A 144,179-nucleotide genomic window follows, 5' to 3' on the forward strand; every position below is an offset into this window, starting at 1 on the left:
AGAACTACTGATACCTACCGGTCTGAAAATGCTAGGCTACGAAAATGAAGTGAGGTATTGCCTAGAGTGTGATGCTGCTAAGGTGAGCTGCTGCGGGACTCGGTGTTTAAAGGGTGAGGCTACATTTTGTGTCTTATGCTGTGAAGTCATGTGCCGTGGCCGCTGCACTACAGCTGTGGAAGTAGTGTTAGCAGCATGTGTTTTTAACTACTAGCACGAAATGCTGACCCGTACCGGTTTGAAAGTCCCGGGGTACGGAAAATATGTGAGATAGTGTGTAGAGTCATTTCATTTCATAAGGCTTTATTCGGAACAAGAAAACATGTCCATAAAAGCACACATAAAATGATTTAAAAAAACCAAATACCAATTAAAATACAATTACGTTTGCATTTAGACAATCAATGTTTAAAAGAAAACATAATATACAGGCGGGGACAGAATAAATATTTAAAAACTCATGCTTTTCCTGACACTAATTATGCACAATCCCCATCCTTAACTTTGTTAAAACAAACTGATGGGAAACTCTGGTCACTTGGGTCAAATATGGTTGATAGCCCACTATTTCATTCATACTGCTGTAAAACACACAGGTGGATAGCTTTCCTTCATTACAAGTCCGCCTCTCTGATTTGCAGTTCAAAAGGATGTTCTTCATAACAGTCTTAGAAAAGTCTGAAGCTCCATATCGATCTGTAATTATATTAAGGCCATAGAACTCCTGAAAGCTGTTGATGATATATTTAATCCAAGGGATCTTTAAATGGTAATCAACAGTGAGACAATCGTTAATGATAGCTCTAGTTAGAGATGTCTCTTCTTTCAGCCAGATGGAGCGCCACAATAATAGAGGTCTCAGAAGGATCAAATCATTTAAATATTGGATTCCGAGTTCTCTATGGACTAAATCGTTAGAGGCTGATTTGGCAGACACAAAAGTCTTTTTAAAAAAGACATTCTCCTCCACCTGGAGGCTCCCAGCAGGGGCCAGACCCCAAATCCCTGCCCCATAAAGGGCAACGGAGAGACATCTAGACTGAAAAATCTTAAGCATGTCTTTTATCCGTTTATCCCCTAATTTGGTGGCAAAAGTAAACACCCCGTTGGCGCTCCTTATCATCTTAGTCCTAACATTCTTATGCTCATTGGCCCAGCTGCAATTCTTAGAAAAGGTAATGCCAAGGTAACAGAAATTGTCGACTTTTTTGACCCTTTGACCCTCTATATAATAAAATTGGGGCTTACTCAGCGCTAGCCCACACTCCATAACATAGGTTTTGGTTTTATTAATCACAAGTTTTCTGCTCTTTATAAACTGCGAAAACCCGTCCATCAAGCGTTGAAGGCCTATCGGTTTCCTAGACAGCAGCACGGCATCGTCCGCATAGAGTAAAACAGGGACGTTAAAATCATTAACTCTCGGGGCATCTGCCACTACTGTCTGTAGACCGAGTCCGCTACATTAATGAAAAGTGTAAAAAGTAGGGGGGCTAAAACACACCCCTGCCTTATACCCCTCCGATCTTAAATTTGGTGGTAAACTCCCCATTAGAGCCATATCGAACGCTAGTACGTAATTTAACATAGAGTCAGGCCAAAAGAAAGACGATACCCTTGGGTGCCCCCATTTCAATCAATTTTGCCCAGAGAATTGCGTGGTCCACCATATCAAAAGCGCTGCTCAAATCAGCGAAGCAGAGATAGATAGAGCCCTTCTTGGCCTGGGTGTATTTAGCGATAAAAAGTTTGAGATTTAAACATTGCTCAATTGTCTCGCGCCCTTTTCTGAACCCAAACTGGCAGTTAGCCAGGATCCCGTTGGTTTCTGCCCATTCTTCCAGTCTAACCAGAAGTACCCGGCTCATAATTTTCACCGAGGAATCCAACAGCGAAATTGGACGGTAAGTTTTCACATCCCCCGGGCGCCTTTCTTAAATATGGGAATGATAATTGATTCTTCCCAGGTTGGGGGTATCTCATAACAAACTGCTGCGTTAAAAACTTTAACCAGCAGTGGGCCCCATACCTCGGGGACTGTCTTATAGATGTCGATGGGCACCCCATCAGGTCCCTGAGCCTTTCCCCCTTTACTAGCGCTAATGCTGTCCAGAACTTCGGTAAGAGTAATGTCCAAAGGAACAATGGGCCAACCGTCCTTACAATTACCCAGGGCTTTATCTGAGTCAAAGATATGAGAGAAGTGGGAGATCCATGTTTCCATATTAACCATAGATGTTAATTCTGGTACCTTCCCATCTTTGAGAAACGGGCAATTAACAGTAGCCCAGAATAATGTACAATTCTTTGACTCTGCAGCCAGAGTCAGTTTGTCCCAGGCCTCAAGCTGTAACTCCGTCTTCCTTCGCTTTAGTATTATCTTATAGTTTATTCTAAGCTGGGACACCTGGCTCCTAACTCTAGGTTTGGCTGCCAGAGCCTCTTTAAGCTCTGTAAGCGCAATAGTACATGCATGGTCGAACCATCCCCTTCGTTGGTCGGACTTACGCCCAGCTGTTTTAGTGAACTTAATGTCAATGATGGAATTAATTCTAGTAAAATATCCAATAGGATCAACAGTGACGTTAGCTTGCTCAAGGATCGCAATGATTTCTAATAAGCAGCTATATATGATTAAATCAGACGTCATTTCAGCTTTATCCCCTTTCCATCTTAACCTAGTACCATTAGATCTGTGGGGTTCAATGTTAACAATAACACCCGAATCAGGTACAGGTTTTTCTTTCCAGAGTGTGGCCTCAATAGTAATACAGTTGTGGTCGCTAAGCATGATATCCACGACCCTAGGGGCCAAACTCCAGGGGATAAGATTAGAAGAAATGCATATAAAATCAATGACAGTATTTGCCCCCCTACCTATAAAGGTGGGGATACTCTCACCTAAATCATTCTTCTCATTCTCCATTATTTCCATATCATGTACTGCTAACAGGTTATTCAAAGATTCCCCGTACATGTTATGGGGAAAATGGATATCGCATCCCCGACACGATTAGTGACCCCACACGTAGTTTGGTGGGAGAGGGGACAAACTGCAATATTAAAATCCCCTAGCAAAATAAATTCAAAAATAACATTCGAACCATGTATGATATCAACCAGGGCACTCTCTAAGGCACTAATCACCATATGCCTGGTGCTGTCGAAAATGTTATTATAAAAATTGATTAGGAGGATATTTCTTCCCTCATCTTGTGACAACCATAAAATTTGAGAGTGAGCCCCCACTAAGACATGTTTTTTAACATTAATAGGGATTTGAACAGAAATTAAAACCAAAAGCCCTCCCTTAGCTCTACCTGAAGTTGATGCCGTAGCGGGTAATTGGTAAGAAACAAAACCGTTATAGCCGGTAAAATTTTTACACCAAGTTTCCTGGAAGCAGATGATGTCAAAAAGATCAACAAATTCCATCCACCCCAGGCAATCCTCTTTAGATTTTCAACCCGCAACATTCCAGCTGGCGATAAAACATCTCGGGAGCCCAGTGTGTGTTTGCATTGTTTTAGCGGTGGTGATAGTTGGACCAATGCAATGATTGTCCAATGTATCATTAGGATTAGGGTGGATTACACTTAACCTATCTGCTACATAAAGATTCTCAATACACCCAACAGGTTCACCCTCTGCACTACATATCATACGACAATCATAATGCTCACTTACAATGACAGGGAGCCCTATATCATTTCCTTCTAGCTCTCCACCACAGGGTACAATTTTTACTTCAGGGTGAGAGGGGACGTGGTCAGAGTTCAGTCAATCATTGGAATCTAAACCACTCAGAATTTGATAGCGATTAGATGTTACCAGCTCAAAACCTCTAGTCATACTAGAGGCACTACCTCTTCTCTCCCCCAGAGTCATTTATAGGCTGAGCAAATGAATGTCTGTGGAAAAACCCCAGAGGTCTAAGTGATATTCCCTGATCATTCGGTGGGCGGGAGGAAGCTGTAATCAAAGAGGTGGTGGCAAGATGTGGATTTTTTTTAAATTGACTATTACACAGTCGTCACTAATATTTTTATGTGACTTCCCTATCCAATTAGTTCTGGTGGTGGTTAGAATCTGATCAGACTAAGCTACTGGGAAGCCACACTCTCGATTGAGCCAACCCACCGTTATATTCTTCAGGGATTCATGTGTTTCCACATTGCCATAAGGCCCTGACTCCCTGACTGATGGAACGTTGGTCAGAACTGCCACATATGGGGCACAGTCTGTGGGTAAGTCGGGTTGCGAATAACCATATCGCCTAGTCTTCTCTTTAACTGGCCCTGGTTATCCACAGTAATTATGACAATAGGGGTCTTTAAACACACCATAGGCACAGGGTTGGATCCAGCTACAGTAACTGGGCATGAACCCTCTTTAGGAGACTTTGATATCTCCGTAATAGGACCATTAACCCTAGCTTCTAAGCTAACATCAGACCCTGTATGTAAACTCAAAAGGCCTCCCAACCTCAGTACCTCCCCGAAATGATGTCAAGTTTGTCCATTAAAGGTTTGATGATTTGATCAAACTTTGCATCAATAATGCTGATCAAAAGCTCTAATTGTTCAGGAACTAGTTTAACCTGGGGGTTATTAATAACGGCTGCTGGGTCGTTTATAGCACTGTTGGGTAGTGGCTCCGGTCTTTTTTTATTATGTTTCCCCCCCGTTTTGGTATATTTATCCTGCTGATATTCCTCCCAGATCTTAATACCCTCTGGGCTCTTGGAGCCGGGGAGCCAGATACTGTTATATCAAGGGGGGACTCAGGCGTGGCCAGGTTAGGCTCTAGTTCTACAGGGGTAGCCGAGGTTGGAAGTACAGGGGACTCCGAGTTGCAACTGACATCGACTAAAGAGGTCGACAAAGATATAGGTGACTTAGGTGAGCAAGGTAAAGGAACAGAGGGGCTCCCCCGACCCAATGATAGTCAGCGTTCTTTGTTGATCTAATCTACTACTTTAACAAGGTAGTTGTCAAGGGTAGCTAGGGCCGGGCGAGTGTTAACGTTGTTACTTTTAGACATAATTAGCTCTCTCAAAATACTCACGACGAATATTAAAAATCCGAAGGCCTTAATAAAAAACAAAATAAAAATCACTTATATAGTTAAAATATTAAGCATAAGAACACAGTCCTGGGAACAAACATACAGAAGTGCAACTGGGGAAATACACATACAGTCTCAGTTACCAAATGCAGAGCGAGCTACCTTGAGGGCACCAAAGCTTGTCCCAGAACCAAAGTCCGTGGCCCTGCCCTGCCTCAGCCTGCCTCGGACGGCCACAGACGGCCCGCCCTTTGCCCGGGCTTAGCCCGGCGCATCCCGCGCGCGCCCGCGCTACGGGGATGATCTGTTGATGTTATGCCCTTCCGGTTTCCTTAGAAGGGGAGGCGTCGCAGGTGCACCTTGTGACCCCGGGGCTGCTGGTAGTGGTAGTCCGGCTGGCCGTTTCCCTCACGGCGTGGAAAGGAAAAGGAAAGCACCCAGCCGTTCCCCTCATGGCTCTCGGACTGGTGCAGCAGGTAGGTTCCTTCACGTCCCCTGAGTCTATAGCTGCATTTTAAAATGCTTTCTGAGGGGCACCCTCAAACGCAATGGTTCTGCGTGTGTAGAGTCTCATGCAGCTGCCGGACTCAGGGATGAAAGCGTGAGCCCAAACTGTGTGTCATATGCTGTGAAGTCATGTGCTCTGGCCTCTGTGGCACATCTGTCCGAGTAGTGTGAGCATGTAGTTATAGGTACTCAGAGGAACTTTTGTTTCGAACATTGTAACTTGTGTATGGTGCTTAGGCGGTGTTATATAGGGAATGTGAAGGTAAATTTGTGTGTATGAAATGATTTTGTTATTTGGAAAGTGGAAAGCACTGACTCCTACGGGTCTGATGGCGCAGGCTGCTTATGTGGGTGGCACAATCAACACTGCAGGCCCACTACAGAATTTGATTTACAGGCCCTGGGCACACACAGTGCACTGTACTAGGGACTGCCCAGTAAATCAAATAAGCCAATCATTTTTCGATCTGGCATCTTGGAAGATCATAAGGGCGGAGATACCCTTTAGGGTCGATTCCTGCACTATAGAAGAACATAAATTAAATAAAATAAAATAAATCATGGGATCACTAATCCATAACAACAATTTACATGGAGCACTTGCACTTTGGCACTGAACAGCAGTGGCTAAGTGCCCAAGGCAACTAGACCAGCAAAAAAAAGAGGGAAAAATACAGCGGAGACCCAGGCCAATTATGCCAGGTCGAACACACACCTATAGTCAGTCACACTGGAATTATGTAGCAGGAGAGGTTAAACGATTGCAGCATGTATGAGCATAGTATGCTGCAGGGTAAATCAATATGATTGGCATTGTGACACACATTTTGTAATAATCTGATTTCATAATACATTTATGTTAACACTTGGTAACAGTCTCTGGTAATCTGTTTGCACCTGATCAGCAGCTGTTCCATACACAAAGAAACATGCACAGACAAGTTTAGCGATGGCCATTCCACTTCGCTGCTACATCTGTTGAAACGTGGTTTGTTAAGTTTGTGTCATTTGTGGTACGACCAAATTTGATTGTTTTGAATATCTGTAGATTATGCACCAGATGATGGTTCATGTGACAAATGCATAAAGACCATAGATATTTAATCGTCACCATAGTATCCTGTGGGCCTGCTTACATTGCCCCTACACTCTGTTGCACACTGACTGTAATTCGGTTGCAGGTGATTGATACCGCCCCATACTCATCACAATGTTACAACTCACATGGATCACATCCAGCTGTGGCGGCTACATCCATGTACTCATTACAATTATTGCTTGCAATGAGGGCCCGGGAGGTGTCAACTTCACCCCGGTCGAATGATACATGTTCACCTACAAGACAACGATTTGAACATTGCATTTTAAATACTGTAGCTACCAACAGTCCATATGTCATTCTAAATAATTGGATAGCACAGTGTTTTAAACATATTCAGCACTCTTGACATACATATGAATAGATTGTATTAATATGGGATGCAGCTAGTCACCTTGCAAGGCTGAGATACCTATATGTTGAAAGTCAGAGGTATCTATCATCACATGCCTGAATCATGCTCGAGGCATGTGATGTTTTCTGTACTGCTGGTCAGCATCGTCCTAGGCCCCCTTGCACCATGACACAAGGCAGACTAATGTAGCTCTGCAATGAGAAATGACAGGTGTACATCGTATGCAGCATTTTAAGGACCATATCACACTTTTCATGGTGCTGGTACACAGAGTGCTGACTATCAGCAATGCATTCTACCTTCCAACATGAAATAATCAATGAATTCTTGAAGTTGGGCTTCACCCAGCCTTCTCTTGCAGTTGAGCTGAACCCGCTCTGCAGATGCCCTTTCATCTAAAAAAGAACAACTCTTAATATTTTGCCTTTGAAATTCTAAGTCATTGTTCCTAAGTTAACATATGATAAACCCTGTGACAATCTCTTTAGGCTCACCACTGTATATGTGGTGGAACCTCTGGGAATTGCTAATGCACAAATATAAATGAAACCTCTAAAGTGCATGTTACAAAATACCAGAAATACAACAATATTTCCATATTATAACTATCTTCTGTGATTTGCAAATTAAGTTTGTGGTCTGAACAAGTTCATTAGATGTAACCTAATGAATACACGTTTGCTTGTTAGCAAGCAATCATGTTTTGTCAATACCTTATTACTGCAGGTGACTCAAAGAAAATATAAATGTCAGCCCTGGTTGAGGATAACTCTCAGAGTTCACTATCTTTAAAATAACTCTGGCAGTATCTGGCTGCTGCATGTAAGTATTTGGATTGCCCATCAAAGAATGCTATGAAACATTAGGAACTAGTATGAACCTAAATAACCACTACCATCTATAGTCTTGTGAGAAACCCTTGAAACCCTGAAACGTGCTGTCTGTGTTGACTCAACCTGAATGTCTTGTGCATTAGTGTCTAATCTAAACTCTGGGGCATATTTACAAGTAAATATCGTAGCTTGGTGTTACCTCAAAGTTGGTAACACCACCCACTGACATTTTTAAAATGGAGGGATGCACCGTTTTCACAAAAATTAGGCGAACCTCTGTGTTTTCCCTAGCGCTCAAAAAGCTGCCAGATGCTAGTGCAGGCACCTTTGTACCATGTTGCATGGGTGCCTGTTCTGTAGGGGTGATTGTTTACAGGGGACACATTCCTCCACATAAACAATCTTTAAAGGTGATTTACTGTTTCTATGTGTGCTGCAGAATGCACATAGAAAGAGAAAAATATGAGGAGAAATTCATAATGTCTCCTCATTTCACCATCCTAATACCAGGTGTTACCTGGTTTTAGTTTTTGGCCCTGCCACACCTTGTAAATATGGGGCAGTTTCTAAAAGTAATGGGTGTTGCGGTGGAATGTCCACAGCAACACCCATTGCCGCCCACTTTGCCGCAGCGGACTGCTGCAGTAAGGAGCATATTTATAAGGTGCATTAAGCCACATAAGGTGGCTTGATGCTGCCTTGTAAATATGGGGTAAAGAGCAATGCCACTGGAGCGCCTGTAAAAGTGATGCTCCAGTGGCGTTAGGGGCATGTAAATATGCCCCTCTGTCTGTCTCATCCGATGCTGATTATATTAAAATTGAGTGCCGTCTGAAAATAATGACAGATTTATGGAAATCAATTTGAGCAGAGTTTTGATTGCAGTGACAGAAGCAGGCTTTAGCATAACTGGCACGTGTAGATGGTCACTACCATCAAAAGGAAGTATGATACAACAGTGTTATTGAGTGGTAGAGTTTCTGAGAGTGTGGGTTTAGGTGAAGTCCAAGTAATAGAAGTCAGCAATTAATTTGATAAGTTCTTTTAGTTGGACAGTTCATCTGAGATGTGCTGTGAGTAGTGAAATCCCCATTGGTTGCTTTGAATATTTTTCACTGTCATAAGAGCCAATGTTTCATATTATGCATTTTCCTTCATTGCTTTTCCAGAATTCTAGATGCAACTTGACCAGCCTATCTTCCCACAATCATGCCACTGTTGATAGTCTTTTAACTACTGTCTTGTAGGTCTCAGACAGACATCTGGGGAAGTTGTTGGTACACCTCAGTGGATCCAATGGTCAAGTACCAGAGATTTCTCAATAACAGTAACTTAGATCCATATTCTTCAAAGGTCCATTAATAAAATCTGTACTGTAAGCAGCCAGTGCATGTTTATACTGATGATATGGCCCTCAATCGTATTACTCACTTGTGTTGCTGTTCTTCAATGTTTGGAAATCAAGGGTTTCTTGAAAGTTTCATAAACTAAGAGCACCTTCTGAGTGAAAAAGTGAAGGCAGCAAATATACCGGACCCAGTGGAGAGGGCAGGTCTACTACCTAGCATACTGTGCAGAAACTTCCAATACACATAGGAGCCTAGCCTTATGCGTATCCCACCGGGTACTGTTGATGCCTGGGGATTTTACTGAATAGGGCAGATCCAGGTTGCACAGGTACATTGAGTAATAGACACCATTACTGTAAGTAAAAAATATACCACACTGTTGTTGTGTAGATAGTTAGCAATCTAGTTCCTGAAGTATCGCGTGGATACAAGTCCACAAGCAAGAAACATGTCGACCAACACTTCCTAAACAAGGCTATTACTACACGAGACATTACACTCGGGCTAGTGACTTGTTTTTTGTTTTTGTTTTTACTTAGGGTAGGAGGCCCCCAGAATAAAAGTCTGTTCTCCTCGGTACTCCCAATCCTATTTTAACTCACCTCACCACATCTACACCAGTCTGGCCCCACACCCGCACTTCACCACACAGCTGTTGGATAAAAAGATCTCCGACAAAGAGACCCTGTTTCAGGGAGCCCGTTGGGTATTGCATCGCAGACCCAACGAGGAGCAGCCCAGATGATGAAGCATGACACCTGCAAGGGTGTGTGAGTGCACTACTATCCAACATATGGATTCCCAGCACTGACCCCACTTGGGGCACCTGTGATTCCTGTCTACTCTGACTCCGCACTCTCTGACTCTAGAAGAACGGCATACCCCTGTTTTGATCAAAGCAAATATTGTTGCTCTTTAAGTTGTGTGGATTTATGTATAATTGTTTGAAATTTCTATATTTGAGTGGTGTACCCCTGGTTTTTTTGCCTTATCTGTTCTTACAGGTTGTAGAACTCTGTATAATTAACCCCTGCTAGCCAGAGGCAGGTGTCTGTGCTCCACCTTTTCACATGATATAAGTGGAATCCCCCAAATTGACATGTTTTACTTAGCTACATATCCCTAGTATATGGTATAAACTGTACCAAAGTCCTGTAAATTAAAAAGAAAGTGAACAGCACCACCCATTGTGCCAACCGCTAAAGTGACAATGTAAACATGACTGCAGGCCTATCATGTTTAGCCTGGCTGTGAAATTTTAAACTGCATTTCAACCCGTCAAAATAACCCCTTTTGACAGGCCTAAACAGTCCTTTTAAATATTTATATGTCATTCGTATATAGGGTTATCAGTCCATGAGCCAGATGCACACTATTTAAAAGTTAGACATGTAAATGTTTACTATTAACCACAGTGAACACGTCCTAAAAGCTATTTTTACGGCAACAGGTTTGGCTACTCCATAGAAAAACATTTTGATACAATGTTAAGTATTATAATGTTGTCTCAAGCAAGGACGCTGCTATATATGTTATTATTGAACATGTTGAAATTTTTCTTACGAGCCCAATTAACCAGTGAAGTTGGATTTGTGATACATATTTGGGAAAATGTACTTTTAGAAAGTTATATTTTCCACGTCTAAGGCCTGTGAATGGCGAGTTTCATGAGTCCAACTATCAACTGGCAACTGAATTGCTTCCTATAACCTACTCCCAGAGCAATCACAAAAACCTAGTTTGGAAATGTTCTGTTTCTCTGACAGTATAGCCATCTGGGTTGTAACCACCAGCTTGATCAATGTCATAGAGGCCTACTCTATCAAAGGTAAATGTTAGCAGGCGCCTAGGGAGGGCCCTTCCTTTGTTTCCCCAGTCAGACAGGCACCAATCCCACTGGGAGAGGAAATGGCCCCAGAACTGGTTTTGATTGACCCCAGGGGAATGATTGCTCATTTCCCTTGCCACTGCACTAGAGTGGGCAAAAATGCTCTACGCAATGGGAGAGGGATTCACCCTCTTGAATTTAGGCAGAGAGGGTCACTGTGGGATTATTTGCAGTAGGACACATAGGACATACTGCAAATGTAGAGAGTATTGAGCCTGTCCAGGGAGGGGCCAAGAATTACCCCCATCCCCAGGCTGGGGCCAGACATAAACATGGCACTTACAGTACTCTCCTCAGAGACATTCTGGACATGCGGAAGTACAGAAGAGGACTCGACATGCTGTCAGTGATGTTAGAAGAGCCTAGAAGACTGGACCTGCTCATTCTCTTGTATCCAGTACACAAAAAGTTGACTCCAAGGTCCAAGGTTGATCTCCAGTTCATAAATAGACACAGCAAGCAACAAGAGACCTTTCCAAAAGCAACTCTGCTGACCAGTTCCAACTGGAAGTGTAGTAAACCATGCTGCTGGCCTCTGCTGGAGTAGAAATGACTCCTAAGTACTATCCTCAAGGTCCTGGGCCCTGGGTTGGTGCCAAAGTGTTCTTTTCCAAAACTTTCCTGAATCCAGGATTTTAGAAACATTTTGGTTTCAAAAACATCCAGAGGGCCAGCACCAACCTGCCAAGATTTATGTTGCTCCCACTCTGAGCTTTTCTGCAGCAGCAAATTGTATTCATGAAAAAGGTATCCTGCCTTTTGAGGCCCTCTTCAGTTACATCTGCATCCTTGACCCGCTGGAAGTTTCCATGCTCCAAAAATCAACAACCACTGCCTATTCTAATAAAATAACAATGAAACATATAGATTTTTTTTAAACAAAGCCTCTTTCCTTTATTGAATGATATTAAGAACTACTTCTACTGTTCCACAGTTTCAAGCTTGTACTTTCTGGCACAACTTAGTATGATCCTCTCACTCTTTCAAAATGTACTGATATATTGTCATTCTGATATTTACAAACAGGTGGGGATGTAGCTCAGTTGTAGATCATTTGACTGCAGATCAAGAGGTCCCTGGTTCAAATCAGGGTGTCCCCTAAACCTATTTTGGTTCTGGTGTTTGTAGCTAGGACTTTTCATAAAGCCCTTTGGATCATCATTGACAGAGTCAGTGTTCCCTTGGATGTTACACATTAATAGCATTACAGTGTCACTGCTCAAAACCTGAGAGTAAATGCACTTTTACACATGGCTAGGTATTCCCTTTGGGAAATTTCAGAAACATCATTGATTTCAGCTCTTCCTTTCACAGCACCAAACAAAGGGAATGGACTATGAAAGCAATTGAAACTTTGCTTTACAGTTTGGTGCTTCCGTTTATCACACTAAAAAAATGGCATAGGAAAGTGGGCAGCGATGCAGTTCAAATATTTCTCATTTAACATGTGTCCTCAGTCTTACATATATTTCACCTCTTCTCTGTGTATACAAAGTATGTGTTTGTTTGAAGCACTTCATTTTTGTGCAACTTAGAAACTATTTAATTTCTCCTTAAAACATCTGCCAACGTGCAAGATGTACAAACCCTCTTTGCAGTTGCAAGCAAGTTCCCAGATAGAAATCTTCAATGGGTTAAAAAGCCAAATGTATCCAGCTGGCGAGTTACCTTCCTTGGGCACAAAATTCAAACTTGGCCTACTCAAAGCTTTCCTACCAAATATAGGGGTGGGCATAACTTGCATAGTTCTATGTCCTGTGATCACACAAAAAAAACTAAGAATTCAGAGAGACTACGCAGAATTGTATGAGAAGAGTAATTCTGCACTATTTCTTAGCACAAAAAATGACCCTTTGTTTCCAAAATGGACACAAGGATGCCTTTTGCACTAAGAAGTATCACTAAATGCAGCAGAACAAGAATACCGAGCTCAAACAGCCACTTGCACTCGCTAAATGTGCTCTCACTCAAGCATTTTCCCCCAAATTACTGCTAATCAGGCGAGTGGTAGTAATCACATTATAAATTGGTAATTTTACGCATTTCCGCCCCAGTCGCCTTGTGACCGGGGCGGAAAAGGCTGCAATATGGTGGCGGTGTCCGTTTGACACAGCCAGCCAGAGTACTATGTGTGCTGGGGAATGCCTTTCTGTGGCGGCATTGCCGCCACGGAAAGGCATGCGGAGTCTACCTGCAGGGGCCCATTGCAGGCCCCCAGGGACTCCGGGGGAGTAGGGGGTGCACATGGGGGGTACCTATGGTACCCCCCTGCATTTCAAAGAACAACGTGGCAGGCACCGCGCAGTGCCTGTCACGTTGTGCTTTGAAATGCACAACATGTATTTTTAGCATTGCGGCGCGTGGTGCTTTCAGCACCGCCCGCCGCAATGTTAAAAATACAGGATGTGCCCGCAACTGTGGCGGGCGCATCCTCATTTCCCCCATGGGACCCCCACCCTTATGGAGGGCGGTCCCTTTCTACGATGGGATGGCGGGCAGACAAAGTCCGCTCGTCATCCTAATGGGCCCCTAAGTGTGAAGGTAAAACTATCAACGGATTGAAACTGACCATGTTTGGAGATTAATGCTTATTGATTCAATGTTTAGCCTTAAACTTTAAACATTTATAACCTCAGTTTTCTTTCTTGGATTTTTGCCACTTAGGTGTTTCTAAATAGGTTTGGGATTTTTTGTGTGTAGTATTTCGATGCTATTATTGCTTTGGTACTGCAAACATCTCCCAATTAAGCATATATGATCAGTGCCTTAGCTACCAGCTGATTGATCTAAGGTTAATTTAGTCCCTTTGACGGTTCACCCTGACAAAGGTTGTGGTTATTATTTGAGATGGGTGCTCACCTCCTCAGCTAAATCACTGTAGTTTGCACATTGCTGAGTTTAATAATGAAAGAAAGTTGAGCATTAATAACATAAGCTCATATTATACTTAACAATAAACATCAGGTGCATGTTTTTCCCCAATTGGCCTTAACAAAATATGCCCATCCCTACAGTGACAGACCTGTAACACCGTACAGTTAATACAGTTAGAATTTTTCAATTTGCATGAGCAAGCCTGTGGGAATTGTTCTGTTTACATTCACCCACAACTCATGATTAACGTCATTATGTTTGTCAAACAGTATGGACCTGAAGTAATTTCCCCCCTTCTCCATGGTTAAACTATGGGGGGAACAAGCCTCATAGGCAGTGAAAACACACATAGGTATTCCTCACTACCTGGGCAGGGTACACACATGTGTACCTGTCCTGCCTTTCATTTCAACTCCCACTTTAGTCACCCCTCCGGACGTGCTCTAATGGGAGTGAAAGGTTCCCTCAGAACTGGCCGGTGCTTTAGCAAAGCCAGCCTGAGTATAAGTGTCATGGTACACACCCAGCCCTGCATTGGCAGGTTGGACACATGCTTATGAAACCACAGATGCAAGTGCACCCACACAGGCCTACAATGGGAGGCTGAACACATGTTTAAAAACACCATCGGTGCTAGGGGCGCATGCACAGACCTGCAGGAGTAGGCTAGCCAAATTCAACACCTTGCAAGCAACACTTCCTAGCATGGACAGGAAGGGAGCGCGCACTTTCATGCTGTAATTACAGGGGGAAAGTTCTCAGAGCCATAAGGCCACTATAAGAGAATAAGCAAAACTCAGGAGGAAAAAGCAAAACATTTAGTGAACCCCTATATGACAAGTATCAGGTATAATACCCACATCTACTCTGCCAGTGCACCCCAATCTTGATCTGCAGCACTCTGCTGTTCCAGTACAGTAACCCGCACACTGATCCACCAGGGCACCTCAATCATGGTCTGAAGTAAGAGTGGGCATAGTTGGCGGAGTACTACTACACAGAATTCTGCAGAATTGATCAAAAACTCTGTGAACTCACTCCGCTCCGCAACTCCAATCGGTCTCACCCCAATTAATAAAACAGAAACCTCACATACCCTTGATAAAATAACAAGTAACTCTATCATTACATGCAAAAATGCATATAGTCATATCATAAAGTGAAAATGAAAATACAGCAAGCAGTGAGAGTGGTGATAATATTGGTGTCTCTCACTATATTAGGGAGAGGACCAAGCAGATGGCTTGAACACAAAGAGCACATCATGCTGAACGATTGGTGGTAGTCCCATACTTCTAGGACCACCCCAAGCACAGTTATGGGCAAAAATTTCAATCCCAACTAAAGGCCCTGCAAAGCATTATGGGACGAGATTCTAGAGTGCAGTGAATATTATAGTATCAAATATCAAAACACTCGGCACTGCATTTTTGCCCATAACTTTGCTTGGGGTGGTCCTAGGAGAATGGGACTACCACAATAATTGAGCATGACATGCTCTTTGTGTTCAAGGCAGCTGCTAGGTCCTCCCCCTAGGTTAGGGTGGACCCCAAAATCATCACCTCTCTCATTGCCTGATATTTTTTAAAGCTCACTTTTGTGAATTGGTTATATGCTTTTTACAATGTAAAAATAAACTAGTTTTATCTTAGGGTTGTGGGTGCAGTAGTTTACACCAGAGTTTTTGCATGAACTCCGTGTTATGCTGTATTAATAAAACAGAAATCTCACATATCTATAGTAAAATAACAAATAACTATTTTTACATGCTAAAATACATAGAGTCATCTCAGAAAAATGAAAATATAGCAAGCAGTGCATTTAGTTAAACAATAAATAATTCTATCTGTACATGCAAAAATGCATAAAATGATCTCACAATAGTGAAAATGAAAATATAGCAAGCAGTGAGAGAGGTGATTATTTTAGGGTCCTCCCTAACCTAGGGAGAGAACCAAGCAGATGCCTTGAACACAAAGAGCACATCTTGCTAAAATGTTTCGGTGGTGGTCCCATCCTCCTAGGACCACCCCAAGCTAAGCATGGGCGTAAAATCCGTTCCACTCGTGGATTTTGCGGATTTTTGGCAAATTCGCAATCCGCGAACTCTCGCGAATTTGCCGAAAATCCGAAAATTCGCACGCAGCGGATTTTTTTGCTTGGTGATACAATTTTGCGGCACGTGGCGTTCACTTACCGTCATTCAGCGTTTGCAGAGCTGTTTTTCTCCATATTTTGTGTGTGCTGCGCCATTTTGGATCTTGCTGCGGGATCCCGCGGGAGTTTGGCGACCGCGATTACGTCATCGCGGCTTGCCACCTTGCACAGCACGCATCGCGAGAGTTCGCAATTGCGAACACGTAGATGCGGCGAGCAGCAACAATCTCGCACTCGCGAAATTTCCAAATTTGCAATTTTGCACAAGAATCCACCAGCAAACAGCATAAACCTTCTAAAAATGATGATTTTTATCAGAATAACTCCTAGGGTTGACATCTGCCTGCACTTTTTTTTGCAAGGAGTCCATTTTTGGGGGGGGGGAGGAAGGAAGTGCCCCACAGTCTCCAACTTCCTGTTCCTGTCCAGCAGGCTCCTCCCAGTGCTTTCTTCATGTGCTGGTTACTTTCATTTGGATCTTGACATGGAAGGATTACTTTTTGTGGATGCTGCTGGATATTTGGATTTGAGGCCTTTTTGACTTTGTTTGGATCACTTTTGGATTAGAAATCAACTTTCACAAGTAAGTTTGTTTGGGGCATTACAGTTGCTGCAACTACAATTTTGGAACTTTTTCAGAACATTAAAATATATTGTGGGTAGCCACAGTATCCAGTAGGACCAGGGTTAGTTATGGGTGCATGATACAACTGTTTTGTTGAATTTAAACATCATTGAGGGCATGGATGGCATGGGATTGTGCTGATTTTTGTGTGTTTTTCGATTTATGGGGCTGCTGTTGGGGACTTTTGCCCAGGGGTAGTGAGTGGTGCATGGACTGAGTCTTTCTGTGGGGTCTCTTTAATGTGAACATCATGGAGGGCATGGATGGCATTGGATTGTGGTGATTTTTGTGTGTTTTTCGTTTTTTTGGGGTGTACTGTTGATGGGGACTGGCCATGTGGGTGGGGGCCATTTTGAGTGCTGGTACAGGCAGGCCCTGGCCATGTGCTTGGGGTGCAAGGAGCCATTTTGAAGGCAGGTCGTGTTCTCAGGCCTGCAGCCATTTTGCCTAGCTTTCATCCATTATGCCCAGAGGTAGTGAGTGGTGCATGGGCCTTGTCTTTCTGTGGGGTGTCTTGAATTTAAACATCATTGAGGGCATGGATGGCATGGGATTGTGCTGATTTTTGTGTTTTTTTCGATTTATTTGGCTGCTGTTGGGGCCTTTTGCCCAGGGGTACCCAGTGGTGCATGGACTGAGTCTTTCTGTGGGGTCTCTTTCATGTAAACATCATGGAGGGCATGGATGGCATTGGATTGTGCTGATTTTTGTGTGTTTTTCGTTTTTTTGGGGTGTACTGTTGATGGGGACTGGCCATGTGGGTGGGGGCCATTTTGAGTGCTGGTACAGGCAGGCCCTGGCCATGTGCTCGGGGTGCAAGGGGCCATTTTGAAGGCAGGCAGTGTTCTCAGGCCTGCACCCATTTTGCCTAGCTTTCATCCATTATGCCCAGGGGTAGTGAGTGGTGCATGGGCCTAGTCTTTCTGTGGGGTGTCTTGAATTTAAACATCATTGAGGGCATGGATGGCATGGGATTGTGCTGATTTTTGTGTTTTTTCGATTTTTTTGGCTGCTGTTGGGGCCTTTTGCCCAGGGGTACACAGTGGTGCATGGACTGAGTCTTTCTGTGGGGTCTCTTTCATGTAAACATCATGGAGGGCATGGAAGGCATTGGATTGTGGTGATTTTTGTGTGTTTTTCGTTTTTTTGGGGTGTACTGTTGATGGGGACTGGCCATGTGGGTGGGGGCCATTTTGAGTGCTGGTACAGGCTGGCCCTGGCCATGTGCTTGGGGTGCAAGGGGCCATTTTGAAGGCAGGCAGTGTTCTCAGGCCTGCACCCATTTTGCCTAGCTTTCATCCATTATGCCCAGGGGTAGTGAGTGGTGCATGGGCCTAGTCTTTCTGTGGGGTGTCTTGAATTTAAACATCATTGAGGGCATGGATGGCATGGGATTATGCTGATTTCTGTGTTTTTTTCGTTTTTTTTGGCTGCTGTTGGGGCCTTTTGCCCAGGGGTACCCAGTGGTGCATGGACTGAGTCTTTCTGTGGGGTCTCTTTCATGTAAACATCATGGAGAGCATGGATGGCATTGGATTGTGTTGATTTTTGTGTGTTTTTTGATTTTTGGGGGTGTTGATGGGACCTGTCCATGTGGGTGGGGGCCATTTTGAGGCCTGGTCCAGGCAGGGCCTGGCCATGTGGGTGGGGGTCTAGGGGCAATTTTGAAGCCAGGCAGTGTGCTTTGTTGTGTCATAGGCCTGCACCCAGTCTGCCATGCTTTCATCCATTATGCCCAGGGGTACTCTGTCAGTGGTGCATTTTATTGGTCTTTCCATTTTGGGGGGTAGGTATAATAAAAATGCTTACTTGCAAACTATTAATTGAAGCGCTATATATGCAACATTTATTTAACTGATGTTCCTCTGGCTTCGTTTGCTTTTAGGTGCAGAAAGACGAATCATCAGCCTCATCGTTCCTCATCAGTGCCAGGAAGAAGTCCTGCTGCGGTGTGTGCAGCACAACGTCACGTGTGACCACAGACAACTCTGCAACTTGTGCAACTGCGGCCTGCTGTTCTGAAATCTGAAGAAGATGGCCCCAAAAAAAGTTGCCCGTAGCTCCTCTAGCAAGAAAGTTGCCAGTAAGGAGCAGAAGAAGCAACTGGCGCCCCTTACCAAGGAGACTGGTGTGACGACCGCCACATTTTTTGGGATAAAAAAAAGTACGCCTGCAGCAGCAGCGGGGTCTGCTGGGGACCAAGCTGGGAGCAGCACCTCCGCTCCATTGGGCTCAGTGCCACCACCACCACACCAACTTAGGTCCAAGCCCTTGAGTGCTGCAGAGGCAGCCAGTATAGTTGTTCAATCACCATCGACCAGTGATGTTGGCTCATCGCAAGAAAGTAGCAGCATCCCTCAATCAACACAGGTTGTTGTAACTCATCTGGCGAGTGTTGAACAACCACAGCCGCAACAACAACCACATGTGCAAGTACAAGCCCAAGTACATGTGAAAGGAGAGGCGGTGCAAGGAGAGGAGCAATGGCTGTCCCCAAGAAAAACGCATGATTGGTTATGTTTCCACGGATAATGGCGCCAATGTAGTTAAGGCCATGGATATGGGTAACTATTTCAGAGTGCCGTGTCTGGCGCACTGTATAAACCTGGTTGTTAAAAAATTCTTGAGAGAAGAAAGTCCAGTTTCCGAGTTACTGACCACCTGCTGAAGAATGTGCACACATTTCAACCATTCTTTTAAGGCCCGGAAGCAGCTGAGGTGCCTGCAATATGAACATAAATTGCCAGTGAAAGCACTCATCCAGGTGGTGGCAACACGTTGGAACTCAACCTTCTACATGCTTGAGCGTCTGTATGAGCAGTATGCGGTAGTCGATCAGTATTTCTTTAAACTGGGTACACCTATGATGGACATGAGGATACAGGTGGAGCAATGGTACCTAGTTAAAAGACTGACAGACATGCTTCGTCCTTTTGAGGTCTTCACGCGTGCAGTCAGCAGGGAGGACTGTAATTTGGGAAAAGCTATCCCATTGTTGAGCATGCTAGAGCACCGACTGAAGGCGGTGTGTTCTAAGTTTGAAAAAGATGGAAAGGAAGAAGCATTAGAGTTGGCGGAGAAGTTATTACACCGTCTACTTGGCGATGATCGTCTTGAAATGATCAAGACAGAACAGCATTACATTTGTGCTACTATTCTGAATCCACGGTACAAAAAGGCAGTGGCAGGCAGAGTATTCTTTCCTTTTTATGACGCAGATGTTACAAAGTACAAACATTGGCTAGCTATGTCAGCCACTCGGTTTGAAAGAGAACGGCAGGAAATTGAAGGAAAAGGCAGTACATCAGCATCAGCAGGCCGTCCACAGTCAAAAAAAATCCCTTCTGCATTTGTGGCTGTGGCAGAAGTGAGTGATTTTCCCTCTCAGTCGTTAACGACACCAGCAACCGTATCATCTGCACCAGACACAACAGTAATATCGGGTGATGAAGAGGATTGGCTAACTCAGCTTGGGTTTGCTTCTGAAATGGTCCCAGAAAAAAGTAAGCAAAGTGGAGGAACCCGGGAGAACCTTGAGTTGATGGTGCAGGCCTATCTGAATGACTCAACAGAGGTCCATCTTTCTCATGACCCATTGGCGTATTGGCATGGGAAAACAGTTGCTTGGCCAGAGATCACCAACCTGGCTATAAATTACTTGTCTTGCCCACTTGCAAGTGTGTCTTCTGAACGTGTTTTCAGTGCTGCTGGTGGCATTGTAACTTCCAAAAGGACCCGCCTCTTGCCCAAAAATGTGGAGAGGTTAACAATGATCAAGATGAATCAGCACCTCATACCACCAGATTACAAAATACGAGAATGCACGCCGGAAGAAGACGAGGAGGACACCAACTTAGATGAGGGAAGCTCTTCTCTGTTAAGTGACCTACTCCCGTATGAATTCGCAGAGTTTGAGGACGAGCTCTTCTTCCCTGACACCGTGCCTTGAAAATAAATGAGTCAATGAATCACTAACTTTCTTTTTCGTCCTTATTCACTTTTATTCCTGTGTGTCTCTTTGTTTTTCAAAATCTATATAACAAAAACTTTAATCACCTAATCACAAAAAACAAGCCCATCAGCAGAACTGTCTTCACTTATTTGCTTATTGATTTGAAGGTGCCGCAGTCTGCATTCCTCAGGTTCACAAGTTCACAAGAACATGCTCCTCTATCCTCCTCCTCCAGACTCCAATTTCCCTCAAAGCAGATGGCTGGATGACGCCCAATGAAGAAAGACTCTGCACTTGTGGGGGTGTTCTACTTCTTTGCGGGTGAGTAGACGGCTCTGGGGCCATTGCTGGGAAGGTCTAATACTAGATAAAAGTGGTTTGGAGAAAATCAGAGCAAAAAAAGTTTTTGCCTTTTTGCTCACTATCATGTTTTCGGTGGCCTGTTTGGGGGGGTTCCTGGTGTTTGTGGGTGGGTTTTGGGTTCTGGGAGCAACGCTGGCACAGTCTAATTTTGATTGCATTTGTTTTCCAGGACATCCATGGTGCAAAAGTCGAGTTATGACCTTGCTGCGCAGCGCGTTTGGACAGAATTGAAAGAAGGTCGAAAAATAATTCTAAGTATGAGATTTTCCATTTTTGCTTTTTGCCTGTTTGGGGGTGTTGTGCTTTTTTGCGGGTGGGTTGGCGGGTCTTGGGGCATTGCTGGGAAGGTCTAATACCGGATAAAAGTGTTTTGGAGAAAATCCATGAGGAAAACGTTTTTGCATTTTCTGTCATTTCGCTCACTACAGCGTTTTCGGGGACCTGTTTGGGGGGCTTCCTGGTGTTTGTGGGTGGATTTTGGGGTCTCTGAGCAACGCTGGGTATGGATACTTTTCATTGCAAGTGGTTTGAAGAAAATCCGTGGTGGCAAAGGGGAGTTAGGGCCTAGCTGCAGAGCGCGCGTGGAGTGATGTTGGGAATTTCCCAGGAAAATTACTAAGTCCCCATGTTTGTAGTTTTGCTTTTTGGCTGTTTGGGGATCTTCTACTTGTTTCCGCCTGGGTTGACGGCTCTGGGGCCATTGCTGGGAAGGTCTAGTACCGGATAAAAGTGTTTTGGAGAAAATCCATGAGGAAAACGTTTTTGCATTTTCTGACATTTCGCTCACGACAGCGTTTTCGGGGGCCTGTTTGGGGGGCTTCCTTTTGTTTGTGGGTGGGTTTTGGGGTCTTTGAGCAACGCTCGGTATGGATACTTTTCATTGCAAGTGGTTTGAAGAAAATCCGTGGTGGCAAAGGGGAGTTAGGGCCTGGCTGTTTGGGGGTCTTCTACTTGTTTCCGCCTGGGTTGACGGCTCTGGGGCCATTGCTGGGAAGGCCTAATACCGGATAAAAGTGTTTTGGAGAAAATCCATGTGGAAAAGTGTTTTTGCACATTAACTTAGGGTTCGTTAGGGTCAGCACTAGCAGCAGGGTTGCATGTGTTTCGGGGTGTTCTAGATTTTTGCAACTGAGTTCTGGGGTCTTAGAGCACTCGTGGGAATGTGTAATTTTAGTTGCAAGTGGTTTAAAGAAAATCCATGGTGGGGAAGGGGGGATTTGGCCTAGTTAAAGAAAGCGTTTGCCACTATTCTTAAATTAGGGCTCGTTAGGGTTAGCAGTATTGTATTGCATGTGTTTGGGCGGGGGGTTGTTTGTGGGGGGGTTTGAGAGTCTTGGAGCGATGCTGGGTATGGATACTTTTGCTTGCTTGCAAGTGGTTTGAATACAATCCACGGTGGGTAAGGGGGGATTTGGGCCTACTTTACTTTCAAAGTACGTTTGGTCACCATTTTCTACTAGGCCTCGTTTTTTGAGATCTGATTGGGGGTCTTCTACATTTTTGCGACTGGGTTTAGTAAGGGTCTGGGAGCACTGCTGGGAAGGTCTAATTTTGTTCTAAAACACAGTTTACAGTACACCTAGCTTGAGGGGAAGGATCCGCTAAATTAATTCGCCCATACTTATTTATCCTTCAAAAGGAGACTCAGACAGAGTAGGCACTTTCAAAAATATTGTACTGTCTATTAGGAATCTCAAAGTGTGACTTTTTGCACTACACAGCATACATACCTTATATTTATTTGTCAGTGGTGTTCTAATATCACTTCCTGTTTTTCCATCAATAATTACAGGCCGGGTTTCAGCCTGTGCAATGGGAAAAAAAGGATGAAGTCAGGCTTCACATTAGCGAGCCGCAATTCAGCATCCGGCAGGCAGTGGACAGGGTGTCTTCTGGTCACCAACATTGATGGACGGAGCGTCAGATGGAATGGAGGAGTCCCGCTAATAAGAGGAATGGTTGGATGCATCTTACAACTTCCCAAATTCAACAGGACAACTACAACAACATACAGATACAGTATCCGTTCTTTTCTAATTATCTTTTAAGTAATGTTATTGCTGTGAACTTCTATGAGTGTGACTCTGCATTTCTTTGATCTCTGCTTCTAAATTCATCCTACAGCCATTGGATAGGTTTTACCTCTGCTATTTTTCAAACCTAATTTAATGTACGAAGTGTTTCTCTGAGTGCAGAGATAGGCAAGTGAAAACGCATAATTATTACTGCAGCCCTGTACTGTCACATTCTTTCATTCACGGTTGTCGAAAGTACTACTTACTTTTCAGTAACCATGCATGCAGTAGTGCATGCACTTCCTTTATGTCACTTAAAAGATTCATGGTTAGCATTGTACCCAAAGATTTGTTTAGCTTCAATTATTTTTTGTCAATGCTGTGCTTTTTTTTTCTTCTCTCAACAAAACTTTCCCAAAAACCCCCATTCCCATCCATTTTCCAAACCCTAACCCTCTTCCCCCGGGCTGTGTGGTTTTGATTGATGTGTGACTAAATGACAGCAATAATTCCACACACTTGCTGGGGAGGATAAGGTCATAGCAACAAGCTGGTGAAGGAATCCGAGGATATATTCTTACTCAGCTTGACACCGAGTCACTATTGGCAAATGAAAGCAGATTTTCATGTGCGCCATCAACTTGATTGGTCATCAAGAACATCCTCCTCCTAGACGTGGCAAACGAAATTATTACGCTGCTGTGTCCTTCACCTTCAGTACTATTTCTTGTAATAGTAGCCAATGTCAAAGAAATTCAACGCAAGTAGTAGTTATACTTTTAATACTTTACCATTTGTTAGGCTACATTGTGGCACTGTTCTAGTGTACTGTCACCTGCTATATTCTCTATCGTACCGTTCTAATGCTACGGTAAGGACAAACAAGGTTCCATTTTCTTTTTTTTCAGATGCTGCAACTGCCACTGTGTAACAGTACCACCGCAATGATGACATTTCATCCGCCCAGGATTGCCAACCTTAATCGCCATTTCGCGGGCAGCCAGCCCTGTGCCTAGCCCTATTTCCAAACACAAATTACAGGTAAGATAAGCGTTTGGGGGGAGGTAGTATAATGAAGTATTAGGAGAGACGAGAGACTGACACTAGTCCTAGGACTATTGAATTCACTTACTCTGTGAGAGGCACTTAGTTTTGAAAACATTTGGGCCATTAGTACTTACACAACTTGAATCAAGATGCCACTTAAGTTTCAGGACTGTTAAACCCCCACCCACCAGCCTCGAAAGCAGTAAAAAACACGTATGCTAAGATAAAGTTTAAAGTATATTTATATATCCAGTAACATAAATCTCCCGCAAGACCCAACCCCCCCCTCCCCGAACCCCAACGAATGTCCCTGAAAACGAAGTCCAAAAAAGTAGAAAACACAACTCCCAATTCCCACCCCCCAGAAGTCTTTAAAAAAGGGGCAAGGGACAGTCTCCTCCTACTGGCTGCTGTTGACTTTTCGGGCCAGGTCAGCATGCTCCTTGCGGAGGGTCTCGAGCAGGGTCTTGGTGTTGAGGAGCTCCTGCTCGAGGTAGGAAACCCTCAGGGAAAGGCGGTGCATCCTTTTTTTGCAACTGCTGTGGGGGGCAGCTGATTTCTCTGCTACTCGGTGGTGGCGGGTGGCTGCGGTACCCCGGCTCCATACCGTGGAGACCTGCGCTGACTGGCTGACCCAGGGAGCGCGGAGGAGGATGCAGGTGTCGCCGTGGATGTTGTTGAAGTACTCTGCGTGTCCTCCTCCTCCTGGGCCACCAGCCGCCGATATTCGGCGACAGTCTCCTCCAGCCTCCGGTGCCGGGCCCTTTCAGCCAGCTCCTTCCTTGTTGGTTTGGAAGGAGCATCTATATGAAGAAAGAAAGACATAGTCTGTAACCAATGCTCTTTATGATTAACACAAAATGATTCAGCAGAAAGTTGTGTCACAGTAGAACTAGCAACTTGGAAGCGCAGTACATAACTATTGTGGCCAGTATCTATCTAACCTCCCACTTCTTCATCCTTGCTCTAACATTAGTGGGAGTTTAAGGAATCAATTCTACGAGCACTATGGACTCACTCCATTAGAGTCGACTATGACAGTACACCAGTCTTATTCTTCTTCTTCTCTCTTGTTTAGCAAAATTGGTACGTTAACTTCTGCAAGCCGGCATAATGCCAGCGCAGTCAACTTGCACCCGAGAAAACCAGACGCCCGCCATGATGAGTGAGACAGACTTGCGTTACTGTACCAGTCCAGTACATGCAGGTGGTGATGCTCTTACTTTTCTATTACGGGTGGCACTGAGAATACACTGTTACAAGGGCTACTGCTTAATTAATTTAACTTTCACCCTACAGTGCCAATGAATAGATACTAGAAAAGGAAAATTAAGAAGATAAATAATCTGATTTTCTATCACTGCACATGGTATGTATTTGCTTACATATGGGATGAGTTTAGGTGCTTTGCTTTTTATTGAGTGAACAGTGATACATCCACACAAGAATGACCGAGTTCTACTAAACTTATTAACAGAGGTAGTGAGCGGCCATCGTAATAGCCGGATATATGCTGTGCTTGCAATACAAACTACTGCTACTATTCATGGTAGTATTCGGACAAAATTACAACTTCTTTTCCTTGCCTTTCCTACACTGGGACGGACGTGCAGGTGCGGTGTTACATGCTCTTCAAAGTAACACGTAGTTCATCCAGTGACCGTCTACTCTCTCGAGATACACATATGCTATCTAAGAGTCAGATAGTACCATGATCCAGGCATCCATCCATTCAAACTATATGTCAATCATTCTTCTTCATGTCTCTCATCTGGACAAACCTTTCATTTTCTCATGGGGAGCACACTATTCAGTCTGCAATCTCAATAAGTAACGAATATAAGAGCTTACCACTGCCCGCCACTACCATGGCAACCCGCACAGCAGTTTGGTCCGGCACTTGCACCGCCTCCTCCCCAGAACTTTCCTCCTCCACCTCCGCGCTGGGCCCAGCACCAGATGTTCCACCTACAAAGTACATTTAAGAATGTTAGATGTCATAGACATACACCAATCACTAGTATTTTATCTAGGAATGAAGAAATGTGAATACCGAAAACAAGCTAATAATTTGTGACTGTCTACTCTAAAGTAAAAATGTCCCTTTTTCCAGGGTGTTGTCTTGCTGCACTTTTTGGCACAACTGATGAATGCTTGCTTTTTAACACGCACCATTTGTCTCATGACAGACAGAATCTTCACTTCTAAGAACAAATCATCATCACTAGGACGGAGGGACCAACGATTCAGCACCAAAAAGAAAAATTAAAGTTCAAACCAGGTGAGGGCTCAGCTCGCCCACAATAAATGTGTGAAATAAATCACTATAAGCACTTTTCCATTTTTAATCAACCGTTTATGTTTTATGACAAGCTTGATTTTAATAAATATTTTTACTTTTAATAAAGCTTTAAAACTTAAATAGACTCTGTGGTTTTTGGTCATGAGTGAATGAGCAAAAGGTTTTGCAATTTGCAATGCATGAGCCCGTGCCTCTGACACTTCTGGACTCTGACTCTGTACTCTTGTCCTGCGTTGGATAATCATCATTGGGGATCAATCATCGATGAATTTGAGAGATAAATGACTCTGCCACACTATCTAGTCAGTAAGGAGATTGGGGGTTCTTCAAAGTCTGATATCACTGAGGTATGTGGAAAGTCTACCTGCGCCTATTATAATTGATAAACAATGCACTTTAGTGTCCATAGTTCTGTTTGTACAGATTTGTCCCTGCAACAGTAGTAGTATGGATTGTCCTCCTATCCAAACCAAAAGTAAAGTAGTATCTTATTCTTTCTTGGTGGTCATTCACCTTTTTATTTTTGGTAATTGTCAAAGCATAAACATTTAGAAGACTTGAAAAGACATTATGGACAATCCCAGAGGACTGCACTCAGTGCATAGAGCTATTGCTGACTAGAATGGGAGTTTCGTTTTACACCTTTTGCCAAATGTTCAATCTTAGTTAGCTACACAGACAGACAAATAAGAATAATCTAGTAATACCACAGGGAGTCATAGTCGAGGCAGGATAAGAATTTAGATACAGTCTACAAGAAGATCAAAGACGATTTAGAAAAAATCGAATGAGGAACGCTAGGAAAAAATAGGTACTCTATATTAAAATTAAAACTGACCGGGGCCAGCAAAGGAGCCCTCGCCTGACCGATCCTGGCCTTGTTCAGCAGCAGCAGCCTCCTCCAATGTCCTCTTGCCCCTGGGGGGAGCTGATGTACAACATGAAAGAAAGAAAGACCCAAAAACATGGGTGATTGTTGTCAACCAAATCAAACATTTCAAAAGAACAATAACAAAATCTTTTGGCGAAATAGCAAATAGACAACTATTGAACGGGATATATTGACCTATCTCATGTGGTCTACTACGATATTAGTATTGCTTGATTTGCGGACCGTCGACTTGGAAAGTTATGCAACTCACTAAACAAACTACTAAAAAGGTTCGCCTAGGACTGGCAGGCAGCAGTCCGCAGCACGCAAAGTGACAGACAAACTCCATCGTGATTGCAGATCAGCGACAACACTAAAAAGTTTCCTACTACATTAACCAGTCATTAAAATACTCAAACTATCAATTCACCACCACTATTTCTTCTTATTGCCAGGTGTGACGCAGAGGCATAACAAAAGAGGTGCCATGGTGCGGCGTATATTAAAAACGTGACGCATATGGGAGATGCATCACGTTGTAAAGCCCTGCGTCATCAGGGGGCGTTCCGGCGCAAGGTAGGGCGTTCCTGCGCAGGAACGCATCCTAAAAGTGGCTGAGGGAAATCTACAAGATGTCAATCAGTCACTTTTAGGACAATGATGCGTGACTCAAACCCTGCGCCTGCTTGAAGCAGACGTACGGCTTGACGCAGCATTGGGGAGATAGGGCACCCCAGAGCATTGCTGGAGCTGCGCCATCATTGTCACGCAACTCCAGCAATGCGCCGCCTTTACGGCACAGATGCGTAAGGCTTCTGTGACGTTTTGGGCCCATGGTGCGCCGCATTGTAAATACGGCGCACCATGGTTGGTGGTGGCGTGGCTCCCAATTACTGGTGCATCCCTGCTACTTTGCAGGGATGCGCCTGTAATTGAAAATCTGACCCTTAGTGTCTAGCATTACGCAGTTCTTTACACTACACTCATACATAATTTCTCAGGCCAATGAAATGAACACAAAATAGAAAACAAATAAGCATAGTAGCATGGCTACTGAGAAGGAGAGTAGTGCACCTGAAATGCACAGAATATTTTGAAATATAATTTACCTACAATGCAATCGGCAGCATTATTGCTCTTGGTAAAAAACAAAAATTTGCAATATAATAACACACAGAGCGGGAGAAAACAGAGTAGTGATGAAATAGCTAGAAATATCTACTACTACTCACCAAGCCCGGGGATCTCGATGCCGAGCACGTCCAGCAAGTCGCGTTCCCGGTCCATGAGATCCGTCCAGCGGTGGGTGGCCTGGTTGTAGGTGCGCTGGACCCCAGAGTGTTCAAACATGGCCCGGCACACCTTCTCCCACCGCTTCCGGCGCTCCCGGATCCCGTAGCCGGTAGCGATCTTGCCGCCTCCCATGATGGTCTTGGGGAGGCGGCGCTGGACATGAAAGACTAGTGCGGCCACCTCCTCCGCACTAAAAATCTCCCGAGCTATAACTTGCTCCCCCCTCAAACGCCCGCACGGGAGCCGGGCACGGGGTGAGGGACCCTTCCCCTTCGCGGGCTGCTGCCCGGCTCCCTTTACCATGGTCTGGGCAGAAAGGAAGGTAAATAATAAAGAAGAAATAGAATAGGGAAGAAGAAAAGAAAAGAGTTAAAAAAAGTAGTTTAAAATTAACCCAAAGTAGCAGAAAACACAAAAATATAGAGCTAGAAAAATAGAGGGATAGATAATAAGTAAAATAGAACAAAAAAAACTTCAAACAAGCAAAGGATGGCAGAGATTGACAGAGGATACAGAAAGCATGCCCAGAACCATAGCAATGAATGAAAAACAAGATGGCCGCGCCCGTTGACGACCGCGTGGGTAAGTTCGCGCGGGATTTTCCCCGCGATCACACGCGAAGCATGTACTAGCGAGCCGCACACTTTGCGAGATTACACATAGCGCCCGGAAACGGAATTACGTCGCGCAAACAAGATGGCCGCACCCATGTACGACCGCTAGGGTAACTTCGCAAACGTTGCGCCACAAGCGGCTTGCGAACACGCAAAAAATCACGCGAACAAACACGCGGCAAAAAAAACAAATCGTGTATTCGCACAAATTCGCGGCTTCCAAAATCGATCTCGCACGAATTCGCGCCCCGCGAATCGCGCGAAATTGCAGAAAAACGATTTTTGCTAAACTGAAAGCACTCAGCAGGTGCAAAAGTTCAATCTTAACATTAGTAACCATTCCCTCTAGTGCTTCCTGAGGGGCCCCTCCAGAGTTCAGTTGCCTACTTGCAACTATTCTATGACCCTGCTCTGACCTTCACAGCAGGCTCAGAGAATAGCTACAAGTATGCCAAAGGTCCTGCTAAAAAAAATTAGACTGCAACAGAAAGCAATTACAGATAAGGAAGCAGGTGCCAGACTGGAAGTTCAAATTCAGTGACACATTGATCAATCAGCCCCTAATTCATTCATGTCAGTTGAGGCAGGGCAGGTGTGCTTTTCCCCCATAATCTACAGTGATGAAACACAGGGTGGCATGGGTGAGCCAGAGGGTGGCAGTGGTGAAACAGAGGGTGGCAGTGGTGAAAAAGAGGGTGCTGTGATGAACCAGACGTAGAAACAACATGGTCGCGACCGTTTCTACCCGACAAGTAAGTTTGTGTTCGAACTGGTAAAAACCCTCGCAAAACGGCAGAAACACTTGCGAAACCAAATAAAAAAAATCCGCTAAATTCGCGAGAATTCGCGGATTTTGCAGATTGCATATTCGTAAATACGCAATTTCGCGGATTGCCAATTCGCAAAATTCGCCCATGCTTACCCCAAGCACAGTTATGTTCAAAAATACAATCCCAACCAAAGGCCCTGCAAAGCATTACGGGATGATATTCTAGAGTGCAGTGAATATTATAGTATCTAATATCAAAACATTCCTCAATGGGCAGGGTCTCAATCTCAATCAGCTGAGAGCTAATACTATAATATTCACTAAACTCTAGAATTTTGCCCCATAATACTTTGCTGGACCTTTGGTTGGCATTGTATTTTTGCCCATAACATTGCTTGTGGTGGTCCTAGGAGGATGGGACCACCACTGAATCGTTCAGCATGATATGCTCTTAGTGTTCAAGGCATCTGCTTGCCCTCTCCCTAGGTTATGAGTGACCCCAAAATCATCACCTCTCTCAATGCCTGGTATTTTTCAAAGGTCACTTTTGTGAATTGGTTATATGCGTTTTTAGCATGTAAAGGTAAAGTTGTTTTATCAAAGGATTGTGGGTGTAGTACCTAACACCACTATGTAGCGGTGTCTGAATTATTGCATGAGTTCTGTGTTTTTAATGAAATGCGTAGTTACCAAATCTCCGCAACCTCCGCTAGCGGAGCGGAGTTCATTGCCCATGGTTAGTCTGAAGCACTCTGCTACTCTCGTACAGTGACCTGGACGCTGCTCCACCAGTGCACCTTAATCTTGATCTGCGGCAGTCCACTGCTCCAGTAGAGTAACCTGCACGCTGCTCCACTAGTGCACCCCAGTCCTGATCTGGGCTATTTCGGAACAGTGACCCACGTTCTACTTTACCAGTGCTCCACAATCTTGAATTGTGCCATTCCGTTACAGTGACCCACACTCTGCTCTACCAGTGCACCGCCATCTTGACCTGCATCGCCGTTTGTTGTCCAGTTATTGCTACACACTCATAGGGGCATATTCTCATGGACGTATCGCTGAGTTATCAGCACACCCTATCGCCCCATTCACAAGCTGGTGCTAACAGCCCATATCACCAGTTTACCTGCAATATCAGCCGCCAAAAACATCACCACAGATGACACCGGCAACTATCGCTAATGAGATGCAGAGTAGGCCTTCCCTTGCAAAAAGCCGCAACAACACCACACCGCAACATTCTCAATCACCCGCCAGATTGGCAATAAGAACACAAAACAGGCGATAAGGTGCGTTAGCAGCAGGATATTAACACCTGCTCTGATATGGTGTAAAGTCAGATGCCAACCTGCACCAGAAAAGGGAGCCCAGGCCAGAGCCACACCTGAAGATCAACAGATGCCATGGAGCTACTGACCATGCAGTGCGGAACCCCAAAAGGGCCACAACACCTACCGCCACCATCCCAAGGCCCTCCACCCCCACCCGGACCCATCCGCCCCCCCCCCCCGAACCACCACAAAGGCAGCACAGACAAAGACAGCAGACCTTCAGGAAACTCACCAGCCTCACAGACTTAACACTAGAGAATGTAATTGCCCACTACAGGCTCAAAAGGACAATAATACTCAGCATCCTGACCATCATTGCCCACAGGCTGACTGTACCAACACAGCGGACAACCAACATCCCTCTGCAGACAAAGCTGCTGGCTGTGCTGCACCTGTTGGCATCTGGTTCCTTCCAAACAACAACCGCCATAGTCGGAGGAGTTTTACAGCCAGCCCTTTCCAAGTTCCTCAAACCTGTCCTGGATGCCATCATCAGCTTGGTACCCCAGTACCTATAATTCCCCCACACTGCACAGGAACAGCTGAAGACCAAGCAAGACTTCTACGCCATAGCTGGCTTCCCACATGTTTTAGGGGCAATTGACTGCACACATGTCCTACTTATGCCCCCTGCTGACACTGCACACAATGACCGTAAGAGAAAGCACACGCATTCCATCAATGTGCAGGCAATAGTGGACCACCAGGGACTCTTCACCAATGTCGTCGCCAACTACCCAGGCAGTGTGCATGATTCATACATCTTCAGACAGTCCATCATCAACCAGCGCTTCCAGGATGGCACCTACGGAAATGCACTGCTTGTTGGTAAGTACCAAAAGAACACACCACACACCTCAACTCCACAATCATGCAACTCACAACTCTGGGAATGCACATGTTACAAGCTCACATACAACATGCCAAACAACATGCCCACCCACCAGACACGACAGGGCAACTTACTTTGGTAACCTGGGCCAGCCATGTACATAAGCCATCAACAGCATGGCACCTCAGCCACACAATAGCAGATTTTGGCAAGAGGTGGGAACCAGGCATGTGCAAAGGAGGCAAGTGACCTATGAATGAGAATGTACACAATGCCAAGTGTGGCGTGGATGTGATGGCCAGACAGCAGTATGCAGACCACACACATATCCATGTTGACATACACCGCTGGTATATGGAGTGTTGGCGACAGTGGATGCAACCTTGTTACCCTAGCCAGTGGGGAAGATCGCGGAAATATGGCTTGTTACCTACCCCCTGTAAGCGTGAGCAGAGTGGGCTGGCCCGGCGTAGGCCAGGCCAGCGTAGGGGTGTGAATAAAAAGCACATAGCTCTGGGCGTGTTTCTCTTCTGGAATGCCCAATGTGTCTGCCAGGACAACGCCTCTCACCCCACCACGAGGCCGACGCCGTGAGCTGCGGTGCCTGCGAACCTGTGTGCTTGCTGCACCCTGGGCCACTGGTCCCCAGAGCCGTCTTGCCCACTCAGGCCTCACTGCTCACCTGCTGACACCAGCATGTGTCAAAGACCGCCCACCATGTGCCAGTGCAATCGCCAAGCCCGAGTCTTGTAACCTTGGCAGCCTCCTCAGTCCATCACGGCCTCCACCGGCAAACACAGTGGACAAGTAGGTCACACATTTGGAACTGAGTCTTGATTACACTATGGCAGAGTACATATTGTATGGCAGAGTTTATATCACAATACTCCCTTCGATGTGGTGCCACCAACTCTGTGCATAGCATTTCAACCACACGTGTCTGTGGGCCCTTGCAGACTTCTGCCTTCGGACTAACCTGCGGTTCAGCAGGACCCACACCAATCCAATACAGTCAGTACCAGGTAGGACACAGCATCGTCTCAGGCTACACTCCCGCTCAGCATGGTGCCTCTACCTCTGTCAACCATAAATCATCTCCACATGCCATTTCAAAGTCGTGTGTTAGAGATCCAGGAGGAGCTGGCTGAACAGCGGTTTACCCGCGCTGGCTGCTGCCTCCGGCCTACCGTGCGGTCAAGTAGGTCACACATTTGAGATTTTTTGCATGGCAGAGTTCTTATCACTATACGCAAGGAAAGGAGTAAGAGGAAGACGCGGTTCATTCTAGAGGAGAAAAGGATCTCCATTACGGAGTTGATCAAACACTACCAACAACTGCACTGGTGCCACTAACTCTGTGCATCGCAAGCCAACGCCACGTGGCTGTGGGCCACTGCTGACCGCTGCCTCCGGCACACACTGAGGTCGGGTAGGTCACACAATTGGAACTGAGTCTTGATCTCTTCATGGCAGAGTTCATATCATTGTACAGACCTCATCGCAGACTGCATACCCTCCAGCTCTGGTGCCACTGACTCTGTGCCAAGGAAGTCATAGACACTCTCTGGTTGAACTTTGGTTGCGTCTGAGTCTATGGCCTGGGGGTTGTCTTCATCATCATGTAGCTGATAGTGACATGGTGGTAAAAAGGCGTCTGTAGCATTCAACTCCTCCATCTCCCTGCTTCTGCTTGCTTCTGCCCTCTGCATCATGCCCTGAAAGGACACTTCCCACTGTCCCCCGTAACACTCGGCGACATTCTACTTGGACATCAACGAGGACCAGCTCAGCTCTCCTGGCCCTACTTCAGTGCATCGCAAGTCACAGTCCCGTGGCGGTGTGCCTGTGCCGGCCGCAGTGCATCCAGGGCCACTAACTCTGTGCCGCTCAAGTCATGGACCCTTGCTGTTTGAACTTTGAACTTCTGATAGTCTGATCACTGTTGTAGTTGTTGCCAGCACCAACCAACCCCTGAGGGGTGGCTTACACTACCCAACACCCATCCAGCACAGGCATCCCTGGACATGTGAACCTGGCAATAAAAGGTGTCGGGGCACGTGCCGGTAGCCAGTTCCACAAACTATCTAAGTGTGTCTGTGTGGTCATTATGTATGCATGAGGGCCCCGGGCCATACCACATTACATTGTGCTGTGTACAGCGGGCGCAACCATGTCACTGCAGGCAGTGGGGTAGACCTGGGACATGTAGCTGTGTCATACCCCCCGTGAACGTAGGTGGAGTGGACCGGCCTATGGCAGTACAGCGTAGTAATATGGTGATTCACACGTGGCTCTGGGTGTGGTTAACTTTAGACCTTGCCAAGGAAGTAACTAATGCTTGTGTCTCTGTTGTAGTGTCTGCGCCACCCGTCCCGCAATGGCCAATGTTGCTATGTAGCATGCCCCCAGAGTGCGGGGTCAGCCGAGGGGTAAATGAGGGAGCGCAAGCCCTCTCGGTGTCCAGGATCATACATGCCAACTATTGTGTGGGGTGCTAGTACGGCAGCATAAGCCAAGGGTCTACCCTCAACCGCATGGCGAGTTCAGTCATGCATGAACTCTACATCTGTGTCCGCCTTGTCCTTACCATAGGCCTACACACACGTGGCCGGCCGCCTTCAGCGAACAACATCACTGTGCCGTCAGGCTTGTGGACATGCGCAGACAGGCATGACAATGGTGTGCCGTAGGGGTGCAAGCGATGCAACCGCGCTGTGAATACTAGTGAATAGGCTTGGGGGGAGGGATGAGTAGCAGTGAGGCTACGTAATACACATTGATGCCGCTCATTTGCCACAAGCAGCACATGTCATACAGGAATCACTAAGTCACACATATCACACACAAATGAACCAGTGAGCCAGCCAGCACATAATGCAGAATCTACTATTGACTCATGTCTCTCTGCACTGTTACATGTGATCAAGGATATGCACTCTGCGCTTGGATGATGATACCCCTCCGAGCCCCGAACACACAGGCCCAGAGGCATTACAATTTGGCCCACAAACGCACCAGGGGCATCGTGGAACGCAGATTTGGAGTGTTGAATTCAAGTTTCAGGTGCTTGGACATCACAGGTGGAAGGCTCCTGTACAGGCCAGGCATTGTGTGCAAGATGATTGTTGCATGTAGTGTGTTGCACAACATATGTGTATGCATCAATGCCCCATGGATACAAGTGCCAGATGCACCCGACAATGATGGGGAAGATGAGGCAGGTGGACCACACCTCACTGCAGCTGCAGCAGGGATAGCCCGTAGGAACACCATCAGTGACAATTTCTTCACATGAGCACGTCACTTTGTGACAGTCCTTAACAATCATGAGACAGTACAAAATGACAACAGGCACAGCATGTTCACATAAATGCATTCCAAAACACATTCCTGGAGTGTATGTCACTCAACTGTACAAGCACATCACTCAGACAAGTGTGAGTGCGACTTGTAGTGCTAACAATTTTATAATTTGTTAATGAATGGTGGGTGTGTCACCTCTGTGCACAGTTAATATGGAATCCCACTCTTTGCTGTTTCACACGTGTCCCAAATCCTTCCATTCTGGCTGTCATTTGTGACTTACAAGTGACAACAGGGTTCCTTTTGGGGTCAGATATGTACCACCATGATGCAGGGATGCACCCTGTGACTCAAGTCCCACAACATGGGCAACATGTACATGAGTGGGAGTCACTGCCCCAAATTCGTCCATGCTTTCATAATTGATTAATCATGGACATGACACGTTTGTGTGCAGGAGGTGTTTATCGTCCCTCTGCAATAAGAAGGGGAGATGCGGTTTCGAAGTGTGTTCCATGTATGTTTCCGCATTGGCACAGTTCACATGCAGACTGCATGTCAATGTACATTGTGACTGTTTGTGAGGAGATGCCTATTTGATGTGGGACAATGGTCATTTGTTCTATGTCAAGGATGTGGGGTTGTTCTCGAACATTGTCATCTGTTACTCTGCTTTTATGGTGCATTTCCCCACATGACGCGTGGGAATTGCAGGCCTGTCGTTGGTTATCTCTAATTTTTGTATCGCGATTGCCCTCATCGCCACTATTTTCACGTTCGTGTTTCGCGTTTTAACGGCATTGCGTTGGTTTTAACACAATCATTCGATGCGTTAACATGAGCCTATCGCATGGTGGCGCCATGTTGAGAAGACAAAGTTAACATGTGTTATTATCCCGCAGTAAACTGCGATGTGAAGAGTTGTGTTAAGATAAGGTAATTATCACACATTCTTGAGAATAGCCCCCGTACACTTTGCTGTTCTGGTTTTACAGATCTAGATTGGAGTGCACTGGCGGAGCAGAGTGTGGGTCACTGCACAAAAACAGTCGAGTGCCGCAGATCAAGATTGGGTTCACTGTTAGAGCACGTCAGCCTTGGGCTGCATCCCCTATTGGTCTTCAGTTGCTGTGACCCAGGCTCCCAGCTCTGCCAGATCACCTCAATATTGGCCCTAGATCAGGTACTGTGTGTATTTGTGCAGAGTGCAGACTAAAGCAATGGAGCTCCCACCAACCAAGGGCTCCAGCTCAAACTGAATCCCCTGGAAGAGAAGTGAAAAAGACTCAAGCCTTGGAGGTAAATGAAGCCTTGGCAAAGCCCATAGGTCTCACATATGCAAGAGTTATTGGCTTTGTCAATGCCTTTTAGCATGGCTGGTAAGCAGCATGGCTGAAACTAAAGAAAAAAAGCACAACGATATGATCTGCACTGACTGTATAATAACGCCTTTTCCTGTACTTTCAGCGTTGCTGCTGCTGTACAACATGGATAAACAGAACATTGACAAAGTGCAAGTGAGACAATTGGCGTTGCCCATGCTTGTTATTACTTGCAACAGTTCTTCCTGTTTGTTGCCACACCACATAGAGTACAGACAGCACCGAGGAGGAGCTAAATGCATGATACATTGTAGTGTTTCACCCATTCTGTGTCTACGGGGAGATGCAGTGACTCAAATGGCCTAGATCTGAAGCAATCAGGTTTATCAGTAAGTATTTGGGGTTTTACCCCCTTGCCTATGTTGCATATCAGTGTTCTTATTATTTGGGTCTTCACTGGTAGTGTATGGATCCAAGGCGCCGGGAAACCTTCAGGGTAGCTGTTGTGCCATACAAGTGGAATAAATAAATAAATACTTAATAAAGAAAGGATTGCCTTGGAGGCAGCTTGCCCATGAAGTAATGAAAATCACTGTAAGTAACCTAGACATTACCCCCCTGCCAGTGCTTAATTTGTAAATCAATAAGTGCCAGGCCCGTCCATGGCTGCCAATGACAGTACTTAAACAATTACCAACCATCACTCTCCTACACGTGTGACATTTCAGACTATTCCAGCCCACCACAGCTATAAGGGCAGAAGGTATCAGTCAATTTTAATGTATTTTGAAATAATAAACAACTGTTGTGCTCATCTCTAAATCGGACAAACAGTGCCACCATGAGGCAGACTGACACAAGAGCCAGTGTTGGCAATTAAGTGGGTACCCAGCACCGTAAACCACCTGCACAAATTAAGCACTGCCCCTCGCCCATATTTATCATCACAGACCTTCCTCTGTGAGTGAAGGTCTCTTAGAGTCAGGACATTGATGAGGAAGAGGAAGGCCTGGACTCAGAGTAATGGAGGCTTGCAGTAAACGGTGGGTGGTTGCAGGGTAGAGAGCATCAAGTGTTACAGTACAGAGCTTGCTAGTGTACGGTAGGTATCAGCAAACCACAAGTGAGTGATTATCTGAAGCAGCACCCAGGTACCCCACCCGTTGAAGCTAAGACATGCCGGGCGGAGAGGATGGGCATACATCCCAGGGCCACTGCCAGGTCTGGGGGTGTGGTCTATTGCCACCACTGACATAATGTGTGTGATTTCAATGTCACAGGTTCAATTGTCATTGAATCCTAAACATTCCATCTTTGTGAAGCTGATGAATGAGTGCTGTTGAGTTAGGCAACATACATCATCAGCCATGTAGTGCCAAGAAGCCCTTCAAAGTGAATGTAAAATGTAAAAGCACGCAATATGTGTCAGTGACAGCTGTGAACATGAAGCCACATTGAACAGACGATTCTCGAGGACATTCCAGTGTTTCGTCCACAGATCAGCTGGAGCTCACATGCTGTCTTAAAAACATATCGTGAGCCATATAGATGTGGAGTGCGCCTACTTTAGAAAACTTTACCGCAGAATCCCAGCACTGTGACAATGGGAAACATCTGCAGAGGGATTTGTGTGCTCTCAATACGATGTCGAGAACCTCACATTCACAGTGAACTGTGAAATACGTTCCATATTTCAGGGTTCTCTGTGAAAGTGGTGTTTTAATACATCTCCGGTTTTGCAATAAACACACCTAGACATGTACTATACATACAAATTTAACAAGAGTGCCTACATTACACCTGAGATAAACTCAGCGCTACCATGTGGCTTCTTGTCACAAGCTAGCACTTCTTTAAAAATAAATACATACTGTATTGTTCTGATTAAGGCCCCTGCTTGTGATTGGTTCCAATGTTTTCTCACCGGTCAGGAATGGTCACCGCTGCACTCCCTCTTGTACTCTGCACACCCTCCCCGGGCCAGGGCAGGTCAGCGCGTCAGTCACATCTCGTGCTGTGCCCATCCTATCTCACTAAAGCTGACAGTGCCACATTTATCTGTGCACCCCGCTGCCGCAGAGGGCTGGCATGGCCGCTGCTAAGAGACAAGTGTGAGTGTTTGCATCTTCGGCAGTTGAGACACTTGGGCGGTTGAGAGCATGAGATAAGCCTCGAGATATCTATCAAGGAAGCATTTGGCCTGCAACGCCTTGCGGCATCTCTACAAACTCCTGTGCAGCATTTATGTAGCCTTCATAGCCTCACCAAAGGGGATAATGGACGAGTGTTGAACATTACAAGCACTCACCCCCAGACAACTGATCTAGGTTTAATCCATCATCATTCTTTAGCTCACTCCGCCACCGCAGTTCAGACATGGCTATATGCAAATCAGTCTCACCCTGTGCCTCATGGGAACAGTCCAGCCAGAACTGCCAAGCCATGTCTTCCCTGGACTGGAAACAAGCTTCCGAGGACCGGTTTCTGGCATTCCAGCCGTCTTCAGCCCGGCTTGCTTGAATCCAGTGGCAAAGTGAGCAAGGGACCCACGTCTGAGCATACCCTGCCACACTTATGGCGGCCAAAAGCGGTACAAAAGGGGGTGGTGATGGACGGAGCATCTAAGTCAGTTAAACACTCACACCCAGTCAAAAGATCTGGGTTTAATCCATCACCGTTCTTTAGCGCACTCTGCCACCCCCAGTTCAGACATGGCTATATGCCAATCAGTGGATGCCTTCCCTGGACCGGAAAAAAGCATCCCGGGACCGGTTTTTGGCTCACAGCCCTCATCAGCCAAGCTATCATGAATCCAGTGGCAAATGCGAGCACGGGACCCACGTCTGGGCATACCCTGCCAACTTAGGGCAAACAAAGCAAAACCAAAGGGGATGATGGACGGAGTGTTGAACATTGCAAGCACTCACCCCCAGTCAACTGATCTGGGTTTAATCCATCATCACTCTTTAGCTCACTCAGCCACCACAGTTCAGACATGGCTATATGCAAATGAGTCTGACCCTGTGCCTCATGGGAACAGTCCAGCCCGAACTGCAAAGCACATGTCTTCCCTGCACTGGAAACAAGCATCCTGGGACCGGATTCGGGCTCCCAACCCTCAACAGCCAGGCTATCTTGAATCCAGTGGCAAAGTGAGCAAGGCATGGTGAGCAAAAGAATGATGGATTTAACCCAGATCTCTTGACTGGGGGTGAATGTTTTGATTTGTTCTGCATTCCGTCCATCAATTTTGTGTCTTTTGCTTTCTCGCCCTAAGTGTGCCAGCTATGCCCAAATGTGGGTCCTGGGCTCACTCTGCCACTGGAATCAAGCTATCCTGGCTGAGGAGAGGTGAAACCCCAAAACCAGTCCTAGGATCCTTGTTTCCGGTCCAGGGAGGACCTGGCTTGGCAGTTCAGACTGGACTGTTCCCACGAGGCACAGGGTCAAGACTGATTTGCATAGGGCCAGGTCTAAACTCTGGTGGCATGGTGAGCAAAATAATGATGGATTTAACCCAGATCTCTTGACTGGGGGTGAACGTTTTGATTTGTTCTGCATTCTGTCCATCAACTGTGTGTCTTTTGCTTTCTCACCCTAAGTGTGCCAGGTATGCCCAGACGTGGGTCCTGGGCTCACTGTGCCACTGGAATCAAGCTATCCTGGCTGAAGAGGGGTGAAACCCCGAATCCGGTCCTAGGATGCTGGTTTCCCGTCCAGGGAGGACCTGGTTCGGGCTGGACTGTTCCCATGAGGCACAGGGTCAAGACTGATTTGCATACAGCCAGGCCTAAACTGGGATGGCATGGTGAGCAAAAAATGATGGATTTAACCCAGATCCATGACTGGGGGTGAATGTTTTGATTTGTTCTGCATTTTATCCAACAATTGTGGGTCTTTTGCTTTCTCGCCTTCATAGCCTCAGCATTAAAACTGGGGGGCTCATTTACAAGCCCTGTGCGCTGATGTAACATCACGTTTTGTGACTTTCAGACGGCGCTCAGGACTTAGCCATATCTACAAAGCCATATAAAGCTACGCTGCGTGGCTTTTCATGAACTTATAGATGTTGTGTAAGACACCTAGCACAAGTTGCTGCCTTGCCATACTCTGTTTTAAAGAGGAGTTCCATGGGTGCTACTGTGGGTGTTCCCATGCAACACCCATGGACTTTGACATATTACCAGATTTGCAACAAGTTGTAAACTTGGGAATGCGTCAAAAGCCTACACCTCCCCAGGGAAGGCATACTGGCGACGCCAAGAGGAGAAATAACATTGGGCCTCATTTACAGTGATATGGCAGTGCTGGAAGTCTTTTTGTTCCACTTCCCTACACCAAATTGATAGGGCAGGAATACACCATATTTTTTAGATACAGTGCATTCCTGTCCTTTCAGCCAGCGTGCACTATGGATGCCTAGAGCCAAAGCAGGCTCCTGTGTTGTTGGCAGGATTGGTTTTGTGCAGGAAGGAACACCCTGGATGGAAGATCCCCAGGACCCGCCTAATCCGGGTTCTTAGGAACAGGAGGAGAAAGTACCAAGTTTAATTAGGAGTTTAGAAGTAAACAGCGGTATTTTGTAGCCACCCAGGAAGTCAGCCATAGGTCACAAAACAGAAAGGAGTCATCCAGTCTCTTGACCCACTCCTGAACTGTCTCGGACTTGTTCCTCTAGCCCTGTGAATATCTTTCGCTAATACCTGGCACCACGATATCTATGAGAGGGGCAAGGTGAGAAGAGAATAATTGGTCCACCTTTTTGAGGGTCAGGAAGGGAGCAACAGTTAATAGGAATTACACAGGGGAGCCTTGCGGTGCAGAAGCCACCCCGTCAGATACACGTTTATCAATGTCGTACCCAAGCAGTCTGGGCAAAAGGTCTGGTGCCCATTGGTACGACTAGCACCAGACACTTCAGGTCACACACATGAAGAGCTGCAAATTCCATATCTCCCTGGAAATGAGGCGCAATGTCCGGTGCACGTTGATTTGAGTTACACGATTCTGTGCTTTCAGTGGCTTTTAGTCATGATGAAAAGTAGATTTGTTGCTAGACAACGTGGCTAAAAGACATTCACATTGACAAGGCTAATAGCTTGGATATTGCAGAGATCTATTGGCTTTGCCAGTGCTTGTTTATTATAGCTAGGAGGGTTGGACCAACATGAACAGTGGGAGGAAGAGTGGGATGCGAAAGTAAGCCAAGTGAGACCGAGTGGAGGGCAGAAGAGGGCAGCAAGATAAGGGACAGCAGGAAGAGAGTAGAAAAGGGTTGCAGCAAGATGAAGGCATTGAATGAACGAAGCCTATCCTGCTAAAGTGGGTGTTATGTTTGATTTTCACACACTGTAAAGACAGCTTGCTCATTGAAAACTGAGCGCCCATGTTTAGCATGTGACTAACAGCTTTGGTGTGACTATAGTGGTTCTCATTTCAAGAGCATGACAGCCACCTTCCCAAGATGTTTTTGGGTAAGGGAGTTTGTAAGGAATAGAAAAGTAACAAAAAAAGGGCTATGTTGCTATCAACACTGGCTGTGTCATACTTCTCTTTTTGTTAAGGCCGATGGAGGTGCGCCAAGATGGAAGCAGGAGGAAGGGTGGCTTGGGTCAGGAAGACAAAAGACATCAGGAAGAGTGCGAGAAGGGCAGCAAGACAATGGACAGTGGGAGGAGAGTGGGAGGGTCATGTGATAAGAAGGATGGAAATAGAAGGCAGGCAACACCATCGACAGAAGCAGAAGGACAGGAGGGGAGCACGGCAAAAACGTGGAGCAGGGAGGAAGTGGAGACAATCTGCACACACACATTCACTTTTATGAAGTGCTAGAGCTAAAATCTGAAAAAAGTACCTATGAAGGTGCAGAACCAGTGGAAGGGCACTGCTGCCCGCAACAAAGCATACTTGGTCCACTCTTCATGGAATGGACAAACACAAGAAGAGGAATTGAAGGCGGCACACTCTGACCAATGAGAAGCAAGGAAATGAGAGTGTCTATTAAGCCAACCAAAGGTGAGTAATGGGCGAGCTCCATTTTTTTTTAAAGTTTTTCATAGCTAACCAAAAATATTGCATGCAATAGTACATGCGCTGTTGTCGGCGAGACCTAATAGTGAGGATGTGAGAAACTAGGTTGCTGGTTGAGGGGGTGAAACTCTGCTCACGCAACAGCCACAATCCCTGTCTGGATGAGCCACTAAAGTCACTTAATGTACCTGTGCTTATCCCTCTTGGCAGCAGTCAGGTTTAACTTAGAGGCAATGTGTCAAGTATTCATGCAGTACACAAACAGCAATAAAGTGAAAAGACAACACAAGAAACATCCCACGCCAATTTTGAAAAATAGAGTACATTTTAATAAATTATTTGACACCAAAGTAACAAACATCCAATTAGTCGAACCGTTGTTCGAAAATTGTAAAGTTTAAAGGGAAGTCTCGTGCCTAAAAGATCAAAGTGTCAACCAAGGGCATCTATTTGCTTGAGACCGTGGCAAAGTCAACAGTTTTGACTCACTGAAAGGAAGCACAGTTAAATACAAGCATAGATTGGTCCCTCTTAGAACTTGGGTCCTTGGTGTGATTTCCAATTACGTTTTGCCTTCAGACATCTTATTTTTGCTGACTTAAGTTTTGCTTATTTAAGACTCTGGGCACTTTACCACTGCTAACCAGTAGCAATGTGCATGAGCCCACCCACTCAAAATGGTAACATTGACAAATCCCCAATTAGCATATTTAATTTACTTATATGTCCCTAGAACAGTGCACTAGATGTGCCCATTGTGCTCATGGCCTATACATTAAATGCAACTAGTGGGTCTGGAGCACTGATTTTGCCACTCACTTAAGTAGCCCTTTAAACATGTCTCAGGCCTGCCATTGCGGAGCCTGTGTGTGAAGTTTTAAACTGCTTTGTTGGCCTTGCAAGTTAACCCTCTTGCCAGGTCCAAACCTTCCTTTTCAATACATATTAGTCACCCTGAAGGTAAGCCCTGGACAGCCCAAGGGCAGAGTGCAGTGTACTTAAAAAGTAGGACATTTACATTTAAGTTTTATATGTCCTGGTAGTGAAAACCCCTTAAAGTCATTTTTCACTACTGCAAAGTCTATATCTCCCATAAAATAACATTGGGATTACCTTATTACATTTTATAAATGTAATTTCACATTTGGAAGAGTTGGTACCGTAAGTTTGCAGTATAAAAACACAACTTATGGTGAAGTCTGCATTTTCTTAATTTAGCCATTTGGGAGCCAGATGTACTAACAGCAAATTGTGCCTAGCAAATTGCGACTCTTTTGCGAGTTGCAATTTGTGAGGTGCAATTTGCCATGTACAACAGTTTGTATAACACTGTTTATGATTTCCAATGGGGTCTCAAATTGTGATGCTCATTAATATCTATGAGCCTCTCGCAATTTGCGAGACTATTGGGAATGACAGGCCCTCCCTGGTATGTTGGACTGCTGGGCTTAGCAGACCACCATGTCTGTGACTTCTTTCAAATAAAGCATTTTTTTTTTCAAATGCAGCCCGTTTTTCTTAACCCCTTGCATGCTGCAGACGTCCCCCGGCTGTCCGACGTCACGGTGGGCGTGTGCAAAGGACGGTTCCCGGCCATCCGAACCCTGCCCACTCTTTATTTCACCCGCACAGCGCGACAATTTGCGTAGCGTGCAAGGGGTTAAAGGAAAATGAGATGCATTTAAAAAAACAAAATTAAACGTTTTCGTTTAATTTTTTAAGGGCAGGAAGTGGTCCCTGGGGCCACTTAATACAACAGATAGAAGAAGGGTCCAAGGGAAAGTTTAAAGACCACACACAGTCACAATCCCCACTCAAACAGTATACACACTAAAGAGTGACTGTGGGTCTATAAGTACTGTTTGTTGAACAATGCCTGAGACTCAACTCAAAAAGAGCATACAGGACCAAAGTGAATCAAGTGTCACAGGATACCTCCACATTTGTAAAAGTACCGATCAGTTATCAAACGGTTCCGTCCTCATCATCATTTGGGACTCCTCACACCGAGGAGAGCAATCCTGCAACCACTTCATATTGGAAAAGTGGTTGTCCTAATGTGTTTAACGGTGTAAGGCAGATAACCGTGAAATGATAACTGAAAAAAGCAGTGCGTGAAGAAAAACAAATAATGGTGTGAAAAAAGTGAAGCAATATAAAATTGGAGAACTAGGTGAGAAAACCTTTATTAGGTATCCCCTATGTTTCGAAAGGTTAAAAATGAGTGCTGAGATATTGTAGAAAAACAAATATCTACTATTTTGGATCTTAAACGGTCAACATGTTTCTGCAGAATATGGACCCACCTAGGTGTCCCGCTGCTTTCATCAGGACCACATCTCGCTATTGCTTTACCTCCAAAAAGAAGTAAATTTAAGTGGGACCACTGCCTGCCCTTAAGAAATATTTTAAGAGACAGTAATAAAGTGGAAGGTGTAACCTTCCGAATTGCGACTGCATTACCACCCTCTCGAAGAAGCTGTTAGTTTGCGAGCGTTTTAAAACCACAATTGCTGTCACAAAACATTTGTACATCTATTTGCGGACGCAATTATGAAGAGAACACCCCTTTCTAATTGCGACTCGCAATTCCTAAATAGCGACTCGCAAATAAATTGCGATTCACTATTTAGGAATTGTACATGGCCCTGGGCCATTTTGCATGCGCAAACACGTCGCAAACCCCTTTGCGCATGCAATTTATGGTCGTACTTCTGGCCCTTGGTGCCTTCTACCAGTCTCTGAATACACGTCTAGGGTGGGTTACAGCTGGGCCTTGTACATTCCCTACAGACAGCCACACACAAAGAGATCTTATGTGTAACTCATGGGCCAACCCCATCCTGATGGCCATCCTGGGAAGGTTTGGAGGGAAGGGCTGCCACTTTCACCTGAATAGGTAGTGTCATGTCCACACACAAAGGGCTGCATATGCCCCTGTAGTGATTCTCAAGCCAGGGCAGGAAGGGCAGGGACTCTGTGAATGCCCAAATGCTGACTCTTCCTCGTGCTCAAGGTGTCGGTATTTGGGCGTAGGATGATCGCAGTGTCACCTGACTGAACCGTTATGTTGATGATCAAGATACGTGATAGTAGAAACTCACCGCTATTACTTTTCCCACGCAGGATGATCATGTGGGTTGGAATTATCACCACACTTGAAATATTTCGAACTGAAGACAGTGAAGCCTTGAAAAAGTCACATGCACATAATAACTGAGGCGACGAAACACGTGTTGGCTAAAGATCTGTTTATGAAGAATCCAATTAAATGGAATAAAAGAACGAAGAAACAACTACTTTGCATTCTGTTTATATTTGCTTGTGACTAACAATAGCTACTGCTGTTATCTGTTCTATTGTTGATTGTACACGTGTGCTGGGGATTATAATTGCTCTGTTCCAAGCTACCAGGGTTTGAGCACAGGTTAATTTAGGGTGTATATCTGACTAACCCTGACTAGATATGTGGTTCTTCCCTGGACAAGGTGCGTACATCTGGCTGCCAGGAACCCAATTTCTAACAGTTTCAATCTCAGCTTATTTTAGGACATATAAGAATTTTCATAGAAAATTATTTGAAAAGGAATTTTCAGTGTGGCAAGGCAGCTGGCGAGGTCCAAGGAGGAGGCATCATTGTTGGGTATCCCCTGGCAGAATGCCCAGTGAAGAATCCTTAATTCGTGGACAGTCTAATTTTTGGAAGCTGAAGATCTCCAGAGGGATGAAGCTGCAGGCTCTAACCCGCGAGGGCTTCATGAAGTTGGATAACCCTTCTCCAAGGGGCCTCTGAACAGGATTTGCTGCTTTTGAGAAGAACGTTGCAGCACCTGCCATGAAGTCAGGCCTACTGTGATGCACCTTTGGTGGATTGACAAGCAGGTTGAGCCTGGTATTCTCTTGGTTCTCAGAGCAGTTTTTGGCCAAACATTTTCTAAATCTTGGATTTGAGTTATCTGAACAACTTTCACACTACTTATAAGGGTTCAGTACTGGAAAGGCACCACTTGGAGGGTCAGAACTCACTCAGGCTGGGTCCAGGTGTGGGTTCATGATGGTTGAAACCTTTTCAGCACCTGAGGCTCTGATCAGAAGGCCAGACAATTAGCAGTTGGAATTACTCTGGAAGTCCAGGATCCACGGTGAAGTTCAGGGCTCACGCTGCAAGACATACCCCAAGCGTGTGGGGCAGGCTTTGAACAGCATAGCAGACTTTCTTTGTGCAGCAAAGCAGTTTTCTGAAGTGCGCAGCAGATCATAGCAGCAGGCAGGCCTCTGAGAGTTCTTCTGCAAGTTTTGAAAGTGAACTGAAGAGTAAGTCTGAGGGTCCCCTTTTTTAGCTGGTGCCTTTTTTGAAGTAGGAGAAGTTTCTAGAAGCCTGCCTTTCAGAAATGTTGGGATTTCCTGCCTCCCTGTCTGGCTCCAGTCTGGCTACAGGTACAATAGACTAGTGTGAAATCCTTTATGAGTTTTCAGAGCACAGTCTATTGATTTGCAAGTGGGTCTGTTCTCAGCCCTGCCCCCGATCCTGCCAGAGATGGACCATCTAGGGACACATAATCCCTCTATTTTGTGGCTATCTGCGACAAATATACAAAGTCAAACTGACAGTCACACCTATTCATGTGACTCAGGAACAGGCTGCTTGCTCCAAAGAGTTAGGGCAGGAAAATGCCAACTTTCTAAAATCTACATTTTCAAAATAGTGACTTGAAATCTGACTTTACCATTAACCCCTTTCATGCTGCCATCGGCCATGGTCCGACGGCAACGCGGCTCCGCCCGTTTTGCGGAAGTGCTGCACTTCCGCAAAATCGCGGGCGCATGGGAGGGGTTAAAGAGGATTACAATTCCGCAGACACTAAACATGTCTTTCCTACCTGCTCCCACTCAAATGTTCGCACTTATTAAATATAATAAAGAAACTCAGCGGGGAGAGGATGTGATATAATGGCTAGAGGTGCCGACTTTAGATCTGGGGAACCAGATTCATGTTTTGGCATTGGCTCAACATCCTGTGATTCTGGGTAAATCACATAATCTCCTCATGCCTACAAAAATTGACCAGCATTTGCAATGCAATCGGTCTCGCCTTTGGGACCTTATATGTATTTAGCTATGCAGCACGTTAGCCTGGGTGCTGAAGCATCTACTGTTCTTTAACATGGAGGGAAAGTAAGCACCAAACTGCGTGACACTCCAGGTATGGGAACACATGGATGCACGGCACACCAGTTATGGGAATACATGGAGAGAAATATTGACTTTCAGCTGGAAATTGTATAGTCGAAAGCTCTGTTTTTAATATATATCAGGGCCTTCGGTGGTCATATCCCTGAAAATATAAGATTTGAAAAAAATATTGTCTATGGACTGGAATCTAGAAAATGCTAAAATGATTCTGGTATTTTGCTGACCACTGCTGGTCGTATTCTATCAAGAAAGTTAAATAGAGGCTGTTGCCAGAAACATACAAAAAAAAGTCCCTCAGCAGAAAGCAATTCTGGTATTTTATTGACCTCAAGTGATCAATTTCTATCAAGACAGTTAAATTGAGACAGTTGAACAGAAAAAAAGTCCCTCAGCGGAAGCAGCCAAGTCCTAGGGCGGATCTCCAGAGCCCACAAAGTACATACACATATAAGTATATACTAAGGTATATACAAGAGGTCTCGAAGGCTCGACCTAAATATGTCCCTGTGTAAAGTGGAGTGCTCCAATAACATCGGGTTGAGTTTGTATGAAATAAAAACCTATGATTAACCCCTTGATAGCAGTCAGGCTTTCCTTAGAGGCAAAGTGTAAAGTATTTATGCAGCACACAAACAGTAAACAAGTGAAAATACAACACAAGAAAGATCCAGGACAAATACAATTATACAAGAATGACAGTAATTCAGTAGAACTGGAGATATTGAATTTTAAAGGTTTAAATAACAATAGTGCCAAAAGGTGCAAAGAGCCAACTGAGATTATCTGGGTGAGCAGGACCTGGACAACCTGAGCAAATCACAAGTTCAAGCTGACCATGATGGAGAGTATGCCAAGAATAGGACCAAGTTTACTCCACTTGGAGGGGTACCTTATTTTCATAGTGGGAGGTCTGTATGCCATTATTTTGTGAGCCTTTGGAATGCTTGCTGTTGGTTTCAATGAGGCTTATCTTGTTCATCAAGTCTTGACAGGGATTTATGTTGCTCGGTGTTGGTTCAGATGAAGCTTTCAGCTGTGTGACAAGGATGCTTCATACTGGAATTGATGGAACATTCAGTTAGGCAAGGAGGAGTTCTCTATGATGCCAGCCCAGGGTCCAGGACCTAGGTAGGCACATTTTGGGGATTGGGAACACACTCCATTAGAAGCCAGCAGGGCTCAGGCAGATCCAGTAGAGCAGGGTAGCGGGGCAGCTCCAGCAATGCTTTGGGAGCGTGGTGTGTTCCTGTAGCTCAGATAGGAAGTCAGCCAACTGACCCTTGTAGTCACATCGGTAGCCTGTAATGAAGGGAGCAGGTGCAGCCTTCCTTCTCAGAGAACAGGACAGGCCTTAAGCAGTAGGGCAGCCCACTGGGGGTTAAGTCATGCCACAAGCAGCAGGACAGACCTCTGGGGTACAAGGCAGACTTTCTACTGCAATGTTCACAGGTCCAAGGGTGTACTGAAGAAGTGTTTTGAGGAACCAATATTCATTCCTAGTGCCAACCTTTGAAGTGGGGGATTTCCTGTACTACCCCCACATCGAGTTTAAGAAAGTTCTTCCCTTCCACTGCCAAGGCTCCAAGAGGTCTGCGGTGACAGAAAACTATGTGTGTGCTGGAGGCAAGTCCTTTGAAATATAAGTGGGGGCAGAGAATAGTTCCTTCCCAGCCATCCTTGCAGGGTAGCCCATTCTGCCAGCACAAAATCTCCTTTTGTCTCCTTGACTGAGATTGAAGCACTTTTATCTTTAGAAATTCTACGAGGTCTTCTGTTGGCTAGGGTCTGCTAACTAGCTCAGCACTGCCATTTTGTTGCTGGTAGGGCCAGAGATAGGACTGTAGTTTTTGTTTTGCTAGGTAAGAAAGTTTCTAGGTAGGGACTGTCCTTTTGTCTAATCCTGATTACCACTCGATAGAAGCTGTTGACATTCAGCTAGAGAAACAGAAGCGGGTGGTGGGCCGGGGAGAAGGGTGGACGGAGGGACGGGGATGGAAATAACAAAATAATAAAAGAGCACTTACCCTTTCACTGCTGACTGCCGGCCGCCTTCTCTTCTTCCTCCATCCTCCTGTCTGCACTCGGCAGGAAGCACACAGCCTCCCAGAATCCCCTGACCAATCCCAGTGTGCATGATGCTTTGGCCAGTCCAAGACAGCCGGCCAAAGCATAATGCGCACTTTTGGTGCTCCCACCACTCCTCCCCCTGTCCAGCAGGAAGCCCATCGCCCACCTGGCTTCAGCTGCAAGCTGAATGCAAAAAGCAAAATGATAATAACAAACGTTATTAACATTTATTTTTGGCATTCAACTTGCAGTTGGAGCATTGGAACGACACTCTTCCGCCTTAGCGGAGGAGTTGCCACTGTAGAGAAACCTCACACTCATTGTGCCTGTGTTGTGAGTGTTCATGTCTGGAGGCAACTCCGGTGGTGCCTGCTATTAGAGGCATGACTCTTCACAAAGGCTGCATCTGGAGAGCAGCATCAGACCAACACTTGAACAGAGAAACATCCCAAACCTATTCTGAAGTTTGAGACAGTGGAGCCATCCCATGTCTAGAAGTAGTCTATAAATATCAGAACCAAACCACTCACTTTGTTCAAGTTCCAAGCCCTTCATGACCATGAAACGCAGTGCTCTGTAGAATATTTAAATAATTGATGGTCAACCATGGCTGGTGTCCACTTGATAGCCAGTCGCCTAGAGACAGGACTAAGCTGGGCAGCTGGGCATGCATGGAGATCGAGACGTGACCTGCACTTGGCCTATGTGGTGGCATGGACTATATTTTCTCAAGGCTCCCCTGTGTGTGTGGACCGCACAAATCACTCTGAAGGAGCGAGGAAAAGACTATTGACTACCCTCTAATCCATAAATGGGATGTTAGAAATTGGTTTGTTGGTGGACTGTGGTGTGAACTCTGGTCAAGCAGCAACTGAAATCATTGTCAGGCTAAGGCACAAGTAAAGACCAAATTAACATGTGCTCAACAGTCTGGTAGCTTGGCACAGAGCAGTCAGACTTGACTTCGAACCAATGTGTAAAGTATTTGTGCATCACTTCAAACAATAATAAAGTGGAAACACCACACAAAACAAATTTCACACCAAGTTAGAACAATAGAACTTCCCTTAATAAGTAAAATAAGGCCAAAGGGCCCGATTCACAGAATGAACTTAAGACTCAATCCTAAACTTACTACTATTTGGTATTCACAGAATGCACTTACTACTTTTGGTATTCACAGAATGAACTTACTACTTTTGGTATTCACAGAAGTTAGGATTTTGTCTTAAGTTTGTCTTGTCAGTCTTAAGTCTGTCTTAAGTTTGTCTTAAGTCTGTCTTAAGTCTGCCTTAAGTTTGACTACATTTCAAGTAGTAGGAATCCGAGATATTACATTTTAAAGGTTTAGGTGAAAATAGTACCAAAAAGGCCTAAATCCCTGCCCCTTTACATACATCACCCCGACCACCCGCCTTCCTGTGCTGTCCCTTAAACTACCCCAACCCCTTCCACTGCCAAAAAACATAACCCAACCCATCACCCAAAAAACTACCCCAGCAACCCATTTCCCTCCCACTGCCCTAAGGCCTAACACCCTGCCGTTTATGTACACTACCCTGACCCCCCACGCTGTCCCTTAAACTATCCCAACCCCTTCCACTGACCTAAAACCCACCCTGACCCCCAGCCGTAAAAACTACCCTTTGAGCCCCACTTACCTCGCAGCAGCATCTTCCTACTTCCATCTTCCAGCAGCTACACTATGCAGTGCATTAACCAAACATATGCGTGTTTATGGCATATGCGTGATTCATTTAGGCGTAGTCGGAACAAGTGTGGTTCAGACCGTGGTGTTCCGACTGTTTCCCTCATCAGATAGAGGTAATGATTTTCACCATGAACACCTTGCCATGGGACTACCCTTGGTTGCTGGCTCACCCTGGACCCAGATGCACCTCTAGCACCCATGTAAGGAACCTCAGGATAATCAACAGCAATGTTCAAATGACCTCATAATTCAACGCTGTCACAGCAATCTGCTTCCACACCCTGAAGATTCAAAGGAAAGTTTTCAAATGGCTACCAAACAGCGCCAGAAAAAACATCACCCACACCCTTCTCACTGGCAAGCTTGATTACGAGAACATCCTCTAAGCCAGAAAGACCAAGGAACTCGCCAGAAGACTACAAACCACCCAGAACTCTGCAAACAAGCTCCCCCTGACCTCCTACAGAGACCGAACATAAAACCACACCTCAGGGAGCTTCACTGGCACCTCATACACAAAGGTCCACAGTTCAAACTCATTTAATGCCCTACATGACATGGTTCCCACCTATCTGAACAACAGCATCTCTTCCCACCAATCCCTAGACATCTCAGCTCTGTGGGACTCCTATCGGTACACATCCCATGAATACACAGAATCAGATCTGGAGGCAGGGTCGTCTCACATCGCTCATAAAGCATGGAACCACCACCCACCACCCAGAGCACTTCCACCATCCAAATGCAGGGAACTGCTTTGAATCTAATCAGGCCAGCTTGGGGAGAAAAGGAAGCTGACAACCCGAAAATACCATAGTAGAGAGGCAGCAGGTGGATGCATCCACTGGAGTTCAGTTTCAACCCAAAGTAACATCTAACCTGCGTTCACTCTTAAGTTTACAGCGAGCGCCAACTGAGTCTCTATCAGTGATCCACAAATGGACGATAACATTGAACCCCTCATTGTACACAGGTGCTGACATTAATCAGGAGAAGACCTTGTCATGCACAGGTTATTAATTATTTCCTTTTCATCCACAGATTTCTAGCTCTAGTCACCCAGCCTGACTCAACTGTGTGAGCCTGGGCAAATCACTGCGAAGCAGACATCTTCACTGTCATGGGCCAAAGGGTTTAGAATCACCCCATCCACCTATTGAAGAGCTAAGTGGAAAACGGAACTCTTTAGAAGTTCCAATGTACAGATCTGTGCATAATTTCTATTACACAAACATAATTTTTCATGGATCCCAATTTAGGGGATACTCAAAGCCAGGCTTTTCTCAGACAGCGCCCCGGGCAAAATTAGAGTTATCACCCCTCCTGATCTACACCCTCCCACCCTTTCCCCATCTTCCCCCTCCCATTGGTGATCCTGGTGTGGGCCCATTTGTGCTCCTGCTATCAAGACATGGCTGAAGACCTCAGACCATTGACGAGCCTGTTAACACACATCTGCCAGCTGAGACCTCACTTTAATCACCTATTCAGTTGCTAAACTGTAGATGAGAGCCCATGGGAGAGGGAGAAAGAATCCCTTTGTAATTAGTAACCGGTAAATAACAAAGAATGAGATTCCTGTAGGATCCATTTGTAACTATTCAACTGGAATTTACACTTGATACTCCTCCCATTCCCAGTCCTGGTGCACTGTTGTACACTGCATAACATATCTCCCATTCAGATGGCTCATTGATGTTTCCATATGCCTAGGGCTCCTCCTTGGTTACAAATCGCAATACAATATAATACAATGGAATACGATGTAATGCAATACAATGCAATACCATGTCATGCAATACAATGCAATGCAACACAATACAATGGAACACAATGTAGTGCAATACAATGCAATGCAATACAATACAATGGAACGCAATGCAATGCAATACGATGCAATCCCCATGGGGAAACATCCTTTAAAACGCAACTTTTAGCATGCAGTGCCTTTACGACCCAACTTTTACAGCGCAAACCATTACAATGCATTGCGCTGGGGGGCGCTCTCGGATAGGGAATAAGTTTAAGTTACTGTCCAACACCTACCCTACTATCCACGGGGACTGGAGTTGGAATAGTAAATTAAACAATTCACTATCCAGCGCCTAAAAGCATTATGCGTTGTAATGGTATGCGTGGTAAAAACCGCGTTGTAAAAGCATGCGATGTAAAAGCATGCGTTGTAATGTCATACATCCAATACCATGTAATGCAAAACAATGTAATGCAACACAATACAATGGAACACAATGCAATGCAATACAATGCAATGCAATACAATGCAATACCATGTAATGCAATACAATGCAAAACAATTTAATGCAATACAATGCAATGCAATACAATACAATGGAATACAATGCAATGCAATACAATGCAATACCATGTAATGCAATACAATGTAATGCAATACCAGGTAAAGAAATACAATGCAATGCCATGTAAAGCAATAGAATACAATACCATGTAATACCAGGTAAAGCAATACAATGCAATGCCATGTAAAGCAATAGAATGCAATACCATTTAATGCAATACAATGCAAATACAATGTAATGCAATACACTGCAATACAATGCAATGCAATACAATATAATAATATACAATGCATTGCAGTATAAAATACAATGCAAATCAATACAATAAAAAACAGGACAATACCATGCAAAGCAATGCAATACAAAAAATACGATACAATGCAATAAGATGAGATACAATGCAATGCAATATAAATCAATCCAATACAATGCAATGTAATTTAATTTAATGCAATGCAATGCAATACAATACAGTGCAGTGCATTACAAAACAAAGCAAGGCAATGCTGTACAAGAAAATGCAATGCAACACAATCCACGAGCTCCACTGTGCAAGCAATGTCTACTCACTTTACAATCTCTGGCTGTTTAAAGGGAAACAAGCAACTGATTTTGGCCCTGAAAGCACTTTCCGATCGTGAAAAAGATGCAATCTGGGCTGCCTTGTCAGGCCTGATAACCAACGCTCTGTGATGTCTCTGATAACACAGAAAGCCACCAGCCAATCCAGTAAGTAGGATCTGCTTGGCGGGGCCTTATAAGGCGCTCTCAGTTGCAAATGTACATTGAAGTCTGCAAAGAAGGCACGCAGGAGACTGGGCTTCCTACAGAGAAAGGTATGTACAGCATTATCCACGTCAGGCGGCTACATTATATTTCTGTGCACAATAACTTTCTTTGTTGCGCTGTCCTTTTGTCGTCATTTCCTTGAATATGTCGTTTTTTCCTTTCTTTTTTCTCTTCGCTTACTTTCTGTTTAATTTTCTCTATTACGTATCCATTGCCTCCATTCTATTACTTAACAGTTTTCTTTGTATTATTCACGTTTCCTTTCTTTAAGCCTTTAAATGCAAAGACACAAAATGTTGTAGGAGAAAGCTTGCAAACAGTCTAGATCACTGGCAATTCATCCGGGGAGCAATCCAGCCCAGTATTGGTCACACATCTTCCTCTAGAATGGCACAGTCGATGAAAAATGATGGATTGGAATGATACCCTGAGCAATTGCTAGTGGTTTGCGCTGTTTGGAAACATTAATGTAATCACTCTTTGTCAGATCTGCCCAGATGCATAATGTAAATTAACTCATATCAGACACGTCCACTGACGTGCTTTCTGCTCAGATTGGAGAACTGAAGGTGATGGCGGCAATGCTCGAATTAGCTCTAGTCAGTTACTCAGGCCACCTTCACCCTATCATATTCAGGATCACATGGCCTGGCAGCTCAGGCTGGACTCTTCCCATTGGAGCAGGGTCAAGACTGATCTGCATATGGCTGGGTCCGAACTGAGGTGTCGCAGTGGGCGAAAGAGCAATGGGTTGGGATGGAACCTCAAGCTATTGCCAGTAGTTAGACTAATTGCAAGGATTACTCCCATCAACTTTTGTGTGTTTAATTCTGTTGATTCAAACATACACTATCCCGAGCAATGACGTCAGAATACAAAAGAAAAGAAAAGCAAAGTGAAGCGAATGCTGATTAACCAGGGGTAAGATCAGTGAAACGGGAAGAGGAATTTGGGGCAGGCATGACACAGCCTAGAATTGCTGAAACAAGCACTTCTCATCATGACAATCTTATGCCACTTTTAACAACTGCACGTCATCTTTGTTTTCTCCAGTAAAGGCGTTCTTTCCTCCAAAGCACAGCACTGTTGAGTTCTTTCTGAGCCTAAATCGGGAGCAAGCACGTGGGGCGCAAAAGACACATTTAACATTGAATTTTTTTTTACATTCATTGTCATGTTACTTAGTTCATTAGCGAAGCACTATGCTGCACAGGAGACTTTATTTGTGTTTCGCTCTCTTGTGTTTCACAGGATGCACACACAGAGGCTTGTAGTGCTGCTGGCTTCACTGCTCTCCTGTGCTTTGGCTGCTGAATTCCTGGAAGCAGAATGGCAAAGCTGGAAGGCCCGACACGGTACAACTCTTATTTTACAATAATTGCGCGCTGTGCAGAGGCGTGGCACCTGGAACTGACCCCCCCCCCCCCCACCCACACACACACACACACACACACACAGACTAACGGGCGTTAACCCACCCCAAGTTATGGGTTGTTTTCTAAAAGGTGGTATGGCTGGAACATGCATGTATCAAGTGTACACTGTATCAGGTGAGTATTGAATTGTTTTGTGAAAGCAGATAGGCTGGGTCATACATGTTACATGTGGGTATTGAGTTTTTTTTAAGTAGATAGACTGGGTCATACATGTTATATGTGAGTATTGAGTTTTTTTAAGCAGATAGGCTGGGTCATACATGTTACATGCGAGTATTGAGTTTTTTTAAGCAGATAGGCTGGGTCATACATGTTACATGCGAGTATTGAATTTTTTTAAGCAGATAGGCTGGGTCATACATGTTACATGTGAGTATTGAGTTGTTATTTGGAAGAAGATAGGCTTGGTCATACATGTTACCGGTGAGTATTGAGTTGTTTTCCGAAAGCAGGTAGGCTAGATCATGTATGTAGCAAGTGAGCATTGCGTTGTTTTCTGGAAGTAGGTAGGCTGGCTCATGTATGTAACTTGTGAGCATTGAGGTGTTTTCTGAAAGCAAGTAGGCTGGGTCATGTATGTATCAGGTGAGTATTTATTTATTTTCTGAACGCATGTAATCTGGATCATACATGGCATAGGTGAGCACTGGGTTGATTCTGATTGCAGATAGGCTGGATCATACATGTTACAGATGAGCATTGAGTTTTTTTCTGGAAAAAAAGATAGGCAGGGTCATACATGTTACATGTGAGTATTGACTTGTTTTGTGGAAGCAGATAGGCTTGGTCATACATGTTACAGGTGAGTATTGAGTTTTTTATTTGGAAGCTGATAGGCATGGCCATACATGTTACAGGTGAGCATTGGGTTGCTTTCTTAATGTAGATAGGCTAGATCATAAATGTTACTTGTGTGCATTGAGTTTTTTCTGGAAGCAGATTTTCTGGGTCATACGTGTTACATGTGAGTATTGAGTTGTTGCTTGTTGTCAGGACAAGGTGTTATATCCACAACTGATATTTCCAAGCGGTCTGGTACGCATTGTTAGGACAAGGTGTTATATCCACCATGTATATTTGAATACTTTTCATGTTTGTTTTATTTCTGCTCTGTTGTGCTATAGTTTTGCCCTGAATGGCAGCATAATTACGCAACATGGCATGATGACATTATTTTGGGAATTTTGCATAAGTGTGACGTGAAATTACAGGAATTTCACCAAGGTATTTCAAATTTCATCCAAGCTTATTCAGATCTTGTGGACTGTTAGAAATTGGATTTCTGGTTGGCTAGGACTTGCGCCTAAGCCAGGCAGAAACCACCACTTTAGTCAGGGCAAGGGAGTTACACACTGAAGATAACCCCTGCTCACCCCCTTGGTAGCTTGTTATGTTATGTTATGTTAGGCTTTTTTGTATAGCGCTCGAATCACTGTGGGGCATCTCGGCGCTTTACTCAGAATAACATCCGGGAAGGGACAACTAGGAGGGAGGGAGCCTTAATACAGGAATGCCTTTAGATGTTTCCAGTAAACACGGTAAGAAGGGATCTCTCGCAAAGATATTGGGAGGCTGTTCCAATATTTGGGGGCGAGGTAGGAAAAAGCCATACCCCCTGACCTATGGAGTCTAATGCAGGGTACCTGTAGTAACTGCCTCGAGCTAGACCTCAATGGACGGCTCGGGACATGTTTTTTCAGCTTATTTTGGAAGTACATTGGGCCCTGACTCTGAAGAGCGTTGAATGTCAAACAACAAATTATAAAAAAGGATCGTTGTTTTATGGGTAGCCAATGAAGGTTTCTCAACAAAGGCAGCGATGGGGAGCCCGCCGGCATGTTCAGGACCAGCCTGGCCGCCGTATTTTGGATTACCTGCAGTTTATTTAAAGAAGTTACTCCAACTTCTGCCAGTAGGGCATTCCCGTAATCCAAACGGCTAATAACCATCGCTTGGGTCAGCGTTCTGCGGTGCTCCATAGGAATGAAAAGGAAGATTTTCCACAGTAATCTAAGCCTATAATAGCAGGCCCCCGAGACCGCGGTTACATGGTCCAGCATTGAGAGAGATTGATTTATCTTAATGCCGAGATTATTGACACACTGTTTTGGCGTTGGAGGGGGGCCCAACTGCGTAGGCCACCAGTCCTAGGACCAAGCTGCTGCGGCCTTCCCTAGAAGCATGACTTCTGCCTTACCAGGATTCAACTGAAGACAGTTGTTGGTCATTCAGTTTGAGATTTCAAGAATTCCTGTGGCAAAACAGAGTCTGTCTGCCTCCAGGTTTGGGCCGATGTTGAACAGCAGCTGAGTGTCATCGGCATATGAAATAGTTTCGAAACCCAGGGCCTCCACCACCTTAGCCAAAGGTGCCATATAGATGTTAAAAAGGGTAGGGCTAAGGCAGGAGCCCTGGGGGACGCCCTTGTCTAGTGGTATTTTCTCAGACTGATAAGGACCCATGATGACCGTTTGAGATCTGTCCGTCAGGAAGTTCTGCAGCCATTTGAGGGCCAATCCATGAACACCGAAGGATCCTAACCTCTCCGCGAGCCTGGCATGTGAGATGGGATCAAAGGCCGCGGAGAGGTCAAGAAGAATCAGAATTGCTGATCCTCCGGCATCCACAGTCGTCCTCAGGGAGTCGGTCACCGCTAAGAGAGCCGTTTCCGTACTGAAACCCCGACAAAATCCAGATTGTGAGGGGTCTAAAATACAATTCGACTCAAGATAGCTGTTCAGTTGCTTGTTAATAATGCTTTCAAGCATTTTGCCTAGGAGAGGAAGCAAAGATATGGGGCGATAGTTGACTAAATCTAGTGGATTGGTCGAAGGCTTTTTTAGAATTGGACGAACAAATGCGTGCTTCCAGGGAGCTGGGATTAACCCCTCCAAAATCGAAAGGTTGAAGATCTTTTGAATAGTAGGAGCCAAAATGTGGGACAAGAGTGACATGACCTTTGGGGGGCAGGGAACCGCAGGGGAACCGGATTTAGCGATCTCTAAGGCTTGTTGGGTCTCTACCAATGAGACCGGCATAAAGCATTCAAGAGAACAATTTAACCGTATAATATAGCCACCTGTGTTGGAAGTGGTGGGTAGACTTTCCAGGTCGGGTGATAAAAAGTTGGAATAGATTTTATCAATTTTCTCCTGGAAAAACCTAGCCAATGAGTCACATAGATCTTGGGACTCCATAGGTGATTGCTTGCATGCAGTAGGGGCCACAAAGTCTTTAACAATGTCGAATAATGCCTTTGATGAGCTATTAGAGTTCTCAATTTGTTTCACAATATACAGACATCTGGCTGCCTTTAGATTGCGATGGTAGGCTGTCAGAGCAGATTTAAAAAGCAGTTTCGACTGCGAAGATTTATTCCGCCGCCAGTGTCTTTCCAATCTTTTGCCTTAGTTCGGCGGTGTACCATTGGGCTGAGCGTCGATTTAAGGTAAGTTGGGATTTTGTATTAGTTGGAATAATTACATCTAGCACTTACACCAGCCCTTCCTTAAATCCTATCGAAAACACTTCCTCAAAAGCCTGAGGGGTTAGCTTGTTCCATGGCCGCTGCATGATTTGACATCTACCGGCAGGCTTCCCGCTATGTATCTGCAAGCTGGGTGGCAACATGAACTTGATCATAGAATGATCCGTCCAGGTAAGAGGCCAGGGAGAGTCATATGTGAGCGAATCAATATTGGTGAATATTAAGTCAAGTGTATGACCCCCATTATGAGTGGGTCCTTGCACTCTTTGGAAGAGACCCAACTGCTCCATGTCCGTAAGGAGCTTATTCACCTCAGGTAATGAGTGCAGTTTCCCGTGGAAATTAAAATCGCCCAGCAGTAAAAACTTGCTGGCTGCAAGGGCGTGAGTAGCTATCTGATCTACTAGTCTGTCTGCAAAGTCTACTTTCGGGCCAGGAGGCCGGTATACTTAAGCTCCTGTCCAACTTTCAGATGGTGAGAAAGTTACTTTAAAAATGCCCAATTCCATATTTTCGTCTATTAACGAATTGATCCAGGAGAAATTAATATGCTCTTTAAACGCAATGGCTATTCCCCAGCCAATTTTCCCCACCCTATCCAGATGAATGAGTTTGTAATTATCTGGAATAGCTATATTAATAAGGGGTGGTTGGTGGGGGTCAGCCAAGTTTCGGTAAGGAAGCAGATCTCGGGGGAGTGTGAGTTGATCAGATCCCATATTTCGAAAGGGTGTCCGGCTAAGGAACGTACATTACAAAGAATGTAGGTTAAACCCGCCGAAGGAGAGATCTTAAATTAATGTGTTAGCGGATCATGGCTAATAAGTTGGTTTCCCTGGAAGGTGCAGCATCTACAGCTACCCGCTGCCCTCGTCCGCTGCACGGAGGCATTGCCGTCTTCCTTTATGGTGACGCAGAGCGCATCAGAGGACTAGACCGCACCCCCAACTTACCGCCTGCGAGGTGGGCGTGGTGTGAGCCGGCAGCCTCTGTGAGCGGGTGGAGAACTCCGCGCCTAGTCGGCGGAGCAAAGGATTCATGCTGTCAAGTTAGGTAGGTTGCTAAAAATTCTACAATATACCAAATACAATAAATTTTAAAAGTGCAGCGTGCAAAGGTCCTAACTCCCGGCTTTCCGCCTCAGGAGTAACCTGAGTGGGGCGCGAGCGCCAAATCAGCTTCCTTTATAGTGACGCAGAGCGCGTCAGAGGACTAGAGCGCTCCCCCAACGTACCGCCTGCGAGGTGGGCGTGGAGTGAGCCGGCAGCCTCTGTGAGCGGGTGGAGAACTCCGCACCTAGTCGGCGGAGCAAAGGATTCATGCTGTCAAGTTAGGTAGGTTGCTAAAAATTATACAATATACCAAATACAATCAATTTTAAAAGTGCAGCGTGCAAAGGTCCTAACTCCTGGCTTTCCACCTCAGGAGTAACCTGAGTGGGGCACGAGCGCCAAATCAGATTCCTTTATAGTGACGCAGAGCGCGTCAGAGGACTAGAGCGCTCCCCCAATGTACCGCCTGCGAGGTGGGCGTGGAGTGAGCCGGCAGCCTCTGTGAGCGGGTGGAAAACTCTGCACCTAGTCGGCGGAGCAAAGGATTCGTGCTGTCAAGTTAGGTAGGTTGCTAAAAATTATACAATATACCAAATACAGTAAATTTTAAAAGTGCAGCTTGCAAAGGTCCTAACTCCCGGCTTTCCGCATCAGGAGCTTGACACGAGCAGTCAGGCTTATCCCAGAGGCAATATGTAAAGCGTTTGCCAACGCACACACAGCAGCAACCAACTAGGCACACCACAAAAATAACTCCACACCAGGTTATATATAAAAATAGCCTTTGTATTATCCAAAACACATTAGAATGGTAATCACACAATTTACACTGTGCCAACTGGCATTAGGCAATATTTACAGGGGGTTATATACACATGACAGGGCCAATTGGGCCAATTGTCAGAACCATCACAAGCACAAATAGTAAATGTAGAACACAACCAGTAATTACTGGTAAAGCACTGTACTCAGCATTATCCTGCAACATAAATCCTATTATGCAATCAGCATCATATTTGACGTAAAACTCATTATGCGCCAACCTCGTAAGCATAAACACATTATGCAATAAACCTCACCAGCATAAACACATTATGCCATAACTTCATAACCATTAATATATTATGCAATAAACCTCATAAGCAGAAATCACATTAGGCAATAACCTCATATACCAAACCTCAGATTAGGGAATAACCTCCTAAACATAATCACATTAGGCACTAACCTCATGAGCATAAATCACATTAGAGGCATAAATCAGGGTGCATAAATCACATTTCCTGGGCACCACATAAATCACATTAGGGCCTGGCACACTACCAACCTCACACTGACCCCCTGGCCAATTAGCCTTCTCAGAGGGCTCAAATGCCCTATACCCAAATGTCAGGGCGTGTTGCCAATGCAGCAGAATCCAAAAGTGCGCAATTGCGCTGGGTTAAACGTTACAGCTGCCACTAATTGCTGTACAGCTATGAAGATCACTGTGGGCACAAATTGAAAAAGGAGGCACTGGCACCTCTGTGCCCTCTGGACCCCCACTGGGGTCCTGCAAACAGTGTGCCCCTAAACTCTTGCAGGGCAGCTGGGACCAGCAGTGAAAACACGGGCACCACTGTGCCTCTTGACCCCCACTGGGGCTAACTAAACAAATATGCCAATCGTTGCAACTGCCCGCTCTGGTGCGGCGCAGCTGGGGAAAAACAAAGAGGCACGGGCACCACTGTGCCCTTTGGGCCCCCACTGGTGCCCTAGAAACAAATATGGCAAAACTTTGCAGCTGGCCGTGCTTGGTGCAGTGCAGCTGTGAAGCAAATGGGCAGCAGTGCTCTGGGGCCCCTCTCTGGGGCTCTCTCACTAAAATTGCCCCCAACGTTGGAGCAGACCGATATCCTGCGGGACCGCTCAGGCACCAACAAGGTGCAACACGAATCCCCCCCTTACCGGGCTCTCTGGGGAAGCTTGCCTCTCTTCGCTCCCCCGGGCTCTGTTGGGTCTCTTTGGTGGGCGCAGTAACACCAGGGCTCTCTCTGCTCATGAGAGTCCCGCCTGCCTTCAGCTTCTTCTTTGGCACTGGGGCTCCCAACAGCTCATGGGAGCCCTGCTCGGGCCGGCAACACCGCCGCCTTACTTCCGGCCATACATAGCAGGCTCCGCCCAAAGTCAGGTGGCGGTGATTCCTGTTCAGCACGATAGTGCGGGGTGGGCACCCTCCAACATCAGAAGAAGTGCGGGGATCCACACATCGGGATCCCCTCCCAACGCCATTACAGCCCAGTGCTGCCAAGTTAGGCAAAAAAAAGAAATGCTACTCTTCTCCGGGAATTTAAAAGTAAAGCGCTCCCATGGCAAATGAGTCCTTCAGGGTCCAAGGGGGCATAGCTGGGCCCAGGGAGGCTAGCATACAGGGCCCTCCAGCCGGGAGGCAAGCCCCTGTGGCGGCTCCTCCTGGGCCCCTAGCAGCAGCAAGCCCCGAGCAAGTCTAGAAACAGCACACATTATCAGGTCACAGCCCCTATATTTACATTGATTTTTCCTTTGTCTGCAGTACAGCGCTTGGGGGAACCAGCAAAAACGGGGTCAGGGGGGAATTGGAGCACTCTATTTACCCGACTCCTCTTCCCCTTTGTCAGGTGGGGGCTCGGTGATCAGACACACCACAGGGGGCGGAGCCAGCACTGTACAGGGCAGACACAATCCTATTCAGGGCCAGGGGACTACTCCTCCCACTACTCCAATGGCAAAGGCCTGAGATAGGTTTGCAAGGCTACTTTGGTGGGTGGCGCAATCAGCGCTGCAAGCCCACCAGTAGCATTTCATTCACAAGCCCTAGGTATATGAGATACCACTTTACAAGGGACTGACAGGTAAATTAAATAGGCCTAACAGGTTTAGACCAATCTTACCATATGTAACACAGAGAGCACACACACTTTACACTGCAGCAGTGCCAAAGTGCCCAGGGGCCTAAAACCACCAACACCATGTCAGAGAAAAGGCTAGGAGAAAGGCAAAAAGTTTAGGGATGACCCTGCAAAAACGGCCAAGTCTAACATGGACCCTAAACTAAAGGCCAAATTGCTGAAAGAATGCATAATTGTATTTTAGGATTCTGCATAAATTTGCATATTGTGAGGAAAAAGTGATGTTGCCCACCCTTGTTATCAACCATAGACCGCATCCTTCGACAAGGGCTATTTCTATAGATTGTCAGTTTGTCCACATAGGCAGCCACCTCTGGTGCCGCCAATGGGAATGCCACACATAGCCCTTTGAACAGGAGTAAATAAAGCTACAAAAATCCCAAATAGGAATAGAGTGCAGAAAAAGCAACACACCTAAATGCCCTTTCATTGCCCTATCTATACGCTTTGCATTTAGCCTACACCGAAAGTTTACATATTCATTTTTCCCTGGTAGCCAAATTTGTCACGTTCAATGCCATACCAGGATGGAAAACTTCATAACCCTCTCCCCCATTCACCTTAGCAGAGTTTTTCTCGTCTGCAGATGACACTCGGATGTCTCTCAGCAGCTGAAAGAACCAGTTCTCAGCAGCTTCACATGGCCCAGACTCACTACTCTGGAATGAAAGGAGGGAAGGAGAAACCTCATTATGACTAGTGATCTTGGAGTGAAGGTCACATGGAATATTTTCCAGATAACCCAGAACTTAATAACTTCGATGCACTGCATGTACTTGTGTCCTCCTAGCTGAATGCCAATTTGCTGTTGCATATTGCATGTTATGTGATAGTCATTCCCCTCTATCTACTGATTCTTTCTGTTCTCCACATTGTTCTTATATTTTTTATGGGATGTACGTTGTTACAACGCATGCTTTTACTACGCATGCCTTTACAACTCAGGTTTTTCAACGCAAGTCTGTTACATTGAAGAAAGTTCTTTGGGAGGTAAGCAAATCCAGTAACCGTTGGTGTAATTAAGTAAATTTATTAGTCATAGGTTAGAGAGTAAAGAAGGCCCCACCGAGAGCAGCACCCAGCTGCTCAGCCCCACTCACTCAAAATTACCACACATTCAAACCATGCACACACGAACATTCTGATGACATCACACACACAGGCTGAGCAGCAGGTAAGGAGAAGACCAGAATATAACACATCTCCCTCCTTTAAAACAATGAAAACAAAATAGAGCAAGAGAAAATAAATCATGGAATAATTAATAGCATTTCACACGAAACCAATACAAAACATCACAATGACAATACAATCCAACAATGCAATGCAAAAACATCACATGACAACTCAATCTGACAATGCCCAATGCAAAAACAACAAATGACCATTCAATCAGAAACTCAACCTCACATGACCACCATCCCTCATCACAAACCAAAACCCTAAATATCACAAATCATGCCAGTTGGCCAGACTGTCACGAAAAGCAATAAACAGGGAACCAAAACTAAATAAAAATGGCGCCCCAAAGAATAACAAAGACAGGACGCAGCAATTCTAAACTAAGCAACACACCGCACAACACAGTCAACAATAGAACACCACCAGGGTAGAACAAACGGCATGGGATATATGACTCAACAAAACACACAGGTAAATGACTTTTCAAACACATATCAGGGCAAAACACACTACAAAGAGTACATGACACCCAACTTAATGCCCTCAAATTACAACACTCTACACGGGGTACATGACTCCCCAGCAGCTCTCCGTATAACTGAACACCTCTAACCGAATAGAGCACTGACGTGGTTCAACAATATAAATCATGTATAAAACTGAGCATGAACAGAACTGAGAACTCTTCAGCCCCATATAATCAAACCTGAAAGGGATGGAGCACCTCAAAAATGAGCACCTATGTGGCTCCGCAAAGGTACACTCTAAAAAGACCAGACTGGAAAAAAATTATTTCTTCAGAAAATTCCAAATGGAAATAAACACCTCAAAACATTTTGAGCACAAAAGTGGTTCAATACAATAAAAGAAAATTTTGTCTCTGTACGACTCCTCACTGTAAAAAAATGTGAACCCCTCTATTGGAATAGAGCACTAAGAAAACGTGATTCATCAAAAACGTGGAGCATCAACACATCTCATCACCTTAAGTATAAAAAAATATGGAGCATTACCAAAAGTTGTTCGAAAACGTATGGCAGTATCAAACGCTCCTACAAGAAATCACTAGAAATAAATTAAATCGAGCACCCCAACACAAATTTCGCACTTATATGGCTCAACCAATTAAAGCAAATACAAATAGGAATGAACACCTCAAATAAATTGAGCACATATGTGGTTCACTACAATAAAAGAAAAATCTAGCACTTCCACGACTCTGCACAGGGTAAATGACTTCCATGATTACCCGAAACGCACACCAAAATAAAACATGGTACAGATTATGTGACATCCATATCAACAAAATATAAGGGAATAATAATTTGCAGCAGATAACTATAAATTTAACAAAACATAGTAGGCACAACTATATGCATAAGCTACAAGTCTGAAGGCAACAGAATAAATTAAAAATAATAAAAGTAGACACCGTTGTCACGATAAACAGCTCCACTTCTCCAGCAAGGCAGGTAACATTTGTTAAGAACTTTATGCGGAGCTAAGTTTCACAAAGGGACGTGAAATAATGCATCAGAAATAACATTGAAAGATTTGAATCTACAGTGTCTAAATCGCATGGATAATATTTTCCTGTAGAAGTGCAATGATGAAAAATAGACACTAGGTGGCGCAGTTGGAAAAGAAACAAAAATACAGTACTTCAAGCATGCCCAATAATGAGGTGAATAATATCGAAATCGTAATGTTGGAAGTTCCCAAAGAAGACAGCTCCGGTGAGCGATCTCTCACCCGAGGGGAACATCAAAGCTTCTGTGGCAGTCTCAAAATCCATCCGGGTGAAAATGCATAGTGAAACAGTACCTTCCTCTTGAAGAATGCTTGGGTAGTCCGCTCGGTGTAACTGAGGGGACAAGAGCACAATAAAAGAAGGACTTAAGCACTCAGTCATGCGTAATCTCGACACTCCATGACGCTGCCGTGACAGTTGTGGACTATGATGCACGTACGAGCGCATCAACACTACGTAAACTTAACCCTTCGTGACGCTGTCGTGACCTGAGCAGAGGTGTGTCCATAGATGATGACGCATTCTACAGAACCACCGACATCGTGGTAATATTCTGTTGCGTCATCATTCAACACACAGGTGACAAAGAAGCAGGTCTTCAGCTTAATAAAACGACCGTTGGAGAATATGGTAGGCAAACCACAGTACGTTACATATAGCAACAGATTTCCAGGCATACCAGCCACGCAATGTCCATTACTGCTGTCAATGTTAAATGTACATTTACGCATAATAGGGAAGAAGTCTCAGAGTGCTAAATGTCAAATGCCACTTATGAATCTAATCAGTTGGTTGGCAGAATCAGGTCCACACAGTGCTTAATAACTTCTAACTGAAGTTTAAAACCAAGTAGGCCCCACAATGTCCAACGCTCGAAACATTCCTAAAGAAAGGATGTCTTCCGTAGGCTGTCAGATGTAAAATGACACCGGTGGGGCATCAAAAGCGTTGCTTGTCTTGTTTAAGACTCTCTTCACGGTTTACTGGCAATCATCTTTGTAGTTTCATGTTTCAAATGTAATTCCTGCACGCGTAGTTCTTTCACGATCGTCGCCACTGTTACATTGAAGAAAGTTCTTGGGGAGGTAAGCAAATCCAGTAGTCGTTGGTGTAATTAAGTAAATTTATTGGTCATAGGTTAGATAGTAGGTTAGATAGTAAAGAAGGCCCCACCGGGAGCAGCACCCAACTGCTCAGCCCCACTCACTCAAGCTGACCACACATTCAAACCATGGATACACGAACATTCTGATGACATTACACACACAGGCTGAGCAGCAGGTAAGGAGAAGACCAGAATATAACACAGTTGTTACAACGACTTGCGTTGGGGGGTGCTGGATAGTGAACTATTACAACTCCAGTCCCCGTGAATAGTAGGGAAGGTGTTGGGTAGTAAATTAAACTATTACCTATCCTAGAGCGCCCCCCAGCGCAATTCGTTGTAATGACTTGCGTTGAAAACCCTGCGTTGTAAAGGCACTGCGTGGTAAAAGTTGCGTCGTAAAGGATGTTTCCCTTTTTTATGTACTTTACACTACTCTGCATCCTCAATGTTGTCTGCATTCTTCTCTGTATCTGTTGTACCTTCCATTCCCCCTGTTTCCAATGTCCCATCCTGACATACTCTCCAGTGCCCTCTGTACTTAGTGGCATCTTCAGCCTCATGCTGCCCTCTGTGTAGTCTCTTTACCTCAGGCCTTTGATGCTAGGCCTGCTCCTGTGTTGTTAATGTACTCTTGTGCCACTGTGTCCTGAAATGTGTCCTCACTTTGTCTGTGCCCCTGAAATGCCAGCCATGCCCCTGTGCACTCTGAAGTACTCTCTGCATAAAACCTTAATTGCATCTGATACCATGTTACAGTTGCACCTAAGATGTACCCAGATTTAGGTACTTTTCTCTAGGAGCCCGCCATACTTGCGAAATCCAGCTGACACTAAATTAACTGATGACTGCCTCTTCTTCAGATGTAATTACATGACCAAGGCTTTTTTGCTGCATTACCTGGTATCAAAGGAAGAGAGATAAAAGGTGCCATACCTACTATGATATTGCAAATATTTTCCCTCCCCTATTGCTGGTGCACTTTTGTCTGCCATGCGCCAACCCACACACCTATGCCATGCGTGTACGAATATGGGAATTCTCTAAAGCATAGGTTTTGTACTGAAACTGAACCCTCCCAGCACAAAAACGATCCTTACAAACTTTTCCCACTGTGTACAGTTGTACAGTTGTACAATGCACCGCACATGCAATGTTGGGGCAATAAGAAATTAAACATTTCTCTGCATTATGCCTACCTCAAGGAGGCGTAAGGTCTTGGCGCAAAGCTCTGTCCACAAATGTTAGAAGGGACTGATTTGCATAAAACCAATGGGTGTCTGCAGGTGGACGCCTATGTACCACGCATGAAACTATTCCTAGATGTGAAGTACTGCAAAGCACAAGTTATCGTTACTCTGGGCAACTTTCCAAGGCAAATTCTGGTTTACATTGCATAGTAGCTACCACCACAAACCTTGCGCAAAGCGTTAGTAAATGTGGGCTCTAGTCACTTGTGCTATATCTCCTTTTCCTGCAGCTATATACTTGATCAAATGTCCCCAATGGCTTCCGTTAGCATTGGTACAATGGAAATAAAATATATCCACAAACATATAAGCGGTGACAATGCATCAGAATAACTTTTTAAGGCAGCAGTCAAAAGCTGGGTTTCAAATATGAAAGCAATTTGCTTTGATCTATAGTAAGCTCAGTTCAGCTGCCATATTCAGAAGACAACTATACCTGGAAGTCCTTTCTCATTGTCAATAGGCTTGTGAAGCACCAATATATAAATGGCTTCCTGTTTCACAGGAAGTGCTTAGTTGATTCCTTGTTGTAAAGCACTCTTTCACCATTTGTGGTTTAGAGATACTATATCATCAAATGTCTTTATTTCGATTCAATAAATCATAAAAGAATATTGATCATTACATAAAAACATATTTTAGTTGAGTCAAGATGGAGTCACTTGTAACTGTGGAACACCGGATTCCTGGGCAAAACATTGCATGCTTCCTTTATCACCACCAGGAGAGAATGAGAAAGCTCAATCACACTTGAAAGTGAGTAGAAGGATCATGCAGAGCTATCAGACAGAGGTTTAAAGAGACCACATTTGGAATTAACATAAGAATATTGGTGACTACAAGGGAATGGCAGATGTGAGTGATGATGGACGAATGTCCAGAGGGTGAAAATGGTCGGCTTATGCCATATAGATGTTTTATGTGACTGTTAGAACTGGGGGTCTCTAGTTGGCAATCGTATTCACCTTTGTCCAAATAGGGACCATTGCTCTAAGTGAGGATAAGGGGATTACACTCCTAGATAACCCCTGTTCATCCCCTTGGTAGCTTGGCACGAGCAGACAGGCTTATCCCAGAGGCAGTGTGTTAAGCATTTGGGAATATACACAGTGAAACACTACAGATGGACACAACACAGGTTTAAAAAAAATAAGTTTGTTTTATATAGACTTAACACAAGACCACAAACGACAAACATCCACACTACTGTACTTAAGATTGACTTAAAGATGGTAAAAGTTACTTAATTCAAGTTGGTGATAAATGCGACAAAGTTCTCAACAAAGTACCTGGATGCGTAACATAAAATGAACAAAAGGATCGTAAAAGGGGAGATGCGACGGTTCCGTGATCAGGGGGAGACGATGCGTCGCACCTCAATGCTTGCGCAGAGTAGGGGATGCGTCATGATCCTTACCGGTCCGGGGATGATGCATAGATTCTCGGCTTGCGTTCCGGTTGCGATGCGCAGGATGGCGCCTTGATGCGATGCAACAATCCTGATGCGATGCGAGAAGATGGCGCCCTTGAAGCGACGATGCGATGACGATGCAAAGACTCCCTGGCACCCTTGCAATGACTCTGCTCTTTGAAGCCGCCTCAGGCCCTGCGACATGCTTCTCCGGTGATGCGATGGCGACTCTCTCGATGGCGTCATGCTTCTCGGGTGATGCGACAGCAGACAGCTTCGACAAAGACACGCTTTCTGGGAGATGCGATGGCGGCACGCTTCTCCGGCGATGCGACGATTTCAGCTGCGATGGTGACACACTTCTTCTTGTTGCGTTGCGCTTCCAGCTCCCAGTGACACGCAGGCTTCTGCAGTTAGAATTCCCAACAAGGAAATTCAGGGGCTAGCTGGAGATGAAGTCTTTTGTCTCTAAGACTTCAGCAGTAGGCAAGCACAAATTCAAGCCCTTGGAGAATATTCTGTAAATGATGAAAGGCCTTAAAAAGTTCCTTCTCTTTTCCCTTGGCAATGAAGAAACCACTGCAGGCCAACCCAGAAAACAGCACACTGGCAGAGGGGCAGTCCAAACTCCTGCAGCTTCCTTGGTTCTTTTCCTTGGCAAAGGGTGTCTTGTTCCCAGAAGTCCAGAAGTGATCTAAAGTTCTTGGGTCTGAGTCCCAATATTTATACTGCTTTTCTCTTTGTTCTCTGAAGGCAGAGAGGCCTCTGCCTAGTCCAAACCAGTTCTTGAGCACTTTGTTTACAGGACTCCTTCTTTCCTTTCACAGTGCAGGGCAGAAACATCAGATGCCCCACAGGAGGTGGAGCCAGCATTGTGGAGGGAAGGTCCAGCCCTATGCAGGTCCCAGGTGCAACTCCTCCCTCCCATCTAGATGCAGATCTCCCTATTCACCACTAGGCTGACTCACTCTGTCTCTTGAAATCTCCCAGCCCTGTCACTCAAACTCCAGATAAGGAATACACAACCTAGCAGAGCAGGCCTGGACAGTTAGGCAAGAAAATACGTACTTCCTAAAAGTGGTATTTTCAAACACAGAATGTAAAAAAACAACTTTACTAAAATATGTATTTTATCATTCTGAGTTCAGGCATATTAAATTCGAATTTCTACCAAGTTCCCCGAGTCAGTTAGGATTATAAAATGTAATAAAATAACTGCCCATTCTGGCCTATAAAGAACAGATAGCTTTGCAATAGTGAAAAACGAAAATGGCTGTAATTCACTATTAGGACATGCTACACACACCAGGGCATGTCCTTCCTTATACTTACAATGCACCCTGCCCTTGAGCCTACCATAGGGGTGTCTGATATGAAGAAAAGAGAAGATTTAGGTACTGGCAAGTGGGTACACTTGTCAAGTCGACATTGTAGTCACAGACTGCACACAGGCCTTGCAATGGCAAGCCTGAGACGCACTTTACAAGCTGCTTCTGTGGGTGGCAAAACAAGTGCTGCAAGCCCACTAGCAGCATTTGATTTACAAGCCCTGGGCACACATGGTGCACTGTACTAGGGTCTGACAAGTAAATCAAATAACCCAATCGTGGAATCACTAATTAGTACATCAATTTAACATAGGGAGCACTTGCACTGAGGTACTAAATAGCAGTGGCACATTGCCCAAAGCATATAACCAGCAAAAACATATCAAAAACAGAGGAGGCAATCCGTAAGTATGGAAGGGAGACTAACACCAAAGATGCCAGGTCTAACAGTGACTTTAAATTATTTCTGTCTTTTGTGATAATATTTTATATATTTAAAATGTTAACTGATAATCCAACATCTTCATGTGTATGTATCCATTATAAATGTTATTAATACAAAATGTCGACACAAAATGGTCGACTGTGAAAACAATGGGAAAAATTCAAAGCAATTTACTGTTCTTGCATTTGTATAAATGGATTGTTTTCTCCGCAATCGGCATCAATTCTTTAAATGGGCAGAACTTTGGAAATTGGATGAAAAACCTGAAAAAACCCTTTTGACTCTAAAAAATATTCCTGATCTTTGTCATCACTGAGTACATACTTTTTTTTTATTTTCAGTTATTTTGTTACATCAAGACCTTATTACTCTTGATGATCCTAGTACCTGTGAAATGGATAGCTTTTAGGGAAACCCCTTGGTAAACTTGCCTGTCCGGAGAATTAGACAGCAGCCATTGCAGCTCATAATGCAGTAGGCACCAATGGTGGCTAACGAGTGTCTGTTGAAGCTGAGACTTGGCTTGTTGTTCGGTAGGCGTTGACTGTGTGTGGTGATGGCCGGTGTCGATCACAAATCCATGCATGTTTATGGCTGTCTGTGGCTCCATATTTGATATAATACAGTCTCATCTTACCCAACAATCTGCAGTTCTAGTGCTCTGGAAAGGGCGCATATGAGTGGTGTGAGGCTGGCAGTGGCATCACTAGAGGGGTGCAGGGGGTGTGAACCGCACCGGGTGACACCCTCACGTGGGGTGACACCATCTGGTTACGCTGCGTATGTAACACAGCTCTGCAGCCTCGCCTCTGCTCTGATTTCCTTTATCATCAGGAGTAACCATGAGCCTAATGAAATGTTGTGCCTCTCTGACAAGCGCAGAGGCTGCTCTCCCAGGCTCCCTGATGTCATCAGTGAGTATCACCGACGCCCCTCTGCTGGTTAGATTAGCGCAGCCGCAGTCAGTTCCTGCAGCCACCAGCACACAGTCCGCACTGTCACAGGTCAGGGTCAAAGGAAGTTACCCGACTGGGCCTCAGCTCAGAAGAACGCTTTGCTTATGTTACATTTCACAAGTGAGTGGATTGCATCATGTGAGCCCCGTGCTGCGGCCTCTGGTTGAACTGTGAAATGTAACAATAATCGGGGTTCAGTGGGCCCCTCGGGCCTCTGGGCGCCCTCTGTTGTCTTACTCTTAACTTTACCCCGGCACTTGCCAAAGACTCGTGTGCCGTGGCTTTCGGCGGGTAAGAGCCAGTTAACCTCCCTGTCTCCGTGCCTGCCCCGCTCCAGGCCTCAGTTTGTGCCAGTCATGCCAGCTGTCATCATCGAAAATGGCCTGTATGGGCAGCAGCTGTCACATGCCAGTGTACAAAGACCTGGCCATGACGTGGCACACTGCTGGGCAAAACATCTCCCCCTGAATATGTTTACCATCCCAGGTCTGCACATTCAGTGTCCGGTACCCACGGCACTCCGAGCCGGAGGACAGAGAGGTCTGTACCCGGCATGGAGCTTCTCACGAGGCAGGTAAGGGCAGCTGGGTGGGGTCTGATTCTGAATACTCGGACCCAGCTCTCGGTTGGACTCTTTGAAGTTTCACTTTAATTTTCTGCATCGTCCATTGGAATGCAAGTTTTCGGATGTTATTCGAAATTTACAATAACCAACCATATTTCTTATGATCAAAGCGACTGGAAAATGTATTTGTTTATTAAGAAATTAGAAACATCTGTCTGTAGTTTGGGTCTGCTGAGATCAGCCAAAATCGGTGGATTCTGAATTCTGGAAACGGCAGATCTGAGCTCGGTCTGTAGTGTATAGGTTGGGTCGGGCTGGTTCAGAGGCCAGTCTGACAAGGCCAGAGGGCTAGTGTTGTTGTGATGTTCTCTCCTGTGGTTTCCTCCTTCCCCTTTAAACTATGTCATCCTCCCCTTCATTCCAAGTTCTGAGAACGCATTTTACCTGTAAGATTCTTCTTGTGGCAGTTACTTGTGGCTGTGCTTGGCTGAGGTTGTAATAAACCCACTTTGCTACTCGACTACCTATCTACTCGTTTTATTGGCTTCTTCAACAACATTATACTGGCGACGAGGATGGGATAGTCAGCACGTTAGAAGATGCAAAGTATTTCACCACTCTCGATTTAGCTTCCGCTTACCATCAGGTTGAGCTAGACACTTCTTCGCAAGACCTTACCGCCTTTATTACACCAATGGGCACGTTTAGATTTAAGAGAATGCCCTTTGGCCTCGTCTCAGCTGCCTCGGTGTTCCAACGAATCATGGCCAAGATCTTAAGAGGGTTGTCAGGGGTTAAGTGCTATCAAGATGATTTGTTAATCTATGGAAGTAGTGTTCTTGAACATGATGGTCGTGTGTCTGATGTTTTGAAACGGTTAGATAGTGCTGGTATGACTTTGAAAAGAACCAAATGCAAATTTAGGGTTCAAGAGGTTAACTACCTAGGCCATTGTATCACTGGAGTTGGTGTCTTCCCAAAGAAAGAACTTGTTGAGTCTATAAGTAAAGTTAAAGAACCAACTTGTAAGGAAGAACTTCTCTCATTCTTAGGCATGGTAGAATTTTATGGGAAGTTCATTCCCAATTTTGCAAACAAAACACACAATTTGAGGAAGTTAACTGCAAAGAATGTTATATATGACTGGTCTCTGGAATGTAAGGATGAATTTGAGTGTATTAAGAAAGAGTTGAGCAAGGCCCCTTCTCTTCATGCGTTTGTTCCGGGACTACCCACTGTGATGTTCACTGATGCTAGTGATAAAGGCCTAGGTGCCATTTTGGTCCAGAAGAGGGATGGTAAAGATTACCTCATTTGTTGTTCTTCCCGTTGCCTTAGAGGGTCGGAGTCTAATTACTCCGTAATAGAGAAGGAATCTCTTGCTATATTCTGGGCCTTGAGAAAGTTCAAGAATCTTATTTGGGGAACAAAAGTGTGTGTACTATCTGATCACAAGCCTTTGAAAGAAGTTTTTTCAAAGAAAGGTCTAGATGCCATTTCCTCCAGAATCAGGAAATGGATTGTTTCTCTACAGGAATTTGAGTTTGAAGTTGATTATATTCCTGGTATTGCCAACAGATCGGCTGATTGTTTGTCTAGATTGGTTGACTGTGAGAATGATGACCAGGATGACCTTTGTGAACCGGATGAGTGTACTAATGTCTGTGAAATTACTGATGGTGCAATTGATGAAACTGAATGGAGGTTGGAGTTGGGAAAAGATGATGAAATTTCGCAAGTAATTCTTGCTTTGATGAGTAAATCTCGTCTATCTAAACCATGGTGTTTGGTTTCAGATGAGCTCTCCGTAAATGATGGTTTGTTGACTCGAGGCACTAAACTTGTTCCTCCATCTTCTCTTAGAGGAAAGTTGTTGTCTCTTGCTCATTGTGGTCACATGGGGATTGTGAAAACCAAAGAGTTTCTGCGTATGCAATTTTGGTGGCCAGGTATGGATCTTGATATTGAAAGAATGGTTAGAGAATGTTCTGAGTGTTGTTCTAGCGATAAGATTCTTAAAACCAAACAAATGCCCATGGTAAAAAGAGCCTTGCCTGGTCATCCTTGGGATGAGGTTGCCATTGACATCCTGGGTCCTTTATCTGGTGTTTCTGATACTCCTTACCTCATCGTACTTATTGATCTCTACTCTAGATGGATTGAGGTTTCTGCTGTCAGGGATATCACTTCTAATACCATCATTAAGTTCTTGGAACCTCTGTTTTATAAGGAAGGTTTCCCGAATAGTATTCTGTCCGATAATGGTCCCCAGTTCTGTTCCTCTATTTTTGTTGATTTTCTAAAAAGATGTGGTGTTACCCATAAGAGATGTTCACTCTATCATCCAGAGACTAATGGTGCTGTAGAGAGGGTCAATAAAACACTAAAAGAGTCAATCCAACTTGCTCGTGCTTCAGGTCTAAATTGGAAAACCACTCTCCAGGACAGGATAAATACATATCGCTTTGTTCCCCATTCCACTACTGGGAAGTCTCCATTTGAACTATTCAAAGGGAGGATTCCCAATACTTTGTTGTGTCCAGGGTGGATGTGTTTAAACAAAGGCCTGGTGAACAATGACTTAGGTGATTGGAGAGAAAGGGAGTTATCCAAGCAGGACGCTCGCAAATCTTACTTTGATAAAAGGAAGAGCGTAAATTTTCAAGATGTCAAAATTAGTGATTTAGTAAAAATAAAGACTCCTGTAGGACGCAAACCATGGTCTAAATATACCAATGTTAGATCTGTTATTAAAGTGTTCAAAAATGCTGTTAAGACTGATGATGGGAGAATCTGGAACAAGAGTCGTGTTGTAGTTGTTAATCCTAATTTGTCTGTTGACACAACTCAAAATGGTATAGGCTTGTGCAATAATTCATCCCTTTTTTCCAACTCTTCGTTTGACAGGTTGTCGTCTTCTTCTTCTTTAAGAAGTCAAAGGATTCGTAGTGCACCCTACTACTTGAAGGATTACGTTTAAGTTGTTTTTCTTTTGTTTATTTCTCTTTACTTGTTTTATTATAGAAGGGAGATGTGTGATGTTTTTTTTTTAATTTTTTTGTAAAGGAAGGGAGATGTGTGATGTTCTCTCCTGTGGTTTCCTCCTTCCCCTTTAAACTATGTCATCCTCCCCTTCATTCCAAGTTCTGAGAACGCATTTTACCTGTAAGATTCTTCTTGTGGCAGTTACTTGTGGCTGTGCTTGGCTGAGGTTGTAATAAACCCACTTTGCTACTCGACTACCTATCTACTCGTTTTATTGGCTTCTTCAACAACATTATAGGTCTGTAGTGTATAGGTTGGGTCGGGCTGGTTCAGAGGCCAGTCTGACAAGGCCAGAGGGCTAGTGTGACAGGTCAGTGTTTGGGACGATGTATGGGCTGTTTGTTGTGCTGTGTTGTGGTCTGGCGGGCTGGTGTATGCTAATGATATCCCAGATATTGCTACAAACTGTCTGCAGGAAGTGCTGACGCATACAGCCCCCCATGCCGTACAAAACACCTGTACAACTTGTGTTTGCAATTCCCATACTGCCCGGATTTGCTATGAGATGTGAAGACGAGGGCCACTTGATTTACCTATCAGGGTCGGTAATGCGGGCCACTTTTATTGTCGGTGTCCGGGCGGGCCTATTGTCAGTCACGGACCGAACCTGGTTGGGGTGGTGCCGTTTAGAGGCCCCCTGGAGACACGGGTGATAGAGACCCCCCCCTGTTGAAGATGTGCAAAGGTCACTGTTAGGTACCCTTAGGAGCATCAGTAAAGTTGCGCTTCTGGTCACTTTTCTGGCCAGATGGTCCTCAAAAATATAATAATCGTTGTTCTTCTGGGGAAGTCGAGACTTGTTGGGGTTTCCACTGTTCTATGACTAAGCCGCATGTTGTACTCGGCGTGTGCTGATGTTTGTTGACAGTGCTGAATCCAACATGCATTTTAGTAATGCTCTGTAGTGCCTAATACGCCCTCAAGAGTATCTAGACACTTTACAAAGTTTGTAAATAAACTGTTTTCCACACCAGATTTGGCATTGGTTCCATCGATCTCTACATCACGAAAGGAGCCTCTTCTGTTACAATTTAAATGTATGGCCTGCCGAAAATGTCTGGCACCGGTGATGTAACATACCAGACGATTTGACTGGCTTTCCAGCGCCCAGTTACCATAATTGTATTTTTGTGTTCAAGGCTGCACGCCTCGTCATGAGCTGCTGGTGCTTTTAAGCACGGATCCGAATCCGTTGTGTAACACTGTAGATTTACGGTCTTAGGGCTCGTGCCACGCGCCTCTCTGTGATATGCAGAACATGAGATAGGTTTAAGACATGGTCTGTCTCCCTTCCTCCTCGTACTCCCCACAGTGGTCAGTAAAGGTAGCGCGCGCTTGACTTTCGACCGTGCTTATGTTACATTTCACGAGTGGATTTCTTCATGTGAGCCCCGTGCTGATTGCCCACCCTGGACTCGGAGCCCCTCTAGCATGCTTGACAGACAACTAATGTCGCCGCAGAACAAGCTTGTCGTTCCTGATGTGAGAGCCGAGTGAGCAGCAATGCAAACACCTTACTCGGAATTATAATGCAAACTAAGTTTGACTTTTGGTTATTTAATAGGCTTCTCCTGTGTTTATATCCACTGCAAGGCGCACTATGTTTTTTGGTCACGTTTTCTCTGTAAAAGCCTAATTTTAGACGTTTTCTGCAACCCCATCCTGCTGGCCAGCCCCCAACACCCCCCCCCCCCCCCGCCACTCCCCATCCCTGCTGCGCTCGAAGGTGAGGGCGAGTGTGTCTTCTGTGTCTATTTAAACTTATCCTCAGTGTCGCGCGCACAAATTCAAAGCACATTTCATGAGTTTATTTCAGTCACTTTGAGAAAAGCCGAGAACTGTGAGGGAGAAACCATGAGGGGGGAGAAGGCAACGAGGAAAGGGTGAAAAGAGCAGCAGGCGGGGGAGGGGGTGCAGGCGGAGGGGGAGAAATGGTGCAGGCAGAGAGGGAGATTGTGCAGGCAGAGGGAGAGATGGTGCAGGCAGAGGGAGAGATGGTGCAGGCAGAGGGAGAGATGGTTCAGGCGGAGGGGAGATGGGGCAGGCAGAGGGAGAGATGGTGCAGGCAGAGGGAGAGATGGTGCAGGCGGAGGGGAGATGGTGTGGACAAAGGGAGAGATGGTGTAGGCAGAGGGGAGATGGTGCAGGCAGAGGGGAGATGGTGCAGGCAGAGGGTGAGATGATGCAGGCTGAGGGAGAAATGATGCAGGCAGGGAGTGAGATGGTGCAGGCAGGGGGTGAGATGGTGTGGACAAAGGGAGAGATGGTGCAGGCAGAGGGAAGATGGTGTAGGCAGAGGGGAGATGGTGCAGGCAGGGGGTGAGATGGTGCAGGCAGGGGGTGAGATGGTGCAGGCAGATGGGAGATGGTGCAGACAGAGGGAGAGATGGTGCAGGCGGAGGGGACATGGGGGTGGAGAAGGCGACGAGGAAAGGATTAAAAGACCAGCAGGCGGGGAGGGGTGCAGGCGAAGGGGGAGGAATGGTGCAGGCAGAGGGAGAGATGGTGCAGGCACAGGGAGAGATGGTGCAGGCAGAGGGAGAGATGGTGCAGGCGGAGGGGAGATGGTGTGGACAAAGGGAGAGATGGTGCAGGCAGAGGGGAGATGGTGCAGGCAGAGGGGAGATGGTGCAGGCAGAGGGTGAGATGATGCAGGTTGAGGGAGAAATGATGCAGGCAAGGAGTGAGATGGTGCAGGCAGGGGGTGAGATGGTGTGGACAAAGGGAGAGATGGTGCAGGCAGAGGGGAGATGGTGTAGTCACAGGGGAAATGGTGCAGGCAGGGGGTGAGATGGTGCAGGCAGATGGGAGATGGTGCAGACAGAGGGAGAGATGGTGCAGGTGGAGGGGACATAGGGGTGGAGAAGGTGACGAGGAAAGGATTAAAAGACCAGCAGGCGGGGGTGGGATGCAGGCGGGGGGGAGGAATGGTGCAGGCGGAGAGAGAGATGGTGCAGGCAGAGGGAAAGATGGTGCAGGCAGAGGGAGAGAGGGTGCAGGCGGAGGGGAGATGGTGCAGGCAGAGGGAGAGATGGTGCAGGCAGAGGGGAGATGGTGCAGGCAGAGGGAGAGATGGTGCAGGCAGAGGGAGAGATGGTGCAGCAGGCAGAGGGAGAGATGGTGCAGGCGGAGGGGAGGGGTGATGGTGTGGACAAAGGGAGAGATGTGCAGGCAGAGGGGAGATGGTGCAGGCAGAGGGGAGATGGTGCAGGCTGAGGGAGAGATGGTGCTGGCTGAGGGAGAGATGGTGCGGGCAGGGGGTGAGATGGTGCAGGCAGAGGGGAGATGGTGCGGACAGAGGGAGAGATGATGCAGGCAGAGGGGGCATGGTGCAGGCAGAGGGTGAGTTGGTCCGTCCGGTAAGTTGTGAGGGGGTGACACCATGAGTTACTCGCAACGGGTGACACCAACCCTAGTGACGCCACTGGAGGCTGGTTCACCACATAAATGTACATAGACTTCACTGCTGAGGCTTTCACTGCTAAATTGATTGCACGTTGATTAAATTTTACAGAGAGGAAGTATGAGAGCAAAGAAGAAGAGGTAATTCGCCGAGAAAGGTGGGAGGAGACCTGGAAGAAGGTCAAGGAGCACAACAAGCTGGCGGACAAAGGCAAGAACAGCTACCGGATGGCCTTGAACCACTTTGCGGACCGGGTGAGATCAGCTTGCTTGAAGTATTCACTACAAAATGTAGAGCCTTCAAAGGAGTGTAAACAAACATCGAGAAAGATAAAGTGGCAATACTGACCCTTGATATAAAAAGTCCTACACAGTGAAGTGTCTCTTGGGGGACTAGTGCAGAACAAAATGCCTGGTGCAAAGCTGAATAAGGTGCTTACGGTGATGGAGAGGCATTTCATTTCATTCATGTGCTTAGTATTGGATGGTCTTCCTGAAACCCATCACATTTGACTTTAACTGTCTACATGCCTTGTTCATGTGGCCAGCTCATGAACACATCTGATATTCCAGAGTGAGGATTTGAAAAGGGAAGATCCGTCTAGAATGATCTAGTCATTTTTTTGAACTTGTACCACTGAAATGTCTACCTTCAATGCAAAGTCTGACCAGGGAAAAATAAGAATCTATTTCTATTGAAGCACTAGAAGACAGAAATGCTCCTGGGTGGGACAATGGCCACTGAATGAGGAGCAGGGTGGTGGGATGGACAGTAAAGCCATCCAATCATGAGCAATGGGTGACCCAAAGCCCATTCTATGGCACTCAGTATGAGTTGGCCAAGAAATACAGATATGCACAGTAACTGCAATGCGCGCGTTGTAAACATTTTGCAGTCCGAAGGAAAGGGTGTGACGACTACTCATGTGACTCCTCATGTGACTGTAGACAATCGAATGGTCTGTGCCTGCCCTGAGCAGGCACTAACCATCTCAAAAGCATAACAGTCCATTTTGAAAAGCTTCCCTTTGTCCCTGCCTACACCACATTGCCCATCAATGCCCATGTGTGAAACCCAGCTTATGAAAATGAACATGTCCCTGTACACTAATTTGATTTGATTTGATTTTAATATTTATAGAGCGCGCGATTGCCCATGGGCGTCTTGGCGCTATGTGCCATAGTAAACCAGTTAGCTTCTATTTGGGGTTAAAAACTTGCAGACCGAGAACAACCAAGTGTTTATCTCTTTTCTAAAAGAGAGCAAGGAGGGGTTGTTTTTAATTGACATTGGGAGCAAGTTCCAAATCCTAGCTGCATGCAGTCTGAAACCTCTCCCACCCCACCGAACCTGATTAAATCTAGGCACCTGAATCATTTTTTGATGTCTGGATCTGAAGGATCTGAGGGCTAGTACCATTTCAAATGACTTTTCAGGAACTGACAACTAGTTCCATGAAGGACTTTATATGTCAGACACAGGGATTTGAATTGAACTCTTTTACCAATTGGCAGCCAGTGAAGACCTCTCAATCTGTGCGCTACTGGTTCAAACTTTGGAATCTCTAGCACCAGCCTGGCTGCTGCATTTTGTAGACGTTGTCGTGTTGCTAGCTGCTTGGCCTGAATCCCCGCATAAAGCGCGTTTCCAAAGTCCAACCTAGACAGCGCCAGTGCTGTAACCACTGTCTTGTGCGAATCTTGGGGAATGAATGGTAAGAGTTTTCTGATTGTTTTAAGAATGTACCAGATGCACTGCACTGGTTTAGTACATCCTGAGCTAGGAAGAAAAGGCATGGCCCAGTCATCTGCCTTCCTATCTGCATTTCCGTCTAGTCAACTGTCTGTCCATCCTTCAGTCCATCCATCGAACCATTCATCCATCTGTGTATTCCATCCATCCATCCTTTAGTCCTACTATCCATTCACCCAACCACCCATCCGTCCACCAATACACCATTCACACATTTATCTGTTTCTGTCTGTTCATCTATCCATCCACCCTTCCGCTTCTCTCCTTTTCTGTAGATCATCATTTCCTTTCTTTCACATTTTCTCCCACTAATTCCTTCCCTTCTATTCGGTTCATTTCTCATTTAATTTCTTTCTGTCATTGTCTCTTTTATCCCCTACACTCTGCCTCCTTCGCTTCTTTCCCTTTCTCCCTCTCTCACTTACTCTCTCTTATATTTGTTTTTGATCCTTGCAGACTTCAAACGAGCTGAAATCCATGTCTTGCCTGAGAATTCCAGCAGTGATGCAGGGCGGTACATCGAAGTACAGCGGCGTGAGCCTGTCGTCACTGCCGCCGAACGTGGACTGGCGGGACCAGAAATGCGTCACCGCCGTCAAGGACCAAGGACGCTGCGGCTCCTGCTGGGCGTTTGCAGCGGTATGAATGAATTAATGAATGAATGAATGAATAATTTATATAGCGCGAACAAATTCCCGGCACGTTTCTGGCCGGGGCCTGCTTTACGTCTGTGTGACAGGGGCGGCCGCTTTAAAACAAATGAAATGTGTGTGCGACAGGGGTAATGGAGGGATGAGGGGCACTTCTGCTGGGTGACAGTGAGGAAATCTGAGGAGGAGGTCATGGGGAGTCACCAATATGTTTGTCACACCAGGTGCCACCAGCACTAAAGCCGGCCCTGTTTGTGGCATATCCGAAATCCTGTGTTTTGGAAATGCAACTGAGTAACAAGTGTCCAGATGCTTTCTTGCCGGTTGGTCTTTCTATTGGCACCTGGCGTGCTTGAGGGCAAAGGAGGGTTGACATCCTTCTCACCGAGCCTTCATTTCTGTGGTGTCTGCTCCCACCTTCAGATTGTTTGTAAAATCCCAGCATTCCCAATTACTTCCACAGACCTGCCTTCAATTATTCCTTATTCCTTAGAAAAATGTTCCTAACCATTCACCTCAATGGGATTACCCTCTCCAAACACCTGACGTCACTCTGGTGGATGGGAGGTTGTGAGGCAGGAATTGACTTTATCATGACCACCGTGTGACGGTGGGCATCACACTGGGGCTAAAACCCTAAATGCCACAATCCAGAGGCTTTCCCCATCAGACGCGCGGCTCCTTGCCTGTCCCCAGAAGGTACCTAGGGGTCATTATTGACCAGGCCTAAGCTTTTGGAGGGCCCCACGCCTCTACTCCAACATTTATTGATACTTCTAAAGCAAGGCTGCCTTATTAATGACAAATTCAGCTAACATGGCTAATACCACTAGATACTACGAGAACCCATCCTATGTAGTGCCCCAGTATAGATTTCTGACCTCGGCCCAGTAAAACCTTTTGATAGGTCTTTATAGCTTGGAGCCTGTGCAGGTGCACTTAGGTAACAGGGTTACACCACTCCACAGCTCTTGTGGGTTTCTAGTGTGGGGTGTCATTTTTGACAGACCCCACCACCACGAGACAGGTTTTTTGTCTGGTGAAGGCCACTCCCACAGACTGTGACTGGATTAGAACAATGCTTCCTGCTGTTACTCTGTTTTCTTCAGGAAGTACCATTACCCAACTGAAGAACACTTAGCTGAAAACACACACGGACAGACTCAAATTCAACACATAACTTGTGGTGCAATGTTGACTGCACAGTTTTGTTTTTTGAGATCTATAACAAGTTGCATAATACATCTTTTAGTAAGATACAAAATACTATCAACAATACACAGAGGCAAAGAGCAGAATAAGAGAGCAATAAAAAAGCACTAGGAGAGAGGGTGCATTGTCCAATTCAGAATAAAAATCCTAGTTACCTAGTGTTGGCCTCCCACCTCCTGCAGATCATTTAATAATTTAGGGGCTGATTACGATGTGTTAGGAGACCGCTGCGAGCATCAGTTGGAGCCATTCCTACCACATCATAATCAACCCGTCGGATTCCTTTCGAACCAACCCATTAGGATGGAGTCGGTTGGTAAGGAATCCAACCGGTCATTTCGACTGGCTTCCGACAGGCTAGGAGAAATCCCAAGGGTTCTAGAGAGATTACAATGTCGGATTCTGACAGCCTTTCCGTGCCGCCCTTTCCAACACAGGAAGTCTGTCAGAAGTCAACTTTGGGGGACCCTTTGGGCCCCCATGGGTGTACGGCCTCCAGTCGAAGGCCAAGGAGGCACCTATAGTGCCCCCCTGTTGATCACTGCACCCCGTGGCAGGCACCTTCAGGGGCCAGCCACGATGTGCAGGGATGAACTGCACCTCTTCTCTTTACAATGAGAGCATGTATTCCGGTCAAGATGGATGCTCCCATTGTAATGAATATGAGTGTGACCGAACAGTGTGTTTTGAGAGCTGGAGTCTTTGGTTGCTTTCATGAATTTAAATTGGGCCATCCCAGCAGTGATGATGGGCTACGGTCTAGAAAAAGAATTTAAGTTCATCCATCAGGCAACAGCAGTCAGATATGCATGAAAATGTGCAGTTCTGGAAGTAGGAATGTGCAAAATTCATATGAAATTTCAGAAAAATTAAGCGAAATTAAGTGAAACACAAATTTGCCATTTTGTGCTATATTTTGGCACTGTATATATCCTTGTGTCTAAGTTGAACTCGATTCTGCACTTTGCGTTAAAAGCATAGCACAAAAAACTCATCTGGATAAAACGTTCTGCCTAATCACATTGATCTGGTGCTCCTTCAATAGGAATTTTAACTGCAATTACGGCAAGTTGCATTATTGCATAATCTCGAAGTATTTCATTTGAAAAGCGTAATGAAAAATGCCGGAAATTTTGTGAATTTCAATGTAAATTGAATTTTTTTCCGCTTAGTTGGCAGAAACAATATTCGATAAAGAGACCGCAATTTGTTTATCGTTGGCAATGAACAACAGGGTAAAGCTAAAACTACAAATAAACTCTGCCAAAGTGATAACATAGATACTGAAGAGAGTGGGGCTGAGTGAAGATCCCTGTGGTACCCACAGAGCAGAGATCTGGATTGTTAACAGATGGATGACAAGACTATGGATTGGGTGCGATCTTTCAGCTAAGAACATAGTCAGTCCAGAGCTTTATCCTCCATGCCTCAATCGAGAAGCCTCTGACAGAGAATGTTTTGAGAGACAGTGTCAAAGGCAGCATGCAGGTCAAGAAGAACCGACGTTGCACTGGCGCCTTTCTCCAGAAGCTTCCAGATGATGTTGTCAATGAAAGTGAGGCAACGTCAGTGCTGTAGAGCAAGCTGAAGCCAGCCTGGTGGTTGGCCAGAAGGTGACTGGATTCAGTAAAATCTGAAAGCTAAGCATTTACCTCTTCTTCCAGAAACTTTGGTGGAAGAGGACCAAAACAGGGTGAGGATTAGCCAACACTGCAGGTTATCAACAGGCTTCTTCAGGGCTGGAATGATTAGTGCCTCTTTCCAGGCTCAAGGAGAAGTAGCAGGAGACAGAGAATTATAACACAAGGAAAAATGTTGTGGAGTTAGGAGCCAGACTGAAGGCCAAACATGGGTGTCCGCAGGCTTTTTTTCTGGGGGCACATAATTTTAACCTCAATAGCGGCACTGACGTTTCGGCATGCAGTGACGTCATCTCAATACTGACAGCACGATCTTTAATCTTTGTTTTAAAGGGCAAGCGAAAAATCCAGGGGGAGGGGGCAAGCGCCCCTCACCCCATTCCCCTCTCTGTGGATACCCATACAGACCAAGGATGACTGGGGTCGTCTGGAGAACTAAATCTTGTAGTGGGAATGGGGGTTTGTAAATAATACAAACTCACCTGGCATAACTGAGAACAGAGGAGGCCCTGGGTAGGATAGAGGTCATTGAATTGACAAAGGCTGATGGTAGACTCCAGCTACTGGAAGAACTAGAAATCTTTCAAATGTTTCCTCAAAATAAAAAAGACCTGAAGTCACAATTTCCTATGAGGGGGGAACAGAGGAGGTGGAAGAATAGGGGGAGAAAAGTCTTTGCACAATATCAAAGTTTCTCGACGAGAATTCTTTGAGCTCTGTGCGAGCTTTCCTGCAGAGTTTCTTTAACAAATTCAAAGCATTTTCAATTAAGCAGGTTTCTTGATGGGGCCATCCTCCAGTACAAAGAACAGGTTTGTTTACAAAGAGGGATGCAATAAAGGGGGAACATCCATTACGACGCAGTGTTTAAACCGCACTACCGTTACAACGCTGGTTTTACAACGCAAGTCGTTACCACAACTTGCGCTGGAGGGCGCTCTAGGCTAAGGAATAGTAGATTTACTATTCCAACACCTTCCCTACTGTACGTAGGCTGGTGTTGGAATAGTAAATCTTACTATTCCTAAGTCCAGCACCCAGACTTGCGTTGTAAAACCAGCGTTGTAATGGTAGTGCGGTGTAAACGCCGGGTTGTATTGACATACAACCCAATAAAGGGCATTGATAAACCTGTTTTTAAAATGATGCTCCATCTCATCAATAGTGTTGGGCCAGTGCTGGGATTTACATGAACAGTAGTCAGGTGGAGGATTAGTAATGCAGGAATTGGCTCAAAATCAGTGGAAATCTGTGAAGTTTCACACTGGAGGTCCACATGCCAGGCCTACAACTTGTGAAGGCTAGAAAATAGTGAAGTGACACCGGCCAGAATCAATCATTAGAGTACCAACCACTGTGTGACCAGGAGATAGATGAGGTCTCTCCACTAAGCTTGGGAGGTTCTACTGTTGAGCCAATGTACAGAGCCATCCCAGGCTGCTCTACTGAAGAAGTCACCTGTGCATCAAGGGATTAATGAAGCTGGTGCAGAGGCTGAAGAGTGAAATGTGCTGCAACAGATCCTTCAAATTCTCCAGAAGATATAATGCTAAGGCTTTCTTTACAAGTACCCTATTGTCTTACAACTAATGGACAAACATCTGCTCGCCTGGTGGTGCAATAGCAAAAGGCATGGAGATTACTGCACTAGGGCAGTTACCGTGAGCGATAACTTCTGAACTCAAGAAATTCCCCATTAAATTTTGGCAGGACAAACCTATTGAAACTTAAAGGCATTAAAAAGTCTGGTAATTACTGGCACATGCAACTTTTTGTGGAGGAAGCCCAAAATGTGTTTCTATGATCCTTCGGGTCCTAAATGTGTGTTTTCTACACCCATAGGTTGGAGCCCTTGAATCTCGCCATTGCATAAAGACCGGGGAACTGTTCGAGATGAGCGAACAAGAGCTTGTCGACTGCGATGACTCCGATGGCGGCTGCTGCGGCGGGTTTCCATACTCTGCCTTTATGTACATTTCCCAGCATGGCATAATGCCCTCTAATAAATACAAATACAAAGGACATGTAAGTACTTTGTGGTTTATATCAATTCGACCATATAATTGCATTATAATCATCTGTCATCAAAGTTCACATCTGTAAAATGATCTGTGCATTATATTCACTTTGTCACTTGCTGAAGTTAGAAAAGATGTCTTCTTTTCTGACAAGAATATCATTGGTGTTTTTATGTTGTTTCTAATACTGTTCTTTCCCTTAAATGTGTACGTTTGTAGATTTTATTGGAAGATTTCTTCTCAATACTTTCCCTTCAGAGTCCATTGAAAACCCCAAATACAGCATATGAATCATCTGCTGTGATAAAAGAAATAAAGAAAAAGCCAATAAACAGATTTACAAAAACAAGTAATCCAAAAGATTCACAGGATATTGAGCATAAACATTTTTTTTATCCCCAAACTGACCCAAGCTACCTATGATTTTGCATTTCACATTGATCTGATTGTCTGATAGTTGATAAAATGACTGGCAGTAAAATAAATTGTTTAATTACCTTTTCTGGCCCATATCCTTGAGACCATTTCTGATCACCATGTAATGGCTAAGGCCTGTGTATATTTTTTTAACTCTGTTTCATGGTTTTATTGACACTGTTTTATTCTATTGGTTAGCTTACTTCCCAAAAATGGATTTCAAAAGACTTTTGGCCTTATTATGAGTTTGGCGGTCTTGGAACGTGCCAGCGCTCTGCTTCAAGCCCGCCAAACCCATATTGAGATGGCCTGCCGGATTCCGACTGGAATCCATGTGGAGGGGTTCTGCTGCAGTTGGCCCACGGCGGTGTTGTGCTAAGGCTCATTTGTGAGTCTAAGCAGGGCACCGCAATGGGAACACCATTACATGTTCCTGCACGGCATGGACTCTGAAGTCCATGCCATGTAGGAACTGGGGGTGCATACAGACAGGGGGCACACCATGTGCCCCCGCTGCATGCATCCCCTGGCACAGAGGCAACAGGAGGCACTGTAGGGCCTCCTTAGTTTCTTCACGCCCACATTTTTTATACCGGGCTCACCACCATGATAACTGTGTCGGTGTGAAAACTTGTAATATGCTTGGCGGTGTCGCAGCGGCACTGCCAGCATGTTACAGCATCACACCACTGTGCCACCGCTGAGGGATCCCGGATCCCCAGTGGTACCAGTGGTCCAGTGGCGGTCTGACAGCCATAGTCAGAACATGGAAGGTGGAATGCATGCCTACGGCGGTTCCAGGTGCTTGGAACTGGCTCTTAATGTGTATCTGATGCTCGGCACCGGCCCTTAATTGTAAACACTGCACTTATGACAGTCTGCCATTAGAGATGAACAGAACAACAGTTGTTTATTAATACAATGTACTTACAAAAGTGTTAATACCTGCTTCCCCATTCATTCCTTCAGTGGTGGCTCTTCCTCTAAGCTGTAGGAGTACCGCCCCACTGCTATGTTATTATTGTTTTTTGTTTTTTTTCTTGTTCGGTGCTGGGTTAGAGGCACAGAGTGAGGAGTGGTTTGTACACTCCAAGTGCCCATGACTGCTTGACCGGCCGTCTTAGCCTGGCCCAACATTCTAGCACACTTTGCATGTTCCCCACCAGCTTCATTACACAGCCTTGTGGGAAACATGCCCAGGCCCCAGGCTCCATCTGAGCGATGGTCAACCATAATGCTGCATTTCAGCGTTGTGATTAGCCACTTGCAGGTGAGAGAGATGGTTAGTAGTTGTTTTGTACCATCATTGGCAGTGATGGCAGGGGCGATGGTTGATATAAGCTGCAGATGCCACCTGGTCGGAGCCATAGCACTTATTATTTTATAAAGTAAGCACAGTATGGTTATCACTTGCACTATCACTTACTGAAAGCCTCCTGGTGATGTCTTTTTTACCAGATTTCAGATGAGGCTGCTACTTTTGTTACAGCCAGAGTCCCCAAGTACTAATCATTAATGCAGATCACATACCTGATATCCCATGATGCCTCTGTATCTGTCCAAACTTTTTAAAGGGACTTGGATTCACAGAGGCATATTATGGAGTTAGGAAGGCTGGACTCTGTACTTGAAGGTTGGAAGTTCACAAGTGTCATGGGGTTCTCTCCAGAAAGGTGCACTAGTTCACAGAGTCAGATCCACTAAAAGATTCACTAAAAGGTTACTTGGAAATCAATTGTGTAAATATGTTACATATATACTTCACTAACAAAAACTAGGTGTCTGTTACGTAGAGACCTCAAAAGCAGTATTGTGATATCTTAAGGTTTATCAGCATTTAAGTACTGGTATCAACAAGCCCTCTATGTCTTTCTTCTGAAATTACTTGATGTTAACTGACTCTGTGTTATGTATGTAATAAGTTTATCACATCTGGAACAGGCTTTGCTAACATACATGCTCTCGCATATGCATAGTTCCATAACAATTACCTTTTGCAAGTAATGAACAACACTGAAACATTTATGTGTTTGCCATCAAAAACCTCTTACCAAGTTCAACAAAGATTGGTGTGATATTGTTTGTATTTGCAGTAATTCATCTACATATATGAAAAAGTTGTGTGATGACCTGTCAAAATCAGTACCTGAGCTGAAGTGCTTCCCTGTAAGAGATCCTTGCCATTTGCTAGATGGTATTCTGATAGCATCTTTACAATCTTCAGAGTTAATGAAGATTGCTGTGGACTCTGTAGTCCATTCTGGTGCATTGTTTTGTTATGCGCAGGAACTATAACCAAATATTTCTCATTTTGTGCTTTGTGTGGCATCAAAGAAAGAGTCATCCCAACTGTGTCATTTAGGCCAGTGCTTCTCAGTCTTAAAGACCTTGAATGCTATATTATCCATGTGGCGACTGTTTACTGAATTCTTTGCTCAGTGAAGGCAAGATATGTGAGGATCTTTGGTAGCATATGGATAGTGATGTGAAAAAAGTACACTCTACTGTATTCTTAAATTTTTACAGGAAAACATGACTGCTTTAGTGGAGATGATAAAAACACTAGAGTCTGAAAACACCTTTGTCTAACAAGTGTTCAGCGTAATTGGTGTAGATGTGAAACTTTTCCTTGAGTTTTGGCAGGGCGACACTTTTGGTTACTTTGGCACTGCAACAAGTTCCAAGTTGGAATTCTTGCCACTTGGTAAGCAAAGAAATGTTGAGGAGCAATTCAGGAAATTTTATTTTACAGTGCAAGAGAAAAGGATTGCAGTGATGCATAGAAATGTCTCTTCGCCAACCATGGCATTTGAAGTAAATGAATCCTGAGGTACTCTACTCAACTCCTAGTTCCCTTTTTGAATGGGAATTTTCTTCGGACTTTGAAAAGTACTGATAATTTTTGACCTCTTCAATAACTGAGGGCATATGTGCCCAGTTCAATGCATATGTTGCAAAACCTGTCACAGGGAATCGTAATCTTCAGGTGCACCAGTATTAACATGGAAAGCTTTGTCAGTGGCTAGAGTTAGCAAATTGTGTATTGGCTGTTTTGGTGTTGCCCGTCTCAAGTGCCAATGTTGAGAGGACCTTTTCAGAGATAAACATTTACATGGGAAAGAAAGAGCGAGTGCACATGACCAAAGACTCACTAAAGAAGTATTGTATATTGTACTACAATAAGTTTGATTAGTAAAAAATGTATTTGGACCTCATATACCCTGTACGCACACTGTCTAAACACATGCAGATTCCATAAACACCCGGAAAACACTGTGTCTGTTGGTTTTAATGGATCAAAAATTCGTAACCACTGATAACCACTGTTTTTTAAACATATTGAAAACACTGAGAAAACCCTACCAGAATTTACCAAAAAAAGAAACTGAAAACAGGAAAGCCTACATTGCAGTAATATCTGAAAGAGACTGTAGTTATAGATTCCCTACCGTTAGAATTACCCCAAGGCGTCAGACTGGATCCGGAGAATTTTTTTGTAGCAGTACTCCTGCATGTCGGTAGGTGGCGTCAGTCAACTCTGCGTCCGTCATTGGGTCACCGGGATGGCATAGCAGTGTCTACTTAGATACCGCCCCTGCGCGCTGATGTCAGTTCTTTCTTTGCCACGCCAGCTAGCGCAGATCTGGAGAGAGCGTGCCCTCGTAGTCACTTTTTGACTTTTGTCGACATAATTTTTGAGAGTCTTCGACTCCTGGTTGCACAAAGGGTGTCACATCGTTGGAATGGCTTCAAGCCTTGTGACTCCTGTCCCAAATTGATGTCCATCAAGGATCCTCACCTCGTGTGCCTCTGGTGCATTGAGCGCGACCACAACCCAAAGTTGTGTTCTGACTGCCGGGCCATGAATCCAAAGTATTTGTGGGACCGAAAGCTCTTGGAGGCCGGGCAGTCTGCTCCATGCCGTTTGAGGTCCTGGTCGAGAGGAAGGTCGCAGGACAGTTCGCGGAGCCACCATCATTCATCATCGAACTCTTTTGTACTCATCGGGTAAGTTGAAGCACAAGAAGAAGGCAAAGAAGCATCGTCGCTCATCGCCTTCTCCCCGTACATCGGCTGACACGATGCAGGACCCGGTGCATCATCGCTCTCTAGCTCCGTCTTCAGAGCCTGCTTCTGGGACGGCTCCGCGCTTCCCTTGATTTCCTGGAGCTGCAGTGTCCCCTACCCAGCTTCGAGCCTTTTACGAGGCTCTATGTAGCATTTTTTGGGTATCCCGACTCTGCAGGTGTGCCTACGGGCCCCACAAAGTTTGCTAGGGGCCCGGGCCTTCGATGCCATTGGCTTTGGCTCCAGCATCAGAGGGTCCCCGGGGATCCAGGCCTGGATCCAGATCGGCACTGCTCGACCTCACAGTACCTTCCCTGGCGCCGATCCCAGTGATGACGCCCCCGATCCTGGTTGCGTCCCCAACCAGCGTCGAACCCGGCCTCATCCCCAACCTGGACATGGTACTGGAGGGTACTTTTGTACCGCTGTTCATCCCTGGCGTTCCCTCTTTAGCTGACCAGCTTGAGGAGTAGGACTGGCAAGAGGAACTGGGTGATGCCAGTGGTTTGGATACCTCCCCAGACCTTAGCACACTCTCCGCCCCCACCGTGGCTACCGAGGATGGAGCTTCTTACCCAGTGGTGTTGCAAGAGGCGGCTGAGTGCTTGGGCCTCGAGCTTCCTTTGGTGGCAGTCAGGAATAACCTCCTGACAGAGGTGCTTCAGCCGGAAGCGGCCTCTTCAGAACCCCTGTTGCCTTTTATTGAAGCCCTCAGAGACATCCGTATGGGCACTTGGTCCAAGCCCAGCACAGGGGCTCCTGTGGACAGGATGATTGCCCTATGCCACCAACCGGCCACGGGCGACCCAATTTTCCTCTACCAAATCCCAACCCCCAAGAGCTTGGTGGTCCAATCCTCGTCCTCTAAAGGTGCATTCCCTACTGCTCCCCAGATAGGGAATCTAAGCAGCTGGACCACTTTGGGAAGAAGTTGTCTTCTCCTGCCTGCTTAGGGTTATGGTCAGTGAACACAGCATGCCTCTTAGGCTGTTATACCTATACGGTGTGCAATGCTGTTGCACAAGTGCTGCCACAGTGCCCAGAGGAGGCCTGGGCTGTGCTCACCCGCACAGTTGCTGCGGGTCAAGACGCAGCAGATCACCAACAAGTGTGGGCAGAACAATTTCCACATGGGTAGCCCTGAGGCGCTACGCCTGGTTGAGGACGTCTGATTTTTCGGGGATGTCCAATCCACCCTTTTGAATACGCCCTTTGATGGCCTTCGCCTGTTTGGTGACAAGGCAGAATCAGTGCTCGAGCGCTTCAAGGATTCTAGAGCTACGGCCTCAGAGCAACCTCTCACCCCATGCAGTCTGCCTTTTGCCCCTTTCGTGGCTACAGAAGGGGTGCCCAACCACATTCCACCCAATCGAGCCACAGGGCCACACAAGCTACCCAGTCTATGCGTGGCCGAGGACATTGGACCCAGAGACGCGGGTCTGGGGGCTAGGAAGCGGGCCAGTCCACCCATACATCCCCCCTGCAGCAGCCTCCAAACCTTTCTAGTATGACATTTCAGGGCCACCAGAAGCCAATGGGGGGCAGGATTCAACATGGAAAAACATTATGTCGCACAGTTGGGATTCGCAGATAGTCCGAAGGCGCTGCTCCCTCCCTCCATGTCACCAGCACTCCATCGCATGTCAGAGGATCACTTGGCCCTTCTCCGCCTGGAAGTATTGGCTCTCTTGGACAAGGGAGCTAGCAAACAGGTTCACGTGCCAGAAGTAAGTTGTAGTTGCTATTCCCACTACTTTCTGGTACCCAAGAAGGACAAAAGGCTGCGTCCTATCTTAGACCTCAGGGCCCTCAAAAGCTTCCTCCAGAAGGAGAAGTTCAAAGTGCTCACGTTGGCTCAGTTCCTCTCTGCCCTCATCCTGGACACTGGATGGTAGCGCTGGGCTTGCAGGATGCGTATTTCCATATCCCCATCCTGCCAGCCCACAGGCGTTACCTACGTTTCACAGTGGGCTACAAGCATTTTCAATTTACCATGTTCCCCTTTGGCCTTACCAGCGCCCCTCAGGTGTTCAAAAAAGTGGTGGCTTTGGCCGCAGCTCTTCTGCACAGATCAGGGGTTCCAGTGTTCCCCTATCTCGATGACTGGCGGTTGTAGGCAGGCTCACCCCAGGCTGTAGTCTCTCAGCTCCAGACTACGGCTGACTTCCTGCATTCGCTGTGGTTTACTATCAATGTGCCAAAGTCACACCTGATTCCCTCTCAGAAGCCCCTTATCATCAGAGCAGTTCTGGATACAGCGCAGTTTCAGGCTTATCCTTCCAAGCAGCAAGCCCTGGATATTTGGGCTATGATACCGGTATTTCAGCCTCTATCCCGGATTTGGGTGAGAATTACCCTGTGGCTGCCAGGCCTCATGGCCTCCTGCATCCTGCTGGTGGATCATGCCAGTTGACACATGAAGGCTCTGCAGTGGGACCGGAAGTTCCAATGGGCGCAGCATCGGGGGAATCTTTCCGATGTCATCCAGATCTCAGAGAAAACTGCACGTCAGTTACAATGGCAGCTCACGAACCAGGATTCGGTCAACGGCAGATCCCTTCCTCGTCCCCAACCAGAGTTCACAGTGGTGACAGATGCGTCACTCCTGGGATGGGGCGGCCACATGGGAGAGGCAGAGATCAGGGGTCTCTGGCCTCTGCTCTCCGGCGTAGTCCAGGCTACACGTCAACCTACTGGAGCTTTGGGTGATCCGTCTTGCACTGAGGGCATTCCTTCCTTATGTCAAAGGAAGAGTAGTGCAGGTGTTCACGAACAACACCACCGCCATGTGGTACTGCAACAAACAGGACGGGGTGGGGTCATGGACCCTATGTCAAGGGGATCCTCGCCTTTGGACATGGCTAGATTATCAGGGCATATCCCTGGTAGTTCAACACCTGGCAGGGTCCCTGAACGCCAGGGCAGATGAACTGCATGACAGATCACAAATGGCATCTTCACTCTGAGGTGATGTAAGGTCTCTAGGGAGAGCCTTTGTTAGGTGTGTTTGCCACCGAAGGGAACACGCTATGTCAGCAGTTCTGTGCATTGGAGTTTCCAAGGCAGCACTCGCTCGGTGATGCTTTTCGTCATGAGTGGAGTTACGGCCTCCTGTACGCCTTTCCACTTGTATCACTTCTACCCAGACTGCTAAAGAAGATCAAGCATGACCGGGCCCAAGTCATTCTTGTGGCTCCGGACTGGGCACGAAGAGGTTGGTACCCCGAGCTCTTGAGCATGGCCATCGATCCTCCGATCAGACTGCCTCTTCAGGAGGATCTTCTGTCCCAGCAGCAAGGGACAGTCCTCTACCCGAATCTGCCCAGCCTCCACTTCCTTGCGTGGAGCTTGAGCAGTGACAGTTGACAGCTTTCGACCTTCCTCCCGAGGTCTGTAATGGTATCTTGGCAGCCAGGCGTCCCTTCCCTAAAATGGTATATGCCTGTTGATGGAACAAATTTGTGGCATGGTGCACAGCAAAGGCTGAGGATTCCCTTTCTGCCCCTCTTTCAGAGATTCTCCTCTTTATTCTATCTTTGGTCCAGCAGGGCTCTACTCTGGGCACCCTTAAAGGCTATCTTTCGGCCATTTTGGCCTTTCTTCGCCTTCCTGATCAGCCTTTTCTTTTCAAGTCCCATAGGGAAAATAGATTTCTTAAGGTCAATACTCATCTCTTTCCTCCTTCTCCCTTCGGAAATTCCCAATATCACTTGAATATTGTCCTTACTTATCTTATGTGTGCTCCCTTTGAGCCATTACATAATTGTCCTCTTTGTCTTCTTACTTTAAAGACTACTTTCCTGCTTGCCATCACCTCTTCCTGCAGAGTGAGTGAGCTTCAGGCTCTGTCCAACAAGCCTCCTTTTCTTGCTATTCTTCCTGACAAAGTGGTCTTTCGCACTAGGCCCGCTTTTCTGTCCAAAGTGGTTACCTCTTTCCACATAGGTCAGACCATCACATTGCCCACCTTCTTTGGGCCTCAACACCCTTCCAAAGAGGAGGAGAGACTCCACCGTCTGGACCCCAATATGCAGTGTCATTCTACCTTGACCACACTAAAGATTTCTGGATGGACAATCAACTCTTCGTGGGTTATGTGGGCACCAAGAAAAGTCTGGCTGTGCACAAACGTACCATCTCGCGATGGATTGTCCAATGCATCAAAATATGCTATTCTTTGGCAAAAAAGGAACCTCCAGTAGGACTACGTGCTCACTCTACCAGGGCAACAGGCGCCACTACTGCTTTGGGACGTGGAGTTCCCTGATTGACACCTGCCAAGCAGCCACGTGGGCATCTCTGCACACGTTTACAAAACATTGCTGCCTGGACAGCCAAGTCCAGAGAGAGAGAGAGGAAAAAAAAAAAAAGGCTTTTAGTCCGTTCTGTTTTCTAGGACTACCTGGTGGCAGACCTACCTCCGGGGTTGGCATTGCTAGCGTATTCTAATTGTGAGGAATCTATAACTACCGTCTCTTTTAGATGAAAAAGTTACTTACCTGTGGTAATGATGTATCTGTAAGAGACAAATGTAGGTATAGATTCTTTTCCGCCCCACCCATTCTCCCGCTCTGCAACTTACTTCTAGGGATAGCGACTCCCTTCTAGGGCCCTAGTTATGTGCACCCGTTGTCAGTGTCTTGCATGGCTCTGAGCTTCTGGCTTAGAAAGTCAGGGCAGAACTCACATCAGCATGCAGGGGGGGTGTCTAAGTAGTCACTGCGACATCATCCGGGCGACCACGACGCCAGCGATGGACATGGAGTCGACCAACCCCACCTACCGACACACAGGGGTACTGCTACGAAAAACTTCCATGGATCCAGTCTGATGCATGGGGTACTTCTAAAGGTAAAGATGGAAAGGTAAAGGTAAGGAATCTATAACTATATATGTCTCTTACCGATACATCGTCACCCAAGGTAAGTAACTTGTTCTTTGTAGGGTGTCCAGCTGATAACAAACTTGCTTAATTTGTAAACAATTAGGTAATTTCCAAAATGCTTGCAGGAATGATAGGAAACCAGTAAGGGTTGGCAGTGTTGATGTGGAGGCTGATACAGGTTCAGGTTCTCTTTATATTGTGGTTCTATTACTGGATTGTGATGATGGATCCAAGGTGGTCAAAGACTTATTATGTACGGCCATCATTGATAACATTTCCTTGCAAGTCATAGCTGATTTGGAATTGCCTATAACCATCCTAAGAGACACTACCTTTTATGAAAAATGGGGGAAGGATTTTCCTTTGTCTTAGTCGGATGTAAACCCCAAGGCATTTGCAGAAAAAGACATTGAGATGATTGGGTATTTTTTAACCAATGTATAATGTTTAGGATGAAAAACAAATGCAATGCTATTTGTAGCTGTGAAGGGAAAGAATCTGTATCTGGTTCCCGGGCACAAGAGCCAGTTAAGGGTGCAAGATTTGTCAGCTTGCCAGGTGGATTGTGTGGATGGTTCCATTAAGGAAATTTTAGCTAAATGTTTAATGACCAGGTCGGACTTCTAAGGGTGTGGGACACCATGTTATGTTGATGCCACATGCATAGCCAGTAGCACACAAGGTACAACCCATGCCTATGAGTGTCAGGAAAGAATTGAAGGTCAGTTTACAAAATTCAGGCTCTCAAGTGATCATTCAACCTAATGATTTGTCGCAGTGGGTGGAACCCATAGCCGTTGCATGGAAAAAGTCAGAAGATATCAGACTTTGTGCTGATTTACGCGTTCTGAACAAAAATATTATCATAGACTGCCACCCACTGCCCAGAATTCATGAGTTGTTGGCAAACCTCGGGGAAGGGGGAAGCAAGTGGTTTTTCCTAATCGATTTGAAGTCAGCATATCACGAAGTGTCATTGACGGTTGAATCTAAGAGTTTGACTACGTTTGCGACCCCCTTTGGTGCCTATAAGTTTCTGAGGCTCCCATGTGGTTTGGCCTCAACAGCCAGTGTGTTTCCTAAACTTATGGACACATTGTTTCAGGGCACCATGGGGTACAAGCATATTTGGATAACATCCAGATATATGCAGAGACCTTGAAGGAGCATAATGTAATATTGAGAGAAGTACTGCCTACATTAAAGGCACAGGATATAACCGTCAGGGCAGACAAATGCAAGTTTGCAGTGAAAGAGTTGGAATACTTAGGACACACAGTGTTGGATGCTGGCATAATACCCAAGTTTTCTGTTAAAGCAATTAGCAATGCTAAGGCCCCCATGGATAAGGATACCTTCATTCTTTTCATGGGTTGGAAGGCTACTATGCCAGGTTTGTGCCTAATTATGCTCAAATGGTGGAACCATTACGTACCTTACTCAGGAAGAGTCAGGTAAGAATGCTGTTCGATAAATGTTCTGAATGTTTACTATCAGATAAACATTGGAGAACATTACAGACTCCATTGAACCCAACCCAGTTTCCAAACACAGAATGGGAAAAGGTTGATTTGGACTTGTTCAGTATTGCTGTCAGATATGATGTATTTAACTCTGGATGTTGGTTATTTCTCGAAGTGGATGTATTATAAGTTTGTGGAAACACCACATACAGATGCAAACATTGAATTCCTGAGTAAGATATTTTTAACTGAAGATGCGCCCAAACTCATAGTCACGGACAATGGCACACATTTCGTGTTAGAAAAGATGTATAAATTCATGAGCTCACAGGACATAAAACTCCTTAAAGTTGCATTATACTCACCCACTTTGAATGGTCTAGTGATGCGTGGTAATGAAGTAATGAAAGAGGGAGTACAGACTGCCATTGCTTCAGGATTGGATGTAAAGGAGTTCATTGAACAGAAGATGTGGAATTATAATACATCACCACACTGCACCACAGGGGTTAATCCATTTGAGCTATTAAGGGAAGGGGATGTGCACACGTGTTTATTTCCATATTTGGTGAGTGAGATGAAAACTGTGCGGTAAGTCTAGTCTAGTACTGAAAAGATATCTTCTAAGTTTGCCCTGAAGCAAATTGCTATGAACGATAATTTCGACAAGCAGTGTTGCCTTGGCGGCAGGGACGTGTCAGTCGGTGAGTGGGTTTTAATTAAGAAACCCCTCAAGGTTCGGAAAGTGGAATCAACAATTTCCATGCCAGTGAGAGTCAGGAAAGTCAGCACAGGGGCAGCGTTTGTGGTGGATAAAGATTGGTGAAACAAAAGACAACTTGTGAAGGTTAGTACATAGCAGGCTAACATCATGCAACGGAAGAAGTGTTGTTTGCATGTACAAGATTGGGCGCACTGATTGCAGTTTGATGTGGAGGGTTAGATGTTGTCAGGTGGTGTGGATGAGCATATCAGGTAGGTGGTTACTTCATGTTCAGGTGCTAAAGGGGTTGACCCCAGTCTTGATAATATTGCAAGTGCAAATGGTTCCTAGAAAAATAGATAAAAATAGATAATTTCATTAGATATTAAATATTACTCCTGTATGGTTTATGCGGTTTGATTTAAGTTTAGTACTTTTAATATTCCTGTCTTATTTCCAAGGGGGAAGGTGATGTAATGTGATGTTGTATTGAACATGCTTCTCGCGCACATCTTGTGTGCTGTTCTGTGTAATTGTTATGCTTCAACTTAGGCTTAGGGGTTCGAATAGCAAGTGTCAGCGGGACGCTTCATGTCATGGGTGATGGAGATCAATAAATAAACTTATCAAGAAAAGCGACATTCTTTGTATGTTCCTTACCTCACTCACTGCCTCGCTCCCTGTAAACTTTGCCCTTTGGAATTTTGCATTAAAATCTCTTCATTCAGTGAATATTTGTTTAGCAGTGTTTTTTAGAATAATTTTAAGCACAACGCAAAAGTTGCCTGAAAGTAGCAGTCTAGTATTAAATGTAAGTTCTACATGTAATGTCATCGAGATCATGGTGTCAGAGGGGAAACAACCTTCACAACGCAACTTTTACAACACAAGATCCATTACAACGCATGTCATTACAACGCAGTCATTACTACGCATACCAAATATAACGCATAACATCACAACGCATGTTATTACAACGCAGTCATTACAACCCATACCATTACAACGCATACCATCACAACGCATAGTACCCTTACACTATCCAATACTTACCCTACTGTTGCACCCTCTGGAGTTAGAATAGTAATTTTTACACCTACACTATCCAACACTTACCCTACTGTTGCTCCCCCTGGAGTTAGAATAGTAATTTGTACCCCTATACTATCCAATACTTACCAAAGATGCGTTGTAATGGTATGCGTTGTAATGGTATACGTTGTAAAGGTAGTATGCGTTGTAATGAAATGCGTTTTAATTGTAGTTTTAGGAAATTCGTTGTAATGGCATTCGTTGTAATGGAATGCGTTGTAAAGGATGTTGTGTTGTAAAAAATGCGTTGTAAAGGCATGCATTGTAAAAGTATGCGTTGTAACGTCATACATCCTTGTCAGAGTCACTCTGTGTGATCCTCTACATCTCCTTTCAGGGTGGAGACTGTCGCTTGAAACCCTCGAAGATTGTCCCAATGAACATGTCCAAGTTCTATATGCTGACCGGTGAAGACAACATGGCCGCCGCTGTGGGTTATGATGGACCTATCACCGTGGGCTTCGGTGTGACGGACACCTTCTTCTTCTACAGTGAAGGTAATGGCAAGTTTGTTCCACACCGCAGCCATCTTTGACTGTCCCCTTCCCTCACAAAGGAGACCTGCCAACAGAAAGGTACCACCAAGAGTTAAAAAACACCCTACCCATCATCGCCAAAAAGGTACAGTGCGAGCTATTATGCTAAGGGTGCTTAAAGTAAATTTGCACTTATAAATCCTTTTATTCTAGTTGAATATTAATGACCCCATGCTTGTATATTATTGGTAAGCCGTAAAGGTTTGTGAATACCCACAATCATGTAATTTGGTGGTCATGCACAAACGTCCCTTTCACAGTACGTAGGAGTGCCACACAAGGCTGGTTTCACCCTGATTAGTCGTGTGTAGTTTGGACCCAGTGGCACACCCTTGCCACTTAGCACTTGCCGGTGGTTAGACAAATGTCAAGCATTCCACCCATCACCTTTTTATGTGTTTGCTGCACAATATTACTGATCACTGTAAGTGGCACGGGCATGCCCAGACTTGCAACACAATGAGCATGGTGCTCTCCTTTTTTGTAGATTCATATTTAACGCTGATGTCAAGCCACGTTCCCATTGCATTCACTTAATGTAAAGCAACCTCAACATCTATGTGGACCAAGATGCGTCAGACTTAAATGTTTGATCTCAATCTTGCATTTCTTGCTTCTTGGAAAGTTAGGACTGAAGGAAGAACATTTGGTTACTGTTTAAATCCGAGAGGATGGATGTTAATAGTAGTGGTGGGTAGCTTTGAGCACCAAAGCCCTAATGCCTTTGTTTGATGTGCATTTCTTCTCTTCCAGTATCATATACTTGCAATCTTGAGTTGTTTATTGATGAAAAACTCTCATTGGATGCCCACATCTTGGAAATGTCTCCATCTTATTGGATTTTTCTGGTAGAACTTTGCTCATTGCAGCCCTGATTCGCTCACAAATGAATTATGAAAATGTTCTTTTAGTTGGCTTTTCAAACACTTGGTGTCTTTCGTGGAGCTCACACATTTGATCCCATTAGTCCTTCCCTGGTCCTTGCATTAGCTCCCTGCGAATGCGTGCATTGTTTTGAATGACATGCGCATTTAGCACCACTCTTTCTGTGGTAAGGGCCCCTCGTCCTCAGCCAAGTGACTTCCTCACAGCACTCAGAACTTGAAAATAGCCACTCAGATTTGATTTGAATTGATTTGATTTCCACATTTATAAAGTGCACTGTGACCCTACGGGTATCCTGGCGCTTGCACACGTGAACTAGATTCTGAGAGTAAGGAGGGTGTATATTCAGAGGTTAAAAATATCACAGCTATACCTTAGGAAACAGCCAGGTCATTACTCTTTTTCTAAACTGTAACAGGTTATCCACCTGCCTAAGTTCGGCTGGAAGTTTATTCCAAGCTGATGCGGCTGCAGTACTGAAAGCCCTCCTGTATTGGCTTTCCTAACCCATGGCACTCTTACCAATTAAGCAGAAGAGGAGCGGAGATTGCGCACTTGAATGTACCACTCAAATCTCTTTCATAATGGCTTGGGCCAAAGACCATGAAGAGCCTTAAAAACTATGCAGAGGGACTTAAACTGAATTCTCTGCTTGACTGGAAGCCAGTGAAGCTCAGAGAGAGCCTGGGATGCCGATTATCGTCGTGGTTTCCCTAGAGCTAGTTTGGCCGCCAACAACTGGGTTCTCTGGCGTCTTCCAATCAAATATCTGGGAGACTCCAGCAGTAATGTGTTACAATAATCTAGTCGACTTAAAATAATGCTCCATACCACCAATGGTCTTGCTTGTGTAGGGAGCAACGGAAGGATCCCTCTCAACACTCGAATCAGAGCAAAACAGCTAGCAACTGTCTTAGTCACTTGGGGTTCTAAACTTAGATTACAATCGAAACTGGCACCTAAATTACGTACTAGTTTAACATGGGCCATTGGTGCTGTCACCGGGAATGGCCAGAAGTCCGTTGGCAATGGGCGGGAAACCTTCCCGACTGGACAACACAAAATCTCAGTTTTGTTCCCATTGAATTGCAAATAGTTATTATGTAGCCATGCAGCAGTGTCTTGCAGACATTCTTGAAATGTTTCCAATGAAAGTGAATGATGGCTTTCTAACGAGAGAATCAGTTGGGTGTCATCAGCGTAATTCACAAGACTGATATTATGTGATTTCATGATGGCAACCAGAGGTCTCAGATAGATATTAAGTAAAATGGGACTAATAGCAGACCCCTGCGGCACACCATACTGGACACCCATGAATTGAGATTGATAGGGATCAGCGGACCAGCAGATACCGTTGACCCCTCCCCCATCCTCCTCCCATTGTGTAGTGGAGTTGTGCTAAGAGACCCCCTGGGATGGTACTGCGCTCTGTAAGAATTTCTGTAACATGAACGCAGTGTTTCCCTTGTTTTTCTCAAATGCGAAATTCACCACTGCGAATCCAAGTGTGGCATGATCAATATCTAAATGTTTTAGACATACGTCTCGTTGCACACATGATGGTTTAATATTCTGAATGCGGAATCCCATGCCTGGGGTTGGAAGTAGGCGTCCTAGGAAAAGGATGTTTTTAAATATCAGAAACACTCCTAAAGTTTCCAGTTTTTGAGTTTTCACAAATGTATTTCTAACCCATTACCTCTCTGGAAAAGGTTGAGAACTTACTTCTGTCAGGGGCAGGTGTAAACGCATTTCAAGGAATGTAATGGAATGAGTTTAATAGGCTCAACGTTCCACAACTTTAGATTTAAGAAGAATCAACGAGTCAATTAACAACCCAGAATATTTCCAGAACTATTCCGAGGCACAGATGAGATGGAATGGAGACCCAGAAGGAGTCCGTTCCAAAGTTGAGGACCAAGTAGGAAAATATCCTGCCCAACAGACCTTGAGATTCGAACATATGGAACAGACATCATTACCTGAGAGTTAGGACACAGCATCACACTGAAGTGAGTGTCAGTTTTTCAGTGCAATTGACGACAATGCAGCAGACACACAGGAACTTGAAGACAGTTCTCTGCTTTGCCAGAAGCCAGTGCAGACAGATCCATGCCTGTGCGTCATGGTCCAATTTCCTTTCCTTACACACTGTCTGAACAGAAAAGTTGTACATTCTTAGCTACTGATTCAAGAATGATCCCATCAGATTTGTGACTTTATTTGTTCACCCTGTGAGTTTATGGATCTATATAATGCTATTTTAAAGGAAGGTGTGCCTTTAGCTCTTGCTAGTTCTGCTTGTTCACCTCGGGTGGTGCCTAGCTGACATGGATGCTCATGTAAAAGCTCACTTTTCTGCCTTATATCACCATACAGGAATTTATGACGAAGAAGATTGTCCACATGCCAATCACGCCATCATAATTGTGGGATACGGAGAGGAAGATCATGAAGGATACTGGATTATTAAGAACAGGTGGGGTGTTTTTTTCCAATTTTTCTCCACTCTTTGTGTGGCATGCTGGTGATTGATGTGTGTATGTTGTGTTGGTGGTGTCTTGGCCAACCTCCTGGCTGCATCCGTGAGATCATAGTATGTACCCGCTCTCGGTTCTCATAGGTTGATGTTGGCAGAAGGACGTGGGCTGAGCATCAAAAATCATCTAGCTCCTGTTTGTGCCCTTTATCATCCAATATCAAGACTTAATATTACTTATACCTGTAATAATGGATATATGCTGAGGGTACTTGCAGCTGTACGGGGATATGCAAGTCAGCTCGCTACACTTTCTTTATGTAGTGTTTAGTTCTAAACAAGAAGTTTTATTTCCCATTTTTAACCTAAAGCCAACTTGTTTCACATTAAAACTATTCTATTTCATGTTTCTGTGGCCAATTCTCCATTCAGCCCCTACTACTCTAACCGGTTATTTCCTTTACACCCTTGAAATCAATATTTTTTCTAATTCTATATTTTGCTTTGTGTTTAGTGTCTCTTTCTTCTTATGGATTCTTTTCATTCACCACTTTTTCCTTCACTCCTTAACTATGAATTTTTCATGTACATTTTTTTATTGGCTTTTCCACTTGCATCCAATTCATTTCAAATTTAGAATACTCTTGGACTGAGTTTTGCCCATGTTTTCTCCCAGCACAGTGTCTTGTTGTTTTGTTTTGTTGTGGGGCCAGTACATGTTCCCTTTCTCTCTTTGTTGATAACAGTGCTAAGATGTTCAGCCAAATTCTGGGGTTCCTTCTAGTTTCTATACAGTCGCTCCTCATATAGTCTATGAGAACCATGTTAAAGAGCCATTTAAATAATTTTCTATTTTATTTAGCATGCAATGAATCTGAATTTTTTAGTTCACGCCATGTTGCACAGCAGTTCGTGCTGCTGTGCAGCATGTAAACAAAATATTAACAAACCAATCAATTTTGCCAATGCTTGTTTTTATAATACATTTCCCTATTGCTTGAGCAGGGTGCTGAGTAAAGTAAAGGAGGCAGCTAAGTGAAAGGAAATGGCCTTGATTTCTGCAGGAGATGGTTTTAGGGTTGTCCACGCATGATTGGTTGAGGGCGCTCATGGGTGGGGCTATATGCATGTGTCCCTGTGTGTTTGTCAGTGACTGTGTGCATGTGTATGTGTTTCAGTGTCTGTTTGCAGTTACAAGACTTGTGTGTGTATTGGCAGTATGTTGTGTGTGTGTGTTCATGAGAAAGAGTCAGAGTGAGAGAGTGAGAGAGAGAGAGAGAGAGACAGAGAGACAGACAGAGACAAACAGTGTAGGGATGATGATTTGTGTGATCCTCTAGAGGTCATCTGATCTCTGATGGCCAATGGCATCTGAACAATCCATTGTGGAAACCACCTATTACATGAAGGTGCCAATCACCTAAGAAGTGCTTGGCATTCTTGGCCTATTGGGGCATTCTTAGAATGATGATACCCATGCCGGCATAGTGCTGGCTGTTCATGGCATTCTCTGGACATTATTGAAATTCTGGAGCCAATGTCTCACAATATTACTGACCCTGGCATGTTGTTGGCCAGTATTAGACTATGGATTGTAAAATGACACATTGATTGCATTTGTCCATTCCCTTAGTGTTGCTACTTTTGAATTGTTATGCTCTCATTTTTTTCTACTTAATTTATGGTTAATGCTTTGGTCTTTCTCTTTTCAGACATTAGATAAGTAAATATGGCCTTGCTTCACACCCTTTCTCTCCCATGCTTGTCCTTTGTTTCTACTTTCAATGTTGTATTTCTCTATTGCTTGTATGTTTTCACCCTCAGTTCCACCTAGTTTGGCGTACACTCAATTAATCAATAAATCAGGGTTTGCAAAGCGCGGCTAGTCACCAGCAGGCCTAAAAAAATCATAACATTGTTACTAGACCTGCAGGTCTAGTGACTTAAATAATCTACTTGTCCTATTTGGAATGCTCCTGACACATAAACCGGTTTCAATGATTTGATCCAGGGAAAATATTTAAATTCACTGAGCTGCCATTTTCGTCATTATCACCTATGAGAGCACCTTTAAATATGGGAGTTCAGCATTTCTGCTGTACAAAAACTAGACTAAACGTTTGTTCCATATTTAATACAAATCTAGCCTCTTATAGGATACACACGACCCCTGACCTGCCTTTTAGCTCTTTAACAGCATTGTCATAAGTGCAGTAGCAGGAATGTTCCTCAAATCATGTTTAAAAGTATCACTTTCAATAAATGCATTACTAAAGCATGAAGTGGTAGCATATTTTCATTTGCAATTAGTGGATTTTATTTTGAAGTGGCCAAACATTTTTCCTACTGATGCGCTATTACTAATAAAATCATATAGTGTTCAAACAATAATGTTTGGAAATCAAATTGCTGCAAATATGTGTCATTTTCACATCACCAAGTAAAGTGTTCTGAATTGTTCACTCCTATTTAAATCTTTGTTTGCATCACACTTCTTATTTACCCAAAAAAAATGTGCGTTCATAATTCCAGATTTATTTTTAAATGTGTGTACTATCCACTTACAGGTTTACTTTAAATGTTATGTGTTAGATAAAAAACTGACATCTTCAGACAGCTCACTTGACAAACACCCCTTACAGAAGTAAGAGAAAAATAAACTCCATTTTCCAAGCAACAATGAGTAAAAAGACAAACTGACATCTGACCTCTTTCCTTGAACAGACTGCAAAAATGTCAAGATAAAAACAAGATTTTATGGCAACTTTATTGCTTTTTTCACTTTCTGAATGAACAGAACACCTGCTCCTTTCCAGTTTAAGTTCACTTGCCAGAACAGACTAGTAGGTTCTAAAAATAGCTGGACCTAATAAGATCTGACTCGACATTGCGAATGGGGGAATAGATTTTTTTAGGCCTGCTAAGTGAGGTTTTTAAGGCGCTTAGGGCAGAGGAAAGGGGGCTGCTGATCCATCTGGGTGCTGGGGTTCACACGCACTCGAGTCCTTGCTGAATTTGGTTAGCAACTGGGATTGCCTGGAGTAGAAAGGCAGGGTGTTCCAGGTCTTGGCAGCGATGTAGAACGATCTTCCTCCAAATCTGGTCTTGCGGCTGCATGGGGCAGTGGCCAGGGCAAGTCAATCGGAGCGGTGGTGTCTGGTGGGTATGTTGAATGAGAGACTGTGGTTCAGATATGCTGATCCTGCGTCATGGAGGGCCTTGTAATCGTGTGTGAGGAGATTCAAAATGATTCTTTTGTTAAATGGAAGCCAGTGAAGATCTCAAATGTGTTGAGTGATGTGGCTGCAGCGGGGAAAGTTGAAGACCAGTCTGGCTGCAGCGTTTTAAATATTCTGTAGTTTCCTGAGGAGTTTCTGGGTGACACCAGCATAGAGTGCGTTGCTGTAGTTGAGTCTGCTGCTGATGAATGTGTGGGTGACGGTCTTTCTGGATTCTCTGTGGAAGCATGAGGAGGAGACGGCGTTGATCTGGCTGTTCTTTGTAAGCAAGGAGTCTAGTATGATGCCAAGGTTTTGTGTTTGATCCATGGGTGTGGTGGGAGTTTCAATTGCAGCAGGCCACCGAGAGCTATCCCACACTGAGGGGGTGGGTCCCAGGATGAAGACTGGTCTTTTCCAAGTTGAGTTTGACTCAACTGTCTTTTATCCAGGTGGCAGCGGCCTTCATCCCACTGTGGAAGTTGATTCTGGTGGCTATGAGTTTGTTGGTGAGGGAGAATAGCCACTGTGTGTCGTTGGCATATGAGAGGATGTTGAGTCCATGGTTCCTGACGATGCATGCAAGTGCGGCCATGTAGACATTAAAGAGGGTAGGACTTACGGCGGAGCCATGGGGCACTCTGCAGCTGATCTCTGTTGGTTCGGTGAGGAACAGGGGTAGTCGGACTCTGTGTTCGACCGATGAGGAAGGAGTGCATCCAGTCCAGGGCCTTGTTGCGGATGTCGGCGTCATGGAGACTCTTAATTAGGGTGAAGTGGAAGACAGTGTCAGAGGAGAATGAGAGGTCCAGAAGGATAAGGGCTGCTGTTTCGCCCAGTTGAAGTATGAGAGTATGAAGCGATGTTGTCGATGGTGGCGAAGAAGGCCATCTCTGTGCTGTGGTTGCTACAGAAGCTGGATTGGGAGATGTCCAGGACGTGGTTGGCTTCAATGAACTTGGAGAGTTGAGCATTGAAGACCTTCTTGATGACCTTGGCTGGGAAGGAGAGCAGGAAGATGGGTCAGAAGTTCTTGAGGTCTGTTGGGTCGGTAAAAGGCTTCTTCAGCAGGGGGTTGACCTTGACATGTTTCCAGTCATCGGGGAAGGGGGCTGTCTTGATGAAGCAGTTGATGGTGCAGCGTAGCTCAGAGGCAATGAAGGTGGCAGCTCTATGGAAGATGTAGGGCGGGTATGGTTCCAAGGGGCCTCCGGAGTGGATGCTATTCATGGTCTTGAGTGTGCCCTCTGTGGTGAGCAGGGTCCAGTTGAGTAGGATCTGTTGGGGTGCGGCGTCATTTGGTGGTGGTGGTCATGGTGGGAGGGTCTTGGGTGTCAAAGCTGTTGTAGATCTGTATGAGCTTGTGGTGGAAGAAGGTGCTGACGTTGTTGCAGAGGTCTTGGGAGGGTAGGACATTTGTGGTCTAAATTTTGGGCATGGCAAACTCCTTGACAATGGCAAAGAATTCTTTGCTGTTGTGTGCGCTGGCGGTAATTCTGTCTTGGAGGGACGTTTTCTTTGTGGTTGTGAGGAGGAGGGGGTGTGCAGCGACTGCAACTTTGAAGGTTGCGTGAGCTTCCGGAGTTTTGTTGTTCCTCCATCACTTCTCGAGTCGTCTAAACCTGTGTCTGGACTTGTGGAAGGCGGGAGTGAACCAACTGGCTTTCTTGGAGTGTTACTTGCCAGGTGCCTTCTTGATGGGCGTCAGAGTGTCGGAACAGTTGGAGATCCATTGATGCAGATTGCATGCTGAGATATTAGCATCCATGGATGTTGGCGGTTTGGTTCTACTGAGAGAGGCGGTGAGGTGTTCTTCAGTGACTCCATTCCAGCTGCGGCTGGGGGGACGTTGAATGCGATGGTGTATGGTGAGTTTGCTGAAGGCGATGTGAACGCAATGGTGGTCGGTCCAGAGGAGTGCAGAGGTATGGCTGCAGGTGATGTTTTCACTGGCTGCGAGGATGGGGTGGAGTATGTGTCCTGTTGCATGGGTTTGAGAGGGTAATAGCTGCTTGAGTCCTGTATTAGCAAGGTTCTCCAGCAAGGATGCAATGTTCTGGTCATTGGCGTTCTCCGGGTGAAGTTGAGGTCGCCAAGTAGGATGTCATCTGTGGATGCTAGAGCCTGGGGTGCGATCAAGTGGATGATGTCATCAGTGAAGGGTGGGCAGGAGCCAGGAGGTCTGTAGATGAGGGTGCAGCGTAGGGTGGTTTTGGGGTTGGTCTGTATCTGGAAATGGAGGTGTTCCATGGCAGTCATTGGGTTGTCTGTGTGGGTGGTCAGGAGGAGTTAGTTTTTGTGGACAATGGCAATGCCTCCTCCTGGTCGGTTGGTGTTGTCCTTACTGGTGATTTTGTAACCGTTGGGGTTGGCGATGGCGATGTCTGGGCCAGAGCTGGTAATGTCCAGATTTCCATGAGGAAGGTGATGTCTTGAGAGATGGAGTTGTGGAGGTCCCAGATTTCTGTGGTGTGTTTGTGGAGAGATCGCATGTTGAGGAAGATGCAGCTGAGCCAGTCGGATGCGCTGTGGGTTGACTGGGCTGTGGGAGGAGCTGGAGTGTGGAGGTGAGCGAGGGTGCAGCTTCAGTTTTGGCAGGAGAAATGTCCTTGGATGTCTTTGGATGACTGCCATGAACCATAGCAATGTGAATGCCGTGACACCTGGGTGCATTCATCACAACATATGTGTGCGCATGCATGCATACGCATTAGTGACCATTATAGAATGGATTTCCGTAATAGAAAGTACATTGCAAAATTCCCTCCTGTGTGTGCACAAGACTCATGGGGGCAGATTTACAAGCCCCTTGCGCCACTTTTGTGTCATTTTTAACATGGGAAAAATGACGCAAAAGTAGCACGCATACAACTGGCAAATAACATTAGTTTGGTCAAAAGCACAGACTTTTAGAGGTGAGACCTACTAGCTTTGCCAATGCTCTCTTATAATTGTTTCTTTTTATCCACATGCATATGCATTCTTTCTCCCTCGTGCACTCATTCCTACTGTCTCCCAACGTCATTGTCATATGTAGTGCCCCATTCTGCTCTCTTTTGTACCCTTTTTATTTATTTCCTTAGCAGTTATTGCACACCATCTTGCTTTATCTCTGTTGCTTCTTTTCTGAGTATGCATTCATCCTGTGATACAGTTAGTTGTTCTCCCTATTTCTTTGGTTAGTTTTTATCTTGAATATTCTCAATCTTTTCTTTATCCTCACATAACAACTTTCCAACTATTGTTTTTTAAATTGATTATTCCTTCCAATTAGTTTCTTCATTATTTCACCCTATTGCTCCCACTGAAGCTCACACACATTTACTCAAATTACATAGGACCTCAATATGCATCCCAGTGAATTACTACCACAAACGTATGACAATTATGAGTTTTTGTGATAAACATCGGTAGGTCAAACCTGCTGATATTTATCAGAGTTAAAGTCCATGATATATTTACCGGAACATACAGATTTTGATGCAGTGAGCACCAAAATCCCCATGTTATTCCCCTATAAATCGTAACTGGGTGCAATTAATTGCACCCAATAAATTAAGACGCTATAGAAATCACACCAATTACCCAGGCAGCTTGCAATCAAGCCATAGTGCACAATTTCAAAACAAATGTCCATTTTCTCTTTTCCTCTGTTACATCTTCTTTTTTCTCTTTGGTATTTTCTCAAATTTGAGGCTTCCTCCTTTGTACACCATTAATATTTGTTCATTCCTTCTTTCTTGCATCTCTCACTTGTTGTTTAACTCTCAAACATTTATTTAGGCAAAAAAGATACTTTGTGAAGCACAGAATTTTATCGATAATCTGCTACACATTAATGTCAAATCCTTTGCTTCTCTTTGTCCCTGAAATTTGCTTTTCTCTTTTCTCTTGTTCTGTTGATGTGGTATCATGTTCTTGCTGTTGTGTATGTTTAGTTTGTCTTGCAACTTCACTCCTTATTTAATGTTTTTCTTATTTTCTTATTTTCAGCTGGGGACATTACTGGGGCGACCAGGGATATGCAAAGATCAGACGCAACTCAAACGTTTGCACCATTGGTGAAATGGGATCTGTCATGGATCTTCTGTGAGGCTTGCAGTCCTACCTGGATGATCACATAGTTTTTAAGTTGATGCATCTCAATAAGTCTTGCACGCTGTTAATGTTCACAAATATATTAAAATACCTATGATTGAACACAGTATATACTTTACATTGGCAGGTTAACTCTTAATGCTAAGACCTTACAAGGAGTTTCAGATTTTAAACTGCTCATAAAAATTGGACCCATGTTCTCATAAAATTAAGATGATGTCTTGTTGCAATTTTATCATATATCATATTACTAAAAAATCTAAATATTGTTTGATTTAAATCCTCTAAGACAGGAATACTTGTAGCCAAAGTGCAGATTCACTATTCACTTGACCACCCATGTTTCAGAGAAAGTCTATATTGGAGCTTTTGACTTGACTAAATTCCTTCCCATTATCCACCCAATGCCTATCTGGCTGTTCTCTTTGCTCTGACACACTCTGTTGTCCATGAACACTAGTGCATGTGCTAAGGCCAAGAAATTGACAATAAAAGGCTGCGCTCACACCTGTTAGAATTACTTAACTGACACTCTCCTCCCCTTTGAACCTTGCTGTTGGTTGGTTTGTTTCATCATACAATCCATACTCAAGGTCATTATGGACACAGTCACCAATTATTAACTTATCATCTACAAGTCATTCATTCCAGATGTGTTAGCCTAACTAGTTCATCCGAAGCAAAACAAAGACTACAACTCCCAGAATACACCAGCATATCACAGAAAGTCTAGGACTGGAAACAGTGTCTGTAATTATCTTGTTGGAGGTGATCAACCTAGTTTTTAATTCCAAACAGTGTGTTCACTTTTGTTTTTTTTTTACAACTTGTCCCAGCATTTGAATTGTTAAATTGCGTTGCAGCAGTTAATCATTATTAAAAATATACAATAAAAGCAAAAGCATATTTCAAGCTACTTCTTCTGTATTGTCTTGGCTCACTACCATACCCAGGAAGTGTAATCCTGGAGTAAAACATCCTTTATTTGATTCCAATGCAGGTGAGAGAAAAGAGCTCCGTGAAGTTAGAACTTCAGCTTTGTGTCGTAACCAAGCCCGTCCTCACTGCAGGCCACTGTCATCCAGTCCTGATATGTCTGCTTCCCCATTTTAGTATTTCCAGCCCCCTTTCACAAACCACCATAGACCAAGCCATCTCATATTTCCAACAATGGCTTTTACCACAATTCAAGGTTTAGCAAATGGCAACACATTTAGGAAGTCTCTAAGTCTGAGGAAAGCTTCCTTGTTAATGCCCCAAACAGTATCACTTTCAGTCTTAACAAGACGTCCTCTTTCTCAGCAGTAAAAGTCATTTCCTGCTGAAAAGCCAAAGCTTCCAAACATTTTCCTGAGCAGAAACACTGCTGTGGAACAACCATCCAACTGAACTCAGGAGTAGTCCTCTCCTCCTGTCATTCGACAACACCTACATACTCCCATCTTCAGACCACGCCTTAACAAATGCCCTGACTGCTCCTGCCTTTCTTCTTCCTGTTGCCTTCTTCACACCCATGTATACCTCTTCCTCTTCCTCTCTGCAAATCCACCCCTTTTGATTCATTATCATTGACAAGCCCAGATGGGTTTCCACGTTTCTCGTACTTTAAAGTAATACCTGTGTGCTCCTTGTGTTGCTATACTGTGAAGAATCCTCATTCACATGTACAAGGTCGCCTGTTCTAGGAGCCTTGTGTTATATAGGTAGCACACATCGCAAACATTCGGATTACCCTATTAGAAAAATAGATACATTAATATAATTACAATAAAACTTCCATAGTAGGAATTTAATAGCCAAAATTAATCAGTCAATACTGAATTTTGCAATTGTCATTCCCCGCTAGAAGTATCTCCTTTCTACAAAGATTACTTGTAATCAGCCTTCCAAAGACATATGAGAGATTTGTATTGATTTTCTACTACTAATGATTATTTTTTATTAAGGTCAAGAATGCACAAAGACCTTTACACATGCTCAAAAGCAAAGACGGGATGAGGAACAGTAAAGTGCCTAATAGCCTTAGTTTAAACCATGGTAGACAGTCCCACTCTCCCTCTGTGAACGGGGGGTTGGGGCGGGGAGGTTTAAAGGTCATGACCTCCCCCATCTTGGATGAAGACTGCCTCCATATTTAGCCATCCCATTATGTCAGCTAGGGTCTTCTCTTCTGTGGAGGGACCCGCTGCCCCCGCGGCTCCCTTCACACCACTGAAGTTTTTCAAGCCGGCCCACTCAGCAAAGGGGCAGTTTGTTTTCTCTGAACAAAGAATACGCTCAGGGATCTTTTTTCTAGGGTAAGGGGCCATGTAATATTTTCCCTGCACATGTTTGGTCATTTCACTCTCAACACTACAGAAGAGTTGCCTCTGTGCACCGAGCAGTTTCCCTGACTCTGCACGAAGATGGGAAAACGCTGCTTTAGTGGGACAGGTGGACAGCCAGTTCATGGTGTTCCACCTGCTTCACCAAACACCAAGGGGCCCATTAGGATGGCGGGCGGACTTTGCCCGCCCGCCATCCTGTCGGTGAAAGGAACCACCCGCCATAAGGGCGGGGGTCCTGTGGGCAGCATTAGGAGGCGCCCGCCACAGTGGCAGATGCATCCTGCATTCCTACCATTGTGGCGGGCTGTGCACTCAGCACCGCCTGTCACAATGGCAGGAAGGCATGCTGTGCACTTCCATGCACAGCATGGCAGGCACCGTGCACCGCTGTGCATAGAACTGCTGGGGGGTGCCATAGGTACCCCCCATGTGCACTCCCACCCCTTCGGAGTCCCTGGGGGCCCGCAACGGGCCCCTGCAGGGAGTCTCCGGCGACCGGGGCGGAAAAGAGGCGGATGGTCTTTCCGTCCGCCACGGACCCCCCAGCCATACTAATATGGCGGGGGGTCATTCCGGAGCAGATGGCGGGCGGATTGCCCCGGCCACGCCGGCGGTGCCCACCGCTGGCCTGGCGGGGGCAATCCGCCCGCCATCCTAATGGGCCCCTAAGTATAGGTTTAAGTAGCAAAATATGGACCCAGAAATCTTGGCAGATTTTAATTGTGTACTGCAGTGGAAATCACTTTACCTCTCCATGCCTCTCTATAGGCCTGTATTCAGACAGCACAGCTGTCAAGTAGACCCATTGTTTATAAATATTTACTGTGAGGATAGGGTCCACTCCCTCTACTCTTGGCCTGTTTTGGACCGCCTCTTTTAGCCATTGACTTGATACTATCAAGCCTTGCCTGAGCTCAGTGGAGGATTTGTCTCTCAGCTAATGTGTAACAAGTACATTCTATTGCCTCCAATGGAGTTCCTGCATTGCATAGCTTGAGGGACTATTTTACTACAATCACCACCTCCCCAGTCAGCTTCTGGCCACCCCGTATGTTCCTCTCGTTTTTCCATTCATCCCAGGTCCCCTGTTTCCAGCACATGTGTCCCTCCCTCTCATTGCACATTCTTGCCTCCCTCTTTCTGCTGTGTGTCACTCATTGAAACTCCCATCCCTCTCTCTCATTGCCCCACCCTCTTTTCACTGATTGCTGCTTCTTGCTACTCCTGTCTGAACCCCGCTCTTTCCCCTGTTTTATCATTTAAAGCTTCCTGCACCTCGTTATCATTGCCAGAGAGGATGGTTACTTTAATTTCAGGGAATACAACTGCTGTATGTCTATACTTATCCTGAACATACAACTCAACCTGCCGGCACTTGAATGAGGGTGAAGTCTGATATTTAAGGGGTTAACCCCATTACAGTCAGTGAAAAATAAGCCCTTTAGGGAGATTGATGGAGGTTTGCAAAGACAATGGTTCTACTGAAGCCTCTGTAGTCATATTGTTTTTTTAGAGTATGAATATCATTAAAAAGAGGGTGACATATTCCACATGAGTGTTATTTGACAGGTATACTTCAATGCAGTCTACTGTTTGTTCCTAAGTAAATTGATGGTTTGGTGACGAAGGCGCATTCATTATAGTTCTCCCTTTGACCCAAGCTCAACGAATGGACAATGGAAAACCCCCGTGAATTGATAACATTGTTCACATCCATAGAGCACACCACAAATGGAAATGTCTCTGTACTCACTTTTGACAGAATTGCTTGCGGGAGAATAGATACAGATTAATGTAGTTGTTCATTATTCTATTTCCATTGCCAGTATAAAATAAGTACATGTAGATGGACCAATACTTCCTCCTTATTTATTAGAAGGGAGAGGTTTGGTGTGAGTGCGTTGATGAGAAAGGGATGGGGTGCAAAAATGGAACCCACCTGCGTCCCCAAAAATACCTTGAGATGGTCCTGTGCTGAGTATAGTCTGCCCATTCTCTTATGTGTCTCAATACCTGCAGACTGCACATGTCCCATACCCTGGGGATTTTTGAGTCTCCTGGGGAAACCTAGAGTCTGATGTATGAAGCCATTTAGCAATTGTGATTCGCTAAATCCTTGTGTTTGATACTCCTAATTGTTTTTCAATGTGCTCAACCCATTTTGGGTTTTACTCGATTGTAGGATGGGTTTAGGAATACACACCAAATCACAAATTGTAAGGGGCTTGTTTAGTGAGTACCTTCCAAATTGTGATTCGGAATGCTGTCTGTCAGTGGTTTGCAAAGCAATATTGGTTGTGAGCCATTGATAGGTCACAGACTCCTTAAAGTAGGTGGTTACCCATTCACAAAGGGGAAAGGGCCCATGTAAGATACATTAACAAAAAAAGTTTGATTGGGCATGGGCAGTGATCCATAGCAACTCTAAAACAAACTTTTTATAAAGTACATTTTTCCATGAATGCAGACCGATTTCCTTTAGGTTAATCTAAAGGGGGCTCCGGAAACAAACTGATTTTAGCCTCCACTGAGATGATTAGAAAAGTCTCAAAGAAAACATATTGGCTAACGAGGCCCTTTCGACAGACGCCATACCTGCCATTGATACTCGCACAGTAAAGGTACAACAATGAGAAGTTGTTATGTTGCAGGTGCGGTGCGAAGATGCCAAAAGTCGACTGAGGCGAAATAACATATGCATAGTGGGACTTCTTGAAGGCATGGAGGGTCAACGCTTGGAACTTTGACTTGATCCCACTAAATTGCTCTCTGTGGAATGGGCACAAAGGGTTCCTGACGGTGTGGAAAAGTAAATTTTGTCATGTTCTGTGTCCCTACGTGTCATCCATCATATGTTATGTGTGCATGATTAAATATGCATATGCATTCCCCATGTCTGATTAATGACGCAATTACAGTTGTGTCCCCCTCTAGTATGCCAGTTTCCAGTCCTCGTGAATAATACGAATATCAGGCCTATGTAAAGCTACGTTGCCACGTTTCTCAGTGTGCACGTTATTCCATTATAAAGTCCCCGTTTCTAGGCCTCAAAAGGGCCCGGACACCAGATTCAGCTCCTGTCTCCTGAAGCCTCGCTGAGGAGGGATACAGCCCCCACCTGTATCCTCGACCCTTCACTTACTTCCTGCCTCGCAGTGCCCGGCCCAGCCTGGCTCAGTCTCTGAGTCTGCCAAGAATATGTTATGATTCCAGTTATCAGTTCAGTCCTCCTTCTCTGCATTCCTAAGCTACTGAACTGCATCAATAGTTTCTGTCATTGTCTAGCCTTCATGTCTCCACGTTAGAGAAATACTGCATTTAATGGTCATTTAATATTCTTCATCACGCACTACATGTAGAATAATGCATGGTCCAGTCTCAGAATCACGTTAGCCTTTCCCCTCTTGACTTCTAGTTCCTATCAACATGTTCCCTAAACATCAGATACTAGATAGGGTTTAGGTACATGTCGCTCCGACCCTCCAGACTTCAGTCTCTGCTCCTAGCACAGAGTTCATAGCCCCCAGCTTCTCCTAGTGATACGTCATTGCTAGTTTGCGCGCACCATCAGGTTAGAGGTCCCGGCTCCTCAGGTAGCCCCCTCCATGGTTTCCGCCCCATTCATGACATATCCTGTTACGTTTGCATCACATGTCTATGTATACGCCCAGTTACACCTACTTCCGCCCTTATCTTTCGCGACTGCTACGCGTCACACCTATTGCTCCACCTACTGCTACGCCTACTGCAATGTAATGCTATGTGTTTGCGTTATGTATATATGCTCATGTATTGTTATTAAAAGCCAGCGCGCTCATCCCAGATCCAGCCCCAGCAGCTGCTGGGCCCTGTCATCCTATTCCTATGCAGGTTGTCCTGTTCCTGTCCTTATGCTGTATTAAACCTGCAAAACTCCTACTACCTCGAATCTTGACTCTTATTTATTGAGCTATCTGTTATGATATATGTCTAGTCAAAAATAGGGTATTATTTATTTATTTACCACATAATGGCGCCCGAACAGGGACTTGCCCTTTCCCCACGCGTCGGTGAAGCCACGCCGACCCCCTGACCCTCTGTAGTCGTGACGGAACTCTTCTGCGCAGTGGCAGATATTTCTGCTCAAGTATCCCTCAGGCCCACGGAGGAGACGGAGGAGGCGGTCCAGCATCCAGACGAGACGGTGGAGGAACGCGGCGAGTCCCGACCAGAGCCCAAGCCAAGAGTCCAAGGTCCGAGGTATCCGGAGGTCCACCCGTAACTGAAGTCCGAAGTCCGAAGTTCGTCGTCCGTCGTCGTAGCAGTCCAGTCCAGTCTGAGGCCTTCCGTTCTTGCTGCCCGGTGAGTACCGTTACTGGGGTGGTATCTAGACAGGGTCAATTTAATTGACTCTGGTCTGTGGGTTGGTGGTACACAGTCCCACAAACGAAGTGCCCACTTCGGTGGATGCGGGTCCTGACGTGTCTCTTTATGAGACCGGTAAGTTTCGTACTGTTTCAGCAGTGCATCTAGTTTCTGTTCTAGTCAGTTTCTGTTCTCGAGAAAATTTATGTGTTCTGTTCTCAGTATTTCCAGGTAGTATTCTGTTCGAACTGTTATTTTAAATGTTTTTCATGTATTTCAATGTCGTGGTATGAATGGGGAATAAGTATCGTGTTCATTGTGTATTGTATTGTGTCTAGATTACAGTTCAGTCATGCCCATATTTTCCAAGTTACGTCAGTTAAAAACTAGAAAGGGTCTGCTGGAAGCAGCAGTTCCCGTCCCGCCCAGGGACAGTCCAGGTCACTTTATGTATCAGAAACATGGCATAAGTGCCATATTGTATCTAGATTTATGGGTAGAGTATACCAAACAGTTAGAAGAAAAGTATAGATGGCCCGTATCGGGTACATGGGATGCCGAATGCATCATGCGAGTAGAAGAGGCATTATGGAAAAAGAAAGCCAGACAGTCACAGAAAGATGCCATCGAGTTATGGCGCAAAGAAGCTCATAAAAGAACTGAAAAAGAAATCAGAAAGTCAGAATTAAGTAGAGAATCCTTAGAGCGAGCCCAAGAAAAAGAACTAATCGAGATAGGTGAACAAGTCAAAACTGAACAGAGAGACAGACAGAGGAATGCCCTTATTAAGGGTATGTATCCTCTTCTTGCCGAGGGCTTGCCAAAAGCGACCCCGGAGGCATCCAGTAATTTCCCGCCACCACTAGTTCCGACCAAACTACGTCACAAACAGACCGCAGCTGATATTTTTATTTCGTCCTATCTGGACGACACAGTCCCTGAATATGCAGATCCTGTTCGCGCTCCGCCAGTCCCTGTAAATCAGGCACATCCTGCTCCTCCAGACACCGGGGCACCCCATGCAGTACCTGCTACGGTACCCCCGGTCCAGCCAGCATTTCAATTTCCCGCTCCGCCACGAAGAATATCAGTCGACGATTCTAGTCTAGGGGCCGCAGGAGGAGGTCCTCCTCAAACCCCGCCGCCACGCAAGCGTTTATCAGCACTCGAATTACATGCTCAAGCATCACAGCGTACTCCCAAGAGTAATAAGTCTGTTGCAGAAATCAGGCAAGCCCTTGGCGAATGTGCCTATGACCCAGTCCCAGGCGAGAATAATATGGTTTTATATTCAGTACGCGTAAGGAGGGTGACCGAGTATCTAGTCACCCTACCCAATATGAAAGAAGATCTAGACAGAATATATCGTTTCATCCGTACAGGGGATGATCCAGAAAGTATTAGTGATGCCATGTCTCAAAGGAAAGCTGAGATCCAGCGTATGATATTAAAGTTTTTAATTAACTGTCTAATAAGAGAACAAGATTACCCGTCTAAAGATCCGGCCCAAATGAAAACCCTGACAAAGTGGAGTGATAATATAGCCGAGGGTAAGCACAATACCATTAGTGCCATGGAGAGTATGTACAAGAAAATCCGTAGAGAAATAATAAAGATACACGAACAACGTAAAGCAGCACAAGTAAGCGAGAAAGAAAGTAACTCTGATACTGAAGAGGTAGAGGACGAGAATCCCGCCAGAATAGCGTATGTAGGAAAATCTAGATTTCCAGATCGCCATTTACGCCTAGAACACAAGTCTACTTTCCATCATTCAGCACCAGAACAAGGTTCCCTAGAACAAGTGTTCCAAGCTACCGATCACATTCTACAATCACGAATTGGTTACAGTGAGTTAAGTACCATGCATGAACAGGAACTAGCCCGATCAGCAGTCCGATGGATTACTGATTCTACCACTTTTCCAGACGAAATAGTGGCACAAATGTTTCTGAAAGTGGCCCCAGCCGAGCAGCGACTGGTGGGTATGTATATGATCCAGCACCTCATTACTCTGTATGAGGGTCAGCACTCTGATCCAGGCCCGTTACATGATGTCCTGAACGAGTTACTCCAGTATAGATGGAAAGGTCTAGGTACCGACTTAATTAGTGTCATTCTAGAGCAGCGCCACAAATATAGAACGTTTCTGAACCCGCATTTTGTTCATGTCTCACCCCCAGAAAGTAAACCATTTTACATGGAAAGACAGAACCCGTTACGAGAAGTGCATCCAGTTAAGACAGAGGACGGTGAAATGCAACGAGTGTTTGTTTACACCCCGATTACAAAGATGGAACTCCTCGAAATGAAGAAATTAATTCCCTGTCATGACAAAGATCCAGCAGGGTTCCATAGAGAATTAAAAGACATGCTCCGTATGGGAGAATACACTTACCCAGATATCATTAAAATGTTAAAGGTCCTGTTGCCCGCAGGGGTGTATGAAAAGCTAAAGGAAAAAGAATGGGAGGTGGGAGAGAAAAAGATCGATTGGGCAGTTCTAGAAGCTGAAGACAAGGCACGAGTACCAGGTACCGGTCTAGGAGAGAAATGTAAAGAATTACCAGAATTATTGATTCAAGTTTTACCCAGATTATTGACAACTAGAAAAGAAGACTGGGATGCAATCTCAGCCTGTAAACAGAAACAAGAGGAAGATATTAGTGATTTTTATTCTAGGTTTGAAAAATGTTTCAGCATCAATAGTGGCCTCAAGACAAGTAGTGAGTCATACCCTCACCTTTTTGTTACTAAATTAGTCGAGAATTCAAGCCCACAAGTTAAAAATCGAGTTTTGAAAGTCGAAAGCACCTGGCAAGCTAATACTCCGTCCCAGATGCTCCAGATGCTCCAGTACCACCAGAATAGAATCAGGGAAGAGCAAGAACACGAGAGAAAACGTATGAAAGACACGAAAATGAAAGTACTAGTTGCACAATCTGTTCCTCAAGACAGTCAGAAGAGGGGTCCGAATCAAGCCAGTCATCCTGCAGCTCCCGTTAAAGGGAACTGCAATTATTGTAAACAGCCAGGTCATTTTATAAATGAGTGTGCAGTTCTGAAACACAACATAGCTACTGGTAAGACTAAAGAAAGACCACGTCCGCCTAGACAAGAACAAGTTTCACAGATTCCTCAGCCACAGAATGCACCACAGACAGTTACCGCACCGCAGCCTATCGCTGCAACACAGCACGTTACATCGCAGATGTACCAGTATGCACAGTCTGAGTATCCAGAGTACCAGCAGTATTCATGAAACAGCCTAGAGAGGGAGGTAGGCTTGCCTCTCATCGAGATACCTGTAGATCAAGAAGGTCCCTATGTTCACAGTCAAGTATTAGGGAAAGACAGAAAGTTTTTGATTGATACAGGGGCAAGTGGGACCACAATTAGTCATGCCGAAGTTCCAGGGGCTCCGCTCTCAGGCTCAAGAAATGTTTCCCTTGGATTTTTCAGGAAAACCTATCGTAAATGAGATTTCAAAGCCAGTTACTCTAGAAGTAGGTCCATTGTCCCGTACTACTGATCTGTTACTTACTAAGTCATGTCCAGAAAACCTATTGGGCATTAAAACACTGAAAGAGTTAGGTGCAGTTATATGCTGTTCCCCAGAGAGAATACGATTGTTCCTACGTGACTTTAAGGGTCACTATGTATTACGAGATTTTGATTCAAGACTGTCTAATGTTCCGCAGCACTTATGGGCGCAAGGTCCAACTGATGTAGGTTACATGCAAATCACACCCTATCGTGTGACTCTCAAGCCAGGTGTAGTGTTACCACGAATCAGACAGTACAGATTGCCACCCGAGGCTGTAGCAGCCTTATCCAAAATTATTGACGAGCTCATGGCTCAAGGAGTAGTTGTAGAAACTGACTCCAACGTATGTAATTCTCCGATCATTCCAGTCATGAAACGTACTGATCCAAATGCACCCCCAGTATATCGATTAGTGATTGACCTACGAGAGCTTAATAAATGTATTATTCCGCAGTACCCAGTTGTCCCAGACATCTCTTCCCTATTGACAGCCATTGATTCCGAAGCCACGTTCTTCACTGTCATAGACCTCAAGAACGCATTTTTCAGTGTTCCTATTCATCCAGACAGCCAGTTCCTTTTCGGATTCTGTTTAAATGGAAGGAGCTATATGTTCACACGCGCTCCTCAAGGTTTCACAGAAAGTCCTAGTATTTACAGTCAAGCATTTAAGAGACAACTAGACAACATTCACATGCCAACTGACACTGCCCTGCTCCAGTATGTCGATGATCTACTGATCACAGCCCGTTCTGAACGTGCTTGCGAGCAAGCATCCCTTACAGTTTTGTATTTCCTAGCCGAGATGGGGCACAAGGTGTCCCCTTCTAAGCTTCAATTCTGTGTCCAGCAAGTGGTATACTTAGGACACTTACTGTCCAAGAGGGGTAGGCAGTTGACACCAGACCGTATCCAGTTAATAGCGAGTCTTCCTCAGCCCAAGACCCAGAAGGAGGTACGTGCCTTTATCGGCCTTACTTCTTATTGTAGACAATGGATTCCTCAGTATGCATTTCTAGCCAAACCACTGATACAGTTAACGACACAGGAGGCAGCCGTATCGACTGTTCTCCCTTGGACATCTGAACATACACTTAGTTTCAACGAGTTAAAGAAAGCCCTATGCCAAGCTCCAGTTCTAGCCACACCGAACTACAGTAAGCCTTTTACACTTTTCGTTACTGAACGTGAAGGTACAGCATTATCTGTTCTCACACAAGATCAAGCAGGACAATACAAGCCCTGTGCTTATTTTTCGAGCACATTAGATCCAGTCGCCCAGGCTCTGCCTGCGTGCCTCAAGTCAGTTGCAGCCACAGCACTAGCTATCAGACAAAGTGATTCCATAGTCTTAGGACATACCTTGACAGTACAAGTCCCACACTCCGTGGAAATTCTTTTAAACCGAACACAGACTCAACACTTGACAATTGCACGTTTAACAGGTTATGAATTGACACTGTTCCAGCCACACATAGAAATCAGACGCTGCAACATTTTAAATCCTGCTACATTGTTACCATCAGTTAATTCAAATTCTGCCACACATGATTGTGTGGAAGTAGTTAACATTACGACAAAGCCAAGACAAGATCTGACAGATACTCCGTTACCAGACCCCGACCTGACACTTTATGTGGATGGTTCATGTATGAGAACAAGTACAGGAGAACTAGTCGCCGCGTATGCAGTGACTACTGACACTGAAGTTATAGAGACACACCGTATTGATACCCTGTCCGCTCAAGCAGCAGAGCTAGTTGCTCTGACACAAGCCTGTATATACGCCAAGAACTTGAAAGTTAATGTTTACACAGATTCACGCTACGCATTCGGAGTCGTACACGACTTCTGAGTGCTCTGGCAGGAGAGAGGTTTCATGACTTCTCATGGAACCAAGATTCAGCATGGTCTCCTTATTCAAGCTCTGTTAGATGCCATACATTTACCGACATCTATTGCTATCATGAAGTGCAAAGCACATACGAAGGTCACTGACATTATTTCCCAGGGTAACGATCTAGTAGATCGCACAGCCAAGCTTACAGCACAGACTCCAGACTTTCAAGTTAATCCGACACAGACACATACTCCAGATCCGACTACATGTATGACAGTTAAGGACCCTACTCAAGATGTCATAGATATCCAGTTACATGCTACTCCCGATGAAATCAAGAAATGGTCCGAACAAGGAGGGGTCCAGACAGATCAGGGATGGTTAACAAAGGGTAGAGCCACATGGTTTCTCCCCGACTCTATGGTTCAAGTCATTATTAATACCGCACATAGTCCAGCACATTTAGGAGAAAAAGCTATGCTAGACAGTATCCAGAACATTTGGTTCAACAAGCATTTACGAGTTGCAGCCAAGCAGAAAGTCCGTACCTGTATGATATGTTGTCAGTTTAATCCAGGTAAAAGTGTCCCGGTGGAACAAGGTGGTTTCCAGCCCCCTGACCACCCTTTTGAAGTCCTCCAGATGGATTATATTCAGATGGAGCGATGTCGAGGTTTCAAGTATGTCCTTGTAGTTGTATGCGCTTTGTCCAGGTGGACAGAAGCATATCCAGTCCCAGATTACACAGCCGCGACCACTGCCAAGCAGTTGGTTCGTGAGTTCTTCCCCCGTTATGGACTCCCTAGAGTCGTATATTCTGACAACGGCCAGCCATTCTCATCTGAACTCGTGAAGCAGGTTTCCCTTTTGCTAGGGTACCAGTGGAAGTTCCATTGTGTACGCCATCCTGAAGCAGCCGGTCTCGTTGAGAGACATAATCAGACTCTGAAAATCCGAGTCGCCAAAATATGTAAAGAAAAAGGTGTGGACTGGCTAGTAGCTCTGCCAGTTGCTTTATTTTATATGCGCATGGTCGCACATTCCAGATCAGGTCTGTCCCCGTACGAGGTCGTATTCGGCCGCCCCCCTAACATGTGGGGTACTCCTAGACCCCGAAGTATTACCGATGTTTCAAGTAATATGCTGACAGATTACCTAGCTTCCTTGATGTCTGCCCTCAACTCATGTCGTTCACAGGTTGCCGCCGCATTTCCAGACAATACCGAGGTGGCACCGCATGAAATCGTTCCAGGATCCATGGTGATGGTCCGCAACTTTGACAGATCAAGTCCGCTGGAGCCTCGATGGAAAGAGCCCCGACAGGTCCTCCTCACTACCCGTACAGCCGTGAAGTTGGAAGGACGCAAAGGCTGGGTGCACCTTTCTCATGTCAAACTTTTTAATGGACTGAAACCCGCCTTAAAGAACATTTCCCAGGATTCAAAGGATTGCCAGAATATTGTTCTCAAGGACTGTCCCGCAAAAGACATTGCTACAACCCCTCCCCTGTTAGAGAAAACTCCGCAGCAGGAGTATAAACAGAAACTACGGTCTAGTAAATTAAGTCAGCCAGTTTGATTGTCTAAGTCCTCCCCTAGGTGAAACGGTTAGACTGTTTCTGACATGTATAAAATAGACCCCCATAGTGAGAGAGTTAGTCAAAACTCAATCCGATGTATCATTTTTCTATGTTTTATATTGTTTTCCAGCCTTATGATTTCCTGCACCAGTTATGCATTTTTCCTGTATTTCGCAGTTTCACATGTAAATAAGTCTGCTAATGCTACAGCAGAGCACACGTTTAGTGATCTGCCCCCTCATGAACTGTCCTACCGCCTCGCTATGCGAAATAACTCATTTATCCGCATGTTACATTACTCACACCAGACCAGCAATGCCACTAATTGTTGGGTGTGTGGTCGACTCCCCCCTTTCCAGACACCGAAGGGAGTTCTGCCACTCTTTCCTTATCCTTTTTCACATAATGGTTCGTGTGGAGCATGGTCCACGTTAACGTCATCCTCAACAGATATGTTTTTTCTTAACAGTACATGTTTCCCAGACAAGCAAGGTCTCCCTCACCGAACAGGTTTAGATCTAGAAAATGAAGTGTATAATCTAGGTAATTATTCGTCGAATTTCATGGTCTTGAATGTTCAGTCTGATACTACTCCAGACTTACCTGCTATTTCAGTACTACCAGTCAAAGGCGAATTATGTGTCCGAAATAATGGTTCCGTACATGTAGGACATAGTGATTGTACTACTATTGTCAAGTATAGTGACAGTGGGAAATCTATTTTCAAAGCTTCACGTCATTCATATTTTATTTGTGGTCAAACCGCATATATTCGTCTGCCCCTCGATTGGGAGGGAACCTGTTACATTGCCTTCCTACTCCACCAGTTTTCCTAGCCCCACCTGATTATCATAGAAATACACATCTAGTACACGTTAGACATAGAAGGGAGTCCCCAATTGTCGATTATACTGAAACTGCTCTAGAACAGTATACAGATTTCAATAGAGGTTTCTTCTTCTTTATAGGACCTATCCAGAATAGTAAGTTAATCCGTAGACTAACCAGAACCCTTGAAGCTGTAGTAAATGAGACTGCCTCTGCTCTAGGTAACCTAACCGAAGAGCAATCTGCTATGAGATTTGTAGTTTTGCAAAATCGTCTCGTCCTTGACGTCATACTGGCCGATAGGGGCGGGGCCTGTAGAGTCATCGGATCTAGTTGCTGCATTTTCATTCCAAATAACGCGCCGTCTGTCTATTCCGCTATAACCAGGCTCCATAAAATTGCCCATCTGATACACCAAGATCCAGGAACCTGGACATGGTCCGGTTGGTTCTGGAATATAATTTCCGCATGGGGATGGAAAATATTGTCCTTTCTAGGTATTGCAGTAGCGATCATATTCAGCTGCTGTCTCTGTATACAATGTGGCCCTGCGATTTGCGGCATTTGTGCTACCTCTTGTATCCCTAGTCCCAAGCCCAGTTCTAAATGCCGTTCCAGGATAATTCGAGACGAGCAAATGATACTGTATGAAATGATAGATGGTATCATGAATATTGATGTTTCCTGATGGAAACGTAGTGACAAGGAGGGAATGTGGAAAAGTAAATTTTGTCATGTTCTGTGTCCCTACGTGTCATCCATCATATGTTATGTGTGCATGATTAAATATGCATATGCATTCCCCATGTCTGATTAATGACGCAATTACAGTTGTGTCCCCCTCTAGTATGCCAGTTTCCAGTCCTCGTGAATAATACGAATATCAGGCCTATGTAAAGCTACGTTGCCACGTTTCTCAGTGTGCACGTTATTCCATTATAAAGTCCCCGTTTCTAGGCCTCAAAAGGGCCCGGACACCAGATTCAGCTCCTGTCTCCTGAAGCCTCGCTGAAGAGGGATACAGCCCCCACCTGTATCCTCGACCCTTCACTTACTTCCTGCCTCGCAGTGCCCGGCCCAGCCTGGCTCAGTCTCTGAGTCTGCCAAGAATATGTTATGATTCCAGTTATCAGTTCAGTCCTCCTTCTCTGCATTCCTAAGCTACTGAACTGCATCAATAGTTTCCGTCATTGTCTAGCCTTCATGTCTCCACGTTAGAGAAATACTGCATTTAATGGTCATTTAATATTCTTCATCACGCACTACATGTAGAATAATGCATGGTCCAGTCTCAGAATCACGTTAGCCTTTCCCCTCTTGACTTCTAGTTCCTATCAACATGTTCCCTAAACATCAGATACTAGATAGGGTTTAGGTACATGTCGCTCCGACCCTCCAGACTTCAGTCTCTGCTCCTAGCACAGAGTTCATAGCCCCCAGCTTCTCCTAGTGATACGTCATTGCTAGTTTGCGCGCACCATCAGGTTAGAGGTCCCGGCTCCTCAGGTAGCCCCCTCCATGGTTTCCGCCCCATTCATGACATATCCTGTTACGTTTGCATCACATGTCTATGTATACGCCCAGTTACACCTACTTCCGCCCTTATCTTTCGCGACTGCTACGCGTCACACCTATTGCTCCACCTACTGCTACGCCTACTGCAATGTAATGCTATGTGTTTGCGTTATGTATATATGCTCATGTATTGTTATTAAAAGCCAGCGCGCTCATCCCAGATCCAGCCCCAGCAGCTGCTGGGCCCTGTCATCCTATTCCTATGCAGGTTGTCCTGTTCCTGTCCTTATGCTGTATTAAACCTGCAAAACTCCTACTACCTCGAATCTTGACTCTTATTTATTGAGCTATCTGTTATGATATATGTCTAGTCAAAAATAGGGTATTATTTATTTATTTACCACAACGGGCCCCCCTCTTGGAGCACCACTGAGGGCAATGGTAGCACATTTGCTCAATTATAGGTACAGGGACCAAATTTTACAATGTGCTCAGAAACATGGCCCATAAATCATGGTGTAACACAAACTTTCCCTGACTATACGGCGGAGACACAGAAATATCGCAGCTCCTTCCTTTCATTCAATGTTGACCTTCCATACGCTCTCCTGTTTGAGGCTTGCCTATGTGTGGTGCATGAAAGCAAGACATCATTTTATGACTCCCCTTTAGGGTAGGCGCTAAGGGTCGCCAACTGAGCTGGCATTCTGAACGCTGGAATACCCATGAAAGAGCAAGCAGGGACAGAGCATGCCTAGTTCTTTGAACAGTTGGTGCACTAACGTTCCCGTAAAGGCCCATTGGACATAGATGACTCAACTCACATCAGTGAGGAAGGGGATAGTGTAGAGCTGGAGGTCACTGGCATGAAATCTGACCCTACCTTACCCCGAGATCTACAGATGATCTGTTATGATTGTATATGATTTATGTTCATTTCTTGTGTCTCCTGTGAGCGGATTGTGCCTTACCAACTTGGGGATTGTTAGAAACTGGGTAGCTTGGTGCTGAACTGGTAGGCTAAACTTAGGAGCAATGTGTAAAGCATCTGTGCAGCACACACCCACAGGTGACACACTAGGCATACTACAGAAGAGACTCAACACCAGGTTATATAAAAACAACTTGTGTCTTAGGTAAAACACATTATAGAACCATCACAGGTACACATATACGATGCCAACCGGCACCAGGTAGCAATTTATATAGGATTATGTACAGGGCAGCGCCAATTGAGTCGCTACCAGAACCATCACAAAGTACAAATAGTAAATGCAACCATCATTGGTAAAGGTATAACAGCCAGTACCTACTGGCAAGACCATGCTCCTAGCAACATCACGTAAATCAAAGTAGACAAAAACAAGTGAACATAGAGGCATCATCATTAGCATAAAAGCACGAGCAACACCTTAGGCATAACATTAGGCATATCTCATTAGCATAAATCACGTATGCCCAGAATGAGGTCAGGCATAGAAACCCATTATGCACCGCACCAACATAAGTACATTGGGCATAATCACATGAGGCAGGCATCAAAATACTTTATACCACAATCATGGGGCATGGAATGCAAGCGTCATAGCAGGACCTTTAGGAGAGATCACAGGAGCATGGATGCAACAGCTTTAGGCATAAAAGTATACCATGCAACATGGGACATACCATAATCAGTAGTGCACGCAGTTTACTGTCATTTTACTGTAGGGTCCCCCTTGGTAGGTGACGCAAACATGCCCCTATTTGGAGCTGCCCCCTCTCTCCCGTGGTGCAGCTGTGGACACAGACACAGGAGGCACTTGCACCCATGAACCCTATTGAGCTCTCACTAGGGCCCTACGACGAATGTGTATCACGTTGCAGCTGCTCGCTCTCTGCCGTGGTGCAGCTGTGAACTCAGACACAGGAGGCACTGGCACCCCTGAACCCTCTTGAGCACTCACTGGGTCCCTACGACGAATGTGTGTCACGTTGCAGCTGCCCGCTCCCTCGTCGCGTCTGCGGCGCTTGTTCTCACTGGGCTGCAGCAATGATTTCTTCGGCGAATTCAGAGTGCCGGGTGGGCCACCGCCACACAGCGATAACGCAGGGTAGGCTCCCGCTGTTAAGATAACGCCAATGCGGGGTGGGCTCCCGCTGGATATAACATAAGAGCGCCAATGCGGGTTGGGCACCCGTGAAGGATGGCAATACGGGATAGGCTCCTGTTATGTGAAGTATAAATCGGGGTGGGCACCCGCTCTTTCCTGGTGAATGCGGGGTGGGCACCCACTCCTCGATCACTAGCACAGGGGGAATCCCACATGCTTGTATTCCCTCGTAGCGCTTCGGCATCCCAGCGCTGCAGGCATCAGCTTCTCTTCTCCTGGGCAGGTGCTAGATGCAGCGCTCACGAGGCGCTAGGTAGCTGGCGAAGATTCAGGGTCCCACACAATCAAGTAGCGCCCAAGTGGTGCTAGGGGCCATGGGGAGTAGACAGGCAATGTTGGGCAGGATAAGCAGGCAGTGGACAGCTCATCAGAACAGGACAGCAGTTCCTTGGAACAGTCAACCCCCATAATGTGGCACCCCTCCTGGCACAGCAGTTTCACTCCAGCAAAGGTCTCTCACTGGCCCTGTGGACAGCAGAGGGGTACAGATGGGCACAGGGGCCAGCACACAGGCCCTGGTGGCGGTACCTGCTGGCAGAATGTCCCCTCCAAATCAAAGTTCAAGCACACCCACATGGAGTTTCAACTCCTCTATATACACACACCTCTCACCCCACCTACCAGAAAGGCCCAGAAGCTTCTGATATGGTCTCTGGGGAAAACCAGTCCCAACTGGTTTTGGGGGAGGTGTAGAGCACCCTGTCTGCCAAACTTCCCTCCTCCCTTCATGAGCTGGGGTCTAGGAGACAGACACACCCCAGGGGGAGGAGCAAGCATTCCACAAGGCAGGCACACAGCACACCGAAATGACAAGGTTTTAAAGTGGCATTTCCACAATGGTGAATATAACTCTGTGCAGACAATTGCACAGCATTTAATATTTCCATCTCCCACAACCAAACATGGCATACATATTTTCTACCATGGGGGAGATATTCCATGGTAGTGGAGAAGTGTGGCTCACTGGTTAGAGGAGGCAGACCTAGAAGCAGAGGTCAGCACGGGACCAGGGTTCAATTCCCGGCTCGGCGGGGTCTTGAGTCCTAAAATGTCCATGGACTCGACAATTCTCGCTCTGGTGCCTACTCGATTCACGGGTTCACACTCTGCGACTCTGGGCAATAGCTTGCTTAATCTCCACAACGGCCCCTCGCGGCGGGATGCCTGGCTTTCACCTTGCGGATACCCTGCCTGGGTTATCTCACAGGGGAATACCAGGATGGGTTCCCTAAGCAAGCGCTTAGAAAGCGCTCGGTGATTTGCGCTATATAAATTCCTGTACATTTACATTTACATTCCATAAGGGAGGGTGTCCTAATGTAAGCCTATGGAAGGCAGAAAGCACACGCACTCGAGTCATGAAACCACCAACCTTATGTCAGGAAAAAAAATAGGGGAAAGGCCAAAAAGTTTAGGGATGACCCTGCAAGCAGGGCCAAGTCCAACAGGGATGGTAGATGATTATCAGTTTGTGCATGACTATGTGGCTAAGTTTGCTTATCAACACATACAGACCTCCCACCTGGGGGCCGCTTGTCCGGATGCTACTATTTATCTGCATGGATTAAAGACCTTTGTATCACAGGGGATCAATACAAATGCAAATATGATACATTACACACTTCCTCCCCCATAGTCCATGTTTCCCTGCTCACAGAGGCGGTGCGAGCCTGGGTAGCCTTTTTGTGTTCTAGACGTTTCCCCCATGGAGTACGCAATACATGCCTATCCGGATGTATACATATTGTTTTATGGTTTGTGTTTTGTGTTCCCTTGTTTCTTTTTCAAACTTGGCTGGCAAGAAAAGTTTCTCAAATCATGGCTGGGGATAGTTGTTTTTCTTGAGATAGTGATTACAGTGACTGAAGGTGTTTGTGGTAAGTGCTTAGAATGGAAAATAATACACACTGATCACGGTTGTTCAAAAGTCTCATTTGCCTTGGTGTACGAATACTATGATTGGGTCTAGTTACAAGAATCCCAAGTGTGTATGTCCCTAAGTGGGTGGCCCTTTGCAGTCCTAATGGCATTGCTTAAATTACAGTGTGTTACCTGGAATGTGAGGAGTTTGGGATCACCAGCAAAGACACACTGGGTCTTTTCCTTTCTGGAGAAAAGTTATGTCCAGATTGCATGCCTCTAGGTTACTCACGCAACTGTGATGGAACTAGTCTGGGTACAGTAAAAATGGCATGGACAACTGAATGGGAGAATGTACTCCGTTTTCTCAAGGGACACCTTAATCTGGAAAGCGTTAGAGGCTCCACATGTGTTTCATAATTTTTGTATAGATCTTGATTGACAATAGTCATGAATACTTTTATTTGATTTCAATAAAAAAATCATAAAAGGGTGGGAAACCACCTTAAATAAAAATACATTTAAAATTTTAAAACAGAGGAATTTAAAACATTAAGGCTATGCCATTGATGGGTATGCTGAAATGTTTAAATTAGTGAATGGTTTCCTTTTTATCCAGCTCTCTTGCTGCCATTTTGAGGAATGTTATTGCCCTACAGGACAGTTGGATTGATGACCCTCCAAGGCATTGGATGACGGCTGCTCTACATGTCTGTATTTCTTACTTCCTTAAGGCTTCCCGAAGGACCGTTCTTCGGGTGGCTGCTAGGGAGGGGCATATGCATAGCAGGTGTAAAAGGGACTCTTCCCGACCTCCGCATAAGCGACATTCCTTGGATTGCCAGAGGTGTTTCCATTTTGGTATCATATCTTTTGATGGAAATGACCCCAGCCGCAATAACGTTAAGAACTGTTTTCTCTCCTGGGAGAAATGATCAAGTAAGTATGGTTGGGGTTTCAGCCTCTGATAGCCTTGAATCACGGTCCAAGCGTGTTTTTTTTTTGAGACAGTTGTTTTGTCCATTAATAGGGAGGTCCTTTTAATTGCGTTATTCACTACGATTTTAAAACTGGAGTAAGTGGGGAGGGTGAGCCAGGCCTCCTCGACTTGCAGTGCCGCGAGAGAGACTTTCAGAACGCTGAACGTTGAATTACTTAGCCTGGATTGGGTTTCAATTTCCTTCCAGCAGTAGTGTGCTAAGGTGTTATCCTCTGCGTCCCTCATTCTCCAGTAGTATTTTACTAATGCCCCTTGTCTGTCGGGGGTCTGGTTTCTCAGGCCGTACTCAAGACGAATTTGGGATGGTGAAATGTGTCGGGGGATTGAGAACAGGACCTTGAACAGAGTTGATTGAGCAGAGTCAGGTTTTTTGTAACGAATTAGCAGCCTTTTTTATCACAAAGGTTGCAGATATATATGCTTCTTTTGAAGATAATTCCAGAACTGAATGTAGAGGTGGTAGCGGGGAAGAACCATTGTCTCTCCACAACCATGACTATTTTTCCTGTTTTCTACCCGCCCCAAATGAGGATGTGATCAAAATCATCTCTACTATCAAATCGGGCTCCCCACTGGAGCCTTGTCCCCCATCTGTGATGTCAAAACTCACAGAAGTGATTTCTCGCCCTCTCATGGAGATCTGCAATATTGCATTTTCGACAGGTCAATTTCCAAGTATATGGAAGAACGCTGTCATAAAACCCCTTCTGAAAAAACCTTCCTTAGATCCCACAGCTGTTGCAAGCTACAGACCGATCGCGTGCCTGCCCTTTCCCGCCAAAGTATGCGAATACCTGATGAACAGACAGCTCTCAGAGTTCGTCGAGACTCACCATCTTCTCGACGACACGCAGTTTGGTTTTAGGAAAGGGCATGGAACAGAGACTGCCTTGATAAAGGCCTCTGACGAGATCAGGGTGATCATGGACCAGGGAGGGGCGGCTGTCCTTATCCTTCTGGATCTGTCAGCAGCTTTTGACACGGTCGACCATGCCACCTTAGTCGACCGTGTCACTGCTTTGGGGATTAACGGTCGTGCCAAGGATCTCATTTCATCTTTCCTGGCAAACCGTACCCAGACAGTAAAGTTGGGAGATTTCTATTCCCCTATCTCTGCACTCCCTTGTGGAGTCCCACAAGGCTCCTCGCTAAGCCCTATGCTTTTCAATATCTATGTAGCGGACTTGGCGAGGATAATAAAGGCCTATGGGATACAGCTTACATCGTATGCAGATGATACCCAGCTGGTGCTGGGTATCCACAAGGATGGTCACACTGTAGCAGCCAACTTCCAGAAAGCTATGCTTGAGGTCAGTAGCTGGATGGCCCTGAACTGCCTTCGCCTCAACTCGGATAAGACCGAGATTATGACCTTCGGAAGACTCTCCCCTGAATGGTCTCATGGTTGGTGGCCAGAAAAGCTTGGCCCCCCACCTGTTCCAGTGGAAAAACCCCGAAATTTGGGAGTGATCTTTGACACTAAGTTGGTTTTCGACCTTCATACCAACAAGGTTGTGTCATCATCTTTTTTCATTCTGAAAAAAATAAAGAAGTTGCTGCCTTACCTCCCGCCGTCAGCTGGGAAGACTCTGGTTTCTACCCTAGTCTTCTCCAGGATAGACTATGGGAATGCACTCTTCCTTCATACCCAGAAGCGTGTCACAACGAAGCTGCAATCTATTCAGAATGCGGCTGCTAGGATTCTTCTTAACATCCCTCGTCGCAAATCCACCACTTTCGGTATTCGTCAGCTTCATTGGCTGAGAGTCGAGAGCCGCGTTAAGTTTAAGGCCCTCTGTATTGCTTATAAGGCTGTACATGGCACGGGACCTAGGTTCTTGGTTGAAGCCTTTCAACTGTATACTCCCAGCAGGCAATTAAGATCGGCTAATATCAGTCTCCTCCCTGTGCCACGCACAAGATCGGTCACCTGGGGAGACAGGCGCTTTCTTGTGGCCACTCCAAAACTTTGGAACCTCTTGCCATTAGCCATCAAAACCGCCCTGAATCTGATGAGCTTTCGCAGGCTCTTGAAAACTTGGCTGTTTAATCAGTAAGAGGATGGTTTGATGATAGACTCCAGTTTGCTCCACAGCGCCGAGACACCTTTGGGTATTTGTCGCGCTATAAAAGTTGCGTAAATAAAATAAATAAATAAATTTAAGGAGATAATGTCTTTCGTGTTTAGAATTTCTGAGCCGTATGAAATTGAGGGTAAAAATTTTGCTGAAATGGCTTTAAGCAAGTGGCCTGTAGAGCACCCCGTAAGTTTTTTCTTTAGAACACTGAAGGCGAACTGCAGTTGTTTGGCTCTGATACGGCCTTGCCCCAGTTGTAAATTAAAGTTGAGGTTACGGTCAATAGTGAAACCTAGATATTTGTAGGAGTCTACTGGGGACAGGGCTTGCCCATCTAGGTGCCAGGTAGATTTGCGATGAGCCTTAGATTTAACTCTTCTGGCGAAACACATCACTTTCATTTTTTGATGGTTGATAGTTAATTGGGCATTGGTGGTATAAGCTCCTAATTTGGTGATGAGTCGCTGCAGGCCTACTGGTGTTAGAGCGAGGAGCACGATGTCGTCCGCATATTGAAGACTGGGTATAGGGACGTTACCCAGTTTTGGAGGGTCTGATGGAGTTGACCGTAGTTGGTTGTCTAGGTCGGCGATATAGATGTTGAAGAGGCAGGGTGCCAGCACACACCTTTGTTTTAGCCCGTTTAGGGTTTGAATCTTTTTGGTGATGCTGTGCCCGTCGCCTTTCCTGACCTGAACCCATGTTCGGGAATACAAGTTGATAATGGCATCCAGGAGTTTGGTTGGAACACCCCAGTTGCGCATTTTTACCCATAACTTGGCTCTTGGGACTTTGTCGAAGGCTGCTTTCAGGTCTACGAAGCAAGCGTACAAAGGCCTAGATTTTGCGAGAGCTTGGTTGGCTAGCAGGGTAACCGCAGAGATGTTCGTGAGTGTACCCATCCCTGCCCTGAATCCTGTTTGGGTGTAGGGGATGAGGTGACTGCTTCCGACCCAATCCTCCAGGTCAGCCAGCAAGTTTGAAGCATACATTTTGGCCTCCACATCAATTAAGGCTATCAAACCGTAGTTGGAAGGGTCGGAGCGAGGACCCGACTTGTATATTGGATTTAAAATACTGCCCCTCCAAGAGTCTGGGATGGTGGAAGAAGCTATGATTGAAGAAAAGAGTGGCGTGAGGACATCAGACCAGAGTAGAGGGTTGTGCCGGAACAAGGCGTTTGGCAACCCGTTGGGTCCTGGGGCTCCCTCAGGTCTTAGTTTTTTTATGATTATTAATACTTGCTCCTTTCGGATTTGCAGAGAGTATTCAAGTGCTTCGGATTTGGGGGTAGTCCTAGTATGATCTACAACAGTTAGCTTCTCCCCCAAATCCAGGCCGTGAGTTACGGGGCAGACCATTGATGTGTCGTTGTATAGATAATCGATGTGGGCACTCCAGGAGTCCTCCGTGATGTCAGAATTGTGGTGCCGGTTCCTGCCGTTTTCTAACTGGTTAATTATTGACCAGAACTGCCTTGAGTCCCTTAGTTTGGTAGAATGGTGGAGTTTGGCCCATAGTTGTTCTTGGAATGCTTTTTTTGCTGCCTTGATATCTTTTTTTAGGTCTTTTCTAGCTTTGGAGGTGAGTTGCAGGAGGTCCTGGGAGGGGGCAGGGCACTGGGTGCGTAATCTCCTGAGGAGTTTGTTCAATTGTTGTTTTTGCTTCCTGAGGGATTTTGTGAACCATTCAGCCCCTTGATGACTTTTGGCTTTTTCCCCTATGGCCTGCTTGCAAAATTTTTGATTTAGTTCTAGGGTAAAGCATTCCCATGCCTGAGTATTTATGGGTTCAATTTGGAGTCTTTCTAAGAGATTAGTGCATGTCCCCATGATGTCATTTATCGAATCTGGTTTCCAGACCAGACGTTTTAGGTTAAAGCATTGCGTTTGGTGTGATAGTACTTTAGGTGGCTCTGCATGGTCTGTATTAATTAGTAACGTGAATGTTTGCGGTTGGTGGTCGCTTTCAGTACTATCCGATATTTGGAAATTTGTGATGAAGGGGGAAAGCTCTTGATCCGTGAAAGTGTAGTCTATTGTTGAGGCAGATTTATGGGTAATCCTTGTGGGTGCGGCTGGATTGTCTGTCCGGCTGCTCCCATTTAGCATTCGCATTGAAAGGTCCGACAGGCTGGCCGCACATCTCTTCCCGAGCGACTCTCGTTGTTTCCGTGCGTGTGAGCGCTCGTCAATGGCTTTAAGTAGGTTCATATTAAAGTCCCCAGACAGGATGATATTAGCTTCCCGGTAGGCAAGTTTTAAGGTTGTCATTGTTGCTAATAGATGGTCTACGCATATCTTTTTCCGACTGAACGATGGGTGAATGTAGATGTTGAGTATCAGCAAACAGATTAGAGACGGGGCTTCAAGTTTGACACATTGCAGCCAAGAAAACTCGAGTTCTATTGTTGATACTTGCCATGGAATATCGGTTGAGACGAACGTTGAAAGCCCTCCTTTGGCTCTCCCTAGTTTTCCTGCCTTTTCGGTGGGGCGCTGAAATTCCTTGTATCCTGTTATGGGAGTGGGATTAATCATCCAAGTTTCCTGGAAGAGAAGAATTTGATACTTTGAAATAAATTCCATGAAGCCTGGATCTTCTAGTTGATTGACAATATGCAATTCTGGGGGGCACATTGGATGGCAGATCCCTGGTGCTTGCCAGAATATATGCACCAAATGGTCACCAGGCTTCGTTTTTGGAGAGCTGTGACGCACTCTATTGGCATGGCTCTGGGTGGGTGACATTCAATCAATCAATCAATCATTTGTAAAGCGCACTACTTGCCCATGAGGGTCTCAAGGCGCTGGGGAGGCGCTACTGATCGAAAGGCCAGGTCTTGAGTATCCTCCTGAAGGTCAGCAGGTCTTGGGTCTGTCGTAGTCTCAGTGGGAGGGTGTTCCATGTCTTGGCGGCGAGGTGGGAGAAGGATCTCCCACCGGTGGTTGTTCTTCGGATGGGCGGGACGGTGGCAAGTGAGAGGTCGGCAGAGGGTAGCTGGCGGTTGGGGATGTACAAGGAGAGCCGTCTGTTGAGATAGGCTGGGCCGGTCTTGTGGAGTGTCTTGTGTGCGTGGGTGAGGAGCTTGAAGGATATCCTCTTGTTGATGGGGAGCTAGCGCAGGTTTCTCAGGTGGGGGGTGATGTGGCCGTGGTGTGGTACATTGAAGATCAGTTGTGCCGAGGCGCTTTGGATGCGTTGTAGTCATTTGATGAGCTTGGTCGGGGCTCCCGCGTAGAGGGTGTTTCCCGTATTCGAGTCTGCTGCTGATAGGGGCCTGGGTGACTGTCTTTCTTGTATCTGTCAGGATCCATCTGTAGATCTTGCAGAGCATGCGGAGGGTGTTGAAGCAGGAGGAGGAGATGGCGTTGACTTGCATGGTCCTTGAGAGCGTTGAGTCGAGGATGATTCCCAGGTTGCCTGCGTGGTCGGTGGGTGTCGGGGCTGCCCTCAGTGCCGTCCTCCACCAGGAGTCATCCCAGGCTTAGGGATGAGGACCTCCGTCTTGTCTGAGTTCAGCTTCAGATGGCTGGTCTACATCCAGTCCGCGTTGGCCTTCATTCCTTTGTGGAGGTTGGCTTTGGCAGGGATGGGGTCTTTGGTGAGGGAGAGGATCAGCTGAGTGTCGTCGGCATAGGAGATTATGTTGAGGTCGTGCTGTCGGGCTACGTGTGCGAGGGGTGACATGTAAATGTTGAACAGCGTCGGGCTGAGGGAGGATCCCTTTGGTATGCCGCAGATGATCTCGGAGGCTTTGGAACAAAATGGAGGGAGGCGGACGCTCTGGGTTCTGCCGGAGAGGAAAGAGGTGGTCCAATCCAGAGCCTTGTCTCGGATCCCTGCGGCATGGAGGCGTGCGCGTAGTCTGCGGTGGCAGATGGTGTCGAAGGCGGCAGAGAGGTCTAGGAGGATGAGTGCTGCGGTCTCGCCGTTGTCCAGCAGGGTCCTGATGTCGTCGGTGGCGGCGATGAGGGCAGCCTCTGTGCTGTGGTTGCTGCGGAACCCTGACTGGGAAGGTTCCAGGATTCTGTTCTCTTCGAGGTATCGGGTTAGCTGTCTGTTGACGGTTTTCTCGATGACCTTTGCCGGGAAGGGGAGCGGAGAGATGGACCGGAAGTTCTTCAGGTCTCTTGGGTCTGCCTTAGGTCTTTTGAGTAGGGCGTTGATCTCAGCGTGTTTCCAGATCTCTCGCAAGGTCGCTCTCTCGAGCGAGAGGTTGATGACGTTGCACAGGTGGGGTGCGATGGAGCTGCTTGCTCTGTTGAAGGCGCGGTGCGGGAATGGGTCTGACGGAGAGCCGGAGTGGATTGTGCGCATGGTCTTGCTGGTGTCATCCATGCTCACGCTGGCCCAGGCTAGCAGGAGGTCGTGGTAAATGGTGTGCGGAGGGTCTGTTGTGTTGCTGTCTGTTGGGGATGTCTGGGTGTTGAAGCTGTTGTGGATGTCTGCTATCTTGCGGTGGAAGAAGGGGGCGAGTGAGTCGCACAGCGCTTGCGACGGTGGGATGTCGTTGGTGTTGGAGCTGGGGTTGGAGAGTTCCTTCACGATGTTGAAGAGCTCCTTGCTATTGTGTGCGTTGTTGTCCAGGTGGTTTTTGAAGGAGGTCCTCTTGGCCGCCCTGATGAGGTGGTGGTGGTTGCGGATGGCGTCCTTGTGTGCTGCGTGACTGTCTGGACTTTGTTCACTGTGCCATTTCTTATCTAGTTTCCGGAAGGCTTGCTTGGAGGCTAGGAGTTCTGGGGTGAACCAGCTGGCCATCTTGCTGGTATCTCTGTGGGGGGTTTCTTCAGCGGGGCGAGGGTGTTGGTGCAGTCCTCGATCCAGCGTCTGAGGCTGTGGGCATCGTCGTCGGTGTTGGAGGGTTCGGTGGGTGGGCTGAGAGCGAGGTTTGCGTGTTGTTGGTCTTCGGTGATTTTGCGGCAGGGGATCTGTTGGGTGTGGTGGTGTGTGGTGGCTTTCTTGAAGGTGAAGTGATGCAGGGTTGGCCGGTCCAGAGGAGTTCGGTGGTGTGGCTGACGGAGACTGAGCGGAAGACGGGGTTGAGCGTGTGGCCGGCGGAGTGGGTGGGCAATGTGACGAGTTGCTTCAGTCCGTAGTTGTTGAGGTTATCGATCAGGGTTGTAGAGTTGTTGTCATTGTTGTTCTCAAGGTGAAAGTTCAGGTCTCCGAGGAGGATGTAGTCGGTGGAGGTCAGGGTGGCGTGCTGATCAAGTCGGCGATGGAGTCACTGAACTTGGGGCGGGGCCCGGGGGGCGGAGGACGAGGGTCCCTCTGAGAGTGGAGTTAGGGTCTGTGTGGATCTAGAAATGCATGTGTTTGGCGGTGCTGAGCGAGTCGTCGGTGCTAGTCGAGACCCTGATGCTGTTCTTGTGGACGATGGCAATTCTTCCTCCGACTCCGTTGGTGCGGTCTCTGCGGGTGATCTTGTAGCCGTCTGCGATGGCTATGGCAATGTTGGGTGCGGAGGAGTCGTTAAACCAGGTCTCTGTCAGGAAGGCGACGTCTGGGGATGTTGTGTCGAGCAGGGCCCAGAGCTCGATGGAATGTTTGCGTGCAGAGCGGGTGTTCAGTAGTATGCATCGTAGGTGGTTGGGGTCTTTCTTGGCGGGTGGTTCGTCGGCTGTGAGGCTGGTGTAGCTGCAGTTCCGGCAGGTGAAGTGGCCATGTGTGCTTTTCGGGGCGGCCTTGAAGCAGGTGTGGCTCCGACCAGAGTTGAGAGCGTGTAGAGTGCTGGTGTCATAGTGGCGGCGATCGGCGTTGCAGGTGGGACTGGCACTGGACGTGGTCCAGGCTTGGACGGGCACAGACGGGCTTGCCTTAGGCACGCCTTCGGCCTGCATATATGGGGAGGTGGGAGGGAGGAGCAGCTGGGAGGCAGGGGCAGCAAATGGGCAGTGGGCAGTCAGGGGGAGAGGCCGTAAGGGACACAGCAGCGAGGGCAGTGAGGGACAACGAAAGTAACAGAAGGAAAAAGGGGCACAAAATCGAGAGATAAATGAGTGGCACAGAAGGCAAAAGAGCAGAAAAAACGAGTGGAACAGAAGGCAAAAGGGGCACAGAAATGAGGTAAAAACGAGTGGCACAGAGGGCAGAAGGGCACAAAAAACGAGTGGAACAGAAGGCAAAGGGGCACAAAAACGAGGGAGAAACAAGTGGCACAGAGGGCAGAAGGGCACAAAAACATGAGTGGAACAGAGGGCAGAAGGGCACAAAAAACGAGTGGAACAGAAGGCAAAAGCGGCACAAAAACGAGGGAGAAACAAGTGGCACAGAGGGCAGAAGGGCACAAAAAAACGAGTGGAACAGAGGGCAGAAGGGCACAAAAAACGAGTTGAACAGAAGGCAAAAGGGGCACAAAAACAAGGGAAAAATGAGAGGCACAGAAGGCAGAAGGGCACAAAAACGAGTGGAACTTCCTCAGCAGCTGCAGCTGGGGCATGGAGGCACAGGCGGTGCTGTGCGGAGGGGGAGCGACCTACCTGGTGGTACACAACCGAGAGAGAAAGAGAGAGAGAGAGATATCACACCCCCCACTGCAAAGGTCCACTGGCAATTTTATTTCCATATAATCCTTAGGTTGTTGCAGCTGTGACAGTTTTTGGACTATGAGTGTTCTCCACCCAAAAAGTTAAAAGCTTTTCTATTTTTCAAAAGTGAATGCAGTTATGTAAAGACCCTTGCATTAGTTGGTAGGAAAATTGTTGTTTATTCCACATTTAATACCTCCAAATTACTCCTCCAGCTGTCCAGCTCCAACTCCCATTTTTTTATCCAGAAGAAAACATTTGAGCCTAGGTACATAGGTTCTACATTCCAATACACTCGATAAACTCTACAAGTACACACTAGCTTTGATTTGTTTTTAGGGACACGGGACTTGTTGGTAGTAGGTTAGGTAGGCAGCAGGACACGTCTCCAAGTTATTAAGATAGATTTATTAAGATAGTACAGCAGAGCAGTAAACCTCACAGCTGACCAGACCATCAACTGCCAAGGCTTGAACCTTCACATACAAGATAGAACACTCTTAGGTACTAAGGGATGTTGGGAAGGTAGGAACACAAAGAAAGGGCTACTGACACCAAGTAGCCATATTGAAGGAAGTACAAAGATACAACATATCTTCTCCCTTTACAGATAAAACAAAAATGAAAGACGCAAACATATAGTAAGAGTTAAAGCATGGAAAACAAGGAGAAAACATATAACACGTAGGAGGTCAGCGGCCTCTTGGACTTCCAGAAAAGAAGGCAAAGGGAAAGGATCAAGACGAGGATTATGATGACCACCTTCTCCCCTCCGATTGACAAAAAAAACAAAAAGAGACAGTCTACTCTCTGCAATCCGTCATTGTGGCCAGCAAAAATGGGAAGAGACAGTTTACTTTCTCCGATAAGTTTTTTCTCCTCCGCGGCTTCCCGCTCATTGTTGAAGATAGAACAGTTCAACAAGTGCCTACAAGGCTCAAAAAGTTCTGGAAGGATGTTCCCAAAGAAAAAGTTGGAGCCAGTTCTCTTACAGTCCAAGTTGAAGTTCTGGACCAGGTGTCTCGGTTCTGGTTCTTTTTCTTGGGTTATGGGCCTGTGGTAGTGGTTCAGGCCTCTAAGTTACCTTCAAATTGTATTTCTTTTGTGAACAATCTGTCTCAGTACTGTGAGTTATAAGGCCCGGTTCAAATGGCGGAACATTTATCCCGGTTCAGAGAACCACCTTGTCACAACTTTCTGTCATGGTACTGGAACTCTTGTCCTTCACGAATCTCGGTCGTGAACACTGCCGTTCTTGGGACACCCTTTGTCCACTCCCGGTACTGATTCTGGGACATCCGTTGTCCCCTTCTAGTTTTGCCGGTCCTGGGACATCCATTGTCCTCTCCCGGTTCCTGGTTCTGCCGGTCCTGGGACTAGCTTTGTCCTCTCCCGGTCCTGGTTCTGCTGGTCCTGGGACTAGCTTTGTCCTCTCCCGGTCCTGGTTCTGCCGGTCCTGGAACTAGCTTTGTCCTCTCCCGGTCCTGGTCCAAGACTCACTCCCTCAGACCCTAGTTTTCCCTGGATTGGGGTTAGAGTTGCAATAGTTTTCTCAAAGTCTCACTCCCTCAGTCCTTACTTTTCCTTGAATTGGGGTTAAAGTTGCAATAGTTTTCTCCAGGTAGTAGTTTTCTCCAGGTAAATATTGAAATAGCAATTGCTACTTTTCAATTTTCCCCATTAGCATTTCATCTCTTGAAATCTACAATCTTTCATTTTTTTTTATATACAAATATTTTCGTCATTGCTTTGAGCTTCTCTCCATGATGGTTCTAGACTCTGTCATTGTTATTTTAATATTGTCCACAGTATTGTACTCTACTAAATATGAGTTCACAGTTACTGTTCCTGTAAGTAATTATAGGCTGCAATGAGTGCTGCTAAGCCGAAAATACTGTTTCTGCACTCTCCATAGATGCCACAAAGCTGTGAACACTTCAGCTTTTATTTTTCCAGCATAGATACGAAACAAAGCAGCAGTGGGTTTAATATTTCTATACATTTGATCAAATATAGCTTTCAACTCCAAAGGTATTGACAAGTGGAATACTAAGAAAAACCACAAGATGGCCCTCTTGTGAAAGAATTAAAACCCTTAACTCCAACTCCTTTGTGCTTGTTTCTGTTTCCGTGTTGATTACAGAAATCGCGCAATAACCACTCCACGCATCAGTTTAGCGTAAAAGGCCATTAATTAGGACAGGCATGACAGACCATAATCAAACATAACATCTTTACCAGTTAACAATCCCCCCAACTTCCTGCCTTTCAACCATCATCCACTCACGTATTGCACAGGGCACTCCCAATTCACACCACGACCTCTCCACGTTTACCATTCACATCCGTTTTCACGTCCAAACTCCTCCAGCATCTCCATTCATCGCACTCCCATCTACCACCCCCCCATCCTGCACCTGTAACCCCCTCCCCGGAAGGGTGATTCTGCCCGTCATGGACTCCCCACCCCTCCCAGGTCCCGCCACCCAGGGAACCCCCGGAGGGCGGTTACCTGCCCCATCAATTGTGCACCTTTCGCACTCAGTCACGCCTACACCATATCGATTCATTCCACAAGAAACTGAGCAAATCCCGCAATTCCATAAGGTAGTACGCATTCCCCATGTGTGAAAGGTGCACGCCATCGTCTCGAAAGAGAAGTGGTTCTTCCAGCCTGAGCCCGCCATGAGCCAGCACTTTAACTCCATGATCAGCACAAAAGAGTCTCATCGCCCTGTTCAATTTCATGCGGGCCCTTTCAATGGCCGCAGGCTTAAGCGCCCCCTCCAGATCTGTCGTGGTATGAACTCAGTCGAAACAATACAGGCGCCAGCCAGATTGCTCCTCATTGCCTTGAAGTCCCGCTGCATCAGGTGTAACAAGGACACCCCCGATTGTCTCACCAAGTCATTTTCCCCCAAATGGATTACAAGCATGTCCGGGCAGCCCAGATGTGACACCTTCTTCATGAGCCATGGCAACAACTCACCCCAACGCATTCCGTTCTTCCCCCACCACTGGGCCTCATGATGACTGCTCCTCAGGCCCAGGCTACGACCGTACACCTGCCTGTCCGCATACTTGGAAGCCCAGTGAACAAACGAGTGTCCCACAATCCAGGTGACCATCTTGGCCCCCGGCCCCCGAACACAACCTACGAAGAGAAGAAGATTAGTTCCACGGCAAAACAAAATTGCAACAACAACCGCAGCCGCCAAGGCTAGCCCGCCCCCCCTCTACTTGCGCACATAGCGCTCACAGCAGCGAGACCGCCATCGACCAATCCGCCGAATCTCCTCCCAGTACCAACCTAACGCCGCCGCGGCCGTGGCTGCCCCAATCCTAAACGAGTGTGTGCCAAAACGCGCAGGATCCCTTCCAAGCCTCTGCAAAGCCAACCGTAACACTGCCAACAACTGAAAGGGCGTCAAACGCCTCAAGGAAGCATGCACAAAAA

The 144,179-nt window shown here is 45.7% G+C and overlaps 1 protein-coding gene across 1 annotated transcript; it reads left to right on the plus strand.

Moving 5' to 3' along the window:
- Positions 1-54,822: 54,822 nt before the first annotated feature.
- On the plus strand, positions 54,823-112,037 carry LOC144805706 (cathepsin K-like). Its single transcript, XM_078672210.1, has 8 exons — positions 54,823-54,926; positions 56,131-56,234; positions 80,114-80,256; positions 82,211-82,393; positions 87,099-87,281; positions 100,240-100,399; positions 103,706-103,805; positions 111,017-112,037. Exons 2-8 carry the CDS (start codon positions 56,132-56,134, stop codon positions 111,114-111,116), a joined length of 972 nt encoding a protein of 323 aa, XP_078528336.1. The 5' UTR covers positions 54,823-54,926; position 56,131; the 3' UTR covers positions 111,117-112,037.
- Positions 112,038-144,179: the final 32,142 nt, after the last annotated feature.

This window comes from Lissotriton helveticus, chromosome 1_2 (assembly GCF_964261635.1).
Source record: "Lissotriton helveticus chromosome 1_2, aLisHel1.1, whole genome shotgun sequence".
NCBI classification, from domain to species: Eukaryota; Metazoa; Chordata; class Amphibia; order Caudata; family Salamandridae; genus Lissotriton; species Lissotriton helveticus.

Bases quoted from the DNA above. Each gene is read 5' to 3' on its own strand.
- LOC144805706 (XM_078672210.1), top strand. From the start codon at position 56,132: ATGCACACACAGAGGCTTGTAGTGCTGCTGGCTTCACTGCTCTCCTGT. The intron at 82,394-87,098 runs GTATGAATGAAT...CTACACCCATAG, and splicing joins CCTGCTGGGCGTTTGCAGCG to GTTGGAGCCCTTGAATCTCG. The intron at 103,806-111,016 runs GTGGGGTGTTTT...TCTTATTTTCAG, and splicing joins TACTGGATTATTAAGAACAG to CTGGGGACATTACTGGGGCG.